The sequence below is a fragment of the Pan paniscus genome, chromosome 9 (assembly GCF_029289425.2).
Source record: "Pan paniscus chromosome 9, NHGRI_mPanPan1-v2.0_pri, whole genome shotgun sequence".
In the NCBI taxonomy this organism is placed as follows: domain Eukaryota; kingdom Metazoa; phylum Chordata; class Mammalia; order Primates; family Hominidae; genus Pan; species Pan paniscus.
The window spans coordinates 123,579,541-123,723,719 of record NC_073258.2 but is presented as its reverse complement, the minus strand read 5'-3'; the positions used below and the strand labels follow the sequence as shown (position 1 = coordinate 123,723,719).

At 42.0% G+C, this 144,179-nt stretch overlaps 2 protein-coding genes, 1 non-coding gene and 2 pseudogenes across 14 annotated transcripts; 1 reads left to right on the top strand and 4 right to left on the bottom strand.

Moving 5' to 3' along the window:
- Positions 1–2,455: 2,455 nt before the first annotated feature.
- LOC103786302 (SUMO-activating enzyme subunit 1-like) lies at positions 2,456–4,205 on the bottom strand (annotated as a pseudogene).
- Positions 4,206–40,042: 35,837 nt separating this feature from the next.
- Positions 40,043–47,732, top strand: BSX (brain specific homeobox). Its single transcript, XM_003819967.5, has 3 exons — positions 40,043–40,467; positions 42,420–42,616; positions 43,985–47,732. Exons 1-3 carry the CDS (start codon positions 40,206–40,208, stop codon positions 44,225–44,227), a joined length of 702 nt encoding a protein of 233 aa, XP_003820015.2. The 5' UTR covers positions 40,043–40,205; the 3' UTR covers positions 44,228–47,732.
- A 10,267-nt stretch (positions 47,733–57,999) lies between these two features.
- LOC129393422 (ATP synthase F(0) complex subunit B1, mitochondrial-like) lies at positions 58,000–61,537 on the bottom strand (annotated as a pseudogene).
- A 604-nt stretch (positions 61,538–62,141) lies between these two features.
- JHY (junctional cadherin complex regulator) lies at positions 62,142–139,200 on the bottom strand. 12 transcript variants are annotated; one of them, XM_034933912.3, is made up of 9 exons: positions 139,106–139,200; positions 135,876–136,308; positions 117,611–118,130; positions 97,042–97,155; positions 86,854–87,563; positions 75,141–75,435; positions 65,319–65,399; positions 64,404–64,532; positions 62,142–62,617 (listed from the first exon to the last, which is right to left on the bottom strand). In XM_034933912.3, the coding sequence occupies exons 2-9, from the start codon at positions 136,217–136,219 to the stop codon at positions 62,420–62,422; spliced, it is 2,391 nt and encodes a 796-aa protein (XP_034789803.1). In that variant the 5' UTR covers positions 136,220–136,308; positions 139,106–139,200; the 3' UTR covers positions 62,142–62,419. The 12 variants fall into 12 exon arrangements, with proteins under 12 accessions (XP_034789803.1, XP_034789806.1, XP_034789805.1 ...); XM_034933915.3 differs by having other exon boundaries at positions 75,141–75,411; XM_034933914.3 differs by having other exon boundaries at positions 139,077–139,167.
- LOC112441335 (U4 spliceosomal RNA) lies at positions 94,884–95,023 on the bottom strand. The gene has a single exon (XR_003029259.1). It is a non-coding gene; the product is annotated as a U4 spliceosomal RNA (small nuclear RNA).
- Positions 139,201–144,179: the final 4,979 nt, after the last annotated feature.

Genomic DNA, 144,179 nt, shown 5'->3' with positions numbered 1-144,179 from the left:
GATCTGCCCACCTCGGCCTCCCAAAGTGCTGGGATTACAGGTGTGAGCCACCATGCCCGGCCTCCCATCACTATCTTATGTTGCATGGCAAGAGGGATTTTGCAGATGTAATTAAGTTTACTAATCAGTTGATGTTACAATGGGAAGATTGAGTGGGCCCAATCTAATCCTATGAGCCGTTTAAAAGCTGAGAGTTTTCTTCAGCTGGGGGCAGAAGAGGAAGTCAGAGAGATTCAAAGCTCAAGAAGGACCTGATGCATTGCTGCTGATTTAACAATAGAGGGAGCCCCTGGGCCTGAGCGTGGTCTCTGGAAGCTAAGAGCAGCCCTCAGCTAACAGCCTGCCAGAAAATGGAGACCTCAATCCTATATAACTGCAAGGAACAATTCTGGCAACAACCTCAATGGGTTTGGAAGCAGAATGTTCCCTAGAGCCTCCCAGTGAGAACCAAGACCAGCTGACACCTTGATTTTGGCCTTGGAAGCAGAGAGACCAGTTGAGCCTGCCTGGACTTTTGTCCTATAGAACTGTGAGATAATAAATGGGTACTGTTTTAACCTACTAAGTTTGTGGTAATTTTCTATGCAACAATTTCAAAACAAATACAGACACTCAAGCAGCTCTGTGGAGGGATGCACAGGAAGAGGAACTGAGGCTCCCGCTGAAAGCCAGCACCAACTTGCTGGCTATGTGAGTGAGCCACCTTGAAAACATGGATCTCTGTCCCCAGTCAAGCCTTCACATGACTGCAGCCCTGCTGACATGTTGACCACCACTTCATGAGAAGGTCTGAGCCAGAAACACCCAACCAAGCTGCTTTGGAATTCCTGACTCACATACATCATTAGAGATAAAAATTGATTATCATCGTTGTGAGCCACTAAGTTTTGGAGTAAATTGTTATGAAGCAATAGATCACTAATAAGTGCTCAGTAAGTGTTTACAGACTGATTGGCCACCCTAGGGCATTATAGCCAAGCAGGGAAATTTCAGGCACCTCTGATGTCTGGCATCTCAGAATTCCAACCACACCTGCAGCCCTGTCCTCACTAAGGCAGATCCTTTACCTAACTACCTTTCCCTCCTGCCCTAAGTCCTTGCTGGAATTCCTGCCTAAGTTTCTCAGGGTCTAGACTTGCCTGAGTTGCTCTGAACAAGCTTCAGTTTCCTTAGCATAAAAATGAGAGAAGGCGGGTGCAGTGGCTCACGCTTGTAAATCCAACACTTTGGGAGGGTGAAGTGGGTGGATCACCTGAGGTCAGGAGTTTAAGACCAGCCTGGCCCAACATGGTGAAACCTCATCTCTGCTAAAAAAAAAAAAAAAAAAATTAGTCAAGTGTGGTGGCACATGCCTGTAGTCCCAGCTACTCCAGAGGCTGAGGCAGGAGAATCAATTGAACCCGGGAGGCAGAGGTTTCAATGAACCGAAATCACACCACTGCACTCCAGCCTGGGCAACAGAGCAAGACTCCATCTCAAAAAGAAAAAAAAAAAAAAAAAAAGAAAGAAAAGAAAAGAAAAAGAAAAAGAGAGAAAAATGTATTTCTTAAAATGAGAAAAAACATTTTTACTTCACAAGAGTGTTGTAAATTAAGCAATAGTGGTATGAACACAAAACACAATACAGGCATTAAAAAGATAGAGAAAAGCTCTGTATAGACAGGTGTGGAACACTGACCAAGACTGTTATCAATAACAGACAACAGATATATTTTTAAATGAAAAAAGCAAAAGGTTTCAAACTGTTAGGAAAACTATGTTTAGAATATCTCTGTTAGGAAAACTATATTTAGAATATCTCTGGTAATAAAGATTGCCTTTGTTTTTCTTGTTACCTAAGATTGACTTTCTTTTTTTCCTAAAGCAAGTAACTTTATTATCATTCCTTTAAAAAGAACCAAGGAAAATTCAGAACATATGTGAAACACAAACAGCTGTGGTTTAGGAGGTAAACAGAGGACCAACACAGCCCTGAAATGCAACAGCCTCTGAGTGGGCTGGGCCGCCTGGGTGACTGGGGTTGTGTTAAAAGGGCAGGCTCCTGCCTCCTAGCCCTGAAGCCCCAGGAACCTGCCTTGAAAGACAAGCTCTCCCACTAATACTCAACTTGCAGGGTCTCGCCCTAACATCCAAGACTTGGTAGCATCTCCTTTCTCCCAAAACCCAGCTGGAACTCAACTAATCCTAAACGAAAACTCAAGAACGGCACACCAGATGCCACCTGTTGTTCGTCAGGGTCTCAAACTCCAGAGGAAATGCATTTGCCTGTCATGGGTTTCCTCTCTAAGGGCACCTGTCTGAACTTGGAGCTGTGCTTCCACTGGTGCCTCATGGGGCCTGGGCCTACTCTCCACCTGAAGTCACGCTCCTCTCTGTAAGACATCAGGTGGGGAGTTAAGTCCAAGAAGGTGGCAAGAGGCTCCTAAGCAACAGAGCATGCTCGTTCCTGGCAGGCATCTCCCATAATACCCCAGAGGGCTGGCGAGGCCGTGACAGCATAAGGACAGAGAAGGGGCAGAGGGGTGCTTGGAAGTGCTTATCACTCAGGGGAGCTGGCAGGCCTGGGACAGCAGGCAGTCTGAACAGTGCTGGAACAAAGACAGCTGCCCTACGCCCCTTGTCGAGCAGCTGCGGGTGATGGGAAGCAGCATGACGGCACCACCTCCTTCGTCGCAGGAAATGTTTTGTATTGGGCCAATGACTTCAGTTTTCCTTGCCTAGAGATGCCTTCACAAAGGAGGGGGACAGGGAATACAGGCAGGCATGTTGCAATTGGCATCTCCGGGGCTGCCAAGTCTTGGGTTCACTTGGGGCCAAGCCACTCCACAATCCCATTCCCCTTCATGCCATTGAAGAAGAAGTTGTGAGGAGGGTCCTGCTGAGACAGGGCCTTCACAATTTCCTGTGCCAAAATCCCTCCAACCACCGCACACACTGGGGCCATCTCGGAGAAGAAGTATGTGATAAAGCGCGGGTCGGGAATAATAACCAGTGAGTCAAGCACATCGTTTCGTATCTGGAGCAACAACTCGGAATATTCCCCGTGTGTATCAGAACTGGGATCTCTTCCTTTATCTGTGCGGAACTTTAGGAGCACTTGAAGGAGAAAGTGGTCGGAGGTCGTGCGCTTCAGAGCAGCCTTTGCTTTCTCACTGCTCCAGTCCACCTCCAGCGCTTCTTCAACGGGGCAGAAGACCACCTTCTTCTTGACCATCGTTGTCTCAGAAGAATCAAGTTTTACTCTCTTGGTATCAGGCCCATCTTCTACTCCTTGGCTAACTTTAGCAACTTTAGTTTTCTCCTCTACAAACTCATGCTCTCCTAGATTGGCAAATGTGTATCCATGGTAGCTAGAAACATCTCCTGCAAAGAACCTGATGCTATTTTTGTGACAGATCTGGGCAACCTTAACTATGACATCCCTGGAGCAGCAAGTCAACACACAGCATCAAATTGAGTGAAAAGTGACTCTGGTTTCTTCTCTATATCCTCAGTGTCCAACTTCACATCCACCTTGGGGTTAAGATTCTGAGCTCGCTCCAAAGAGGCTTCAGCCGTATTTCGGCCAACAGACCCAATACGAATCAAGAACTGAGCTCCGGGTTCTTCTGGAGATATCTGTTCGTGATCCAGCATGGTCAGTTCTTTCACTCCTGCCAGGATGAGATTCTTGGCAATTTCAGCCCCGAGTCCTTTCATGCCGACAAGAAGCACGTGGGAGGCTCGCAGCCATTTCGGGGCCTCCAGTCCCCACAGGCAGATCTGCTGGTCATACTGCGCCTGCCTCCTCCTGGCTGATGCCGCCTCCAGCCTCCTCCTTCTCCACCATGGTGCCGGCTCTTCCTGCCTCAGCTCCAGTCCCGCTCATGCCAACTGCCCGCCAGACCCGCGCACCATCAACCCATTTTTTTTTTTTTTGAGATGGAGTCTTGCTCTGTCGCCCAGGCTGGAGTGCAGTGGTGAGATCTTGGCTCACTGCAACCTCTGCCTCTTGGGTTCAAGTGATCCTCTTGCCTCAGCCTCCCGAGTAGCTGGAACCACAGGTGCGAGCCACCTCACCTAATTTTTGTATTTTTAGTAGAGACGGGCTTTCGCCATGTTGGCCAGGCTGGTCTCGAACTCCTGACCTCAAGTGATCCACCTGCCTCGGCCTCCCACAGTGCTGGGGTTACAGGCGTGAACCACGGCGCCTGCCCCAAAATTGCCTTTTGAGAAGAGAATTGGATGGTTGGGGATGGGGAGGATGGAGAGCTCTTTTTACTGTAGAGCTTTTTGTACCTTTTGAATTGGGAACCATGTGCCATGTATTATCTGTTAAAAATAAAAATTCCTTCCTTGGATGGAGATGACAGGAGCTGACCGATCTTCAGCTCGCCTACTCCCTCCCTTAACACATTCACATGCAGCTAGAACTCGCTCCGTACCCGCCTTCCGTTCCCAAGTATATTGGAACCTACAACCAAACGCTCTCCTTACAACCACATGGCTGCAGCATTTGTACAAAGGCAACAGTGCATCTGCTGCACTCACAGACATCCCCCGCACGGACCCAACGAGCATGCAGTCTTGTGTGTATGCGTGTGCTTGTGTGTACATATATCCATGTGTGCCTTTGACCCAGCCCCTACCCTCTCCCTTTATCCGTATCTGCTTCCTGGGTGTGTATACCTGGGTGGAGGTCCCTAATTACAAGGTGAAATAGGTTAAAAGTATCCTACTCTGAAGCACTAAATGGGCCTAATTACAAGTGACTGTAAAACTCTAATTATAAGAGGACACATTAGTTGGAAAAAAAAGGAGAAGAAGGCAGAACTGAAAAGACAAGACCTGAGTGACACATGTAGCCCCCTTAGACAGTTGAGAAAAAGGGGCTTAATTGCCCTTTGATAAAACTGGGGCAGTGAGAAAACAGTGGGAGGGGTGGGGAGGGGCCAGTAATCAAAGGAGACTCCTGCAGACAAGACCTCTCCCCAGGGAGCTCTCCCCGCCAACCCCCCATTTCTCTCATAACTGTCACTTGCCTTCCACTGCTGGTGGGACAGAGGAGGAGGAAGTTGTTACTTGCATCCAGCTTACTCCTTTGTCTACTCTCTGAGCTTCCTCAGGAATCCCAGGTCCTTGGTCCCCTTCCACCTATCAAAATCCATTCTCTCAGGTCCCACAGGAATGGCCTTGTGAACAGGACACACATTCTGATCCTGACCTAGCTACTCACTAGCTCTGTGACTTTTGTGAAGCACATACCCTAAATAAACCTGTTTCATCAATTCCAAAGTGGGCTGGTAACATCTCTCTGTTACGGAGCTGTGAAGATGCACAGAATGGTATATGAGAAAGTGCTTTGTAAATGGGAAATTCCTGCACTGTTATTAGCCATTAGGGACTGGATTCACTGGACCAGATCGAATGTTCTTGGAAGACAGGAATCATGTCTTAGTCATTTCTGCTTTCAGGTTCCTGCCTCTAATAGGGTGGAATCAAAGAGTCATTTTCACTGTGGGGTAAATGGCAGACCATAACCACTAGGTTATCTTTCCCTTGGTGTGAATAAATGGACAAAACCTTTGGCAATGAGATGAAGCTGTGGCGGCCATACCATTAATTCTAATATTTATTGACGTTTACTGTGTAGCAGGCACTATCCTAAGCAGTTTATATGTATTCTCATATTTGATCCTCTCAATGTCCTTAAGAGGAGCATGTTATCTCCACCATCTCCATTTTAAAGATGGGAAATAGAATCTCAAGTTAAGAGACTTACCTCAAACTGCACTGCTAGTGAGTAGGGAAGCAGGACTTGAACCAAAACCTACACTCTAACTGTGTAGACTTTAGGCACCAGCCAGCAGGTGGTGAATGACATTTGGGTTTTGGAGCCTTTTTTGTGTGTGTGTGACAGAGTCTCACTCTGTCTCCCAGGCTGGAGTGCAGTGGTGAGATCTCGGCTCACTGCAACCTCTGCCTCCTGGGTTCAAGCGATTCTCCTGCCTCAGCCTCCCAAGTAGCTGGGATTACAGGTGCACGCCACCACTCCTGGCTAATTTTTGTATTTTTAGTAGAGAAGGGGTTTCACCATGTTGGTCAGGCTGGTCTCAAACTCCTGACCTCAGGTGATCTGCCCGCCTCGGCCTCCCAAAGTGCTGGGATTACAGGCATGAGCCACCGCACCCAGCCAAGACTTCTTAAGTAATCTACTCATCTATTTATAATTAAAGGCAATAAAACTGTTGATTAAAGGTCCTGATCATTATGCATTAGCCAACATTTATTCAATAAACAAGTATTTAGTACTTGCTGTCTGTATGGTGCTGTGCCCAGTAATTGAAATACATTGATAGTACATTGATAGATACTGTCTCTTCTTTCATGAAATTTTTTGAGTATTCCAGTTGAATCCAAAAACACTAGACATTTCTGTTCAGCACGCTCTTGGGTAGATAACCATACATCTATTATTAGGCCTTTTGCAATATCTGGAAAAACAATCATTCATTGAGAGAGAACTATGTGCCAGACATGCACTGAGCACTTTATAAATACTTGCTTATTTGTTTCATGTCTCTCTTCCACCGTCACTAGAAGGCCAGCTCCATGTTTTGTTCAACAACTCTAGGGCCGACAATACCTGCCAGATAATAGGTGCTCAACAAATGCTTGTTGGCCAAATAATTTATCTCTCAACAATTCTGCATGATAGATATGATTATTCTTTTTCTACTGATGAGGAAATTAAGACTCGAAGAGGCTGAATAACTTGCCCGAGTTCTTGCTACTCTGAGTGACAGGGCAGAAGTGTGAATGCTAGGTCTGTCTTCTTTCTTCTGTAAGTCTCTTCCACCAGAGTTGTTTAGAGCCAGGGACACTGGGTTGAACAACTCTGAGATAAGATGTGAAGGTGCAAAAGTGTGTTTGCGAGGAGGGAGTGGTCACCGTGCATGGATCACAGGGAGAGAGAGGAATGAGACTGCAAGTCATGTTAGTGTGGGAGGCCAGGAATGCTGAGCTGAGAACTTTGAATTTGAAAGGCACTGGTTAATGCAAAATTTTTACTATATTAGAATTGTGTTTTAGAAAGTTTTTTTTTTTTTTTTTTTTGAGGTGGAGTTTCACTCTTGTTGCATGGGCTAGAGTGCAACGGTGCGATCTCGGCTCACTGCAACCTCCGCCTCCCAGGTTCAAGCGATTCTCCTGCCTCAGCCTCCCGAGTAGCTGGGATTACAGGCATGCGCCACCATGCCTGGCTAATTTTGTATTTTTAGTAGACATGGGATTTCTCCATATTGGCCAGGCTGGTCTCAAACTCCCGCTGTCAGGTGATCCGCCCGCCTCAGCCTTCCAAAGTGCTGGGATTACAGGCGTGAGCCACTGTGCCCAGCCAGAAAGATTAGCAGCAGTGTATAGGGCGGCTTAGAGTTCAGAGAGATGGGACCAGTGTCATTAACTCATCATTTGAGAAGGAAGTAACCAGTCATTAAATAGAGGTGATAACAATAAGAATGGAAAGGAGGTCATGATGTCAGAAGAAACTCAAATGCCCCAAGTAGTGGAGCCAAATTAAAGTTCAGAGATAGATTTGCAGTGACAAGTAGTTGAGGCAGCATGTCTCTTATAGTGACCTCCCCTTTCCTAGAGTTACCTCCAGGTGGGTGGCAGCTTCTGTGGTAGGATTGCTTTAAACCAGTCATCTTCTTGGCAGAGCCTCTGGTAAGTCATTTTTTTAGCAAGTATTTTTGGTGCACTTAGTATTTTACAGGCTCACAGCATCAGCATCATCACTTTTTTTGCACTTAGTTCAATAAAATGCATTAAGCCCATACTGTGTTAGGGTTTGAGATGTACGAGCAGAGGTGTGGGACTCTGTCTGGCTTCCTACTTCAATCTATATGTGACCTCTGTTTTTGGATTCCATCAACCATAAAATGGGAATAATAACATACCTATCTTACAAGGTTGCTGTAAGGATTAAATGAGTTGATATAGGGAAAGCAAATAGAACGATGCCTGGCACATAGTAAGCGATCAGTAAGTGTTTGCTAAAGTTATATAAAGCCTATCTCCTCAAGGACACAGTTGGATAATAGGATGCATATAGGACATTGCAATAATAGATGCATACACAAGGGACAGAAAGAGTTCTAAAGGGGAGCAATTCTTACAGTTACCTTTTCTATTGTTCAGCCTTATCCTTTCCACTGAGAGTGGAGCTCTTTTCACAGTTTCCTAGGCTAATGTTTCATCCCCATTCTTCTCCCCAGACTACTCAGTGAGAGAATGAGGATTAAATCTACCCAAGCTCCACGACCCTTGGACTTACTGAGAGTGCGTAAGAGGCAGAGCTCCCACGCAATTTTGGAAGTGACCTTTATCCCCTTCCACCTCTGCAGACCTGCCAGGAATGAAATCTTTGCTTGGGACAAATGAGATTATGTTCTCTTTGGAGAGGACAATCTCCATCTCTCCCTGGACACAGATATTCATTTGCCTGCAATGAACCTGCAAGGCAGATGAGCCTCTGAGATACCCTCTTTCTTGTTCACTTAGGGGTGAAAAATTACCGGCAAGAAACCAATTAGCATCCTCTACAAGCAGGTCCCAAGCCTTCTGGAGCCAATTCTTTTACTCCATCTTCTGCACACAAGCATCATCTGCTTTGGGGTTTTATCCTAATTGAGTGAAACCTGTGCTGTTATCATTTGTTCATTGTAGCCCCAAGAGAGAAGAGTAAAGGAGGGAGGGAAGGAGGGGGCTCTGTCTTCCTTTGTCTCCAGCCCAGTGGAAGAGAGAGAGGGTGACTGGCCAAAGGGATCAGAGATCAATGATGGAGGAACTGCCTAGACCCTGAGTGACTGATTTACATGCAATGAAAAGCAATACAAATGAATGTTTCTTGAATATTTATCGTAATATGTACCAGGCACTATACTAAATGCTTTATATGGATTAACAGAATTATCACAACTCTACCTGTTATTTCCCATTTAAAAATGAGAAAAAATATTAAAAACATAAACTAAAAAATAAAAAAAGAGAAAAATAGAGGCACTAAGAGGGTAAGGACTTGCCCAAGGTGACATAACTAGATAAAAAGGGAAACCAAGGCTGGACGTGGTGGCTCACGCCTGTAATCCCAGCACTTTGGGAGGCTGAGGCGGGTGGATCATCTGAGGGCAGGAGTTCATGACCAGCATGACCAACATGGTGAAACCCTGTCTACACTAAATATAAAAAATTAGCTGGGCATGGTGTCACGCACCTCTAATCCCAGCTACTTGGGAAGCTGAGGCAGGAGAATAGCTTGAACCTGGGAGGCGGAGGTTGCAGTAAGCTGAGATTGTGCCATTGCACTCCAGCCTGGGCAACAAGAGCGAAACTCTGTCTCAAAAAAAAAAAAAGAAAGGGAAACCAAGATTTGGGCCTCAACCTGCCTGTCCCGTGCTCATAACCACTTATCTCCTCAGCCAGCCCACTGGCTGTATTTAAGGAGCTAAGTTATCAATTGCAACATTGGAGCAAAGACTCAAGTTCAGCTGGTGCTGCAGAGAAAAAACAAAAACTCCTGCTGAGAAACCAACACACCTTTTTCTTTGTGATCTTCCACTTATCTGGGGAAAGCCATGATGTGCACCAGGGAGGGAGTGTTCGCCTTCTACAGACTCTGACCTGGCTGCAGTAGGGGAGATGCAGAGGAAAGACAAGCAGCCTTCAGGGAGCCGTGGCCTAATGGGGAAATACTTGTAAATATCGAGATAAGCTAAGGCAAGTTGATGTCTGCCATCAGGGGCAAACTCTGAAATCCAAAGTCCGGACTCCCAAGTAAAGCACTAAAGGTCTCTCCCCCGGTGGCCTCTGCCAGCCTCTGCAGCCTTGGAATTCTCACCTTGGATGAAGACAAAGATGAAATTTTTCTCTCAAGTAACATCTTCTTCTCATTCTAACTCCACTGGCAACGCCCGACACCCTCCATCATTGGAGTAAAACTGCATGGGTTCAAATTCAAGTGTCAGATTTCATTTCTTAGAGCTTAGGGTTGCACATTCAAATGTCCTTGGGGGGCCAGGCAGGTAAAACACACAAACAACGGAGGTATAATCCAGCAGTGAGTGGTTTAGCCTGCCTTAACCTGTGGCGTATACATTTTCCCTAAAGGCTTTCAGAAGAAAAAGTATTTGATAATACTGTGCTGACCAGACAAGACCCCTCTGGCTCCGTCACTACAAGGCTCTTAACCTCAGGGGGGAGGAGCGATGGCAGTGGACCCAGAATTTCTTTCTTCCTGTGAATTCTTTTCTTTCTTTCTTTCTTTCTTTCTTTTTTTTTTTTTTTTTTTTTTTGAGACAGGGTCTCACTCTGTCACCCAGGCTGGAGTGCAGTGGCATGATATCTTGGCTCACTGCAGCCTCTGCCTCCTGGGCTCAAGTGATCCTCCCACTTCAGCCTTCTGAATAGCTGGGACTACGGGCACACACCACTACACCTAGATAATTTTTGTATTTTTAGTAGAGATGGGTCTTCACTATGTTGGCCAGGCTGATCTCGAACTCCTGGCTGCAAGTGATTCACCTGCCTCAGCCTCCCAAAGTGCTGGGATTACAGTTGTGAACCACCACACCTGGCCTCTTGTGCATTTCTTGATAGTAGGAAGTAGCAGAGAGTGGTCCCACCACACTGTAAGGACATGGATAGACTCCAGAGACAGATTATGTGATTTTGATCCCAGTTCTGCTATTTATTGGCTCTATAGCTTTAGACAGGTTATATGCCTTCCTCTGCCTCAGTTTCTTTATCTGCAAGATGGGGCTGATGATAGAACAAACTTCATTAAAGCCTTTGTAGGAATTAAATGAGTTATCTCTAAAGTGCTTAGAACCGTGCCTTGTGCATATTTGGTGACATGTAAAATGTTAGCAATTATTATTTCTTTTTTTTTTTTTTTTGAGACAGAGCCTCTCTCTGTTGCCCAGGCTGGAGTACAGTGGCATGATTTCTGCTCACTGTAAGCTCCACCTCCTGGGTTCATGCCATTCTCCTGCCTCAGCCTCCCGAGTAGCTGGGACTACAGACACCTGCCACCATACCCGGCTAATTTTTTTGTGTTTTTAGTGGAGACCATGTTAGCCAGGATGGTCTCGATCCCCTGACCTCGTGATCCGCCCGCCTCACCCTCCCAAAGTGCTGGGATTACAGGCGTGAGCCACCGCGCCCAGCCTAGCAATTATTATTTCTATAGTACATGTTTCACAGTTCTGGATGCTGTAGACATATAATAACAGTCTATAATTCTGTTTATAGTGTGGCAGCAAGGAGCTAATCAAGAGTTCTATTTGTGGCAATATCTCTAACTTCCTGGGTTTTCTGGAGTTTACCTTTATATATTTATTTCTCGTTTTGTAATTAATAATAACACATAAATAATTAGTAACAACATAATACTATTGTTTACTATGCAATATATTTTCTTTTTTATATTTTAATTAATTAATTAATTTTTTGTTTGGTAGAGATGAGGTCTCACTATATTGCTCAGCTGGTCTTGAACTCCTGAACTCAAGCAATCCTCCCACCTTGGCCTGCCAAAGTGCTGGAACTACAAGCATGAGCCACCATGCCCAGCTTACTATGTAATATATTAATAATACAAATAAAATGAATTTAAAGTAATAATAGTAGTACTAATAAACAACCTAGAGATAGCTTTCTGTGAGTCGGATAGTATAGGAAATGTTTTATATATCGGATAGTATACTAAATGTTTTATATATGTTACCTCAATCTTCACGCTAATCCCTAGTTTAGAAATGAGGATACTGAAGTTTAGAGAAGTTACTCGGTCAATTTTTTTTAAAGCATGTAGAAATGTGCTGCTTAAATTAAATATAATCCTGTCCAATAATGATCAATTTTATAGACAAGAAGTTCTGGAGATAAAGATTTTTCTTTTTCTTTTTCTTTTTTTTAAGGCAGGGTCTTGCTCTGTCGCTCAGTCTGGAATGCAGTGGCATGATCATGGCTCACTGCAGTCTCAACCTTCCTGGGCTCAGGTGATCTCTTCCCACCGCAGCCTCCTGAATAGCTGGGACTACAGGCACACACTACCATGCCTGGTTAATTAATTAATTAATTTTTTTTTTTTTTTTGAGACGGAGTCTCACTCTTTCACCCAGGCTGGAGTGCAGTGACATGATCTTGGCTCACTGCAACCTCCACCTCCCAGGTTCAAGTAATTCTCCTGTCTCGGCCTCCCGAGTAGCTGGGATTACAGGCACACACCACCATGCCCATCTAATTTTTGTATTTTTAGAAGAGATGGGGTTTCACCATGTTGGCCAGGCTGGTCTGAAACTCCTGACCTCAGGTGATCCACCTGCCTCAGCCTCCCACAGTGCTGGGATTACAGGTGCGAGCCACTGTGCCTGGCCAGTTAATTTTTGTATTCTTTGTAGATATGGGGGTCTCACTATGTTGCCCAGGCTGGTCTCGAATTCCTGGGCCCAAGCAATCCACCCCCCTCAGCCCCCCAAAGTGTTGGGATTACAGGTGTGAGCCACTGAGCCCTGCTCTGTTGCCCACACTGGAGTGCAGTGGCGCAGTCTCGTCTCACTACATCCTCCGCCTCCCAGGTTCTAACGATTCTCGTGCCTCAGCCTTCTGAGTAGCTGGGATTAAAGGCGCATGCCACCACGCCTGGCTAATTTTTCTCCTTTTAGTAGAGACGGGGTTTCACCATGTTGGCCAGGCTGGTCTCGAATTCCTGACAAATGATCCGCCTGCCTGGGTCTCCCAAAGTGTTGAGATTACAGGCATGAGCCACCACGCCCAGCTCAAGATTCTTCCTTAAAGGGAAACTCTACTAGTGTTTGTTTCAGGTGATAACTCCTTTGCTAGGGAAAGACTGTTTGGAGCAAAAGGAAGCACAGAAACTCATCGTTGAAAGTGTTCGTTTTGGGCCAGGCACAGTGGCTCAGTCCTATAATCCCAGCACTTTGGGATGCCCAGGTGTGCGAATCACTTGAGGTCAGAAGTTTGAGACCAGCCTGGCCAACATCGTGAAATCGTGTCTTTACTAAAAATACAAAAATTAGCCGGGCATGGTGGCGGGCGCCTGTAATCCCAGCTACTCGGGAGGCTGAGACAGGAGAATCACTTGAACCCGGGAGGCAGAGGTTGCAGTGAGCCAAGATCATGTCATTGCACTCCAGCCTGGTGACAGAGCGAGACTCAGTCTCAAAAAAAAAAAAAAAAAAAAAAGAAAATGTGCATTTTAAAAACATTTGGGCCTGGGCATGGTGGCTCATGCCTGTAATCCCAGCACTTTGGGAGGCCAAGGCGGGTGGATCACAAAGTCAAGAGATCGAGACCATCGTGGTCAACACGGTGAAACCCCGTCTCTACTAAAAATACAAAAAATTAGCTGGGTGTGGTGGCGGGTGCCTGTAATCCCAGCTACTTAGGAGGCTGAGACAGGAGAATCACTTGAACCCGGGAGGCAGAGGTTGCAGTGAGCCAAGATCATGTCATTGCACTCCAGCCTGGTGACAGAGCGAGACTCAGTCTCAAAAAAAAAAAAAAAAAGAAAATGTGCATTTTAAAAACATTTGGGCCTGGGCGTGGTGGCTCATGCCTGTAATCCCAGCACTTTGGGAGGCCGAGGTGGGCGGATCACAAAGTCAAGAGATCGAGACCATCGTGATCAACATGGTGAAACCCCGTCTCTACTAAAAATACAAAAAATTAGCTGGGTGTGGTGGCGGGCGCCTGTAGTCCCAGCTACTCTCGGGAGGTTGGGGCAGGAGAATTGCTTGAACCCGGGAGGCGGAGGTTGCAGCGAGCCGAGATCGCGACACTGCACTCCAGCCTGGCGACAGAGTGAGACTCTGTCTCAAAAAAAAAAAAAAAAAAAAATTTCGATCGTATTTAATATTTTATTACACTGCTTTCTTGTTGCTCCAGATCCTTTTTGAAACAAGGCAACGTATAACTAAATCAATAGTGAGGTCATATTAAAAAAAAATCCTCCAGGCCGGGCGCAGTGTCTCATACCTGTAATACCATCACTTTGGGAGGCCGAAGCGGGTGGATCACGAGGTCAAGAGATCGAGACCATCCTGGCCAACATGGTGAAACCCCGACTCTACTAAAAATACAAAAATGAGCTGGGCGTGGTGGTGGGAGCCTGTAGTTCCAGCTACTCTGGAGGCTGAGGCAGGAGAATTGCTTGAACCCAGGAGGCAGAGGTTGCAGTGAGCCAAGACTGCGCCACTGCACTCCAGCCTGGGCGACAGAGCAAGACTCCGTCTCAAACAAACAAACAAACACCCTTCACAACAGTACTGTGAGATAGGCATTATGATCCCCATTTACAAATGGAAACAGTGAGACCCCGAGGGGTTAGGTGACTTGCCCAAGCTGACACAGCCAAGTGCAGGGCCAGCCTTTCCCTCACTGTGCCACCTAGAGGAGTTGAATCAGTCAAGCCACTGAATTTCTGACATTATACTAACTGTAGGGAGGATATAGAGAGCATTCTAGGAATTCCCTGTGCTCAAAGTGGAGAGACAAGACACACATGGGGAAATGAGTTAAGGAGAGAAGAAATGTTTCAAAGTGGTAGAATTGGAAAGGCAGGGAAAACAGTTCTCAAGTGTCAATGGGAAAGTCACATTCTATGCAAATAAAAGGGCTTTGTGCATGAAGTACTCTATGAAACATGCTGACCAAACAGAGGAAGCCAGAAGCGAGAGGCTGCTGCCCTGCTCAGCCCCACAACACCATCCAGCAATGAGCTGAACTCTCATGCACAGAATCCTTCATTGCCACAAAACATCTCTTCTTTTTCTTTTTCTTTTTTTTTCCAGGGGGTGTGTGTGTGTGTGTGTTTCATTATGATTTTGATTGAGGACTGGGGAATTGATGCCCTGCAACTCTTCTCTTCAGCATTCTCATCACTTTAATTTGTTGAGCTGCCTAATTACCTAAATACTTCTGGCCAACAAGCAGAATGGGGATGTTGGGGCTGCTGTATCACCTTCCTCCTCTTTCCCCAGTAGTGCCGTCCCCATCTCAATTCAAAAGGCCTAGCAGCTTCCGTCGGAGTGTAGCAGCTCCATTTCCCTCCAATATTAATAATTATGACATTAGAAGGGTGATCTGCTGCAATTCAGCCTTTCTATTTGCAGGCTGGCGGCTGCATATCAATGGCATGATTAGGCAAATGAAATCAGATTGGCACTGTTATGAAATATTTACATGGCCAGAATGCATATGCTTCAATCTCATTGTTCCCATTATTAAGCCATTTTATAATCTCATAACATTTAGACTCACACTTTGCATTTCTAATTAACTTGAGGAGTGACTTCGCTGGGAATTAATTGCAACTTGTGCATTCTTATACACACAAACTCACCGAGAAACAAACTCTGGTTGGCAATCATGCAATTCACCCCCAAGATGGACTCCAGGTTGACTTCTGTTCTAAACCAGCCTCACTGTCAGTTGGGAAAAGTGGCTGGGGACTCGGTTTTCATTAAAATTTGGCTACAAATCACATGCAGGATCAGTCTGAGCGCAAGGGTTCCTTTGGAGAGACTCATTCCCACCTGAACAGGCTTTCACAAAGAACCAGTTCAATGCAGAGCAATGGTTTTTTTGTTGTTGTTGTTGCTTGTTTGTTTTGAGACAGAGTTGCTCTGTCGCCCAGGCTGGAGTGCAGTGGCATGATCTCGGCTCACTGCAAACTCCATCTCCCGGATTTAAGTGATTCTCCTGACTCAGCCTCCTGAGTTTCTGGGATTACAGCCATGCGCCGCCACACCCGGCTAATTTTTGTATTTTCAGCAAAGATGGGATTTCACCATGTTGGCCAGGCTGGCCTCAAACTCCTGACCTCAAGTGATCGGCCCACCTCAGCCTCCTAAAGTGCTGGGATTATAGGTGTGAGCTTCCACGTTTGGCCAGGACAATGGTTTTCAGATGTTTGGATTTCATGGATCAATAACATCTCTATAATAATAATAATGACGTAAAGATTTGGGATATCTAAATAGCTGTTATTTTAAGCTACTATATTGCCTTTATTTAAAATTACTTCTGTATAAACAGTGTGGTGTATCTCTCACACTTCAGGGTGGGTTAGTTAGCGTTTGAGTGTCTCTAATCAAAAGTCCATACCCTTGAAGTGGCTGCTATCAGGCACTTTAATAATCTTTATTTCCTATTAACACCAGAGTCTTGTTAATGTGCACAATTGGTGTTAGAAAGGATTTTTTACTGGTGAATTGAATGGTATTCAAGATATATGGATTGGTTGGAAATATTGACAAGGTACTCATGAATGAACAGGGAATTTGCTTCCCTGTGGCCTAGTGGCCTAACCCTTGCCTAGTGGCCTAACCCTTCGGAATAGTGCCCTAGGACTAGAATTTTGCCTGGTCATGTTTTAGGAAGCTTATACAGGATTTGATTGCCTGGCTCTAAATAAGAAAGGATCTGAAGCCACTGCAAGCGAACCTTGCTTGCAAGATACTTGCAAGTTAGTAGTTCTCAACTGGGGACAATTTTGCTTTCCCCACCAACCCTTCCTGGGGGGCATTTGCAATGGTCTGGAGACATTTTTGGTTGTCACAATTATAAGCATGCATGTGTGTGAGTATGTAGTGGGTAGAAGCCAGAGATACTGCTAAACATCCCACAATGCACAAGACAGCTCCCACAACAACAACAAAAATGGCCCATTCCAAAATGTCAAGAGTGCCAAGGTTTAGAAACCATGGGAAAGGACAGAGCTTCAACTTCGCTGAGCTCACAGAACTAATTGCTAATATTTGTGTGTGTGGCTGACTTTAGGCTGCACCTCTTTCTCTGTAAATGGACAACTGGACAATGAAGTTGTGGAGAAGTTCATTCCTTTTCTATCTCCACTCTTGGAGGTTGCTAATAGCTATCAAAAAGAATCCAAAGATTAAAAGAAAAGTTGAGAAAGAAAAAAGAACACAATATTTCTACATAATCAAGTTGTCTTGAGTAATTTCAAATAGTAGTGTAGGTTTCAGGGTTTTTTTGTGGAAACCTTAAATTTTATTAATTTCAGACTTTAAAAATAAACAACCAGGCCCCACGTGCTTTCACACATTGCTCTCTCGTTTGAAGCCACCATAATCCTTTGAGGCAGCATTATTCCCATCTTACAGAAGAAAACTAGGCTTTCATGACTTGCGAAAGGTTACATGGCTAATATGTGTTTTCCAGTATCTTAACTCTCAGCTCTCTGCTTCTAAGACTTCAGAGGGGAAACATTTCTGCCACGATTTTCTTTTCTTTTCTTTTCTTTTTTTTTTGAGACAGTCTTGCTGTGTCACCTGGGCTGAGTACAGTGGCTAGATCTCAGCTCACTGCCACCTCTGCCTCCTGGGTTCAAGTGATTCTCCTGCCTCAGCCTCCCCAGTAGCTGGAACTACAGGTGCACACCACCACGCCTGGCTAGTTTTTGTATTTTCAGTAGAAACAGGGTTTCATCATGTTGGCCAGGCTGGTCTCGAACTCCTGACCTCAAGTGATCTGTCTGCCTCAGCTTCCCAAAGTGCTGGGACTGCGTGTGGCCTGCTATGATTTAACTAAAGGGCTTTGAACGTGTTCCCACTCTATGTCTGATGGATCATAAGATGAAATGGTCCTTAATGGATCATCTGGTCTAGAAATTCTCAAACTTAGACATTAAAGATCAATAACCTTTTAAAAATAATTATATACTTTTATTTTTCCATAGAAAAAAAGTTTTCAAAACCTCCTACCATTTACTTTCAATATCATTTCATTAAAGAAAGGATATTTTAATCCAGGAAAATAGAAAGGAAATAATTTTTCCTTCATTCATTCAACAAATATTGATTGAGTGCCTCTTACATACAGGTATTCTTCTGGGTATTGGAAAACAGAGAACAAGAATATCATCAAAGTCCTTACCCTCTTGGAGCTTACATTCCAATGCTATCATCTCAGAAGAAAAGCCCTTTAAATGAAATAAATTAAACTCTGAGAGATTCTTTACAGTGTCCTTATTGTTCTCATTTAATTAATAAAAACCTTGTCATGTGTCAGCATTGGTCCATAGACCAGCATTTGGGAACTCTGATCTAGCTGATTTCCAGGGACAGAACAACGAAGTTATCACAGATGGAAGGAAATCAGAACAAAATTTGGATGCAATCTGGATTCTCCGAGGGACAAGAGTTGGTGGCCTAGGTGAGAAATGAACTGTACTATTTACTGTGCACCTCGGGGTAATCTCAGTCGGATTTCTGTGAGTTCCACTTCTGGCTCTTTGGTTCAACAGGTAAAGCGGCATTTTCTAAATCATCTTGCTTTGCCTGCTTTTTCTCCACCTCACTGGTAAGGCCGGAAATGTTCCCAAACACCCTTTGATCTGGCAATCATTGTAGCTCATTAGCAGGCCTGGGAGGCTAAGTTCATTCCACACAGAGGGAAACTGAGCTGCAGGAGGTCACCTGGGAAGGCAGCAATGGCTTGAGGACCAAAACCCAGCTCTTCTGCCTCTATCCATGGATCTGCTCATTGGACAACTCAGAGCAACGCCTGTTCAGAGTAGTAAAGCCCAGAAGTATATTCTCCATGGCCCCACAAGAGCAACCTTGCTTGGATTTCCCCCTAGATTATTTGAGTTCCAACTCTTCAAAATCACCCTTCCCATTTTGCCCAAAGTATGTGCCCCCGGGAGTTCAGGGCAACAAGTTTGCATGGCTAATATCTCTTCCTTCCTGAGCTGCCCAGCAGGCTTAGAAATGGAAATAAAATGTTCAAACACTGAGAGATTATACCAGAGAAAGAGCTCAAGAAAGAGGTAAGAGTGGTCGGGTATGGTGGCTCGTGCCTCTAATCCCAGCACTTTGGGAGGCCGAGGCAGGCGAATCACTTGAGGTCAGGAGTTTGAGACCAGCTGGCCAACATGGTAAAACCCTGACTCTACTAAAAATACAAAAATTAGCCAGGCGTGGTGGCGGGCACCTGTAATCCCAGCTACTCGGGAGGCTGAAGCAGGAGAATCACTTGATCCCGGGAGTCGGAGTTTGCGGCAAGCTGAGATCACGCCCCTGCACTCCAGCCTGGGCGACAGAGCGAGACTCCATCTCAAAAAAAAAAAAAAAAAAAAGGTAAGAGCAAGGTGGGAGCAGCCGGAGCTCTGGTAGGAGTTGAAGGTCAAGGCTAGAAGACTGTCCTGTTAGCTCTCCCGGCCACCAAGATCCTGAATGTGAAAATGAGAAGACAGGATCCTTGTCCTACTTTAACAGCCTTCTCTACTCTGTCTGAATATGGTGAATTAGTTTTGTTTTACAGAAAGGGAATTCTGGCTGGCTGGGACCCTTAAAAGACATCATGCCTCTCCCTTGGCCTCCGGGCAGGAGTGTGTTTGCATCACTGCCGGTGCCTCCACTTCCTTTGTCCAGAGCTGTACAGACTGGCTCTTCCATCTAAATGCCTGCTTTTAAGCATGACCTTCCCAACTCACCTCCTGTGGCTGGCTGTGGTACATTCGCAAATCTGACCTTGATAATGCATTCAATTTTCTTCATTCATGAGGGAATTCTACCTCAATCACTATTCTACTACAAAGAAGGAGGGCAACTAAGTGATAATAAAAACAGTGGCTAATGCCAACGTCTTTCTGTTTGGCACTTGAAGAGATGCACTCTCTGTTAGTCTGTTCTCGCATTGCTTAAAGAAATACCTGAGACTGGGTAATTTATGAAGAAATGAGGTTTAATGGCTTATGGTTCTGCAGGCTGTACAGGAGGCATAGCAGCTTCCGCTTCTGAGGAGGCCTCAGGAAGCTTCCAATCATGGCGGAAGGCAAAGGGCGAGCAGGTATTTCACATGGCAGGAGCAGGATCAAGGTTGTTGGGGGAGGAGGTGCCACACTTTTAAGTGACCAGATCTCAGGAGAACTCACTATTGCAATGACAGTCCCAAGGCGGATGGTGCTAAACCATCCATGAGAAATCTACCCCCATGTACCAATCACCTCCCACTGGGACCCACCTCTAACATTAGGGATTATAGTTTGACATGAGATTTGGGCAGGGACATGGATCCAAACCATATCATACTCTTTTTTTTTTTTTTTTTTTTTTTGAGACGGAGTCTGGCTCTGTTGCTCAGGTTGAAGTACAGTGGTATGATCTCAGCTCACTGTGACCTCTGCCTCCTGGGTTCAAGTGATTCTCCTGCCTCAGCCTCCTGAGTAGCTGGGATTACAGGTGTGAGCCACCACGCCTGCCTAATTTTTGTATTTTTAGTGGAGACAGGGTTTCACCATGTTGGCCAGGCTGGTCTCAAACTCCTGCCCTAGTGATCTGCCCACCTCGGCCTCCCAAAGTGCTGGGATTACAGGCATGAGCCATTGCATCTGGCTGTTTTGTTTTCTTAATATTGGAAGGGCTTTTCTGTGGCAGTGAGCTTTCTTCCATGAGTTCAGAGATCTGAATAGGAATCAGCAGTAGAAGTTTCATGGAAGTAAATTGAGGCGTCCAATGAGAAAGACATTAAACTGTCTTAGATGTTTTTGATGTGAGGCCAACTTTGGGTAGACGCTGGGCCAGATATCTTTTAAGGCCGCTTTATGCTATAATATTATATTGTGTGTGTGTGTGTGTGTGTGTGCGCGCGCGCATGCATGTGTTATATACAATATAGGCTCTCCTGTACCCAGGAAGGTTTTTGTTTTTTAATGGGGAGAATGTGGCCAAGATCATCCTCTGCAAGTGCAGTACTTGAGGGAATGTGAATGTGGTCCACATGGAGATGCACACGTAAAGATACATGAGCACATAGCGGCAGTATTGCCTGATTTTTATTAAGCACTTACCACATGCCAGATGCTGCCCTAAGCACTTTCCACACATTGTCTCATTTAAAACTCCCAGCCATCCTGTGAGGAGGTAGGGGCCATTTATTAATGTCCTCATTGTACAGATAAGACAGAGGCTCTAAGAGGTCACAGAGAATATGCCCAAGGGCACACAGCTCAGTAGAGTTGGAAGGTATATCCTGGAGTGTCTGATGATCAGCTTCATTAAGGAGAATGCATGATCTGTATTCAAACACAGACACACATTCTAAGACTGTACAGGTGTTAGAGACCAGTGTCAAAGGGCAGAGCCACATAAATACCTGCAGCCACCCAATTCAACCACTCCTCATCCCATGATGGGACTGGAGAAGGGGGAGTTCAGCTTCTCCTCTAAGTGAAGGCCTCTTCTTGTCTCCTTTAAGATCCACTTGCCTCCTTCATGACCAGGAGCTTAGGGGCCCATGGTGATACAGGATCATGACATCCACCTGGGCTTCTCTTACCATGGTCCATCACGGGATGACGTCAGGTTATCCTCAGGTTTTTTTTTTTTTTTTTTTGAGATGGAGTTTCACTCTTGTTGCCCACGCTGGAGTGCAATGGCATGCTCTTGGCTCACTGCAGCCTCTGCCTCCCAGATTCAAGAGATTCTCCTGCCTCAGCTTCCCGAGTAGCTGGAAGTACAGGGGTCTGCCACCACGTCTGGCTAATTTTTTGTATTTTTAGTAGAGACAGTGTTTCACCATGTTGGCCAGGCTGATCTCGAACTCCTGACCTCAGGTGATCCAGCCCCCTCGGCCTTCCAGAGTGCTGGGATTACAGGGGCGAGCCGCCACGCCGGCCTATCCTTGGGTGTTTTAGTTGAAGCGAATCAAATTTTCTGTGACTTAAGACTTACAATAACTCTTCCCACTATTTGTGCATTTTGTGTATGTACACATACGTGCATGCGAGTCTTCGGTTTTGTTTTCCTAATGAATGACGTTGGCGTTGGAGTCGCTGGGCTCCTTTCAGCAGGCAGGAGCCTCCAGGTGAACAAGGATGGCTAAATGAGAGGACATGCTTTTCATAATTTGTCTTCAAACAATCGCTTAATGCATGCAGGAAATTTCTGCGAAATGGGTGAATAGCACGGGTCCATTTTGATCAGCCCCTCGACGAAGTAAAGCCCACTGGCTTTTAAGACCCAGGCAGCGAACAAAAAGTGGTCTTTATCCTCACACACCAAATCTGTGCGTCAGTAAAGTGCAGGCCCTGACAGGAATTTCAATTATTTAATCAAAAAGAAAATGAAAGAGGCTTTAAGTGTTGTGATTCGAAGACAGCCTTTTCATAGACCAATCTAGGGTGCGCTCACATTGAATTTGAAGCAAAATGGGAAGGAAATTAAGGCAGCTTCGGTTTAAGTCATGTGATTGCAAATAGTAAATTAGTTTCTCGATGTTTTCATTTAAGTGTTTAAGTGGAAGGTTTTATTCCTAATGTAGTGTAGTGACACAGAAGAGAACCCTTGGCGACTCCAGCTTCCCCACCCTTACATCAGTGATGCATTTGCCCTGGGGAGGGAGAGGGAGGAAGAGAGGCTGAGATGGAAAGAGAACGGGAAGCAAAGCCTCAGTCACGTTAAGGTGCTTTTGTTTCAAATTGCTACCAAAGTACGCTTTCACAGCAAACTCATTAATCCAGCAGATGAGTAACGTCTGTTGAAAATGTACTAAGCGAAAGGCATTTAATTTGGAAGGGAAATCAGGAGCTGCATTAGTCAGAGCTTATAAATGGCAACATCATCCATTTGGCTGTTGTTTTGTTTGATGTAGACTCACTGAATTTGTTCTTAAGGGATAAGGGTTAGGTAAAATGGTCAACATTGCGCTTGAGACTCTGCCTTTCAAAGGCTTCTGGGTAGTTTTGCTGGGGCTGGAACTACAGCCTGCTGTTGTGGTGGGAGCAGGGTCAAAGGAATCTCTTGGGAAAGTGCTAATTGGGTTGGACTGAGACGGCCTCTGACTGGTGCAACAAGTAGCTGGAGGTCATTTCTTTGCAAATGAGCATCCCTTTGTGTTTTTAATTAGCTTTGATTTATTTGGCTGGGAGCTTACGGCGGTGCACAGCAGGAGGTCAGGCTCAGGGTTCACCCATCGACGAATAGCGAGTGGACTTAATATCAAATTAAGCAATGAGGCCTGGTATCTCTGAGAGTTAGATTTGCCAGGTTCCCTTCTGCAGCCCACAGTGGGAGGGGAGTATTATATATTTTGAGACGGAGTCTCACTCTATCGCCCAGGCTGGAGTGCAGTCTCGTGATCTCGGCTCATTACAACCTCTGCCTCCCGGGTTCAGGTGATCCTCCTGCCTCACCCTCCCGAGTAGCTGGGACTACAGGCACGTGCCACCATGCCTGGCTAATTTTTTGTATTTTTAATAGAGATGGGGTTTCACCATGTGGCCAGGCTGGTCTCAGACTCCCGACCTCAGGTGATCTGCCCACCTCGGTCTCCCGAAGTGCTGGGATTACAGGCATGAGCCACCCTGCCTGGCTGGGGAGTGTGTTTGTAAACTGGCAACTGTCTTGATCCTTCTATAGTTACCAGTGCTTGGCTCTGTCAACGCACATTGCAGTTCTATTAGTCTGAGTGTCACCTTTGCCATGAACTATTCTTTGCCCACCTCAGGCCAAGAGATCTTTTTTTCTCTAGACTTCTAGAAACTTTTTGGTCTGTGTTACTTTCTGGGCACAGAGTGCTGATCATACACTCACTTTTGCCATTGTTCAACTTTCTTTCTAGCTTGAGTAGTATTTTCACTCCTTTCTTTTTCTTTTAATTTGCATTGTTGGGAACTTCCAACAAATAGAAAAACAAAGAAAACAGTATAAGGAATGCCCACGTATCTATCACCAAAATTTAACAGTTATTATTAACCTTTTGTCATATTTATTTTTACCCCCCTGAGGTTTACTTACAGTAAATTCTGATTTCAAGAACTTTCACTTTAATTACTTAAGAATGCACATTTATTTATTTATTTATTTATTTATTTATGAGACAGGGTCTCACCCTGTCTCCAAGGCTGGAGTGCAGTGAGTGCGATCTTGGCTCACTACAGTCTCAACCTCCTGGGCTGAAGCAATCCTCCCACCTTAGCCTCCTGAGTAGCCGGCACTACAGGCGTCTGCTACCACACCTGGCTAATTTGTTTAATGTTTTGTAGAGACGAGGTCTCACTATCTTACCCAGGCTGTTCTTGAACTCCTGAGCTCAAGCGATTCTCCCACCTTGGACCCCCAAAGTGCTAGGATTACAGGCATGAGTCATTGCACCCTGCCACACCTCTGTTTTTGGACATTTCCCCTATATAACCACAATGTCATTATCACGTCTAACAAAATTAACAATGGTTCCTTAACACCATTTAATACCCAGTCCATATTCAAATTTATCCATTTTTCAAAAGTATCTTTTATGGTTGGTCTGTTCAAAGCAGTATCCGATCAAGGACCACAAATAGTGTTTAATCTTGTCTAAGTCTTTAGTCATCATTTAATTTTTAAAAATTTTCCTAGGCCAGGTGCGGTGGCTCATGCCTGTAATCTCAGCACTTTGGGAGACTGAGGCAGGTGGATCATCTGAGGCCAGGAGTTCAAGACCAGCCTGACCAACATGGTGAAACCCCGTCTCCACTAAAAATACAAAATCAGGTGATGTGGTAGCACATGCCTGTAATCCCAGCTACTTGGGGGTGCTGAGACAGGAGAATCACTTGAACCCAGGAGGCAGAGGTTGCAGTGAGCTGAGATCACGCCACTGCACTCCGGCCAGGGTGACAGAGTGAGACTCAGTCTCTAAAAAAAATAAATAAAATTTCCTATTAACATTGCCTCGTTGAGGGAAATGGGGAATTGCCTCCACAGACTGTTGGACCTTTTGGATTTGTCTGACAGTTTCCATGCAGCGTAGTTTAGCTTGCTCTTCTATCTTTTTTCTTTTCTGTAACTTGAAGTTAGGTCTAAACCTGATTGGATTCAGATTAAACATTTTGGTACCAATACTTTACAAGTACTTCAGTTAGCAGGACAACAGGGGGCATGCATAATGTTTAGTTGTCTCACCATTCGCGACACCAATATCCATTACTGGGTTAAAGTGGGGACAGCCTGGTCGCCCTCTATAAAAGTGATACTTTCTTTTTTTATAAACAGCAAGTAATCTGTGGGGTGATAATTTGACACTGAGAGAAAATTCAGTTTCCCCCATTTCACAGCCAAAATCTAATTAGGGCCAGGGATCCTGCATTAGAGAGCTTTCTATTTTCTGCAGCACCTAATAGCGCAAGATATACGGTAACATTCGGTAAATACTGGTTGAAGGGTGAATGAATGAATGCAAAATGTTTTGAGTGACTAAATTTAAAAATTTAATATAATAAGAAACTCTGCAAACTCTTTCTTTCTTTTCTTTTCTTTCTTTCTTTCTTTCTTTCTTTCTTTCTTTCTTTCTTTCTTTCTTTCTTTTTTTTGAGACAGACTCTCACTCTGTCACCTAGGCTGGAGTGTAGTGACGCGATCTTGGCTCACTGCAACCTCTGCCTCCTGGGTTCGAGTGATTCTCCTGCCTCAGCTTCCCAAGTAGCTGGGATTACAGGAACCTGCCACCATGCCCAGCTAATTTTTGTATTTCAGTAGAGATGGGGTTTCACCATGTTGGCCAGGCTGGTCTCAAACTCCTGACCTCAAGAGATCCACCTGCCTCGGCCTCCCAAAGTGTTAGGATTACAGGCGTGAGCCACCACACCCGGCCTGCAAACCTACTTTTGATTGATAAATTTGTGAAAGTTCCAGCACCTTTGGAAATCAAGAAATGCTAACATTTCAATGGATGTGAGAAGATTCAGGTTTCCTAACTTCAGCTTTGTTCCTAATTTCCTGTGTGACTTTGGACAAATCCCTTGCCTTTTCTGGAACCTACTTGTACCATAAGGAATACAAAAAGGAAAAATCTCCAAGATGCTACCAGCTTTGGCATTCTAGGATTCCAAAAAACACCCCAAATAACTGTATAAACCAGATAGTTGGAGCCTGCAGATCCTAAGACCACTTGAACCTGGGTTTTTCCTGTGCACTATAGCCTTTTGGTGTTTAATAAGCTTAAAGGTTGTCATAGCAACCACCCTCCCCACAGCTTGTTATCTGATAACCAGCCATTCCAACTCCATCGCTGCCTAGGATTTCTGCCCCATTTGATATTGAATTGGAAAGGTGACCAGAGATTGATTAGCCTTCATGTCATTTTATAAATGATGGAAAACACTTGCTTCTTTCCCAAGCAAAGTAAAATCTTTTAGGCTGGATCATTTGAGTGGCTATTTCACGTTTGCATTTATTTATTTATTCTCTCATTCACTCGGTTAGTCGGTATTTATTGAGACTTTACCATGTGCCAGACATTGCACTAGATGCTTGGGATATACTTGGTCGTCTTTACGTAGAGTTTGCAGTCTAAACAGGAAGACAATTAAAGAGGTAGTTATAGTACAGTGAAAAAAAACATGATGATATCAGAAGTGTATGGTAACGCAGAGGAATGGCACCTAGCTGATCTGGTGGCATCAAGGAAGCCTTCTAGGAAGGAGTGATTTTTTTTTCTTTTTAGAGGTGATGTTTTAGCCGAAAACTGTGTAGAAGCAAGCCAGTGTTAGAGTGAGAGGTAGCTAGAACAGTAAATATTCCTGGAAGAGGGGGAAGCATATACTACGTAAGACTCAAAGATGAGAGATAATATGATATGTGAAAGAGTTTAGAGCACTGGAAAACTACTAAAGGCTTTTAAAAATTATTGTAGTAAAATGTACATAACATACTACCAAAGGATCTTAAGCATGGACTGATACAATCAGATTTGCATTTTTCAATGATCCCTCTGGCTAGTGAAGGAAGAATTGAAGGGAGTGGCAAAAGAGGAACAGAGAGACTGATGGCACTTAAGATCATGCCATTATCATGAGGTTTAAAACCCTTGGCCAGGCGCGGTGGCTCACGCCTGTAATCCCAGCACTTTGGGAGGCCGAGGTGGGTAGATCATGAGGTCAGGAGTTCGAGACCAGCCTGGCCAAGATGGTGAAACCCAGTCTCTACTAAAAAATACAAAAATTAGTCAGGCGCGGTGGCAGGCACCTGTAATCCCAGCTACTTGGCGGGGCTGAGGCAGGAGAATTGCTTGAATCTGGGAGGTGGAGGTTGCAGTGAGCCAAGATCACACCACTGCACTCTAGCCTGGGCAACAGAGCCAGACTCCGTCTCAAAAAAAAAAAAAAAAAAGCCTTAAAAGCAGAGGCCATATTGTGTTTATACCTTCTCAGCTAATAGTGCTATGGCTGACATCCATAGAAAGTGACTAATAAATACTTGTTGAATTAATGAAAGAATGGTTTGTTTGTTGAATGGACTTACATCTGGAAACACCAATAATTTACTTTCTGGATTTTCCAGTGACTTTCCTCTAATTCCTAATGCATAGATACTCAGATAAAATTTCCTAAAACTACCATTCATGGCTACAACTCTGCTCAAAAAAACCCTTCATTGGCCTCTACCCCCACTTTATTGTCCTCAATATTAGGAACAATCTTCTAACTATTTTTCAAAATACTCATTAATAAGATCCTGAGCACACTTCCAAATACTTCTCAAAGTATCCCGTCTACTTAATCTAATCTCAGTATCCTACAAATATGCCATGTTCTGTCCCACCTCTGAGCACTTGTGCATGCTATTCTTAGCTGGAACAGTTTCATCAACTTGCATTTCACCTGCCCAGATTCTACCAATCCTTGATGGTCCAGCTGTAGTCTCATATCCTGCATGAAGCCATTACTCGCTCATTATGTTTGATAGATAACTTGAATAAAAATGTATTAAAACTAAAGCAATAGGAGTAGTTTACGTAAATTATTAGTCAAAATGTGGGTCTGTAGAAAAAGCCCAGTCTCTGGACCTGTGCAAGCCTGGATTTCAATATCTTTTCTGCCACTTGCCAGCTGTGTAGCCTTGTAAGTCTCCTCTCTGAGCTTTAGTTTCCTGAAATGCAAAACGGAACTAACTACATTTACTTTGCAGTGTGGATTAAGGAGAACATAATTAAAGGACCTAATACAATGCCCATTGTGAGTAAGTGCTGAAAACTATTCTTCTTTTTTTTTTTTTTTTGAGGTGGAGTTTCACTCTTGTAGCCCAGCCTCCAGTGCAATGGCGTGATCTTGGCTCACTGCAACCTCCACCTCCTTGGTTCAAGCGATTCTCCTGCCTTAGCCTCCCAAGTACCTGAGATTACAAGCGTGCGCCACCACGCCCAGCTAATTTTTGTATTTTTAGTAGAGACAGGGTTTCACCACATCGGCCAGGCTGGTCTTGAACTCCTGACTTCAAGTGATCCACCCACCTCAGCCTCCCAAAGTGCGGGGATTACAGGCATGAATCACCTTGCCCAGCCGAAGCTATTTTTCTTAGTAATAACATTTTCATCTTGCTGGATAGTTTTCACAGCTGTTTTGCATATTTTCATCACAAAATAGTCCCCACAATAGGCCTCTGAGGTAGATGACATCTCCATTTTGCAGATAATAACTAAGGCTCACAAGCATTAAGAAACCTAGAAAAACAAGAGTGTTGTTCTTAGATCATCTGCATGAGAATTATCTGGGACTCACTAATATACCACAGATAGGAGTATACATTGATATTACCCCTGTAGAGAACAGTTTGGCAATGCCTATCAAAATTACAAATTTGATTCAGCAATTAATCTTCTAAGAATTCCTACAGATATAGTTGCCCATTTCCAAAATGAATTATGTATATGATGATTTATTACAGCATTGTTTGCAATAGCAAAAGATTAGAAACATTCTAAGTATCTTATTATCATCAAATGGGGACTAGTTAATAGATCATGATCCATCCATTTTTTAAAAGTTGTTAAGAAAAAAAGCAATGTGCAAAAGACTACTCAGTATATTATCCTTTATGTAAAAAGACGTAGAAAGAATGTGCATATGTGTGAGGAATATATACTTACACACATACAGCTGTCCTCATTATCTGCTTAAATATAATATCTCCAGAAAGATACCAAGAAAATGATAACAATGGTTGCCTCCAAAAGGTGAATTGGGTGGCTGGAAGAGAGGGAAAGGGGAAGATACATCACTTCATAACTTTTTTTTTTTTTTTTTTTGTGAGACAGAGTCTTGCTCTGTCGCCCAGGCTGGAGTGCAGTGGCGCAATCTTGGCTCGCTGCAACCTCTGCCTCCCGGGTTCAAGTGATTCTCCTGCCTCAGCCTCCAGAGTAGCTGGAACTACAGGCTCCTGCCACAACGCCCGGCTCATTTTTGTATTTTTAGTAGAGATGGGGTTTCACCATGTTGGCCGGGCTGGTCTCAAACTCCTGACCTCCTGATCTGCCTGCCTCAGCCTCCCAAAGTGCTGGGATTATAAGCATGAGCCACCGCGCCTGGCCCACTTCATAACTTTTTATAACTTTTGACTTTTGAATTATTTGAATATATTACCCATAGAGGCAATAATGCATGCTCTAGTTGGGAAAACAGAACATGGTTATAAAAAGAGAAAACCTATCAATGCCAAAGCCCAGTGAGTTGTACATTTGCTAATACTATGATGGTTAAGTACTGTGGCCAGGAGTGGTTTTCCAAGGACGAAGGGAATACAGTGGATCTAGATTTGAATGGAAGTTATCTGTGTAGAAGGAGAGGTGATAGGGAAGATATTTCTAGGAAGAAGACATATGAAAGCAACCTGTAAAAAATAGAGCTTTGAAAGGCTAAGACTCCAGAATACAAAATGGAGGTCATATTTTAGTTCAGTTTTGAAGAGCTTTTCCCAAACTTGCCAGCCCATTGTTTCTTTTTTACTCCATAAAACCACATGGTATTAAAAAACAATAGCAACATAGGATATTGCCACACCATCCCAAGGAGCTGCTCACTTTCCAGCCAACAGAGAAAGATCTGGCAACCCACACTAAATTATTCTTTTACCTGGGACTGTCAAATACTACTGCAGTCAATCATAGATGTATTTGTGTGTCAATTTTGAGAGAGTTCGATATTGTGTACTGGAAAATATTAAAACAGTAGATAAAATTAGACCCTTGGCCTAAATGTGGAAGTAAAATACACACACTTGTGAGAAAAAACTTCCAAATGCATACTCACTTTTTTACAAAAGGTATATGTTTAATAAATGTTTTCAGATATGAGTGCATAAACCATAGAGCTCTTGGATTCACCATTTCCCACTATTATTTCATATCTGAATTACAAAGATAACCGAGTCTGTATCAGTTTAATGATGAATTATTTTACTGATTGAGTTAAGTGCACAGAGAAGCCCTGGTTTGTTTATTTGTTTGTTTTGCATTTCTGGCTGCATGTATTTAGGGTTGTGTGTGTATGTGTTCAGAGGTGATGGAAGGCTTGTACTTTTTTTTTTTTTGAGACGGAGTCTCGCTCTGTCGCCCAGGCTGGAGTGCAGTGGCGAGCTCTCGGCTCACTGCAAGCTCCGCCTCCCGGGTTCAGGCCATTCTCCTGCCTCAGCCTCCCGAGTAGCTGGGACTACAGGCGCAGGCTTGTACTTTTCTTATGTTTCCCTGTTCCCTGTACTTTTCCACCTTATCTCTCCAAACCACTTTACACAGAGCTTAGTACGTGGTAGACACTCAGTGGTCTTTGCCTGATTCGTTTCCTGTCTCCCACATACCTAGAAGAAAACAGACGACGTTGATCTTCAAGTATTTTTTTTTTCCTTGAGACAGAGTCTCGCTCTGTCTCCAGGCTGGAGTGCAGTGGTATGATGTCGGCTCACTGCAACCTCCACCTCCCGGGTTCGAGCGATTCTCCTGCCTCAGCCTCCTGCGTAGCTGGGACTACAGGCATGCACCACCACACCCAGCTAATTTTTGTATTTTTAGTAGAGACGGGGTTTCACCATGTTGCCCAGGATGGTCTCCACCTCCTGACCTTGTGATCTGCCCGCCTCGGCCTCCCAAAGTGCTGGGATTACAGGCTTGAGCCACCGCACCCAGCCGATCTTCAAGTATTTTCTAACCTAATGTTTTCATCCTCTGGCTGGGGGAAGGTGGAAACACAAAAATTGAAGTCATCCAATGGGAAGATTCTTTTTTTTTTTTTTTTTTTGAGACGGAGTTTCACTCTTGTCGCCCAGGCTGGAGTGCAATGATGCAGTGTTGGCTCACTGCAGCCTCAGCCTCCCAGGTTCAAGCGATTCTCCTGCTTCAGTCTCCCGAGAAGCTGGGATTACAGGCGCCCACCACCATGCCTGGATAATTTTTTTGTATTTTTAGTAGAGATGGGGTTTTGCCATGTTGGCCAGGTTGGTCTTGAACTCCTGCCCTCGGCCTCCCAAAGTGCTGGGATTACAGGCGTGAGCCACCGCGCTTGGCCTAGGAAGATGTTTAAAGTCATCTTTAAGATATCTTCTAGACCTAAATAGAGATTCCTCACTCCTACCCAGGAAACACTCCTTATTGCTCATCATCACCTCCTTCTCAGTACTTTTTTTTCTTTCCGTGACTCTTTCTAGAATTATATAAGCCCATTTTTACATAGCAACATTATGTTAGATTCATTAATTAGTCATGTCCATGGTAGCTCTAGAGTTTCAGTATTGATCATTTGGGTTTGGTTTTTTTTTTTTTTTTTGAGACAGACTCTCAGTCTGCTGCCCAGGCTGGAGTGCAGTGGCGTGATCTCAGCTCACTGCAAGCTCCGCCTCCCAGGTTCACACCATTCTCCTGCCTCAGCCTCCCGAGTAGCTGGGACTACAGGTGCCCACCACCACGCCCGGCTAATTTTTTTGTAGAGACGGTGTTTCACTGTGCTAGCCAGGATGGTCTCGATCTCCTGACCTCGTGATCCACCTGTCTCGGCCTCCCAAAGTGCTGGGATTACAGGTGTGAACCACTGCACCCAGCCGGGTTTCTTTTTATTGGCTAGTTAGGCCACCATCACCACCACCACCACTACATGGCCAAAACCATCACCACTACATGGTCAAAACCATCACCACTACTATCATCACCACAACCACCACCACCATCACCACCACCACCACCATCATCACTACCACCACCACCATCACCACCACCACCACCATCACCATCACCACCAGCACCACCATCACCACCACCACCATCACCACCACCACCACCACCACCATCACCACCACCATCACCACCACCACCACCACCACTACCACCACTACTACCATCATCACCACCACTATCATCACCAGCAGCAGCAGCAGCAGCAACAACAGCAGCGGTGCTACTTATTGAGCGTTGGCTGTGTGCCAGGTGCTGAGCAAAATGCTTTACATACTTTACCTTAATTACTCCTCAAAACTATCCTGTGAGATAAGAAATGTTATTATATTCATTTTACAAATGAGGACAGCAGGGCTTAGAAAGGTTCAGATTTTCAAGGTCATATAGCTAATATATAATGGTGATGGAGCCAGATCTCTAACTTAGGTCTGACTCCAGACTTTGTTCTATCACCACTGGTAATATATACTGCCTTCATCGCGCTGATGTAAAGATGGTAAGGATGGATAGATAGACAGACAGACAGATACACAGATAGATAGATAGATAGATAGATAGATAGATAGATAGATAGACAGACAGATAGATAGATAGACAGACAAGTGTGTGTATCCGTGTGAGTAGAAAGGATTTCTTGAGGTTTTGACTTTGGAATGCATATTTATGTACACATGCACACACACACACGTATATACATACACATATCTATTCCAAATATGTGCACACACAAACACATTCCAAAGTGAAAACCTCAAAACAACTTTTCTAGCATTTAGGTTCTAGTTAGTGCAAGTCATGATATGAATTTATAAAACCATCCAATGAGAAGAAGAATTGGAGAGACTGGCCTCTTAAATCAAAGGCTATAGTTTCAAGTTGCATTCAAGATGAGAAATAAGCAAACTCTATTCTTGCTTTATTTGTTTATTTTTTAAAGATGATGTGGTGGAGTGAACAAAGTATGAACTCTGAGGTCAGATGAACCTGAGTTCAAATCCTGGCATAGAAACTGTGTAATCTGAGGCTCACGACTCTACCCAAGTGACTCCCCTGCTTCCTTTATCTGTAAAAATAGAAAAGTGATGATACTCAAATAAAAAGGCAAAGCAAAATATTTGATATATAATATAAATGCAAGAAATCCACTTCGTTTAAAAAGCCTCATCACAATAGTGAAAAGCATTCTTTAAAGACGTTTCTTTAGGTAATTAATAGATATTATCCATAATTTCTAGATGGGGGTTAGGTGTTAACTTTTTGAAACCACATGTAATTTGTATGAAAGTAAACCATTTGCGAGGCTGGGCATGGTGGCTCACTCCTGTAATCCCAGCACTTTGGGAGGCTGACTTGGGCGGATCACCTGAGGTCAGGAGTTCAAGACCAGCCTGGCCAACATGGAGAAACCCTGTCTGTACTAAAAATATAAAAATTAGTCGGGTGTGGTGGTGCATGCCTGTAGTCCCAGCTACTCAGGAGGCTGAGGCACGAGAATCATTTGAACCTGGGAGGCGGAGGTTGCAGTGAGCTGACATCGTGCCACTACATTCTAGCCCAGGCGACAGAGAGAAAGACTCGGTCTCAAAAAAACAAAACAAAACAAAAAAACAGTTGCATAATCTGTACTGAGAAATAAAAGTTTGATGTTCCTTATAGGCAAATGTCAAACAGAACTATGTGCAATTTGCCTATAAGGAACTATAAATCTCAGTAACTTATGGAGAAAAGCTAAAGTTATAATTTTAAGATTTAGTGAATTTGATTTAGACATTTTTTGTGTTGAAGCAAAATCATTCTTTTTCCCTTTCTGCTTCAATGTTTGAAAATTTAATATTATTTATTTACAAATAAATATTATATTTACATGATTTGTACTCAAAAGGTACAAAAGGCTAAACAGGGAAAAAAAAAAAAACTCCTTCTCATCAAGTGCCCAGCACTTCAGTCTCTAGAGGCAACTAATGTTGTGAGTTTCTTATGTATCTTTCCAGAGGTATGCATAGACAATCAAATGTGTATCATTTTCTCCCTTGTCAGACATATTACCTTTCTGTACTTTGCTTTTTTTGCTTAACAATACATCTTAAAGCTCCTTTTTTGAGTGTGTATAATTGAGCTGTGTTGTGCAGAGTATATATGTTGCATAAATTTCAATGTACATTTGTAATTTTGATAGACATTATCAAATTGTTCTCCATAGAGACTGTATAAATTTACATTCTTTGCATCAATAGATGAGAGTTATTCTTCCCCCCACAGATTTACCAACAGAGTGGGTAATTAGACTTTCCAGTCTTTTAATTCTATAAATGAAAGATGTCTCAGTGAAGTTAAATTTGCGTTAGCCTTATATTTGCTCCTTTTCAAATTTTTAAGAGTCCCTTATAGTTTCTTTTTTGTGAACTATTTCTTTTTATCCTTTGCCCATTTTAAAATCATGCTCTTCATTTTTTATCTTGTTGATTTGTAGAAACTTTTCATATATAACAAATTATCCCTGTGTTTGTGATGAACTGCAAATATTTTCTCCCAGTTTGTTGTTTCTCTTATTTATTTTGCTTAAGATAATTTTTGCCATACAGAATTAAAAAAATTAACACAGTTAATTTTATCTATGTTTTCTCTTATGACTTCTAAACTTTCATTTTATACACAGAATGGTCTTTCCTATTTTAATTTGTTTAAAAGTATTTTTTCAATATTTTTTCCTTGTTTCCTTTTAAGATTATTTATCATTGTAAGACAAATCCCTTTAGAGTGACAACATTTGTACCTTCCATTTTTTGGTTCATAACTTGATTGCATTATCAATGGGAGTTAGAAGATAAAAATCAATTGGCTTCATGAAAAATATCTTCAAACAAAACAGCACTTTAACAAACATATACCTAATATTTAGCTCTACACACAAAGTCCTTTTGAGAAATGTTTACAGGCTCATCTCCATACCACATGTACAATTTGATAGGGTCTTATAATCTCTAACACCAGATACTCCCAACATACAATGGTAATAACTCTCATGTCCTTTTGTTTTCAAAAGTATGCATATTAATTTGGTATAACTGAAGTTTTTTGTGTCAAACTTTGTTTTAAATCTGATCATAGAATTTGAATGGTTTAGAATGGAAGAAAAGAATATTCAAAAGGCATGTTTATTAGCTTATTGGGTTTTTTTCCCTAATAATATATTTGGCTACTCTTTTGGGCTACAGTGGAGAAACTGGTGGGATACTAACAAAAGACTGATGAAAGAGCATTCTTATTCCACCATATATCTTTTGGAGGATTAAAAAAGTGGCATACATTTTCTCATGCTTCAAAGGTCTTCTTTTCTCTTTATCACTTCATGAAACATGCTTTGAATTGAGATATCAAAGGCAGAATAGAGAACTTCGAGAGAAATGAAATGAGTTTTTGACCCTATAGACTGACCAACCTGAAGGAGCAAATTGGATGGATTTAGTCCTCCTTATATTAGGAACACTGTGATCTGAATACCACATCCTTAAGCATGTTGTTCTCATGTGGGTTCACACCCTAATTTCCACTGCAAACATATTATTTTTGAAGACGCATTTGTCAGAAGCAGCCAGCAACTCCCTTTCTTTTTGTAGACATGTCATCCACTTTGGTAGTGCTTAAAATAAAGTACTCAGATAGAAGGTAAGTTGCAACAGACAACAAGCAATATAATACAAAATGTTATGAGTAAAGTGTGTTACTCAGATACTTCTAAAATACATTTCTTCCTTTATTTTGAAGGCCACGGTATAGGCAACTTGGCTAATGGAACCAGTCTCTTCCTTTGATCATCAATAGAGTTATCTTTTCGGGAAACTAAGTCCCAGCTCAGATGACCATTTTAGCTGAGGCTGACATGAAAGGGAGAGGGACTGTTTAATTATTAGCTCTCTGAAAGGCATGTTTTTTTCTTTCTTTAATAATTCTTCAGCTGAAACCACAAACAGAGTACTTTTGGGGAGGTGGCTTCATTTGATCTTTATTTCTTTACTCTGGGCACTGTGTAGGATCTGGGCTTTATGTGTCAGCTTTGCAGAGAGACAGCCTGCTGGCCCTGGGTGACAGATTCTAGTCAAGTAAGAATCAAAAGTAAGTATGATTTAGGTGCATTTACTTAATCTCCTAAGACTTGGGAAGGTGTGTGGCAAGGAGCCTGGCATATAGTAGGTGCTCAATGAATACTTAGAATAATTGAATGTAATGAATGGATGAAGGACAAGTCTGGAGAACGTGCTAGGCTGCTTTCTGCAACTGATTTCCATTTTCTGTGTGTGTCTATGGATATTTGAAAGGGTAATAGCGACTATGGCAATTGACTAAAAGTGCTGTGCAACACAGTAGCCACTAGCCCTATGTGGCTATTGAGCACCTGAAATATGACTAATCTGAGATTTGTGGAAAGTGTAAAATACACACTGGATTTAGAAGATTTAGTATGAAAAAGGAATGCAAAAATCTCATTAATAATATTTATATTGATTACATGTTAAATAATATTTTTGATATGTTGGGGTTCAGTGAAATACATTAATATTTCGCCTGTTTTCTCCTTCTTTTTAAATGTGACTTTCTGCTTTTTAAAAAATGTAACTAATAGAAAATTTAAAATTACCTGTGTGGCTTGCATTATATTTTTACTGGAAGCACTGGTGTAGACTTTAGCGCTAAACCCGGCGTTGTAACATCTCTGCTTTTAAAGAGAAAATAGTTTCCCTGTCCCGGTTCCCTGCCACGGACAACCTTTACAAGCTATCTAAAAATGTCTAAAAATGTACTCCTTCCCTGGGCAGCCCTGGGGCCCGCGGCTGGTGGGTGGGGTGGGGGTTAGGGCTCGAGCAGGCAGGAAGGTGATGCCGCTGCCTTTGGTATGCGTTGCCTGCCACAGGAAGATACCAGATTCAATACCAAGATCGAATTTCAGAGGGGCCTCCCTAACCCCACCACGGAAGTAAGGCGGGCCAGCCACCGCCTCGAGCCGAAGTTTCTGCAGCCCTGGCAATCCCCCGCGGGTTTCTGCTCAGGAGCCCCACACCGCAGAGAAACTTCCCGGCTTCCCCAGCCTCGCTATCTCCCCTAGGCTTTGGGACACAGCTTTAAGGGACTGAGGGGCCCGGACGGGATCTGAAACCTTTGGAGGACCAGCCACGTCCGCACAGCCCGCCCATGCGCGCTGGCACCAGGACCCGCAGGCTGCCAGCGGCGAGTCCCCGCCGTGGTTCCTCAGGGCACCCCCGGAGAAGGGGGCGGCCCTGAGGAATCTCCTGCACTCCGGACGCCCTATTTTCCCCGCCCTTAGCGCCCCAGGGCCCTGCTCGGGTCCTGGCCGCGCGTGGTGTTCTTTTCAGCCGCGGAGCTTTGTGTCCCAGTGTCGCTGAAAGGAAAGAGAAAGAAAACGCCTTCGGTCCTGGAGGTCCTGCCCCTTCCTGAAGCGATGCCATTTCCTCCCTCCATCTCTCTTTTCTTAGATTCCTCCTGGGGCCCCGGCAGAGGCGGGGCGGCTGCGCCCCGAGTCCCTCTCCGGCGGCAGCGCGGGCTTCGGGTAGGCGGCGCGGGAGCGGGGCTGGAAAAGAGGGCGCCGGGAGCCGCCCCGCCCCTCATCGCTCCTGGCTTCTCCGCCTGAGAGCAGGGCCTGGGGAGATTGCCTTAGCTTTGGGGGAACGCAGGACGCTGAGTCCAGGGCTTACGAAACAAGGGAAAGATAAGGACGGAGGAGGCGGTCTACATGGCCCCCCACTCCCTTCCCGATCCCGCAAACACTCTGAGAGGTGCGTAAGTTCTGACGGGGTGGTTGCAGTGCCTTGGCTCAAAGGTAACTGTCACTCGAAGATGTTTTTACTGCCCCTGCTCTCAAAGGGACATTCAATAATCACTTCTGCTTCTGCGACAGAAGTTGGTCCCCTCCCCAGAATGAAGCCGAAATCCCGCCCCCAAGGCTGGGTGCAAATCTGCGCTCTGTGTGAGGCTGGAGTGTAGGGCGCCCTCAGGCACAGGCCACACTCTGGTTGTACCCCCGTCCAGCCCTCGATAGCCACTCGGCCTACAGGGTGGAGAGACAGAACAGCTTGATTTCTACTCTGCTGATGCTGTAAGCTCACAATGGAAGCGGGGGTGGACGTGGACGTCTGTAAAGTGTGGACCGTCACCCCTGGCCCCTCCTCACCAGTCTCCTCCGTCTGGTGACTGAGGACGATGGGCCAGGGCTTAGCGCTAGGAAAGGACTTCTGGAAAGTCTATTGTCTTGCTCTCCATGGCCACCTGCTTTCAGGTCTTCAGTTCTTTTCTTTTCTTTTCTTTTCTTTCTTTCTTTCTTTCTTTCTTTCTTTCTTTCTTTCTTTCTTTCCTTTCTTTCTTTTTCTTTTATACACATATTTTATTTCCTTCCTTCCTTCCTCTCTCTCTCCCTTCGTTCCTTCTTCCCTTCCCTTCTCCTTTCTTTCTTTCTTTCTTTTTCTTTTTCTTTCTTTCTTTCTGAGATGGGGCCTCACTATATTGCCCAGGGTGGTTTTGAACTTCTGGGCTCAAGCAATCCTCCCGCCTCGGCCTCCCAAAGTGCTAGGATTACAGACGCGAACCACCACGCTGGGCCTCTTCAGTTCTTACTACTATTAGAATTTTTTTAAAATCACGTTTTGGACTTCAGATCAAAGCATTCTGATTTCATTCAGATGCCTACTTGCCAAGATCTTATTTTAAAGTCTCCCACATCCCTTCCTCCTTCCTCTCAAGCTCTTCATCTACTTACCATTTACCAGTTCATCCTTATGGAATAGAATGCTCCCACTTCCTGGTGCACTGTAGTTTGGGGCCTAATTGATTCTGGTAATTAATTTGTTCTACCTGCTAGATCAGATGGAAATCCTACCCATGCGCCCCAGGATTAGCACTTGGCTTTCTAACACCTCCTCTAATTATCTAATAGCATGGGTTGTGAGGACTCAGTCTCTATTAAAACACTTTTACTATTAGCAGTAGTGATTGGAATTGTGATGACGACTAGATTTCAACAAATTAGAGCTTAAAAATGGGGAGATGGGAGAGAAGTGGCTTCTTTTAATTTCCCTGAGTTTAACATCAATAATTAGAGCAATTTTCAGAGATGTGAGCTGAAATTACCCCTGCTGTGTTGTAGATGATCACCCTAATTTTAGCAAATTCACTCCAGGGAAATAAATGTGACAGATTAGAAAAAGACAAACAGAAAAAACAAAAGATTGGGAGGGACGGAAATGAAAGGAAACAGGCTGGGAAAAGGAGTGGGAAACAAAAACCTAGTACAATTAATTTGGGGGGCTAGGGTTGAAAAAGTAACAGCAGAAATAGCAAACCGTGTGAGTGAAATGAGGAGAAAGTAAAGATTTGAGGGGACATGGAGGATGGCACTAAGAGGTGACTCTGGACATATTTACACAGACCAAATAACTTGACTAATGTAGACATAACCCTCCTCCTGCCCACTGCCTATAACTGAGGTAAAGACTGTTGTGATGACCATCATCATTTTCTTTCTTTACCTTAATAATCCAGTCTTCCCTCAGCCATAAACTTAAGTAGAATCTAGCAATCTGAAGTATCAGATGCCCTTTCTCCTCACTTCCTCCCTTCTTTTTTTGCCACCAAAATTATGGAAACTCTTAAAACCCAGGCCTAAATGCCTGAATAAGTGCTTTATCCATATTGCTTTGGGGCCCTTTTAGTGCCTTCTCCTCTGTAAAGAGGAGTTTGCCGGACAACAGAGACTTTTTCCTTTTAGCTTTCTTTTAAAAACGACTGGGAACAAAGCAGCCCCTGCAGTGACGGGGCAGAAATTGAGGTCGAGAAACCTGGTAGGAACAAGAACCCTGCGGGCTCTGTTGTTCCCAGGCTCGGCCGGTGGTGTTCAGCACCGCGGACAGCTCCCCGCCCCGCCCCGAGCCTCCCGCACCCTCCCCTCTGCCTCTGGCAGCCTCGTCATTGGCTCTCCCGGCCCCCCTCTCCAAGCTGCCAATTCTCCAACACAGAGACCCAACCTACCCAGGAGCTTGTCTTCTTGCCTCTCCAGCGCCCGGGGTAGCCCAGGCCCGGGAGAGAGCAGCGGAGATTCGAGCCTCGGAGGGTGGTTGCCGGCTTTCGAGCAGGCTTGGAGACTCTGCCTGCGTCCTCCACTTCGTCCCGGCCCTTGTCCTGTGGCAGGTGCTCCGCTCAAGATGAATCTCAACTTCACCTCTCCTCTACACCCGGCGTCTTCTCAGAGGCCCACATCCTTCTTCATCGAGGACATCCTGCTGCACAAGCCCAAGCCGCTGAGAGAGGTGGCCCCAGACCATTTCGCCAGCTCTCTGGCCTCTCGGGTGCCTCTGCTAGACTATGGCTACCCCCTCATGCCCACACCCACCCTCTTGGCTCCTCACGCCCATCACCCTCTGCATAAGGGAGACCACCACCATCCTTATTTCCTCACCACCTCGGGTAAGTAACAGGAACCTCAAGGTATGGGCAGTGAGAGAGCAGGGCTTCTAGCACAGACCCTAAGCCTGTGATGGAGTCAAGGAAAGGCCAGACTGGCTCGGCCTGGCTTGGTGGCCTCTTTCCCTAAGTGACAGTGGAAGGCTGAGGATATTGCTGAGGCCATGCAGAGCTGCCTAGAGGCATGCCAACCCACGGGGATAATTCGTGATCCCTCCGCACTCTTCATAGCGGAGGATAGGTGCCTGGTCAAGAGGCAGCGTAGAGGGTTTGACGATACTCTTGGTAGGCAGTGCTCAGTGTCCCTGCTCGTGATCTTCCTGGCCACTTTGGTCCACCTCTCAATCCTGTTTCTCCGCCTCTGCCCACTCAGAGGGAGACCCTTGACCATCCCACCCCATGGACACAACTTTTTCTGCACAGAAACTCAAAACACTCTGTCCAGGCCAGATCTCTTTTTTCCAGGCACTGAGCATTTGCAGATACCGCTGCGGGCATAGAAGTGAATGAAGGTTTGGGCTAGCCTGAATAAGACAGAAAGGGTGAGAAAAAAGGGGGGTAGGGGGAGATGCAGGTCTTTAACCCTCCGCATCCTCAACAGCTAACATTTAACTCACAATCTTAGTCTGGGCTACCCTCCTCTGCCCCAGCTGCCAGCATTGCTGGAGCCGGGTGCTAAAGTATTTTGATTTCTCTGGTCTGACAAAAAGCAAGGGCTAGCAAAGTCTGTTTGGGACAGGAGAATGTGGGGAAATACTCAGATTTTTTTCTGTCTCCCTCTGAAAGGCCACATCCATGGTTTTTTCTCTGGCGTTTTCAATCTAGCCAGAATAGAATAATTCGTTGAGTCCAGACTCATAGCTCAGAGGCGGCAACAACCATGGTCGGTGGAGGGGCTGGGGGCAAGACAGGAGGCAGTTTGTGCGCGCTGGAATCCAGAACAAAGCTAAAAGTGTTTGTAAATCCAGGTCCGCATCTCTGCACTGGCTTCACCACCCGCCGGTGACAATCTATTCTCAGCTGCGCCGGTGGTCCTCCCATACAGCAGTGGCCAAAGCCCTAAGTACCCGCACTGGTTGTTGTTATGTTTGTTTATTTTCTCTGGGATTGGCCGATGTTGCTTGTGGCAGCTTCTCTCTGCTTGGTGCGTCTCAGACAGAGTCAAGCCCGCGAGGGTCAGGAAAGACAAGTCTCCCCGGACCCGGCCATGGAAAAGCCCCTCAAACCCTTCTGCTTCTCTGGGCTTGGAGTGAGAGGGAAAGAATGAGAAAAAGAATGAGGACTATATTAGATAGCTGGGTCCCTAGCGCGACCCCGAAACGGACGAGGAGACGTGAGAGGCGAGAAATGCTCCTCTGTTTCGGCTCCGGGGCTTCTCCGGATAAGGCAGTTTTGCTCTCCCTTTGGCTGCAGGGGGATAGGGGTGGCTTGGGAAACAGAAAGGTATTTTTCAGTAAGGTTTGGAGGCAAGATTATATCCATGCATCTACCAGCCCCAGAACAGCAACGAGTGTCATCAGGGGTCTAGGAGGATACGGTGGGGGCTGGGGACAGGACTGCTCCTGGGCCATTTGACGTTTGCAAAAAACTTGGCCAGGCGCAACTGAAGACTCCGCGCTGGCCGACCCTACGGAAGTCTCTCCAAGAAGACATTTTTAAACAGCCTCCGGATCTATTTCCGATTTTCTTTTCTGTTTTATTTACTGTTTGTTGTTTGTATTTCTAGATGACTTTCCAGATAAAGATCTCCAAGCGCTATTCTTGCGGCTTTTTTTTTTTTTCTTCCTCTGCCCTGGATTCCTGAGAGAAAGGCTTGAGGGGCTTTGGGGCGAGCAGACTGACGGAGGCAAGGGGCGGAGGAAGGCACTGGGGGCTAGGGGAGGGGAGGGGAGCGGAGCGGAGATTGCTCTCCGGCGACCCACGCTCTGCCCACTTGGTTGCTCTTCTCTCTGCAGGGATGCCAGTCCCAGCGCTGTTCCCGCACCCGCAGCACGCGGAGCTGCCGGGGAAGCACTGCCGCCGCCGCAAAGCCCGCACGGTTTTCTCTGACTCGCAGCTCTCGGGCTTGGAGAAGAGGTTCGAGATCCAGCGCTACCTGTCCACGCCAGAACGAGTGGAGCTGGCCACGGCCCTCAGCCTGTCCGAGACGCAGGTGGGCGGGAGGAGAGGGAGGCCCTGATCTCTGCTTCGTTCCTCCCTGCCTTCAAGTCTTAATACCTTCGGGACCTTGTGGAGTTCGAGTAGAAATAGACCCCGCTGACGCTTATTCTAGGCCTTTCCCAAGAGCTTTCGTAAAATTACCTATACCTGGCCGGGCGCGGTGGCTCACGCCTGTAATCCCAGCACTTTGGAAGGCCGAGGCGGGCGGATCACGAGATCAGGAGTTCCAGACAAGCCTGACCAATATGGTGAAACCCCGTCTCTACTAAATACACAAAAACTAGTCAGGCGTGGTGGTGCGCGCCTGTAATCCCAGCTACTGGGGAGGCTGAGGCAGAAGAGTCGCTTGAACCCGGGAGGCGGAGGTTGCAGTGAGCCGAGATCGCGCCGCTGCACTCCAGCGTGGGCGACAGAGCGAGACTCCGTCTCAAAAAAAAAAAAAAAAAGAAAAAAAGAAAAAGAAAAAAAGAAAAAAAAAAGTACCGATACCCCAACCTCATGTCATACTTACCCAAGCAAAATTTCTCGAGCGGGGCTCTGGACAGGAAGGAAACACTCCTCAGGTAATTCTGACGACCACCTCCAGGTTAAGAACTCTTATTCGTATGCCTTCCTCACTCCTCTCCGACCAGGCTGGGAACCCAGGTCAGAGGTAAATGGTAAGAGTTCAGGCGAGTTCTTGTCCTGAGAGAAGCCCACACAAGGAGATTTTTTCCCCCTTTCTCACTTCAATCTCTCTCACAGCGGCCAGTGTTCACATGCACCTCCGCTCCAACCCCAACACACACACTATGGTTTAAGTCCTCTCCCTGTTCCCCTGTCCTGAGTGGAAGAACGGTTTTTATCTTCCTCTAGGCGCTATTCACCTGCAACCTCAAAACCCCATCCTCTCTTCCCCATCTTTCATAGTCTCTACCCGGAACGCCTCTTGCTATGAAATCATTAGCTCTGCCAGGCCCGGGTCTGATTTTCTGTCCGATGAGAACCCGGAGTTTCAATTCTCATCTTCCTGTCCAGGAGTCTTGCGGATCAGGTGGTTAGATGTCTCAATCAGAGGAACATCAGCTGAGCGTAAAAGAGACTTGCCCACGCAGCACCTACTATTAGTAGTTCTAATTCATAACAATATGCATAACTGCTAACCACCCATGTTAATCCTCATCATTATTTTGGGACAGTTACTCCTGAAAGCCTCAGATGTTCGATTCTCATTCGGCTTAAGGCGATAACTTATGAGCAGTTGAGGCTATCACCGCTCTTGGATACTTCATCAACGGACTGCAGCCCATTTTCCTAAACCCCAGCGATGGCTCAGATTTGGAGGAATGACATGATTTTATTTTTATCTCCCCGAAATCAGGTGAAAACGTGGTTCCAGAACCGGCGGATGAAGCATAAAAAGCAACTGCGGAAAAGCCAAGACGAACCCAAAGCACCAGAGGGGCCAGAAAGCCCCGAGGGCAGCCCCCGCGGTTCAGAGGCCGCCACTGCCGCCGAGGCTCGGCTGAGCCTGCCTGCCGGTCCCTTCGTGCTGACCGAGCCAGAGGACGAGGTGGACATTGGAGACGAGGGGGAGCTGGGCTCAGGGCCGCACGTGCTCTGAGCCGCCAGGCTGGGGAGGGTAGTAGGCAGGGGAGGAGACTGCGGGGCCGAGCGCGGTTCCCTCCCGGACCGGAAGACTCAGACTCCAGTCTCGTGGCGGGCCTTGGAGATCCGCTCCTGGAAGACAAACAAAACCCACCTGTCCTCCAGGCCGGTGCGGAGCCAGCACGGCCCGCGGCCCGGCCTCCTGCCTCCCCTCTAGCCCTCCCGGTCCCAGCCACGGGAGACTGTGCGCCCGGGCGCCCATTTTCCTGCGTCCGTTGTCCTTGGGGTCAGGGACCAGCCCAAGTACCGCGTCCCAGACTGGAAATTCAGCTCTCGGCTCTCTGTTTTCTCCGATCATAGACCCCTTTCTCCCTCGCCTCCCAGCAACTTGCCCCTAGCTCTGTTCTTTCCTCTCCACGCCAAGTCCTTGCCCGTTCTTGGGCAGTCCGTTTGGCTGCAAAGGGACCAGGTCTCTGGGGCCTCCGCTCCGCCGAGATCCAGATAGAACCACAATCTGATCTTTAAAACGTCCAGTGTCAGGACAGACTCGTGCACTGCTCGTCACTAACCTCCCACTCACCCCCATCCCCCATCCCCAGAGTCCCATCTCTGACTCAAATACTAAGGCGACTCCCTCCTTCTCTGGGCGGCGCTTCCATCCTCTCCCGTCCCGGTTCTCCTCTAGAGCTCGCAGTTCTGCATCCTGGCACCCTTCCTGAGTTTGTAGCCCCCAGGCGCAGACGCCCCTTACGCCCTGCCTCCCGCGTACTGCGCGGCGCCAGCGCGCGGCGGGAAACTTGGGCACAGAAAACCCCTAGAGCAATTTCTGCTTCCCGAACTTGTTGCGCTCCTGTCCCGCAACGCTTCCACGTTCCACGGGCTACTGATATTTTAAAAGTGAGTGTTCCTCGGGTTGTGTGTGGAAATATTCATTCTCAGTGCATTTTAGGAAATCAAGATGAAGGCCAAAGGGTTAAGGCTAAAGGCGTTCCGGGCGTGCACCTGTTTGGGGAATAGATGGGGCGGGGGTCTGATTGACTTTGCGCTTTACCCCTCTCCTTTTCCCCTGGGAGGTCTCTTATTCTTTTACCGGGTTTGTAGGCTCGCAGGGCAAAACTGGGAATGATCACGCGTTTCCAGGAATGGTTTGCCACCGCGTTCTCCTACGCGTACGCCCCCTCCCCTCGGCCCTAGGCAGTTTCCTAGTCCCTGTAGAAATGAACTTGCGAATAACCTTTCATTAACTGATCCCCTCCCTCTCACTCCAAATTTTCTGTTTCGAATCGTTTGATTAATGGTCTTGAGTTCCACCTAAGTGGAAAAGTGGCTCTGGTATTTTGTGGCTCTGAAATGCTGAAGAGACAGATGTATTGATATTTGGAGTTTGAAATTATACTACCGAATTGTGTGATGACCCTACACACTCAGTACACATATAAATATAGCAGCTGTGCCAGAGGCACTCTCACCTTCTGATTCTTTCGCTTCTGGTTGTGTCTCTAGGTAAGTGAGTCCAGGAAGGCTGGAAAAGAATTAGTAGGACTGAGTGGAATCCTGACCCTCGGGTTCTAAAGATTAATAATAATTATAAAAACCACAGTGGGTGTGAGCGTGGGTTAATCTTTTTGTTTTCTTATTTCTCCAATATGGGGATGAATCCTAAAGATCATTTTAGGTCTAAGTTCTATCCTTATGTGAATGTAGCAGGAGGCCTTTTCGTTTTTCTGCAATAGGCTTGTTGGAGAAACATTATCCCAGGTAAAGATAAGTGTCAGAGTGACGGCTTATCCAAGTGCATCATTTAGGAGGCAAAATTATTGGTTTTAAAACGTAAGCATTGTATAGCCTTTTGGATTTTCCAAAGTGCCCTGTAATCAATCAATGATCTTGTGAGTCTCAGATGACATATGGGTATTTTTTCCCTTTCATAGATGAGGAAATTGAGGCTTAGCAAGATCGAAGTATTTACTAATGAAATCAGGACTAGCTAACAGCCAAGGAAGGATTAAAAAATGTCTCCTCTGTCTCCTTGTTCACTTCTTTTCTCATGCAGTTTATTTATTTATTTTTCTTGGTAACAATGCATTGATTGGCATTTTGTCTCTATCACTTTATAAGAACACCTCTCTCATTTCTTTAGATTACACAACCTAAAGATTGTGGCTATTCAAAGCAAATCTATGCTCAGATTTCTCTCCTCCCTCCCTTGTTCAGATGATGGCAGTACTGTTTTAAGGCAGAATTTTTTGGCAAATGCTTTACAATATGGCAAAAGACTTGGTGGAAAAAAAAGTGATTTGTGACTGAGAATGTTCTTGGTAACTTGGAAGGGAAAGTGTGTGTATCCCTTGTGTATAGAGAAACTATTACACAAGATTATGGAGCCAAGGGAAAAATCGAATTCTTCTAATCCCATGAAGAACAAATACTAAACAGGAGTTTGAAAGAATCTTTAAAGTGAGTAGAAAAACTGTATTTGGGCAAAAGTGTGTGTGTGTGTGTGTGTGTGTGTGTGTGTGTAAATTAGAAGGTGAATCCAAACTCAAAAGCACCAGGCATTTCTGTCTTCTGCTTTCACAATAACTTGTCAAGGGCCTGTTCTGAGTCTAACAGGAGTGGATTGGGTATATTTCATTACCTTTTTATCTTCAAAAAGCAGGTAAATAGGGAAGCTGTTAGTATATGCACGGCGCTGCCTGATTGGAGGCAGGATGAGTCCTGGAGCCCAGGGACTATTTGGGTCTATAATTCATGAGCATTAAACTTGGGAAGATACTCATTCCTCCTTACCCTGGTCCTCCCCTGTGGTGGTTTCTTGGTGGATTAGGTAGCAAGGGAAGAGGTGAGAACTGTGGCACCAGCCACGCCAACTATGGCACAGTTTTCTCATCAAAAATTTCCCTGAAATTGATGGCAAACAATCGAATAGCAAAGTTCTAGTTTTATTTATTTTTATATAGTGAGTGAGTGATAGTGGTAAAGGATAGGCACAATTTAGTCTCGATTTAATGTAACATGACAGCGCTTTTTGGTTTTGGCTTTCAATACTGATCAAAGCTTCCACAGGCTGAAAAAGTATTTTGTCTGAATAACCCAGGCTTTTGCTTCAACTCAGTTTCACTTGTGGTGAAGATCTGACAAAACTATGTTTATTATGATATATCTTTAAAAAGACATTCAGAGGTCTAATTTTGAAGAAGCAAAAATATCACAAAATAGCCAAGGTAGGGAAGTCATTTTAGATCTAATCCCACGTGTCATAAATAATTTGTTCTGCACTTGTTCGAATACTGTGTTTCTGATGGACTTCATTTCATAGATTCTCAGAGAGGGATTCCTGATAATATTTCTGCTCACATGATGTGAGAATGTAAGAAATGGACAATATACCATACAGCCCGGTTTTAGCTGATGTTAGCACTAAGAAATGCTGAGCTGGAGTCCATGACACCAATTCAAAAGATAGAGGGCTGGCTTTCATCAATGTATTTGATAATTAGAGAGAGATGTGAAGGCACAGAGCAAGCAGAATGCTTTCTGGTGCTAAGAGAATTGTGCAATAAACATATTTAGTTGAAGCAGTGACTCCCTGGTCTTCCTGAATTGGGCTCAATATATGTGAAAAATAACAAGTTAATTGACGTATTTTATACATTTATATTTTTGGCATCACATTTTAAAGAGAATATAGACAAGCTAAAACTCATCCACTATGCAGGAACCTGGATAGTAAAGGGTGTGGAAAACAACAAATAAAGAAGTGTGAGCTTTAGCTTGGAGGAGCAAAGCTTTGGGGGAGAAGTGGGGAAGGAGGTTCAGCTATGGTAGTTGAATATGAATGGTTATGGGGCTATTAAGCATGAAGAGGTATATCTATTCTGCCATGCTAACCGATGATAGAACCAGAATCAATGGGTGATTCCAGGGAAGCAGATTCTGGAGCAACATTTGAAGACAGGCACTGTGTCGTACATCAACAGAACAGGATAAGTCCACAAAACATTGAGTACGTTTTCACTAGAAATCCCAGAGGCTGGAAGACAAAACATAAGGGCTTGTCTATTACAGATTTCTCCAGTAGTTGGAGATTGGGCTAGATATCCTGTACGGTTCTTTCTAACTGTTAAGATCCTAATCTATCTTTTTTATTGTAGGAAAGGGACTGCAAGTCCCAAGTTATTAAAGTTTTTATCTCACAAAGATTTCAGTTTCTATACTTTAACTTAAACACATATATCCACAGCAATTAGAAGTTTTAAGGGAAATAACAAAGAGAGGAAAAGGCTATTTCTTTATTTATTAAAGAAGTTCCAACACCTCATTCTAGAAAGTCAGCGAGAACAAAGTGATGTTCCACTAAGTCAAGGACAAAGATACAGTCAGGAAGAAATTGTCAGTGTTAGAAGAGATATTTGACAAAATCTAAGCCCTTCATTTTATAAATTGGAGAAATTAAGGCCCGGATATAGTGGTGAGTACTTTGCTAACGTCACATAGACAGTGGTGGAATTAAGACTAGAAGCCAACGTTAATTATCTTACCTTACAAATAACTCATGTTGTGATAAAAGTGATTGTGGAGCTACTGTCATTGTAGCATGTGGAGGAGAAGATTTTTCATAGCAATTTTGGGTATAAGTTTTTAACATTGCAGGTAGAAATTATCTAGTAAAATCTTAGATCAACTTTTGGAAAAACTTCTGATTAAGAGCCATCTGAAAGTTGAATGGGCTTTCCTGAAGGTACTAAATTCCTTAGCCCTGTTTTCATTGAAGCCTATTTAGAAAGTAGTCCTATATACAATAGGATGAGCTAGATGATCTCTTAGCTATCTTAAATTTCTACATTTCTCTACTATAAAAATTTTGACCTGATCTCTTTTAATTACAGATGAGGCAACTGACAGTCAGAGATATTGACTTGTCTGAAATTACACAGCCTGTTATCAGGCAAGTTATGAAATTAATACATCTAACAGTCAGAGATAATTCCAATAATATTTAGGAGTGAGATGAAAATTCAGAATGGTTCTTGTGTTTTCTCTCCTATTGTATTTTCTGGTTGTAACCCCCCTCCCAATGACACATTTCTTTTCCATTTCATTTATGCCTGTTCTCTGAGAATTCCCAGTGTGTACACTGATAAACTTTCCTCCATGATTTCATTAATAAGAATTCCATGAGCCTTCTCTTATTACTCTGTTTTTTTGTTTGTTTGTTTGTTTGTTTTTTGAGACGGAGTCTTGCTCTGTTGCCCAGGCTGGTGTGCAGTGGCACGATCTTGGCTCACTGCAAGCTCTGCCTCCTGGGTTCACACCATTCTCCTGCCTCAGCCTCCAGAGTAGCTGGGATTATAGGCTCCCACCACCACGCCCGGCTAATTTATTTTTATTTTTATTTTTAGTAGAGACGGGGTTTCACCATGTTAGCCAGGATGGTCCCAATCTCCTGACCTCATGATCCGCCCACCTTGGCCTCCCAAAGTGCTGGGATTACAGGCTTGAGCCACCACGCCCGGCCATTACTCTCTTCATAGTATTGGGTAACCACATTAGGTTTAGCATGATGAATGGCTTGACTTAGAGGCTTACATTCTTTTTTTTTTTTTTTTTCTGACAGAGTCTTACTCTGTCACCCAGAATGGAGTGCAGTGGCACAATCTTGACTCACTGCAACCTCTGCCTCCTGGGTTCTGGCGATTCTCCTGCCTCAGCCTCCCAAGTAGCTGGGATTACAGGTGTGTGCCACCATGCCCAGCCTATTTTATTCTTTTAGAGACAGTCTTACTCTGTCAGCCAGGCTCACTGCAACCTCTGCTTCCCAGGTTCAAGTGATTCTCATGCCTCAGCCTCCAGAGTAGCTGGATTACAGGCACATAACACTATGCCTGGCTAATTTGTGTGTGTGTGTGTGTATATATATATATATTTAGTAGAGACTAGGTTTCACCATGTTGGCCAGGTTGGTCTCAAACTCCTGACCTCAGGTGATCCACCCACCTCAGCCTCCCAAAGTGTTGGGATTAGAGGTGTGAGCCACCACGCCCGGCCCTAATTTTTGTATTTTTGATAGAGACAGGGTTTCAACATGTTGGCCAGGCTGGCCTCTAACTCTTGGCTTCATGTGATCTGCCTGTCTCTGCCTCCCACTGTGCTGGGATTATAGGTGTAAGCCACTGTGCCAGGCCGATGCTTAAATTCTAATTTTACTTTTAGCAATGATAACATTATTTCTGTAACTTGGCATCTGAAAAATGAGGTTAGTGCCCTATGAATCAGTTTAGAATGGTGACGGGATGAGATAAGAGCTATGAAAGTACCTGCTGTGAGGTCTTGGATGAAGAGCTAGAGGAAGATAATGAATTACAATATAGATCTGAACATATCAGTGATAAATGTGATATGTTCCAAACGTCCATAGTACTACAACTGTTACATGGTTAACTAAAAGGTATTAGTCTTGGGCCTAACCACATCATTACAAAGGAGTTATGTCTCTTTCAAAGAAATTTTATTTTCTAAAATAACTTCATCTTATTTTCTCTTTGTCTGTCATTGTTCTACCTCTTGGGCTAAGAGAAGATGTGTAAGCCCTGAATGAAATAGGATTCAGAGTCTTCATTGAGGATATTTCCATCAGAAGGGTCCTTTCCACCCCATTACTTGTCCAACACTCATCCAGCCCCGGAGTTTCTGTTATCTTATTTGGTGACAGACGTAATGCTATGTGGGGAGAGAAGTTAGAATTCAAATTCATGGGAACCCTCTTAAGTGATAAAGACTTGCCTACGATTCCAGTATGGAATCTACCAGGGAAAAGGCACGATTTCTTCTGAAGTTTTTACAGAACTTTTTAGCTTAAAAAAAGACATGATGGGCTGGGCACGGTGGCTCATGCCTGTAATCCCAGCACTTTGGGAAGCCGAGATGGGCGGATCACGAGGTCAGGATATCGAGACCATCCTGGCTAACACGGTGAAACCCCATCTCTACCAAAAATACAAAAAAATTAGCCAGGACTGGTGGCGGGCGCCTGTGGTCCCAGCTACTCGGGAAGCTGAGGCAGGAGAATGGCGTGAACCCAGAAGGCAGAGCTTGCAGTGAGCCGAGATGGCGCCACTGCACTCCAGCCTGGGAGACAGAGCGAGACTCCACCTCAAAAAAAAAAAAAAAAAAAAAAAAAAGACATGATGAGCCAGGCGTGGTGGCACACGCCAGTAACCCTAGCACTTTGGGAGGCTGAGGTGGGTGGATCACTTGAGGTCAGGAGTTCGAGACCAGTCTGGCCAACATGGTGAAACCCCGTCTCTACTAAAAATACAAAAATTAGCTGGGAGTGGTGGCGCATGCCTGTAATTCCAACTACTTGGGAGGCTGAGGAGGGAGACTCGCTTGAACCCGGGAGGTGGAGGTTGCAGTGAGCCAAGATCTCACCACTGCATTCCAGCCTGGGCAACAGAGCAAGACTCTGTCTCAAAAAAAAAAAAGACAAAAAAAAAAACCCATGATGAATATCTCTTTATGACAAGAATAAGTTGTTTAACAATATTGACTAATATAAACTTTGGGAATTAGCTGAACATTTCTTTCTTTCTTTCTTTTTTTCCGAGATGGAGTCTTGCTCTGTTGCCCAGGCTGGAGTGCAGTGGCGCCATCTTGGCTCACTGTAACCTCCACCTCCTGGGTTCAAGCGATTCTTCTGCCTCAGCCTCCCAAGTAGCTGGCACTACAGGTGCATGCCAGCATGCCCAGTTAATTTTTGTATTTTTAGCAGACAGGGGGATTCACAGTGTTAGCCAGGATGGTCTCGATCTCCTGATCTCGTGATCTCCTGCCTTGGCCTCCCAAAGTGCTGGGATTGCAGGCGTGAGCCACCACGCCTGCCCGTAGCTGAACATTTCTAACATCTATTGTCACCCTAGTCTCCATGGCTATAGATGATGGAGTGGCTAAGTGTAGTTGCCAAATTCTAGCTGGAAATTAAAGAATGGCTAAGTAGTTTTTATTTTTCCACAGTGCTTGACTTGAGATTGGAAATAGGCTGTGGAAAACAATGGGTATAGGATAGAAGGGTGCTCCTCATCCTGAGTTTCAGATGAGAATAATTTACATGCTATGAGCAAAAAACAAACACTGTATGCATGCTCTGCTCTTTTTCCATCTGTTTTTTTTTCTCCTTCCCTGCCTAAGTTCTTTAATTTTAAAGATTAGGGTTTTATCACCATGAACATTGTTTAAAGAGTCAAATAGTTCTATGAGGGTTTTTTTTTTTTTTTTTTTTTTTTGAGACGGAGTCTCGCTCAGTCGCCCGGGCTAGAGTGCAGTGGCGCAATCTCGGCTCACTGCAAGCTCCGCCTCCCAGGTTCGCGCCATTCTCCTGCCTCAGCCTCCCGACTAGCTGGGACTACAAGCGCCCACCACCATGCCTGGCTAATTTTTTTGAATTTTTAGTAGAGACAGGGTTTCACCATGTTTGCCAGGCTGGTCTCGAACTCCTGACCTCAAGTAATCTGCCCGCCTTGGCCTCCCAACGTGCTGGGATTACAACAGTGAACCACCATGCTCGGCCTAGAGCATTGTGATGATGTGTACATGCAATTCTCAGCTAAGCCAGGTAATCAATGACTTTTCTGCGAGACTTTTTGTTTTCCTTGGAATTAACACTTATTTTATTATTCTTAATTTTAATGTACTTATGACTAGTTTATTCCCAAACTCTTTGCCATTTGTCTGTATCACACTCTCAAGATATTCACAAATTCTTAACATTTCATTTTCCTCAACACACCTCTCCCAGAGCCTTCTGATCTGCTCCATTCTGGATTCTATGTAAATGGCTCTCCCTTCCCAGCATCTTGGGGATTCCTTTAATTTCATTGTATTTTACTTGTTTCTCATATCTTTTTAATTTCTTGGTTTACTCTCTCATTATGGTGGAGCACAGTTTACTACAGTTTCTTGACAATTGGTACATGAGAGGTAAATGTTTGGAGATCTTCCTTATCTAAAAGTATCTTTATCCTAATTTCATGCTTTATTAGTAATTTGGCTGAGTATAGCATTCTAAGTTGGAAATCATTTTTGAATACTTTTGAGTGCATCACTTCACTGACTTTTGGCTTCCAATTACTATTGTGAAGTCTAAAACGACTTCGATTGTTGATTTTTTATGTGTGTCTTGTTTTATTTATTCATTTATTTTCCTTTTTGGAAGCTTGTAGGATACTTTCTTTGTAGCCAGTATACTGACATTTTACAATTATATGCCTTGCTTTAGGTTTATTTTCATCCATTGTTCCAGGTATTCAATAAACTCTTTTAAGTCTGAAAATGTATTTTTTTTTTTGAGTTATGGGGAGTACTCTTGAATTCTTTAATGATTTCTATAGATCTCCTGTTATTTGGATTTTTACCCCCTGGATTTATTCTCTAAATTTCTAATCTCTTATCTCCTATTTTCTATCCCTTTGCCTTTTTTCTCTGATTTTTGGAAAAATTCCTCAATGTTGTCTTCTAACCTTATTTTTGTGTTTTTAATTTTTTGACTCTAATTCTAATTCCCAAGATCTCTTTTAATTTGCTTGTTCCTTTTTAAAATGGTCCTGTGTCATATCCTCAGATGTTTGGAAATTCTTGGTTGTCTGCTCATATTTAAGTGAGAGGCCAGAAAGCTGATAGGAAACTGAGTACATGGATGGGACTCGTTGATTGTGAGGTTTAACTGTAGGATAACAAGCTTGGGGTCTTTAGTTGGAGAACCTCTGAAGTCAGGATTTTTAGGTCTTTTTTTACGCTGGTCAGATTCCCCAGAGAAGAACTTTCCTTCCAAATTCCTGCTTGTAGGATAAAGTCCCAACGTTCTGGGAGGCAAATGGAAGACCAGAGGTTTCTGTGTTTACAGTACACATGTTCACTATTGACTCTTTTTTCAGCACTTACTGTGCATCCTCAATAGAGTCAATTGTCCCTGACTCCAAAGACACTAGGGCAGTGTCTTTTACTGTGGCAGTGGAAGGGCTGTGCTTGGCTGCGTGGGAATTGAGGAAAGGATTTACAGGTGTAAGTGCTCTGAAACTGACTTTCATGCAGTTACCCTTCATTAGCTCCCCCTGCCCCACATCTCCATTCATTCCTACTTTGAGAGGTAACTGACACCATTAATTCCTGAGCATTTTGGGTATTCTAGAATGTAAGTCAGATTGATTCTTGGCTTTCCTATTGCTAGCTTAGAATTTAGTATTTTGGAGAAATCTCATATTATATGAAAATATAAAAAGAATTTAGTGTTTTTTGAGTCTGCTAATTCTTTTAAACAACTCATATGCTTTCCAGTTTTCAAAATGTTGTTACTATTGTCCCTCCTCCTGTTCTCCCTGTTCTTATATACTTATGTCACTTAAAAACCTTTACTATTATTTTAGTAGGACTTGTCAAGGGAATGAAATAGATGTGTGTGTGTGTGTGTGTGTGTGTGTGTGTGTGTGTGTGTGTTCAGTATACCATATTTATCCAGAAGTCCTATAATTTGAATTTTCTGTTTTACTTTGGCATTTACAGTGAGTGATGGAGGTGTTGATCTTTTACCTTGACATTTCTTTTATGTAACTGACTTGTTGAGCTACAGGAGAATTGCATTATCACTGGAACAGATAAAAAGGCTGATTTCCTTGCCAAAACACAGAATAGCCTATCTACTTCATATTAAGTGATGCAGTACCAACAGCTTGGGATCTGCCTGGTTGAGAGCATTGGAAGTTAGAGTTAGTTCTTAAGAATCTTTGCCTGTGGAAGTTTCTGAATAGCTCTACCAGACAGTCTTATAAATTTCAAGGTGAGGGAATTTATATTATTTCATTTTCCTTTGTCTCAGATTAGTTTAAAACCTAGGTCCCTAGCTGCCTGAGGAGAGGGGAAAAACAGGAAGGATGAGCAGAGAGAGAAAGACAAAGATACAGATACACAAATAGACATATACAGACAGACGCATATACAAGTCTCTAAAGAGAATGATGCACACAGGACAGGAAGAATTGGGAGATGATCAATTAAGACATTAAGTGTTTTGTGACACATGGATGCATCTGCATTTTGCCCTGGGAACAAGGGCCATCAGCTCATTTTCAGAGGGCTGCTGGCTTCTGCAGCTCAGTCCTCAGATCAAAGCAAAACTGTCTGCTCGCATTTTCCAATCAGAATAGGGATGCTAATTTATACTCCTTAATGTGTGATGGTAAGAGACTCCTTCAATTAACTGAATTCTATAGCCAGCAAAATAAAAGGTATACAAAGAGGCGCAGGCTGGAAGAGCTGAAATTCTCATTAAATCAAAAGGTCCAGTATTCATTACCTCATGCATCTGAGGCTAAACACTAAATATTGGGATCATCAAAGGAGGTTTAATGGGTTAAATTGAGAATATAATCTAATTAAAATATTAGGCATGGCTAAATAGTTCTTTGATATTCATCTAAAGGTTTCATTAAAAATAGATGCTTGAGGTTTTTAGCATAGGAGATTATCAATTTTAAGCAGAAACAACAGATTTGGGAACCTCATCAGCACTACTTCAAAGTGTCACCATTGTGTGGAAGCAGGGGAAATGGGAAAAGACATCACTGCCAGGTGACAGGGTGGAGATAGGATATGAGGCAGGGCCAACCAGGTTTCATGATAATGATTTTGATAGTTGTCTGGATGGTAAAAAAATAAAATGTAAGATTGATTTGGGAGATGATTTTGCCACAGAGGAAAGAGTAAAACATAGAGATCTGAACTGGTTTTATTCCGTTTGTTCTTGACTTCCTTCCTCTGTTTAGACAGCTTCCCAAAGGACGGCTGATCATATTTTCTGGGTTTTAAATTTTGGGCAGTTATTTCCCCTACTGTGAAATTTGAACCATAGGGATATCTAGCACTAAAACCTCTCTTGCAAAAGCTTGAGACCCTAGTGACAGAGGGTGCCCTGAGTAGCCCGTTTAGCAGCCCCAGTATCAGTGCTGGTCTCTACAAGCTGCCAGTTCAGCAAAGGGTATTTATGAAATCTTATCAGAGATTTCCAAGGCTTCACTAAATACATTTGCCTGGAATGCTCACATCATTGTAAACCTCTCAACCTGTTAGAGCTATTTAATAGCGGAAGACCATTTATTCAGCTTATTGAAAATTAATTACTTACATTACCCAGGTTTGCAAGGGGAAAATGAAAAGGCAATGGAGAGGCAGCAAGGGAGATAAATCCTGTTCACCAAATTCTTTTTCCCTTTCTTCATATTTTCCAGAGCCCATATATTGAGAGGTGGAGAGAGCTGAAAATATTATTCATTTTGTATCTTATTGTATCTTGCAATGTGTTGTCTAATATTTTGGAAAAGTGTCAACTTTCCAATTATTTTACTGAGCCAAAAGTAAATAACCAAACATGAAAAGTGGGAGTGTTTCACACTAGGAAGTAATTTAGAGAGTCTGATGAACGAATGAATGAATGAAGTCTTCCATCCGAAGCCTTTTGCTTTCCATTGGCCAGGTGTTTGCTTAGGAAATTGGGATATTTTACGTTTCCTCTGTCTCTTTGTGAGAAAGATGTGTGGTTTTGCTTAATGAAGCTAGAGGGTGTGTAGAAACAAACACTGCACTTAGTCTGGAGGCAATAGGGTGGGGGGACAGTGCTGAGCATCAGATTTTCAGCTTCTGGGACCCTCCTTCAATATATTTCAAAAAGTGGAATAAACGTCTAAACGTAACTTTTTATTAGAACATATGTCCTTGCTTTTATTTTGCCTTTATAGTATGGAAAAATATTATTTTGACAATATCTTATGATCACTGATGTAGGGAGAACAAGCACAACGGATAAACAAAATCCACAGTCATTCAAAAATTTCACTTCATGCTACAGTTTTAAATCCTTTCCTGACTGGGAAAACAACTAAAGAGGCAAATGGAGTATTTCTGTATCTTCATGTCTCCCTGTTTTTACCCATTGGGAATAGCAATTGTGGAAACACAGCGTTAGGGAGGAGAATTCCTATAGTCGTCCTATGAATACTTGACTGTTAGAATGAAATGTATATTATTAAAGCCTGATTCTTACTCTAGTAGGAAAAGGTAATCTTACAAAAGGCATATTTAGGAAAGCAACCCTGATTTTTACTTAGGAACTTCACATTTTCAGATGCTACTTCTAATATAATGGTAACAGATACATTTTGAAGCACATCTTGGGACAGAATTACCGAAACTTGTCTTGATATCTGCAGACTATAACCCACATCCAATTCATTTTCTGCTATTTTTCAATAAGTAATTAAAGAAGAATCCCCCGAGTTATCTAGTCTGCTATTGTGGGCCATTTGCTATCAACTCAAAGTTCTCAATTAGCTCCAGTGTTGTTATAATTACCGGACGTGTTTTCAAACAACTCCCAGTTAATAACTGTTAGGATGAAGAGTCATTTTCTCACTATAGACTAGACTGTGCACGTTCTTGCTTGCTGTGATGTTTTGACAATGATTCATTAACCAATAATAAGGCCCCAATTGGAACCATTAAGCATCAGTGCCTTTGCTAGGCTTACCTTTTATTTTGTTCCTCAATATTGTCTTTTCCTGACTTGGTTTCTGGATAACTCCCAAGAGACTCCTTACTATACAAAACAATATCAGGAAGACAGCTGTCATTAAATTCAGCTACTTGTAAAAAAAAAAAAAAAAAAGCTCCCTTTAAAAGGATGCTCTTGTTGGAAACTCAAGATGGAAAAACACAATTAAAAGGAGGCTTTAATAAGAGAGAATACATGGTTTAAATGTCTTTTATTTGCACCAGTTTATAGACATTAGGCAGATTAGGTACTATGTCTTTCAATGGCATGTATATAACATCTAGTCAAATAGAGGTGCTTCATCATTACATCACTTAAGTTTGAAGTTTTTTGTTTTCTAATTGGCAGATTATTTTTTGCTTTTGAATATTTGAAACAGAAATGCTATAAATTGATCACTGATCCAACTTGGGCCTATAAAAGATCACTATTGTTGTCATTAGTACAATTTACTTTAAAACAGGAGCAAAAAACGTGTTTGTCACTCCCTGTTTTTGCAAAATCTCTCCCCTTAGTTTTATGGTAGTTTAGTGACATTCTGCTCTATTTCACTATTGTGAGATGACGTGGAGCCAAATGAAGGGCCACTTTGATCCATTCTTTGATTTCAACCCCAAACTTTCTGCAAATATGTTTTATTTCCAAGCCAAAGTTATTATAGATGCCACATGGCACTATATAAAGAATTTTAATGTTCTAGAGTCTTATGTACTGGATAGTAAAGAGTTGCCTTGGGGGTAAGAATCCTGTGAAATGTTGTTTGACGTGAACTGAATCACTTAAGCTGCTTCAGCCAAATTTGGGTTCTTGACAGTAGGTGTGAAAGTGAAGGATTTAACAACGCTTAAGCTAACAGAAAAACAGTATGGGAGGTTTTTGAAATGTTCTGGAAAAAAAAAAGAAAATAAATAGTGTCTCTTTTATTGGTCAGTTTCTAAGTTTGAGTTGCTTTATATGTGTATTCTACTTTTATCAATGTTGTAAGGAAGTTGGCAGATTGTACATGCTAAAAAACTATTAGGTACATAGTAATGCATATTTCTAAAAATTGAACTTGGTGGAAATTCAGGTCCAAAATAGAAATTCATAGCAACTATATGTTGCTCATCCACACAGAGAAACAAGGACAACCTCTTTCCATAGACAAATAAAAAGTACTATTCCTGGTGTTCAAAGATGGGAGATTCAGACCTGGCTACCCTCCCATTACTCTCAGTAGGACTGATGGACTTCTGAGTCATGTAGCCTTTCTCTTCACCTCCATTTCATCTTCTGAAAAACTGGCAGTTGAATGTGACAAACTTTCCAAGCTCTAAATTATTTTAAGATAATACAAATGGAATATTTAAAAATTTTACCCTAGCCCTTTAAATATGAATGTCTCTATATGCATTCTTTTTCTCTTCCAAATTAAGTTCGAATTTAAGGCCATTTCGGAAACAATTAATGAAGGTTATTCATTCTACCTCATATTTCTAGAAATGTCTTCATGCACCCAGAAGGGCCTCTTCTCTTATAAATACATTTTAGGAGTAGTTTTGGCCTGTGATTTTCCTGTCTATTGCCTCATATATTACATTTTCCAAATCCCACTGAAACATGATTCACCAGTTTTCTGTTTATCTTCAGATACTTGTTATCTTTGCAGACTCTCAATTCTAACTGCTTTCAGTTTTAAGAGAAGGTTTCATACAGGCATCTTTTATGCTACATTTTGGTATATGTAAAATGTATACAACATAGGAGTACATTTCCAAAGCTAGTCCTTACACCACATGTATAGATAAACAGATTTTCCCCAAATTGATGTTCAAATTATCCACTTCTGGATATGCCTATCTAAAAATGTAATGTCCATCTAATATAAGGAAGGAAGTAGAAAATTAAACTCTCCAGTAATGATTTTAAGACTGGGAATTCTTGCAATATTAAAAAAGATTTAAAAACTAAAAAATATTTATTAACATTTGTATTCAGTAGTAAACTATGGAATGCTTTTGTCTTATCTATTTTTGTGTGTGTGAAAACACACATTTGACAATATTTTAAGATATTTGTGATGGCAAAATGGCCAGCAAATTTATGTACTTGGAGTAAGGAGCTTTGATAAAGTGCGTCTCTCAGAGTTGCCTGCATTAGGTGTTTCTGGACTTGTTGGAGGGTTTCCAACTGATGTCCTGATGCTCTGTTAGAACAACATTAGGATTTGTTCTATCTGAGCAGGCACAGCCAGATGTACCTTCATTTTTTTTCAACTTTATTCTTTATTTATTTGTGTTTCATTCAATTGTCACTTTATTGCAAGATGGTAGAATTAATTACAAATTTAAACTATAACCTGGTAATCTTTAGTCAGGCACCAAGATTTAACAAAGGCAAACTGCTTATTCAAAAGTGATCATAGGGCCAGGTGTAGTAGCTAACGCCTGTAATCCCAGCACTTTGGAAGGCCAAGGTGGGCGATCACCTGAGATCAGGAGTTCAAGACCAGCCTGGTCAACATGGCGAAACCCTGCCTCTACTAAAAGTATAAAAATTAGCCGGGTGTGGTAGTGCACGCCTGCAATCTCGGCTACTCGGGAGGCTGAGACAGGAGAATTGCTTGAAGGGAGGCTGAGACAGGAGAATCGCTTGAATCCAGGAGGCGGAGTTTGCAGTGAACCGAGATTGTGCCACTGCACTCCAGCCTGGGTGACAGAGCGAGAGTCTGTCTAAAAACAACAACAACAGCAAAAAAAACAACAATAAAAAAATGATCATGGAACAACTCAAATGCTGAGTAAGAAGGATGGGAAACATCTGACTGGCCAATAGATTGAGTTCTCTCAGTATAGGGAACAAATGTTTCATTTTTAGGAGATATAAACTATCTACTTCAGTAGAGGGCAATACAGAAAGATTTTGCCACATAGCCTAGTTTCCATTTAGTCAGTCAACTGTTTCTGGCTCTCTCAATTGGGATAGATACATTTACATAACTGGCTGTGCATGAGTCTTCTTTGTCAACAGCTTTAGGTCCCAAATGCACTTGGCAATTGTCTCCTTTTCCTGTTGTGCAGAGATGCTCTGCACCCAATTTATCATGTGCTCTTGTTCCTTTCAACGCATCATGTTCTGCACAGATATATGATAGTCCAGGCGATTCTTTACTTCCTTATACACTCTATGCAGTCATTCCCAGTAAGTAACCTCCACAGCCATAGCAATGTTATTCCTCTGCACATCAAAAAGGTAATGGCGCTTCTGAACCAGTGAGCGCTGCGACTTCTCCAAATCAATTGCATCCTGGATTTGTTTGATGGAAGCCTGCTCCACCTCTTCTAGTTGGGCAATGATTTGCTCATTGAGTTGATAAGCAGATTCTCCAATAGAGGCACCATATTTTTAAATTACATAGACAAGTAACCCTACTATTGATATAGTAGAAAAGGTCTCTGGGGTAATCATGTATATTTCTTTGGATAAAGCATACAAGATAAGCCCAGTTTGGAGCACATAGGGTCCTGTTACACTGGTTTCAGGATAAAGAAATTGGAAGAATTCCTCAGGGATCAGCCCAAAACGAACTTTTCCTCTATAGGAAAAGGAAGGAAGAGGTGGTAGAGGGGCAAGGAGTGGCTGCCCTGTGTGAAAGGTCCTTGTTGCCTGCAATACCCCTGGACCTAAGAAAACTGCATTCTACAGAGAGGGGGCCACTGTGGCAGTGGCAGAAAGTGCCACCCGGGACAGCATGGTCAGCGAAGACCCAGGCAGCCAGCTGTCTTAACATCCCTGTGACCCCGACCAGAGAATCTGTCAGGGCAGGAACCTTTTGTTGTTGTTGTTCAGACAGAGTCTTGCTCTGTTGCCCAGGCTGGAGTGCAATGGTACAATCTCGGCTCACTGTAACCTCTGCCTCCCAGGTTCAAGTGATTCTCGTGCCTCAGCCTCCTGAGTACCTGGAACTATAGACATGCGCCACCACGCCTAGCTAATTTTTGTATTTTTAGTAGAGATGGGGTTTCACCATGTTGCCCAGGCTGGTCTGAAACTCCTGGCCTCAAGCTATTCAACTGCCTCAGCTTCCCAAAGTGCTGGGATTACAGGCATGAGCCACAGTGCCCGGCCTCAACTTTATATATATAAGCCCTTTGCCAAACTTGGAGATTTTAGTGACATTTTGAGATGTTATCACAAAATTTATGGATGACTGAGTTCATTTTAGGAGAAACTGAAGTGTTTATACTTGTTTTTCTTACTAGGAAGGTAAGAGAGAAACACAGCTACATTTATTTCTGGGTAACTTTAAGGTTTCCATTATGCTAAGGAATGGGGTAGAGATGAAGAAATCAAAAGATCAATATAAAACCAAAAGCTTTATTCTCTAGTTATTATTCAGCTCCAATTCTAACTGATTTGAAAATAAATAATTTAAAAAATTTTCTTCCTAGAAAGTAAAATATGGCACCATAATCCAATTGGGCCTCATATTTTAAATCGTGCAGAAAGCAAACATGGACGGCAGATAGATGATAATAATAGGCCATCACTCTCAACGCAGAGAAGGTGGTTGGCATTTCTTTTCTCCGCGTCCATACCTGGACCATTTTTGGTCTCCTTCCTATCAAATGTTGTCTATACGATGTGAAGGACTTTGAAAGCAGCCACAGCCTGTTTTTCCCTTTCGTGTCTGTTCTGCAGTATTTCCAGCAGTGAGATTTCAGGTAAACTTTCTTCTTTCCCAGCATAGGTTGGATTTTTTTGTTCCTTTGATGCTTGATGAGTCAGATTTGATGATTTGGGTTTGGGGATGGTCTTAGCGTATTCCAAAGCCTAAACACATAAAGATGAAATTTTATTTGAAATGGGAAGTGAGCCTGGATTCCTTAAATTAAACCTAGGAAATGTTTATTTATAATATAAATGGAGACTATCACTATAACTTACTAAGATATTGGTGGAAATGGAGATCAAATAATGCAATATAACACACAGTTTAAACAAAATACATTAGCCACAAAACAATATATTGTGGAAAAAAAGGAGTTGAAGAATAATACATACAGTTGTGTCCTTTGGATGCTTTTGTCATAAAACTGAGTTTCCTTCAAGTGTTCCTTCTTATGTGTTTGGTCTACTTAGTTTCTGGAAGTCTTAGTAAAACCAAACTTCTATTAAGGAGATATTAATAGACCTTTCTATCCAAAGAAGACTTGTTACAGCTTGAGACCAAAGACATCACTGTAGTTTACATACACTTGAGCTCCCATCATTATACCAGCTATTCTTGTTCCTAGGATCTAGAAAGTATTTGAGGTTGAATTTTTTTTCTTTCTATAGCAATCTAGATGCTGAAAAAGGCAGTCTTTTTCTCAGTGATGTCAGTTCTGAAAGGCATTACAATAAAAATGAGATCACTAAATATGATTCCTAAACCTGCCTTTATAACAGTTTTGCATTTTAGTAAGAGGTTGTTGATAGCTGAAATACAAATGGATTGTATGCTTTCAGTCCTGCAAGGGGAAAAAAAACCTCTAAAATGTAGAAAAGAAAAGTCTAGACTTCTCAGTGCATGTAGGTGAATGCTACAGATATTTCTAATTATAGGTTTGTTGCCTTGAAACTCTTCATGAAAAAAAAATGGATTGGAGAAAAAAGAAAAAGTAGCACCATAGAAACTCAATCAAGTGGATTGAAGTCTTCAAGGTCTGAGGAAGAAAGGCAATAAATAGAAAACATGATGGTCTGTGAAAGAGAACATGAAGTACAAATTCCTGCAGGCACCAAAGGATCTCTTGTTCCTCATGCAAAGGGTCCCGTGTCCTTACAGGGACTGGATAGATCAATTGAGGCAGAGACTTGTACTGCAAAGCTCTGTGTACATATTTCATTCACATCACAACTGATGGTTGATGCCATCTGAGAGGGAGAACATTCTGTATTCCATGAAATCATTTTTCTTCAATAGAGGAACCTATATATTACAATCCCTACGGAAAGTGTAGGGGAATAAAGTTGAGAGAAACAGTGTTTATATGTCTTTTCTTTGACATATAAGCAGCAAGAAGACAACAACTGCCTTAAAGCTTATTTAATGATACAAAATAAAATTGATGATGAAGCTTGCTCATTTAAGAAATCACATTATTATTTAATTTTTGTGTGTGACAAATTTAAAATACTATTCCTGGAAGAAAAGACATGGAGACAATAACTTCAGGAAAAACAAAGGTTAACTTTACAGCAGTGTGTGTGTGTGTGTATGTGTGTGTGTGTGTGACTGTGTGTGTGTGTGTGACTGTGTGTGTGTCACTATTGCATTGCTATCTGTGAATGATGGGTAGCTACAGGAATGGAGTAGCTAAAACATCTCCTGTGTTCCAAAAAACATGGGAAGGTTTTTTTTTTTTTAAGTTACAAGAAAACGGGCTGGGTGTGGTGCCTCTCCCAGCACTTTGGGAGGCTTAGTTTGGAGGATAGCTTGAGCCCAGGAGCTTACGACCATCCTGGGCAAGACGGCAACACTCTGTGGCTAATTGAAAAAAAAAAAAAAAGCGGTAATAAAAGTTTCCTTTTAATTCTGATTGAAAAAATAAATGCCTTGTTGAGAATTTCTTACCTTCTGCCGAGGGATAGCAGATTTCTTTTGAGTTTTTTCTGTTTGTGGTTTTGATAGAATGGATAGTGTCTTCATGTTGTACTCCTTGACTTGTTTTGCATATTCCTTTTGCTGTATTAATTTTTGCGTCTGTTCAGAGAAACAAAGTTATGATGAATCCAGGTGCTGCTAGTTCTCTCTGCTCTCTATCTAAAGCGATGCCCTGGTTTCAGTATACTGGGCGTATCTTATCAGCTGTACAGGAGCAATGGGATCACCTTGAGTAAGGTGGCAGCAGTGAAATGGTTAAGTTAATTGTTTCTCCTTGAAATAGTCTCTCTGTGAGGAGGCACATCACTGCAATAGCATGCCCGGTATTCCCTTAACAGGGGCTAAATCACATTCAGAACCTTCTTTGTTGCATTTACCCAATTTATTTTCATTTTTGCTTCCAACTTTGAACTATACTCTCTTTTTATGCCTTGAGTGCAACTGCAGTTAAAACACATTAAATGAAGATCTCCTTTCACTAGAGGAAAGAGAATAAAGTGGATGCACTTTTCAGGGGTTGGGAAACTCTTCCCCTAAGTGTCTTCTCTGTGGCCACTCTTCACAATTATCAAGATAACTCTAGTGGGAAAGACCAACAACCACATAACATACACATTTCTTTTCAGGTGCACAGGCCCCACTTCTCCGTGCAGGCCTTCAAAACTAACTGAAAGACAGACACATATAACAACACGGGCTAAATATTTTTATTTTAAGGCAAAAGGCAGGTGTCTGGGTCTCTATACCAAGATTATTTCAGAAGGTCTCTATTCAGAGTGAGACATTTGAATTAGGGTTTAATTCTGGGGGGCGTCTTCATAAAGTTTCCTAACAGACAGATGGGCTGAGTCAGGTCTGGAAACACTGTATGTGCATCTCACTCACTTTGTCTCTGATGGACTCAAAGTCAGGTCCGAGGCCTCCAAGCTTCACGTCTCTTTTCTGATAACCTTTCAGCTTGGCATTCTAAAAATACAACCACAGAAACAGTTTCTTTTAAGGACTTGTGTGTCCCCCGACTCCTAACACCCTGTAAGGTGTCATAGCCACATAAAGTAAGAAAGAAAATAATGAAAGCCTGTGTGCACTGTCAAAGAATGGCTGCCTTTCCTGACAATGCTTCCATTTTCATGGTAGTTATTGGTAATAGTCTCTTTGGTAATTCGTAGCTGGTTAGCTAACATGTTTTCACTTTTCCACTTCTGCAATAAAGAAACTTAAAATTCTGAAATTACAAATAAAAGTTTTCAAGCTAGTGATGTCCTGTTTTCTTATGAATGTTTTTTATTTTTTTATTTTTTGGAGATACCTGGTTTTGCTGTGTTGTCCAGGCTAGACTTGAACTCCTGGGCTTGAACTCCTGAGCTTAAGTGATCCTCCCACCTCAGCCTCTTGAGTCGCTGGGATTACAGATGTTAGCCACTTCACCTGGCCCTTGCTATTAACGTTTTTAACACAACATATATGTTATTACTTTGCCACTGTTCCTATTACCATTTTGTCCAGTCTTAGACAGTTTGCTGGGCCAAATGACTTCCCTGGAAGAAGGTATCTAAATGCATCAGATAAACACAGTGCTTCAAAAAGAGAATACCCTGTCCAATGATGTCACAGCATTACCCGTTAGAGACAATCCAGAAGAGAAGTGAAGAAGGTAGCAACCTTTCAAGTTTTGCTATTGATTATTGGGGGAAAAAGATAATTTTAAGGGAAAAACAATGATAATCTATTTATAATATTCAAAAGAAAAGTAAGTGTTTGAGAGTCTTGGCAAGACTCACTAAGAAACTCATATTGTTCAGTCAGTGTGATTTCAGATATTTTGAAGGGCACATAGAATTGAATATGACAACTCTTATTAGTATTGCCCATTTAAAAGGACAGAAAGCAAGAAAGTGAGACAACTGACTGATTAGATTATGGCACCTGAGCACAATAATAGGCAGGAAAAAACCCTAATATTCTACTGCCTATCTGTCTCCTGATAGATTAAGATATTCCCCAAACCACTGCTTTCAAAATTAAAACTGAAGCTTAGGCTGGGCGCGGTGACTCATGCCTGTAATGCCAGCACTTTGGGGGGCTGAAGTGAGCAGATCACCTGAGGTTAGGAGTTCGAGACCAGCTTGGCCAATATGGTGAAAACCCATCCCTACTAAAAATACAAAAATTAGGTGGGCGTGGTGGCAGGCACCTGTAATCCCAGCTACTCGGGGGGCTGAGGCAGGAGAATCGCTTGAACCCGGGAAGCAGAGGTTGCAGTGAGCTGAGATTGCAACACTGCATTCCAGCCTGGGTGACAGAGAGAGATTCTATTTAAAAAAACAAAAACAACAACAACAACAACAAAAAACCCTGAAGTTTAGACTCGCTACTTCCCCTTACAGGGAACTCACATCCTTTTTAAATTTCAGTTTGTTAATTAATTTGGTTTCCTTTTTGGGAAGGATAGGAAAGACGATATAAAACAGGTGGTCAGATGACAGTAATTTCTTAAGGCACATGTAAGTTACTACTTAAAATGGAGAAAAATCAGCCACATTGAAGAAGCAGCTGTTGTGTACCTAACTGTGGATGTTAGTCCCTGTCTATATGTTAATGACAAAGCACAGGATTTTTATCAATTTTGAAATCTCCTGTTAATTATTCCATTTTAAAAATTTTATCTATTTATTTAGTTTGAGGCCAGGTTATGAGACTGTCTAATTTTTGTACTTTTGGTAGAGACGGGGTTTCACCATGTTGCCCAAGTTGGTTTCAAACTCCTGGCCTCAAGTGGTCCACCCACCTCGGCCTCCCAAAGTGCTGGGATTACAGGTCTGAGTCACCGCGACCAGCTGTGCTCCTGTTAAGTACTAAGTCCTAAGATATACATCTAACTTGCCCTTTTCTAAGACAGAATTTAGCAGAGGTAGTCCAGAGACTTAAAATAGGACATTTTCTCATATTAGGTATAATTATTGCATATAACTCTCCAATCTTAAAAATGAACTTGTGTAAACACACTGTATCAACAACTACAAGAACATGTCCTACTCACTGTGGTCTACTGAGTACCCAGAGTCATCCCAATTCACTTCTCCACTGCCACTTCCCACTGTAGATGTTCAAAAGACAAACATTCTCCTCAGCACTGAACTCTTGCCCATGAAGTCTAAGCAAAAGTTTGCTGGGGTACAGTGTATATTTTGGAAAGCTTTAAGGCTGTGGTAGCCCCTTCCCTTCCCTTTCTTGGTAAGGATGTGATTCCTGGAGCTGGAGCTGCAGCAGCAATTTTGCAGCCAGGAAAAAGGAGAATCACAAGAATACTGGTTCTGATGTTCTGAGCTGTGGAACCACCAGTGCTAGCAATCACTTGTGGACTAATTGTATGTAAGAAGAATGAACTCATATTTCAGAAATCACTGTAAATGGTAATTGTGTTACTTGCCCACTGAAGGCAATATTCCTAACATCTCAGCACTTTTATGTTGCATTAATAATTTAAAAGGGCCAAAATGATGTGCTACATAGGCAACAATTCTACACTACAAGGATTCAAAGTTCTGTAAAATAGAATTTGCCCCATTAGAATGTTAAACATTTATGGTCAATACTCTAATTCTAATTCTAAAAAGTAAAACAAGATTCTTAAGGAAGGCTTTGAACTAAAATCATTAAAAAATTAGTAACATTAAAGTATGCAGAAGACACACTGTTCATTGAAGGGTATTTCAAAATCATACATCTCCTTTAAGAAAACAGAAGTCACTACTCAGCAAAACCACGACAGCTGCTTCCTCTCCATTATATCTGTCTGTTCATACTTTCATACAATTGTCCATTCACTATGAATTCTTATTTTTCATTTCATTTCTTTTTTTTTTTTTTTTGAGATGGAGTGTCACTGTCATCCAGGCTGGAGTACAATGGTGTGATCTCGGCTCACTGCAACCTTCACCTCCCAGTTTCAAGTGATTCTCCTGCCTCAGCCTCCCAAGAAGCTGGGATTACAGGTGCCTGCCACCATGTCTGGCTAATTTTTGTATTTTTAGTGAGGCAGGGTTTCACCATGTTGGCCAGGCTGGTCTCGAACTCCTGACCTCAGGTGATCTGCCTGCCTGGGCCTCCCAAAGTGCTGGGATTACAGGGGTGAGCCACTGTGCCCAGCCCAAATTCTTATTTTTTCTAAGCATTTTAGTACTATAGTACATTTTTTCTGTCAGTATATATATATTTTTAAATGTGAGTTTTATGCATAACATTCTATCGTCTAGTTTTGTTGGACTGTTTAGCTATTCCTCTAAATGTTGAACATTTAAGATGTCCTAGGGTGAGCATTGTTTTTCTGGGCTACTTTGATTATTTCTTTGAGATACGTTAATAGCAGTAGAATTATTGAAATAAAATGAATGTGTTTAAGGCCATCAATTAACACTTCCACTAACAATGGAGCCACAAGATTGCTCTTTTTGTCCAAACCTTGATTATACTGGGTATTTTCACATTTTAAAACCTTTACCAATTTTCAATAGGTGAATGAACTCAGACAACTTATATTTCACAATTGCAAATTTGTTCTTTCTCTCACGTATGCCATCTGTATGGTTGTTTTGCAGTCACTGAATTACCATCTATTTGCCAAAGTAAACCAATGATTAAAAGGAAGGAAAAAACCCTGCTCATGTCCAAGTCATAAATCCAATTTGTCCAAAGATGATGAGAAAGAAATGATCAGTGCTCACAAATCACATCCTAAGTCTGAAGCAGCTTAACTTCTAATCATTCCACTGACTTACAAAAGACACATTGTGAAGCATGAATAATTGCCCAGTACTCTCCAGCCACAGTTCTTACTATCAACTCCAATAAACATGTTGGCTATCACAGAAAACCAGAGCCAGGGTCTAGTATTACACCTCGATATGAAGGGACAGAGTGTGGCCTAAAGGGTGATCTCCAAGTGCTGCTGATCCCTTTACAGGATGGATGAAGTGCTTATAGCAACGGGACCTTTCTCAAGGGATGGTGATGGCTCCTAACGGAGTTTGTTCTGGGTGACTGGCAATGAAAAATCTTGGATTTACTTAAGGTTGGCGCAAGTAATCTTGATTTGTTCTCAGAGGTGCAATTTTGTTTGATCTCTCTCCATCAAAAGTCTTTATAGCAGCTTATTGAGATATAATTCACATACCACAAAATTTACCCACTTGAAGTTGTACAATACAATGGTTTTCAGTATATTCACCAAGTTGTGTAAACATCACCACATTCCAATTTTAGAACATTTTCATCACCCTGAAAAGAAATCCTGTCCCCATTAGCAGTTACTCCCTTTGCCCCCTCCGCCTCCAGCCCTAGGCAACCACTAATCTACTTTCTGGCTCTTCAAAAGTCTTTTATAGTAAAAGTAATCCCCAGAATTTACTTTGATTTACCTCTCCATGGCTGTTACAAGACTAAAAAGTCATAGTAACACAATACTAAAAAAAAAAAAAAAAAAAAAAAAAGTAAATCAACAATGATAGTCTTGTTAAGTCTCCAAACACAAGGGGAACAAATTGGAAAATACAGGCATGCTCTCAACCAATCCCTGATGAGATTTGCTGCTAGTCTTTGTATAAGATGCACATGAGCTGGCATCTACCGACTCTGGCACCATCTGAGGATTGTTAAGGCCAGACCAGCCCCTCTGCACTGGTGTTCACACTTGATCGCTTTAGCGGACGATGGCATAGGACTCTCCTGATGCAAGGTTTGTACCAGGAATTAACCACAGTTCTTCTCAAGACAGCAGAGTTTTTAATTGTAAACTTGGGACACAGTGTGCCCCGACTGGAAGTGACACTGACTGTTCAGTGAGGACCTGTTTCAACTCTGAAAGGTGGTACCCTGCTGTGGGGGCCACTGCAGAGCTATTCTCCAGAAAATTCCTCAGATGTGTAAGTGTGAGAAAGTTACTGAAAAACACGACAAAAAACAATGCCTCAAACACTGTGGAACAGCAAGTGAAGGAAATTTGCTCTGCAGTTGCTAAACTTAATCCAAATAAACCCCTTCTTAGAAGCAGTCAAGCAGCAATGCCCAGATTGTCTGTGACAACAAACACATGAGTTAATTACTTCAGCTCAGCACGGTTAGCTGTCAGCAAACTCCTGAAGCAGTCATTTTGTGGTGGGTTGCAACAGATATTTTTATACCGTTTGCCATCTCTTGATCCCTGACTGCCTGATGTCTAGATTTCATGGCATGGACAATGCCCGGCATTCGGAACTCAGTTACAACAGAGCTGTCAGGAGAAGAGGAAGGGTGCTTGGGCCTATTATCTTTACAAATCCTCCAAGTTTTAATGTGATTCAGGGCGATTCTCTTGGAAACCAAAAGATTTGACGTGACCAGCAAATGGCCATGACCTGGATAATGATCCCCTCTGTCTGGTGCCTTGACTACCTGCTGTCCTATACAAATAGCTCATTTCTAAGTCATTTTAGCTTCTGGAATAGCTTAAAGGACAAAGAGCACTTCTGTGAATTTGTCAGATGTAAGCTGAAAGTGCTGGATTGAGAAAATGGATATACAGATTGTAACATTCCTGATAGAAAGCAGGAAGGGGGATGTCCCCAGTTGGAAAGATGGCTGGGAAGGCAGCAATTGCAAATTTTCCTTCCCCTGACCTCCCATGCGCTTAGATTTCTGGTGACACACACTGTCGTCGGAGTACTTTCCTCTACTTTTCTCAGTAAAACATAAATTCAATTAACTAAAAGAAGGGGAAAGGAAAAGGAAACTAACATTTAGTTGATGTCTTCTTTGCTAGGGACTAAGCTGTAGTTTTAATACATTATTTCACTTAACATCACACTAAGTCTACAAAAAGAAAGAATAATTCTGATTGTGCAGATGAAGAAATGAGGGCTCAGGTGAATTAATAACTTGTCCAAGTCATAAGAGATATTGGGAATAGAGATGAGAACCTAGGAATGAATGGGTCCATGGCTTCCTCTAAATCTTGCTGAGTGAGAATTGAGCTCAAAAGCTTGCATTTTCAGCAACAACCCATCATTGGCAAGAACCCCAACCTGGAAGATCCTCGTGTGAGCTAGTGTGTTTGAGCTAAATTTAGTCCCTGGTAATCTATATGTACTGCAGTGAACAGGCTGTCCTCACCTCGAAAATGTGTTCTGAATACATGTCCTTATAGAAATAATACGGATGATGTCCAGCTTCCCAGTCAAGTCTTCAAAACCTACTTTATTCACAAAACTCTTGAAAACAGTGCTAATAGTACCTTACAGCCTAACTACCATGTAATGATGTTTCTGTGGAAAAAGAAGTTACCTGTGATTAAAAAAACACGTTTGTAGCTGGGCGCAGTGGCTCACACCTGTAATTCCGGCAATTTGGGAGGCCAAGGCAGGTGGATCATCTGAGGTCAGGAGTTCGAGACCAGCCTGGCCAACATGGTGAAACCCCATCTCTACTAAAAATACAAAAATCAGCCGGGTGTAGTGGTGTGCGCCTGTAATCCCAGATACTCCTGCTGAGGCAGGAGAATCACTTGAACTCGGGAGATGGAGGTTGCAGTGAGCCGAGATTGCTTCACTGCACACCAGCCTGGGCGATGAAGCGAGATTCTGTCTCAAAAAAAAAAAAAAAGAAAAGAAAGAAAAGAAAAAAGGAGCACCTTTCTCCTTACTTACAGTGGAACCGGGGATTCTCCCAGCTCCAAGTCACTAGTTGCAGATTCCACAGCGTGGACACGGATAGGGTCCCGTCCCCAGCAGAGGGGAGGACACGAGAGCGTGAAGTTGGAATGAGGAGTTCAAAGAGCCCCAGGTGGGGGTATGTGAAGGAGCTGGGGTAAGAACTCTAGGGTTGTGAGCTGAAGACCCGGGGTACACAGAGGGGCTCAAGATGGGAGCTGCAGGATTGGGGTGGGGTCATATCTCAGCCCCAAGACATCCTCTTTTTCTTCTCATTAGTATCTCTTGCTGCCTGATCCAGGCCAGTTTCACTTTCTCTTTGAGGCCACCCCTTATCTTTTTCTCTAAAGGCCCCACTTGAGGATCCATGGACTTCATAATCCCATCACTTTCTGGGATGTCTTGCATCTGCCCTGCACACCATAGCCAGAGCTGCCTTTCTAAAATACAAATCCAACCAATTTAAAATTCCTCCATGATCCCCCCGTCCTACGCAATAAAGTACTTCTTTGAATGGAAAATGAGATCTTCTAAGACCTGGCCCCTATCCACCACTCCGCTCCCATCTTTCAACACTCCTTGCCTCCCAGGTTTAGTCACGAGGACCTGAAATGCTCTCATCCCCAGCATGCACCATGTTACAGCTTCAGAACCTTTGTTCGTACTGGTACTCCTGCCTGAATTGCTCTTGCAGTCTTCTTTTTTTTTTTTGAGATGGAGTCTCACTCTGTCCCCCAGGCTGGAGTGCAGTGGCGCAATCTCGGCTCACTGCAACCTCCATCTCCCAGGTTCAGGCAATTCTCCTGCCTCAGCCTCCCGAGTAGCTGGGATTACAGGCACCTGCCACCACATCCGGTTAATTTTTGTATTTTTAGTACAGACGGGGTTTCACCATATTGGCCAGCATGGTCTCAAAATCCTGGCCTTGTGACCTGCCCACCTCAGCCTTCCAAAGTGCTGGGATTACAGGCATAAGCCACCGCGCCCGGCCTGCTCTTGCAGTCTTCTTTGCCAACTCTTCATCACCCTCTAAGACGCAGTTCTGAATTATCTTCTGAAGCTTTGCCTGACCCCAGGTCAGGATATCAGTTTTCCTTTATGTTCCTCTGTGCTCCCCATGCATGCCTACATTATTATTATTACTTTTATTATTAATTAATATCATTATTTTTTTTTTGCTTGCAACATTATACTGCAACATAATAAGCATTTACACGTCTGCCTTCCCAAGCTCCATGCAGCTGGAAGCTTCCTCTGAGGAGGGGTCATGGCTCATCTTTACATCCCAGCATCTTCCAAGTTCCTAGTAGAAATCATTATTATTATTATTATTATTATTAAGACAGAGTTTCACTCTTATTTCCCAGGCTGGAGTGAAATGGCGCAATCTCGACTCACTGCAACCTCCGTCTCCCAGGTTCAAGTGATTCTCCTGCCTCAGCCTCCCCAGTAGCTGAGATTACAGGCACCTGCCACCACGCCCGGCTAATTTTTGTATTTTAGTAGAGACGGAGTTTCACCATGTTGTCCAAGCTGGTCTCAAACTCCTGACCTCAGGTGATCCACACACCTCGGCCTCCCAAAGTGCTGGGATTACAGGCGTTAGCCACCGCGCCCGGCCTAGAAATTATTTAATAACAAACTGAATTCAACTTAGGAATGGTTTGCTTAATTCCTCTCAAGTTGTCTTAGCGCGGAGGCCCTTCTGTACTGAGGCACTCATTTCTCCAGACGCTGGGAGTGTTGTCTGCTGATGGCTCACAGCTGAGTTCCTCCCTAAACACTGCCTCAGCCACGTGGAGCTGCTGTGCACAAAGTCACCACCCTTCCCCAGGGGCAGTCACTATCCAATGGCAGGTTGGTGTGGGAGAACAAAAGCCTGGGTCCCTTGCCTTTGAAGGGCCACCCCAACTTTAGAACCCTCAGAACCTGGGCCAAGGCTACTGCTGTGTCTGCATCACAGCCCACCTCTGCCCAGCCCCGCTTCCCTCACTCCCTTAAAGGTACCCCAGGTTGCTCTGCTAGAGACCTCCTGCATGCAAATCTCCATTTCAGTCTAGAGACCTCCTGCATGCAAATCTCCATTTCAGTCTAGAGACCTCCTGCATGCAAATCTCCATTTCAGTCTGTTCCCTGAAAACCCAACTCACCACAGGCTTATTGCTTTCAACCAGGCCTTTCCCTGTTGCCTGTAAAATAGAATGCATTTCCAGCTTTTTTCTTATGATTTGACACTGGAAGCAAGTGACCTTTCCTGAGGGCTTTTTATTGCCAGTGACAGAAGAGAAATACACAGGACATAAAAAGTCCCCTTCCTAGGCGCCTTCATTTCTTACTGAAAACATTCTACTTTGGGTCCCCAATTTTACTTGTTAAATCATGTAGGCCCTATGAGAAAAGACTGAAGTGCGCAAAGGTGCTAGTAATGGTGATTTGAGACAAAGAACTCAGTAAAGGTCAGCTAATGTTTGAGAGGAACGTTCAATCACTGGCCAGCCCAGGTATTTTACTGCAGAAGTTGGGGTGAGATTAGGGCCAATATGAGTCCTCATAGAGGCAGATGGTGGGAAAATGCAATGGCAACAGGCGCTTTCACTCACTCAGCCCTGCTTTCTCTACTTTTTAAGATATGAGAATGACCTGGGAAGAAATGATTTAATAACCATGAAGACTCAGGTTAGCATGGGGCTTGGGGTGGAGTATGGAAGCTTTCCTGAGGAAGGGATGTTTCAGCTGGGGATGAAAGGAGGAGTTTTGCCACTCTTCAAATGGAGACCTCTCGCCAAGATGACTTGAACAGGAGGGAGAAATGGGCATCCCTGGCAGCAACAACTTCTATTAAGAAGGGGAGGGAAACCCCAGGGAGTAGCAGGGGCAGGAGTAAGAAACTCCTTAGGACTCTGGGCGACCCAGTGTGGCAGCAACTCAGTAATGACCATCCCTATTTCAGGGCTATAATTACATCAAGGTCCATCTGTATTCTCAAAATGGAAGGGTTACTTGGTAAGAATGGTGCTTTTATTACCTTACTGCTGCTTCTTTTCTTATGCTTTTTTCCCTTTTCCAGTTGAAACAGATAGCCTTCAGAATTGCTACGGCTAATTTTCACTTGGTTTCTTTGGCTTCTCTCTGAACTGAGTTGGGATTCACTTTCTACCCTTGACAGTATAGGTGGAAGCGTGACGCTGGATAAGGCCCCTTCACTGGGCTGCACGTCGGTCAGCTGCACCAAGGCTTGCTGATGCTGCTCCATTATCTGGGTGAGCCGTGCATCTGGAGAAGCTCTAACCGTCTGGCTGTCAGAAGAAGAATGGAATTTCCTTAATGAAAAAAAAAAGGCACAAATCTATTAATAAAATCCAAATACATAAGACATCTAGCATAAAAGTCTTTATGAACCATTAATTTGATGTATTTATCACTCTCAAATCAAATTAATGACCTTTAGCTTAATCTTTTCATGAATACATTAATTTCTTATTTATCTTAAACTCCTCCTCTTTTTCCTTTAGGACAGTCTACATTTTATTTAGAACTTTTGTTTAGTGCATTCAGAATAGAAAAAACACCATTTTGAAAAATCAAAGACCTTCCCACTGCAAAATACCTAGAAATGTTGCATTACATTAAACATCCTTTAAACACATAGTTGAATTGGTAAGATAAACAGAAATCTCTAAAGACCAAAATGAACAAAAGGAATAAAAACCAAAGCAGATTTTAGATTAGCTGAAGTTATAGCTTTCTTTACAAGAGTTTTGGGTCTACAGGCTTGAGTTTTAATAGTTAACGCTGGTATAGGATATGCAAAATCTTGGTCCTGTGTGAGGCAGGGAATCAGAACTAAGATCGTTGTAAGAAGACTATAACTTGAGGTGCTACACCCTCAGTTAAAAGCTACATTAATTCAAAACCCATTCACCGGCCATGAGAAACAAGAAGCAAGTCTGTCTGTCTTGGTCTCTGGGCTCTGAATAGAAAAACAACCCCCACTCTCTCCAAAAAACCCAACAACAACAACAAGCTCTTGTGAATATCTATAGGACAATATTTGGATTTCAAATTTACCTTACCCACATAATCACGGAAATCCAACATGAAGAAACTAATGTAACAATGATCTTGGATGAGGGATACTTCTGTAGTATCTGGCAGAAGCAAATACAAAACTTCTCTAGAGAAATACACTCCCACCCAAGCCTGCCTAGGTTTCCACGGAAAAGGTGGCTAAATGTAAGTTCACAATCCAAAGTCCTTGCCCGTAAGAGGAAATAATCTACCAAATATGAGAGTCAGCAGACACACATGCACACACATAAAAATAGCAATAGTAGACTTCCAAGAACTTCAGATGATAGAGATATTAGATAACATTCATAAGGTAGTTTAAGATGAGTAAAGACTTGAGAAAAGAAGCTAAGAACCCGAGAAACATATTTAAAAATCCTGTATTTTGGAAAAAGAACAGAGAGATTTTAATGAGAACCAAATAGAAATTCTAGACATGGAAAATACCATTATTGAAATTTAAAACTCAGTGGATACATTAAAGAGCATATATTGGACACAGGTAAAGAGAGATTTATTACGCTGGAAAACTTATTTGAAGAAATTATTCAGAAAGAAGCACTGAGAAATAAAAGGTGTAAAATAAAAACAGTTAAAAAGGCACGAAGTCTAGAATAGACAATCTAACACACAGCTATTTGGGGTTCCTATAGGAGAAAATAGAGTAAATTTGAGAGACATAATATTCAAAGGGAACATGTGTGATAATTTTTCATTATTTATGAAAGAGATGAATCTTAAGATTTAGGAATTATAGAAGAGTCTCAGGCAGAATTAAAAATTTCATACCTAAGCATATCACAATGAAACTTCAGAACACCAAAACCAGAGGAAACACTTATAAACCAATAAGAGAAAATAAAAACAAAACAAAATAAATGTTAATTATATTGACAAAAGACTTTTCAAAGCAATGCAGAAACCAGGAGACAGAAAAGTAATGTTTTCAAAGAGTTGAATTCTTCACAATATTAAACTATAATTCAAAATAGTAAAATAAAGAAGTTTTCATGTAAGTTTACCATACTTGTTAAAAGAACTTCTAAAGGATTTACTTCAGAATAAAGGGTAACATGGAAGAAAGGATGTGAGGCAAAGACATTAATAAACAACTGGCTAAATATAATACAGTATTAACTCATAATACAGTATTAACTCTAGACAACAATAATAAAAGCAGTGACTAATTTTGAATATATAAGGTGATAGAAAAGTTGTTGAACAAAGTAATATGTATGACAGGAAAGGTGACTGGATTAAAACAATCTAATAATTTTGAACATGTTCTAGAGGAGAATGGGAATATTAATTTAATGCTAGACTAGTTAAGTACATGAGTTACAATAAAAGAATATAAAGAGAATATATATTTGCAAATCAGTAGAAGGAAAAATAAAGAAAATTCTCTCAGGTTAATAGAGGATATAAAAGATATAGAGAAGTATAGAGAAAGTAGGGTGATTCGGAAGGACAAATTAAGATGGTAGAAATAAATTCAAAGGTATCAGTGCCACAATAAATGTAAGTAGCTTTTTTGGTTGGTTTGTTTTTTGAGGCATCGTCTCAGTTTATCACCCAGGCTGGAATGCAGTGGCAAGATTTTGGCTCACTGCAACCTCTGACTTACGGGCTCAAGTGATCCTCCCACCTCAGCCTCCTGATTAGTTGTGACCACAGGTGCACCCCACCATGCCTGGCTAATTTTTGTAGAGACAGGGTTTTGCCATGTTATCCAGGCTGGTCTCAAACTCTTGGACTCAAGCAATCCTCCCTTCTCAGCCTCCCAAAGTGCTGTTATTACAGGTGTGAGCCACTGCACCTGGCCTATAGTTTTAAGTCACTAGTTAAAAGTGAGTTTAAGAATGAATAAAGAAACAAAATCCAACATACTACTTAAAAGAGACTCACTTAAATCATAAGAAGACTGAAAAGTTTGAAGATGATGGAAAAAATATACCAGACTCAATGCTAAATTTAAAAAGCTGGTGTAGCTGTATTAGTATCAGAAAGCATAAACTTTAAGAAAGAAGCATTATTAGGAATAAAAATATTGATTACATCAGGATTAAAAGAAGAATTCATCAGGAAGATATATCAATTATAAATCTGCATGTCCCTAATAACATAAGTTCAAAATACATAAAGCAAAAATTAATGGAATTGTGAGGCAAAACTGACAATTCTTAAAGAGGGAGATGCCACCTCACCAGTTTCAGTAACTGATATATCAAACAGAGAAACCTAACTAGGCTATAGAAGACTTAAAAGACCTATTCAACAAGCCTACTCGTACATAGAATGTAAGTATATAGAATGATGTAATCAACAACTGCAGAAAACAAATGAGGAACATTTGGTTACATTGACCAAAACGTTAGGCCAAAAACAAGTATCAAAAAATATCAAAAACTTGGTATCATGTGAATGATGTTTTCTGACAATAATTGTTTTGTTAGATATATAACAATAAATATATCTAAAATAACTTTATATATGTTTTGAAATTTATAAACATACTTCCAAATAACTGATCATCCAAGAGGCAATCATAATGGAATTAGAAAATACTTAGAACTAGCTGAGCGAGGTGGCTTGTGCCTGTAATCCCAGCAGCTCAAGGGGCTGAGGCAGGAAGATGGCTTGAGCCGAGGAGTTTAAGACCAGCCTGAGCAACATAATGAGACCCTGTCTCCAAATAAATTTTAAAAATTAGTTGGGTGTGGTGGAGCCTGTCTGTAGTCCCAGCTAGTGGGGAGCCTGAGGTGGGAGCATCACTTGAGCTCAGGAGTTGGAGACTGCAGTGAGCTAGGATCACTCCGTTGCACTCCAGCCTGGGCAACATGGTGAGACCCTGCCTCTAAAAAGAGAAGAAAATACTTAGAACTAAACAATAATAAAAATGCTACATTTTAAAACATGTGGGAAGCAATTAAAACATACTTAGAGGAACATTTATAATTTTAAATTATATTGGAAAAGGAGAAAGCCTTAGAAATAATGAGCTAAGCATTTAAAACAGAAGTTAAGGGCTGGGCACGTTGGCTCATGCCTGTAATCTGAGCACTTTGGGAGGCCAAGGCAGGTGGATCACTTGAGGTCAGGAGTTCAAGACCAGCCTGGCCAACATGGTGAAACTCCGTCTCTACTAAAAATATAAAAATTAGCTGGGCATGGTGGCGTATGCCTGTAATCCCAGCTACTTGGGAGGCTGAGGCACAATAATCGCTTGAACCCGAGAGATGGAGGTTGCAGTGAGCCAACATCATGCCAATGCACTCCAGCCTGGGCAACAGAGTGAGACTCTGTCTCAATAAATAAATAGCAGAAGTTAAGAAGTCAAAAACACTGAAGTAAATTCAAGCAATATCAAAGAAAAGAAGTAAATATATGAGAACAAAGATGGATAAAAGAGAAAGCAAAACCAAAACATAGAGGAACAGTTGTTTTTGAAATGACAGATGAAATAGACAACCCTTTTGCAAGGCTGATCAAGAAAAAGAGAGAGAAAGCACAAATAAACTATTGTGGTTTCTTCTGAGTTAGGACAGAATAAATTTCTGCTTTGAAAAAGGAATTTCTGGCCAGGTGCGGTGGCTCACGCCTGTAATCCCAGCACTGGGAGGCCGAGGTGGGTGGATCACCAGAGGTCAGGAGTTCGAGACCAGCCTAACCAACATGGCGAAACGCTGTCTCTACTAAAAATATAAAAATTAGCTGGGCGTGGTGGCACGTGCCTGTAATCCTAGCTACTTGGGAAGCTGAGACAGGAGAATCACTTGAACCTGGGAGGCAGAGGTTGCAATGAGCCGAAATTGTGCCACCACACTCCAGCCTGGGTGACAGAGCAAGACTCTGTCTAAAAATAAATAAATAAATAAATAAATAAACTAAAACAAACAACAAAAAGGGAATTTCTATTTCTTGTCATGGTCCTTACCAAACAGGAGGCACACACAGTGACCTGCAGTCACACACCCTACAAGCAGTTGGTTACCATGTAATGTTTTACATATTCAAAAAATAAAATAAAATTTAAAATCAATGAGAAGAAAAGAAAATCCTAACACTGAATACAAAGCAAAACAAATGAATTTAACTGTATGTTAAACTGATTACCTCTACCAAGAGAAAAGAATTAATTTATGAAGTAATTTTGAGTCAATGTAGTTTGGTTGTACATCCTTAGAAGGATATAGAGAGAGGAAAAAGAATGGCAAAGAAATCATGAGCTTTACTTAGGCTGACTGTTTGGTAGTGGTACTGGCATTGTAATTATAAAACTATTTGTACATATACTGTAGGGAAGGGTAAATGTGTAAACATATTGATGTTTTGGTAAACTAAGGTTTTCACTGTTGGAAAAAGGAGATACAAATATGGAAAAGGAGAAGCATGAGGAAGAACCCAGAGCTGTTGGATTTGAGGTATCTGTGTGACCCCACTAGTATACAGAAATATGTATTGGCATAGGCATAATTATAGAAAGAGGTTCAGGTACAGGTATTTTCTAGCTCTAACTGCTGAGATCTTGAGTCTAGAAGCAATAATATTTCAGTAGCAATGAGAACACATAGCTCTCAAATCTTGGTTTCTAAATTCCATTCCCTACTAAAAAGAATTAGGGCTTTTTGGAGAAACTGATGCTTCCGCATGAGTTCAGGGGAAGTCCAAAGGTAAACCTAGAACATATTACTATGCCAGAAAACAAAGAAGTGCTCGAAGACAAAAGATGTTACATCAAAAGGACCCAGGAACTGGAGTGAAGGGGCTCCCACTGCTCAAATCCAAGACAGTGAGAACATATACAGTATAATGATGGTAATAGACTTTAACATGTTTATAGAAAAAGATTTATGAGTCCATAATGATACTAGAGAGAGAGGGAGAGAGAGAGAGAGAGATAAAGAAGGAAGGAAGGAAGGAAGGAAGGAGAAAAAGGAAGAGGAAAAGGTCTTATTTCAACAGCCATGTAATAAATGTATAGGTATTGATAGAATTACAAAATCACCATTTTGCAACCCCAGTGTAATGAATGATTTAGGTAAGCACTGTCAGTGGATGCTAAAAACACTGTACAAAAAGCTGTTGAAAACTAGGATATTTACACTGTCTCGAATATTAACAATTACTTATAAAGGGAAAATGTTCCTTTACAATGGGGAGATCTGGTAGTCGCTACCTTAATCAAAAGGTTTAACTTAGCATCACCAATGATATGATAGCCTGATAGTATGTATCCCCTGGTATAATGTAATAAAAAGTACACCAAATCACCTAAGTAGTATTCTTGCCTGAAATGGTCAACCAAAATATAACTATCCAAAAACAATAAATTTTTTCTAAAAAGGCATTGTTATAGAAAACAATGAAAAGTGAGCATTGGATAATTTGTTCTAGATTTTTTTTTTTTTTTTGAGACAGAACCTCACTGTTGCCCAGGCTGGAGTGCAGTGGCAGGATCTCAGCTCACTGCAACCTCTGCCTCCCAGGCTGAAGAGATTCTCCTGCCTCAGCCTCCCGAGTAGCTGGGACTACAGGCGCCTGCCACCACACCCGGCAAATTTTTGTATTTTTAGTAGAGTGGGAGTTTCACCATGTTGGCCAGGCTGGTCTCGAACTCCTGACCTCAAGTGATCCACTGCCTTGGCCTCCCAAAGTGCTGGGATTACAGGTGTGAGCCACCATGCCCAGTCTGTTCTAGATTTTTTTTTTTTAATTAAAGGGACAAAAAGTAAATGAAATGTATGAACACTGAATACTGGATCAGGAATTTTAAAAAAAAGCTGTAAAAGGCTTTTTGGAGACAAGTAATACAATTTAAAAATGTACTCATACTACATGATATTGTGTACAATAACGTTAATATTCTTAGCTGTGATAATGGTGTGATTGTTGTATAAGACAATGTCCTTATTCTTAGGGACTGAATGTTGAAATATTTAGAGATAAAATATTGTGATTCTGAACTTGCTTTCAAATGATTCAGTAAATAGACAGAAAATGTTGCAAAATTTTAGCACTGATGAATCTAGATGAAGGACTACAGGTGTTTATTGTAGATATTTTCCCCCAAGTTTTTACTAGGTGTGAACAATTTCAAAATGAAAAGGTGGTAGAAAAAACATGGCAGAATAAGCATGCAATTTAACTCTCAAATGCAAATCAAAATTATATATAAAGAGATTTTTAAAAGACATCAACTCACGAAGATAAAGAGAACAAAATGGGGGGAAAAGAGCAAATATTTCGGAAGCAGAGAACAGATGGTTGAATGGTAACTATCTTAGCAGACTCAAAAAAGTGGAATCTAAGTTAGCAGCAGGGAAAGCAGAGAAGCCACAGTTTACACCATAGAATCCTGTAAGGCTCATGAGCTGCAAGTGGGAGTGGCGGTGGTGAAAGTCTATGTGAGAGTTACTTAAAAAAGATTTGGTTGAAAGTCTGTTTAAGAAGCAGTCAGGGTTGGGTGCGGTGGCTCACGCCTGTAATCTCAGCACTTTGGGAGGCCGAGGTGGGTGGATCATGAGGTCAAGAGATCGAGACCATCCTGGCCAACATGGTGAAACCCTGTCTCTACCAAAAATCCAAAAACTAGCCAGGCGTGGGATGGGCGCCTGTAGTCCCAGCTGCTCAGGAGGCTGAGGCAGGAGAATCGCTTGAACCCAGTAGGCAGAGGTTGCAGTGAGCTGAGATCGTGCCACTGCACTCCAGCCTGGCAACAGAGTGAGACTCCATCTCCAGAAAAAAAAAAAAAAAAAAAAAGAAGCAGGCGGATCTCCAGATCATCTTCTCCATTTTGTGCACCTAGGCAACTGTCCCTTCCCTCTCTCTGCAGCTCACTGGAGATTTTCATTCTGAAGAAGCCAACAAGTCTTCTGCCTGTGAAGCACTAAGCACAGATAATAAATCTGACCACCAAGAGAAAAGACCTAAAACATACAGGAAGGGCTTCCTATCACATGGCCCCCAAAGATCATTCTATAGGCACTCAAAGTCAACAAGCACTGTCACTCAGAGCTTCCAATAAGCTTTCTAGTCTCTCATACTTGATCATGAGAAGACGATCAAGAATTGCCAGACATCTGACACAAGCCCTAAGGTGGAAGGCAGCAAAATAGGAGAAGAGAAACAAACATCACTGACAAAGACCCAGAGGAAAGAGAAGCAAAGCAGGGAATTAAAAACACTTAAAAATTCAGTCACAAGGGCCCTTACACCCTATTTTGCCTTGTTGAAAATCTAAGAAGATGTTGAGAAAAAAGGATGTTGTATCCACGAACAAAAACATGAGGCTATAAAACGAGGAACATTCAGAAACCAATAACAGAAACAACAACAAAAAAATCCTGTCGGAAATTAAGAAACATGATAGCAGTAGAAAGGCTGGAAGCTAGGACTGAGAAACCCTCCCAGACAGTAGAACAAAATTACAAAGAAATGGAGAAAGAAAGAGAAAACAAAATCATAATAACAGTCCTGGAAAAACACATCTGAATCACAGGAGTTTCTAGAAAGAGCAAACAGAAAATGGTTGAAAGGAACTACCCATAAAGATGACTCAAGAAATTTTCCCAGAACTGAAGGTCACATGTTTTCAGGTTTAAAGGCCCCAGCTCAATCTATGAAAATAGACCTATACGAAGGCACAATATTATGAAATTTCACTTCAGTAGAGAAAAAGAAAAGATCCTAAAGCTTCCAGAAAAATAAAAACAAAAAACAAAAAAAAAAAACAGATTATATACAAAGGATCAGGAATAAGGTGGCTTCAGATTTCTCAACAGCAACACTGGATGCAAGAAGGCAATTCTGAGGGACAATGATTTTCCATCTAGAATTCTACAATCCTCTGCCAAGCTACCAATCAGGGGCGAGGGCAGAAGAAAGATAATTTCAGCAAGATCTCAAAACATTTACCTCTCAAGCAATGGGGGATGTTCTCTATCAAAATTAGAGAGGAAACTAAGAAAGAGAACGGGGATGGAAAAAACAGGAAGGGTGACGAAGGAGAAGAGTCAAGAGGGTCTCCATGAGGGCATGGAGATTCTTAAGGATAATATGAGCACAACAACAGCGGAACGCAGTCAGAAAACAGGTGTGGCACAGGACACTGGCATGCTGAGAACTGCCCACCACCCTGTCCCCTGTCCTTGTACCACATTTTCAATCTGAAAGAAACGCCGGAAGGGGTGCTCAAACAAAATAAGGAAAATGTGAGATACTGAAAAAGAGAATCCTATCAGAAGAAAGGCAAAGGGAATCCTCAGCCGGGACAGCTGCGAAGCAAGTCTAGAAAGAGAAAGAAAGTAAAGGTGTCTACAAAGTCTGGCTCCAAGAAAGACAGAAGAATTGAGAAATTGCCCGATGGGGTTGTCCTTATGGAAACTTATACTAAGAGGCTACTCATAAGCGTAGGATCAATTAGCTATATGTACAGAGAAAATTAAGCAAAAGAAGCCCAGGAGGTTGAGGCTGCCAAAAAAATTAAAAAAAAAAAAAAAAAGAAATGAAAAGAGGGACATGATTATAGATATAATAAAGGTGGAATAATATTAAAGTTATTTAAATACTACAAAAAGCTTTATGACAGTACATTTTAAGACAGCATAAAAGGAAAATTTTTCCTAGAAAAATATAATGTATTAAACTGACTAAAATGAAAATGAAAAGACTGCAAAGTCTTATAATGATTATAGTAAATGCATCAGGAGTTTAAAATCTGCTCACAAACAACAACAAAAAGCCAAACAAAACCCACCAATGGCCCAATAGTTTTAGAGGAAACTTCTATCAAACCTTCAAGTAACAGGTAAGGCCAATTGTATATAAAGTGTCCCAGAGGATTCAAAATGAGGAAATAGTCCTCAACTCATTTTATAAGGCTGGTATTTTCTTGAAAATCCACCCAGTCAAGGCCAGTGGCAGATAGGAAAATTATAAGCCAATTTCACTTCATGTATATGAAAATGTTAAATCTTAAAACAAAGTGTTAACACATCAAATCAAGCAACTTATTAAAAATGCAGTATGACAAATTGGGTTAACCCTAGGAATAAAAGGGTTATCAGAAAAATCAGTGCATCATCAGAAAAATCTGTTAACATATTTCATCACACTAAAGGATTAATGGAGAAATGTTTCAATTAATGCAGAAAAAGTATTTGATAAAATCAAATACTCGTTTATGATAGAAGTTATTTGCAAAGAGGAATAGGAGGAAATTTCCTATCTATCATCTATCTATCTACCAAAAACTAAATATTATTTTTAATGGTAAAAGTGTTAGAAACCATCTTTCTAAAATCAGGAAAAAAAAAAGACAAAGATGCCTGCTATTTATCATTATCTCTTCTAGGAAGCTAACTTTAAATCTGATTAAATCTACATTCCATATCACCAAGTGTGGCACTTAAATGTTCTTTGATCAACTCACGAGGGAGTAATTGTCTCCCTACTTTGAAAGTCAAGTTCCTTGAAGGTGCCTCACACACCATACTTCTTTTGTACCTTGTAGAGCATTTAGCACTGTAGCATTATATTTAGTATGTTAGGTATGTAGAAAGGACGTTTGATCGAAGAACACCAAGAAATGGTGCCTGAAGTAATTTTTAAAATAACTTTCATTTTCCTGTTTATAGAAGTTATACGTCTACATTGTAGGGAACTTGAACTGTTCTGAAAATTTAAAGAATAAATTTTTAAAATCCCAATCCCTCTTGCTAGAGATAACCACTATTGACATTTTGGTGAATTTATCTTCTGTGCATATTTTAACACGGTAGAACTCATACTCCTTAGATGTACTTTTTCTTCTACCCGTGTCATTCCACCCAAGGTGTAATTTTGTACCTTACTATTTTCTTCCTATAGAAGCATTTCCTCATAATCATAATTTTTAGTGGTTCCATGATACTAAATATCATAATTTACCTAAACATTCCCTATTGTTGGATTTTTAGGTCACCTCTATAAATGATGATTTTTTTGTATGTGCATATTTTTCTGTATTTTAAATTATTTTCTCAGGATAGGCCATGATAATGTTGGAGATCATTTGTTTCCTCCAAACATTACTTGCAACCCCCAAAACACACTGATGTTTTTTGACTGGGTCCCTCTGTCCTCCTCTCCCTTCAACTTCTAGTTTAACTACAGTGGAAAAATAGCGGAGACAGGGAAGAGGAAAAGAAATCCATCAAAAGTAGACTCTTGGCTGGGTGCGGTGGCTCACACCTGTAATCTCAGCACTTTGGGAGGCCAAGGCGGGTGGATCACTTGAGGTCAGGAGTTCGAGACCAGCCTGGCCAACATGCTGAAACTCTGCCTCTACTAAAAATACAGAAATTAGCCCGGTCTGGTGGTGAACGCCTGTAATCCCTGCTACTTGGGAGGCTGAGGCAGGAGAATTGCTTGAACTCGGGAGGCAGAGGTTGCAATGAGCCAAGATCTCACCACTGCACTCCAGCCTGGGCAACAGAGTGAGAATCTGTCTAAAAAAAAAAAAAGTGGACTCTTTGAGGCAGGAATCAGAGCTAAGGAAGTTGTTAGGTGAACTCTTCTTCTCACCTAGCCACCTTATGGATTCCCCTTCCCCTTCTTCCTCTCCCGTCTTTCTGCAGCAGTCTCTCCTTTCTCCTCTAGAAAACCACTTGAGAAAAGGGAATTCTTACCATAACATTTCTAAGTTCCTGTATTTTGTCTCTGTATAAGGCTGTTTGAGTTGTTTCTTATTTTCGGTTGATCCATGAGTATTTATGTGATAAACAAACTGAGAGCCTTTCTGGCTCAGGAGCACGTGTCTCTTAGAAAGTTCATTAAGGTTGTTCAAATCCATGTCACAAAGGGTGTGTAGCTGCTGATATGAAAATCTTTTCTCTTCTTGGTCTTTGTGTCCTCTTTCTTTATTAACATTCAGCCCAGAGTCACATCCAGTAGAGTTTTTAGATAAGACCTTGTCAAAAGCCTGTTTTGGTGGAGCAAATGTATTGGAGGTTTCTTTGAGATTGTGGCTTCTAAGTGCCCTTGAGGCTTGTACATCATTGTTAGAGGCATGCATAATCACAATCGATTCAGGCTTTGTTGAAGTATCAAGAGGCTTATTTTGGTTTTGTTGCTGCCTGGGAGGGTTATTCTGGTTCCCCTGACTGGCAGTTACCTCTTCCGTTGTGGAAGACTTCAGGCCATTCTGGTGTCCCTGACTGGCAGTCACCTCTTCTGTTGTGGAAGACTTCAGGCCATTCTGGTGTTTACGCTGCTTTCGAATCTTGAGCTTGGCTGGTCTTCTGGAAGGCTGATGGTCATTCACCATGTCAGAAGGTTGCCCTCGTGGTACATTGCTTGATTTTGTACTTTCATATTGAGACCAGTGTTCCTGGTAATTCTAAAGAGATATTTTTGGTTAATGTAAAATTAGAAGACTGACACTCTTCACAAATTTTATTTTATTATTTATTTATTTGAGACGGAGTCTCACTGTCTCCCAGGCTGGAGTGCAGTGGCGCGATCTCGGCTCACTGCAAGCTCCGCCTCCCAGGTTCACACCATTCTCCTGCCTCAGTCCACAAATTTTAAATTAGTGTTTTCCAAATTGGGGGTTGAGACTTCTAGGAAGATGATCATAGAACTGAAAGCAGATAAAGAAAAAGTAGAGGATTTTTTTCCTAATTTCAGGGAATTGGAGAGTTAATAACTGAGTGATTCCTACTGGAAATTTAGGATTATAAGCCTAGAAAGAAATAGAAAGCTTAGAATGGGCTTTATATTAAGGACAAGTCTTTGGCTTCAAAGTTTAAGTTTTAAAAGTTAAGTCTTTGACTTAAAAGTGTTGCCAACTTGGGGGATGAGGTGGGGAAGCTTTACTTCGAGAGATACGGAGAAAGTACAAATGCAAATCTACATTACAATACACAAGCTTATTTTAAGTAACATGAATATTTTTAAAAATCTTAACCAGAAAACACTAATAATTTGCTTTACAAACCAAGTACAAATCTAATATTAAATACAATTCAGATGATCAGATCTTTTTACTCATGCTGGTCAGAAGCTAGAAATGACCTCTTCACCAGATGAAACAAATTAGATTTTATTCAGAGGATTATAAAAGAGCCTGTGCTGTGATAGGACATCTGTGAAGCCACAAGGGCTGTTTTGCTTCTGTTCCTTAATATAGCCTGCGCTTAGGCAATCAAACATCTGGGGGAAATATTTCAATTTCAGAACAGTCTTTATGCTTTTCAAAGTCTCCTAACAACAAAATGTACTCCTGGTATAATAGATACACTATGTAACTATATTGTGCTATTGCCATTTAGAAATATCTTCCAAGGAATAAAGCACTCATTACTTTGTGGAAAACTAGCTGAGTTAAGAGGCCTTTGCAAAGAATGATTAAATGCTTATTGAAAACAGTAGGATGACCATATGCATCAGTGTGTTATATAACTGCAACATATTTCTTCCTTTCTGAACATATATACTAAAAAATCTCTTTAGCTTATATCTATAAAACATTAACTGAAAAATGCAACAGTTGGATGAATGATTATTTTAGCTTGCTAGAAAGAATGATCAAATTCTGTGATGAGTTCAGCTTTGATTTCTCTTTTCTGATACATTCTGATACAACCACTAAGACCCATCCTATTCCTGTATAATATTAAGCAGTGTTCTATTTCTAGTGAAATCATGTTATAATGATAATGTTGAGATTGTTAAATTTAAAACAGTAATACACAATGTTACTTATCATATCATATTTTTAAGAAATAACGACTTCTAATTTGAAATTTAGAAGCTGTTCTTTTGAGAATTTGAGCTTTCTGGAGGATTGGCCAGGCTCTGATTAGCTCCTACTTACTTTAAATTTTTACCTGTGGTGCTCCCAAAAAAGGGAAAACTTCTTTTCTGTATTCCAGGTAAATTCTAGGTATTCCTTCCATGCAGTAAATTGAGCTGCATGGGGAAATGCGGGCAGGAAGGCTCTGCAAATACATAGCTCCAAGAAAATCCTTTCTTGTAATGGATCCAGAAAATAATTGCTATATTACAATATTATAGGTGTGGTCGTGGAATATAGCAGCTCTTTTTATGGCTGGCAGCACTATTCGTGAAGGTCAAAAATGCCCCCCTTGACTGTGACCTAAAAGTATTAATTGATGCTGATAATGTCATACTTTTCAATATTTGTTCAGCCTTTAACTCGCTAGAGACGTAACCAGGATGCTGCCATCTAAATGTACTTTTCCTAGTTTTCTCTCTTAATTTTCACCAAAAAAGAAAATACTTACTTCTCAGAAATTTCTTGGGTACTAGATGTGAAATCCTGGGTTACCACTTGATCTTAATCATGTTATTACCTTTGCTGCTGACAATCCTGTTCACAGGACGCTCTGACAACAAGGCCAAGGACTCATCATTTTATGAAACTTCAATTGTCTCAAGTGTTAAATCTGCTATTCACATACATATAAGTGCCCAGAGATGGCATTTCAGTCCCCAGAAAGGAAGCCATTTATGGGCTTGATACGATTTTTCTCACCTTCCAAGCAGCCTACTTGAGATCTGTGGTTTACTGAAGATTTATTACCCTACAATTGGGGCATCAGGTGTCACTCTTTAGGTGGCAAGACCTGAGTTCCCTGAAGTTAATATACAAAGCCATTCTCAGACGATTTAATCTCCATCAGCACTGAAATCCTCTATTCCATTCTGCTCTCACTGGGGTTCTTTTGTTACCAACACCCGCAGTCGCTGCATACTCCATGCACTTAGAATAACTGCTTAATGGCAGTAGGTTTTTGCGTCACACATGGAGTGTTAGCATGGGGGAATCCTGATGCCTAATGCTGGGATGATAATTTCTTGGTGGGACTCATCCTTAGTTATTAATTAATGCTCATTCATACTGTGCCACCCAAGAGAAGTTTGTCCCCGACCCTGTGAAAGCCAGCACCTTGTTGTTTCTCTTTTACGGCTTTCCTTTTCTCATGTCATCAGCAGACGGGACAATGCCTGCTCTGATCTCAACCAGAAAGTTCATCTGTTTCAACACAAAAGCCACTCCTGCTCTTAGTTAACCTGACTCAACCGCGGAGTCCTGAGAGTTGTGCCTGGGCTCTGAGATCGGCTCTAAAGTGAAGACATGTCTGTTGTGTTCCGCTTTTCTGCTGTGTTTATGAACAATAAAACATGAGTACTTTAAGCCCGAGATACAAATTCCATCTGATAATATTAAGAGAATCTCAAGCAAAAATATTAATTGGCTCTGATTTTCTCTGTGGGTAAGGAAGAACTCTGTGTTCAGATGAATAGAAGAAGCACAGATCTATTGATAGTGTTGGAGGCAAAACCAAATTAACAGCTTTTTGGAAAGGTTAATCAGGATTTGATTACAAGGGCTTTCATATTAATAAGTAAAAGGTCCTATATATCTTTAATACTATCATTACCTTTTCTTTGCCTGGAAAGCTAAGAGTTATTTTAGAGGGGTAAGAAAGAAAACATCCTATTTATCCTTTTGAAACATTACTTAATTGGGGAACTTTTAATTTTTTTCTACTGACATGTTTCTTGCCTGGTGCCATGGTTTGAATGTTTGTGTCTTCCCTAAACTCGTACGTTAAATCCTAACCCCCAAGGTAATGCTATTTAAAAGTGAGGTCTTTTCGGGTGACTAGGTCAGCAGGACGGAGCCCTCCTTTGTGGGATTGATGTCCCTATAAAATAGGCTCAAGGAAGCTCATTCCCCCCCTCCATTGTGTGAGGACACAGTGAGAAAGCATCACCAATGAACCAGGAAGCAGATCCTCACCAGACATAGAAACTGCCAGTGTCCTGACCTTGGACTTCCAGCTTCCAAAGCTGTGAAAAAAATAAACCTCTGTTGTTTCTAAGCCACCTGATCTATGGTATTTTGTTATAGCAGCACAAACAGACTAAGATACCTGGGAAAGATCTTCTGCCAGTGGGAATGTGCCCCTCACACTGCCCAGCAAGAATCCTGAGCCTTAAACATACTGCATTCAGTCTGGGCACACAACCTAAGCAGGATGTGGAAAACCTGTGAAGATTCACAGGCAAGTGCGAAGCGATTCAGGACGCTAAGGCCTATGTGGCAAGGTTAAATGAAGAGAGATGACTTGGCTTCAAGTGAAGGATCTAGGCATGGATAAGACTCTTACATAGAATATGATGATGACTTGGCTTCAAGTGAAGGATCTAGGCATGGATAAGACTCTTACATAGAATACGATGATGACTTGGCTTCAAGTGAAGGATCTAGGCATGGATAAGACTCTTACATAGAATATGATGATGACCATCATTCTCAGTATTTTTAAAGTAAAAATACATAGGCTGAAATGGTCTCAGGCATATCTTCTCTCTTTTCTCGCCCTTTCTCTGGTTTCTCGTTCTTTCTAGCATGTAAATGTATTTAAGTCTCTCCTATGAAAAGAAGGAAAAAAACGTTCACTTGAATACATCCTCTGGTTAAATCCTATCTCTTTCTTGGCTGGGCACAGTGGCTCATGCCTGTAATCCGAGCACTTTGGGAGGTAGAGGCGGGTGGATCACTTGAGGTCAGGAGTTGAGACCAGCTTGACAAACATGGTGAAACCCTGTCTCTACTAAAAATACAAAAATTAGCTGGGCGTGCTGGCCTGCACCTGTAATCCCAGCTACTCGGGATGCTGAGGCAGGAGAATCGCTTGCACCTGGGAGGCAGAGGTTGCAGTGAGCCAAAATCACGATACTGTACTCCATCCTGGGTGATAGAGCAAGACCCTTTCTCAAAAAACAAAAGCAAAGAAAAATCTATCTCTTTCTCAGTTCACAGCCGGGCGTCCTGATGGTGTAGACTGCACTGGTCTCTGCTCCCCATCTCTCATGCTGACCTCTGTCCCCTGCCATAGAGCGTTCCTTCTCCCCATCCCGCTGAAATTGCTCTGTTCAGGCCACCAATAAACTTTTAGTCACCAAATGCTGTGGGCACTTTTTTCTTGACCTTTTTATTTTCAAGTTATTTCAAACTTACAGAAAAATTGCTAGTACGGACAACTCTAAAGGATTCTTATCCAGATTGAACAGTTTTAAACATTTGGTCACATTTCATCATTTTCTCTGTCACTCCACACATAAACAAATATACATCTATCTACATATATGTAATTATTATTGTTTGTATTTTTGGCATTTAGTCTTTTCAAGCCATGGAGCCTTCCATATATATGAGTTGCATTGTAATGTCCCTTGCACGGCACCTCACTGCTGGGTACCTGCTTAGATTGCGAACAATCTCTTCTCCAGTCTGAGTCCTGGGATGCGTGAGGCAGACAGCAGCCCTTACCAACTATGTCAACTTTTCCCTCCCTAGACCACACAAATAGCAGCCAGAGCTGTCATGGTTCCTCGTTCCTCCTCCCACTTTCACACCTTTGCCCGCATTTGTCCTTCTAGGGGCAGCCGAGATACTGACTCCTATGGGGTTTATTTCTCTGTCTTCTTAGGGCAGAATTAGTTGCTCTTTTAGTTCCACTGCATTTTGTACCCAGGTCCATATTACTGCATTATAATGATTACATAATGATTCCCACTAAAGTGTTGAACTCCTAGAGGGGAGGTACTGCTTAAAAAAAAAAACAAAAAAATAACCTTGGCCAGGCGTGGTGGCTCACACCTGTAATCCCAGCACTTTGGGAGGCCAAGGCGGGCAGATCACCTGAGGTCAGGAGTTTGAGGCCAGCCTGACCAACATGAAGAAACCCCATCTCTACTGAAAATACAAAATTAGCCAGGCGTGGTGGCACATGCCTGTAATCCCAGCTACTTGGGAGGCTTGAACCTGGTAGGCAGAGGTTGTGGTGAGCCAAGATTGTGCCATTGCACTCCAGCCTGGGTAACGAGAGTGAAACTCCGCCTTAAAAAGAAAAAACGGGCCAGGCGTGTTGGCTCACACCTGTAATCTCGGCACTTTGGGAGGCCGAGGCGGGCGGATCACGAGGTCAGGAGATCAAGACCATCCTGGCTAACACGGTGAAACCCCGTCTCTACTAAAAATACAAAAAATTAGCCGGGCGTGGTGGCGGGTGCCTGTAGTCCCAGTTACTCAGGAGGCTGAGGCAGGAGAATGGCTTGAACCCGGGAGGCGGAGCTTGCAGTGAGCCGAGATTGTGCCACTGCACTCCAGCCTGGGCAACAGAGTGAGACTCGGTCTCAAAAACAACAACAACAACAACAAAAAACCAACAACTACAAAAAACAACCTTTCTTCAAGTTTTGTTTATTGTTTTAAAGAATTTTTGTTGTTGTTTGTTTGCTTGTTTTTTTTTTTTCCCCCATATCTTTTGGGCCAGGCACCTAATCCGCAGTGCCTGGAATGCAGTAGATACTCAATAAATATTTGTTGTGTGAAATATTTTGATTTTGCACAAAGATATTTCACATTAGTGAAGGTTATTATTGTTAGGGTAGGTTTATGAAACTTTGAAAGTCATTTTTCAAGAAAAACTTTTCAAATGAGGTCCATTTTCTCCTGGAGATACACTAAATAATCTTTTTATCTGCATTTTGTATTTTTTAGAGACAGGGTCTTGCTCTATTGCCCAGGCTGGAGTACTGTGGCACCTGTAACATCGAATTCCTGGCCTCTAGCAATCCTCCCTCCTTGGCCTCCGAAAAAGCAAGAGGATTATAGGCATGAGCCACTGTGCCTGGCCCATGATCTTTAAATGTTTCTTTAATTAGTCAGTAAATATTTACTGAGCATCAGTCTTGGGCAAAGCATTGTGGTAGGGGATGTAGAGAAAAATACAATCGGTACCTTAAAAGATCTTGTAGTGTAGTGGGTACAAAAGAAACACAGGCACAGTGGCTCACGCCTGTAATCCTAGCACTTTGGGAGGCCCAGGCGGGCAGATCACCTGAGGTCAGGAGTTCGAGACCAGCCTGGCCAACATGGTGAAACCCCGTCTCTACTAAAAATACAAAAATTAGCTGGGCGTGGTGGTGGGTGCCTGTAATCCCAGCTACTCAGGAGGCTGAGACAGGCGAATCGCTTGAACCCAGGAGGCGGAGGTTACAGTGAGCCAAGATCCTACCATTGCACTCCAGCCTAGGCAACAAGAACAAAACTCCGTCTCAAAAAAAAAAAAGAAAAGAAAAAGAAACACAGGCAGCAGTTAATGAGACACAGCCCAATATGGCAGGCCCTGAGCCAGTGGCCCAGACTACAGACACAGCAGGAGCTGAGGGCAGAGGAGCAGGGTGGGAGAGGCTGGGAATCTCCATGCAGAGGTGGCCCTTGAGGAGGCACTAAAAAGAAGGCATTGGACTTGGGTAGTTGAAGAGGAAAAAGAAAGGCAGCCTAAAGTGTCTGTGTCCCAGAGTGCTGGGCTGGTGTGTAGCACGCAGTGGGCAGTCCACAAATCCTTTCCACCTAAAGAATGGGAAACATCCCTTAGGCCATTTGTGGTTATTGTCATTTTAGGTCAATAACACTTTTTAGATGTTTTGCTCCACAATTTCTTCATTCAGGAATGGGTTATAAGCGCATTAATTACAGTACACGCAGGGAATAAAAAGCATTCTTTTGGTTTTCTTCTGATTTTCTTCCATACAAAAGTTTTACTGCTTCTGTCAAAGGTCATGCCATAAATCAAGCACTGTGATTTTACCTTGATTATTATCATTTTTTCTTCAGTCTCCATAGAGACTATCCAAAATTGCCAATGCCGACTATATTTCAAGTCATCATGGTGGGTATTAGGAAAAGTTTTCAGTTAGCAATAATTGCACCCTGTATAAACCTCACTGGTTATGATGTTGCCACTGGGCAAAGCTTTTTACCTCGATCATTTTATCATTAGCTGAGAATCCTATGGTTTTCCTTAGTGACAATTATGAAAGCTACAGGTTGCGATAATCTTACATGCTTCAAATGTATTTTTCTATAATAATTTAAATAACTAGAAATACATGGTCATAGAATTCTAGCATTTTGTAGCTGAGATGGACCTTGAAGGTCATTTAGACTAATCCTTCATTTAATAAAGAAGAAATTTAAGGTTTTGAAAAAGCTGAGATTTGCCCAGTCATGCATCAAGTAAATGGCAGGCTGAGGCCCAGAAATTCATCTCTCGTGACCCAGTCCATTACCCATAATGCATGGCAAATCTTAAGGTATTTCCTTTGTCCCTGGTTCCTGTTGACCAAGCTCCCCTGGCTCTCTATCACATCTGGTAGTGGATCCTGTCCTCCACATCCCACAGCCATGAGACATTTCAGTCCCCATCTTCTCAACTTCTAGGTATGGCCTCACTGGCATCAACTTTCAGGAAGCTCTGGGTGAATGACTTTTTATTTCTTTTTTTGCAACTCTTAAGAGAGGCCTGGAGGCCACTGGAGAGGAAAAGAGATGATTCGGGCTGTCCCTTCTTTCTAACCTCTCTGAAGCTCAGGTAAAACTTATTATTATTTTTACTATGTTTATCACTGTATATAGTTTTAACTGATGTCAACAGGCTCTATAGGTTCAGTAATTTTCAAAGGACTCATCTCTTCTTAGGCAGCGATAAAGCCTGGTCCAAGGGTGGCTCCACACACACGGGTCAAGAAAAACCTGAGCTTCTAGTGCTTTTTCTATTTTTTTTTTCTTTTTCTTTTTCTTTCTTTTTTTTTTTTTTGAGATGGAGTCTTGCTCTGTCACCTAGGCTGCAGTGCAGTGGCACAATCTTGGCTCACCGCAACTTCCACCTCCCAGGTTCAAGGAAATCTCCTGCCTCAGCTTCCCTAGTAGCTGGGACTACAGGTGAGCACCATCATGCCTGGCAAATCTTTTTTTTTTTTCTTTTTTGATACGGAGTCTTGCTCTGTCACCCAGGCTGGAACGCAGTGGCATGATCTTGGCTCACTGCAACCTTCGCCTTCCAGGTTCAAGTGATTCTCCTGCCTCAGCCTCCTGAATAGCTGGAACTATAGGCGCCTGCCACCACACCCAGCTAATTTTTGTAATTTTTAGTAGAGATGGGGTTTCACCATATTGGCCGGGCTGGTCTCGAACTCCTGACCTTGTGATTCACCCACCTCGGCCTCCCAAAATGCTGGGATGACAGGCATGAGCCAACGGGCCTGATCTAATCTTTGTATTTTTAGTAGAGACAGGGTTTCACTATGTTGGCCAAGCTGGTCTCAAACTCCTGACCTCAGGTGATCCACCCATCTTGGTCTCCCAAATTGCTGGGATTACAGGTGTGAGCCATTGTGTCTGACCTTTTTCTGTTTCTTCTAGAAAAACAGTGTGGAGAATTTCAGAAAAATCTTCCCTGAAATCACATTTATGATTTCAAAGTAGTAAACCCAAGGCCAGAAAGGATGTCATCACGCTAAATGACCAGTTGGTAAGCTTTTATATTCTGAAAATGAGGGTTGGGTGAGGCTCTGGGAATTCTCATCCAGTTTTCAGGAATAGTGTCCCCATTGTCTAGGAATAATAAGTAACTGCCAACTCCAAAAGGAATCAGATTTGGGAGCAGCACAGAGTTGGACAATTCTCTGGAACTGTGATTTTTCCTGCATGTCTTTCCATGCCTTCCTTCTGTGTGGGGTTCTAACTCAGTATGTTGGAAGTGTGATATGATTATTTTCTTCCAGCAAACAGAACCCCTGGAAAAACAGGTAGGGTTGGCTGGCTGAGCAGGCAATGGCTCCTCTGAGCAGAAGTCAGTCTTACCCATAGGAAAGTGGGTAATTATTCTCAGGCATGAAAATAAACCCTTAAGTGATAAGAACTCAGTCACGATCATTACTTATATTCAGCAGTATCGCTTGAAACACACTTAAAATGCAATCTAGCAGGTAACCTTTAGCTGTTGTGCTCTTTGATGCCATTTGTCTTCAGGATCGATGGCAGCATTTTCCATTTCCTTGGCATTCTGAATAGACGTCTTGTCTGTTACTCTGACGGGGTAGGAGATCTAGGTAGGTAAAACACATACAGCATGTTAACTGGATTCATTTTAGTCTTAGAGCCGTGGGACTCAAGTCTGTGCACTCTAGAAAACGGTCCTGCTGGGCTAGGTTTTATTTTCAGTTAATTTCAAGGATTCATCTCATCAGTCCTCAGGGACCTGATTGTTCTTAAGGAGAATGGGAATAAACAATGTTTTCTCTTGCAGACACGAAGAGAAAACTGGTGCGTTAAGGTCAAACTATTACTTACTTTACATGCTCAGTACATACTCAGGGGACCCAATTTTAGAACAGTTATCTGAACTGGATGCAGCAAGTAACGTTTGATCACACCAATAGAAACACTATGAAATAACACTATACGCCAAGATGATGACGACAACAGAAATAACAATGTTTTCTACACATGGAATGCTCGCGGTGTGCCAGCATCTGTCCTAGGCCCTTAGTTCTGAGGTAATCCTCACAACCACCTTATTAGGTATGCATATGTTATTACCCCCTTTTTGCAAATGAGAAAACAAAGGTACAGAGAGGTTAAGTAATTTGCCCAGGATCAACAGCTAGTAAGTAGTAGAGCTGGGTGGTCTATCTCTGGAGCCTGCACATGCAACAATGTTGCTAACTCACTTATTAGAAATATCCTAGACCTGCACAATTAGTAGTTTTGGTACTCAGAGAATTTGAATAATGTAAAGTCAGTGGTTCTCAACTTTAGTTAGATCTTAGAAAAACCGAGGAAATTAAAAAAAATACTAATGCCCTGATCCCACCTCAAAACCATTAAATCATAAGCTCTGGGGGTGGCCCCAGATATCAATATATTTTAAAAGTTCCCTATATACTATTTAAAAAAATTTTTTAAGTCCAGGCGCGGTGGCTCACACCTATAATCCTGGCACTTTGGGAAGCCAAGGTGGGTGGATCACGAGGGCAGGAGTTCAAGACTAGCCTGGCCAAGATGGCGAAACCCCGTCTCTACTAAAAATACAAAAAAAAAAAAATTAGCCAGGCGTGGTGGCTGGGGCCTGTAATCCCAGCTACTTGGGAGGCTGAGGCAGAGAACTGCTTAAACCTGGGAGGCGGAGGTTGCTGTGAACTGAGATCATGCCACTGCACTCCAGCCTGGGCGACAGAGTGAGCCTCCGTCTCAAAATAAATAAATAAATAAATAAATAAATAAATATAAAAAGATAAATAAATAAATAAAAAGCTCCCCAGGTGGGTCTAATCTGCAGCCAGGTTTGGGAACCATGAATGAAGGCAGCGATGCAGGATTTAGGTTCCTAAGTTATTTAAGGGCCCTTCATTGCCTCCATTAGTTACCTGTTTTAAATCAAGAAATTAGTGTCTGTGTCATGTGGAATTCCAGCCATCAGGATGTACTGCAGGAAGCAAACTTAAAGTTATGCAATCTTAATGCTGGAAAAGATTCTGGAGATAATCCAGTTCTCCAGTACATCCACACCATCCCTGGTAGATGTTTACTCGCTGTCTGCCTAAATTCATGCCCCATTTCCTGGCAAGACTTACCTGTTTGTCAGTATTAGTATATGTTTAAAGATCTTCTACGGGTTGAGGAGGAGAAAAGAAACCTGTTTCATGCATGATAAACATATTGCTCCCTAACTGAGCAATCTGAATGCCAGAAAGCTTTTCTTTATATGAGCAGATATATGTCTCTGTATTTTCTATCCCTCTGCCCTCTGGAATAACACAGAACAGACTAACTCCTTCTTCGGACAACAGCTCTGCGCGGGTAGAAGCTGACCCTGGTCTCCTGTGAGCCTGCTCTTATTTACAGGACTGACTGTCTCATTCCCCTGTGCTGCAGTACTCAGGTCAGCCTCCTCTGCCCACTCTCTGCTCCACTGCCTAGAAATGCTGTCAAGTCTGTCCCTTCTGAACTGATGTAATTAGTTGTAAAATTTAGATTTAGGACTTTACATGCGTTTTGTTACATTTCCTCTGGTGGGCTGTGTAGTGGAGAAGCAGCAAGGTGTATGACTAGAAAGAACTTGGGTTTTGGGATCTGTCCTGTTTGTGTTCAGATCTCCCCTCTGCTGGTTTTTTTTTTTTTTTTTTTGAGACGGAGTCTTGCTCTGTTGCCCAGGCTGGAGTGCAGTGGCACAATCTCGGCTCACTGCAAGCTCCGCCTCCCGGGTTCACGCCATTCTCCTGCCTCAGCCTCCTGAGTAGCTGGGACTACAGGCACCCGCCACCACGCCCGGCTAATTTTTTGTATTTTTAGTAGAGACAGGGTTTCACCGTGTTAGCCAGGGTGGTCTCTATCTCCTGACCTCGTGATCCGCCCACCTCGGCCTCCAAAGTGCTGGGATTACAGGCGTGAGCCACCGTACCCAGCCTCCCCTCTGCTGTTTACCTTGACTTCAGACTTGTATTCAATAAGAAAGAGGTAAGATATTTGTTAAATATTAAGTGATAAGTAAATGTTTGACAATGAAGATACCCTCATTCCTGACCACTCAATGTGGCTTCCCTGGACAAAACACAACATTTTCTTTCTTTTATTTCAGGTGTAACCTTACTTCTACCTGAGCTATCTCTATTAACTTTACTAAAGTAACTATCACAATTACTGTACTTATATATAGAGAGATAGGGCAGATAGATGGTGTGAATGTTTGAATACTTAAAGGTTGATCTGAAAGTGGGAAAAAATAAAAACTTTTTAACATTTTTGTGCTTTAATTTTCATTCCTAAAACATGAAACAAAAATGGACTGTTTGATCATGAAATTCTTCTGATTACAAATAGAAGTAATCACCAGGTTTTGAATGATTAACCTACATGGCAAATGGAAAACTTCACATCATGAAACAATTCAACTTGTGCTAAAATGAAAAGCTTAGAACTATAAATGAGCTATTTCTCTTCTTTCTCTCTCTCTCTTTTTTTTTTTTTCCAGATCTTGCTCTGTGGTCCAGGCTGGAGCGCAGTGGCATGATCTGGGCTTACAACCTCCGCCTCCTGGGCTCGAGCGATTCTCAGCCTTCCAAGTTGCTGGGACTACAGGCATGTGCCACCACACCCAGCTAATTTTTGTATTTTTAGTGGAGACAGGGTTTCACCATGTTGCCCAGGTTGGTCTCAGACTAATGGACTCAAGTGATCGGCCTGCCTCCCAAAGTGCTGGGATTACAGCCATGAGCCACCAAGGCCAGCTATTTATCATATTTCTATCTCAGTCCCTCTCACAGTGCTAGTTCAAGATGAAACACTAGATCCTTATAAAAGTATTAGATTTCACAGCTTTTATCAACATTATAGCAAAGGTTTCAATCCCATATAACCATGATGTTCAACAGAAACATGACTCATTTAAAAGAAAAATCAACTCTATCTTGGAGGAGAAATGAAGGTCAAGAGTAAAAAAACTAACTAAGCTGACTTAGCAGGCAAGGAAATCATCCTTTTCAAACCTCAAAGTGGGGATGACTGAGAGAAACTGTCGCCTGGAGCCTGGGAAAAAAGGAAGTTGAACTCTTTCATAGATCTGCCATGAGGATGCTGATTCCCTGACTTTTGTAAGTGTCTAAGAAATAAAGGGGACTTAGTTTAGTTAATTCAGGTATTACTGTTGATACTGTTTGATTGACAATGACGGAATCTCTTACATAGCACTGGCGAAAAGTTTACAAATTAAAAATACAGTGTCCCACGCTTCCTAGTCCAGAAAATGTAGGATATACAATATTTCCCTCCACAGGCTGTTTTGGTAGAACACAGTGGCTGAATCACCCCAGTGAGATCCCTGGGCAAGTAAAGCATACTTCTACATTATCTCTTTCAAAGTGGAATGGGACACAACCTCTGCCAGCTATTTTTTTTTTTTGTGAACCATTCTATTAATACCAATCAAATCGAGAAAATGATCAAATGAAATTGCATTTTGAGCATCATAAGCTGTGTAATGTCTATTCTGTTAAATTGGGGCCTATAATTGCTTCTCTACTGAAAAGATACAACAAAGACAGCAATCATGGCTTGTCATTATCCCAGACTAGAAAACCGGCCTTTGCAGGGAGGACTTCAAAGGCTTGTGGTTCTCGAATTGCATTTGGCTGCTATTGTTGAAGCGCAGGCAATCTTGATGAGGTGTTTACACTGAGGTAAGGCGCAGAGCAGAGCGGCTGAGTGCCTGGGTCTAGAGCCATTAAAAAATTGTACATTATGTTCCTTGCTTTGAAGTGAGGGTTTGTAGGTAGGAAAGCAACTCAGATTGAGTACAGCTGAGCTAGATTGGGCTGCTACTTCTTGCTCAAAGAAACTCATCAGGTTCTTAGAGAATCAGACAGCACTACAAAAAAAGTTGATGCTTTACCAAGAGCTGTATGTGAGTCAGTGAATCCACGTAAAGACACACTGAAACATGTTTAAATAAGGATGTTACCGTTAAGTTCTGCAATCACTGGAGGTTTTGCCTTTTTTCCTTTATATTCTGTTTTTAATACTGACCTTATGTTTAGATGTTGTGGGGAGCCCCACATTAATTTATTGGGTTCTTTGTTATTCTCATTCTTTGATAGTATTGACAGCTAGCACATATCCAAATTAAATAGAGTTGATTTTTTAAGTAGTATTAGCTTACCATCATTCCAACACCTATTATTCAATTCCTTGCTTCCAGGCATAATACTGGATTCAGTGAGCATTTCTCCATTAACTTGGCTAAGGAGTGAGCTGAAGTATTTATTTCTTTACCCTATTTCTAATATACCTTGCTGTGTGTCGATTCACACCTGCTCACGCCAGCACTGCTGCCGCCTGTGTTTATACACAGCCAGCAAAAGAGGCGGAGACACAATGATAGAAATTGTCTGCCAGTCTGCCATTGTGAGGCTGCAACCCTGATATTTAGCACAGCTGTTTCAATTATCCAAAGGTTTGTATTATTCAGCTGTTTAGAGGCAAAAGACATGAAATATTTTGTCTCTGCTGTTGGCCATAGTCTCCGTTCCTATAGATTACCTCATAATGTATTTAGCATGCACATAGATGTTCAGTGAGAATTGGGTGACACTGAAACTTTTTTTTTTATTTTTCATATTTTTAGTATAGACAGGGTTTCGCCATGTTAGCCAAGCTGGTCTTGAACTCCTGACCTCAGGTGATCCGCCCACCTCAGCCTCCCAAAGTGCTGGGATTACAGGCGTGAGCCACCGTGCCTGGCCACGAAACTTTTGAATATATTTTTTTCTACATTCATTTTCAGCTTAAGATACTTGAACTTTAAAAAGCCCCAAGCTAATGGTCAGTCACCTACTTAAAAACCCTTCAATACTTTTCCATTACCCTCCGTCTTCAAAGATTTATAAGGCCCTGTGGCCTCGGGTTCCTGTCTACTTCTTCAGCTGTGGCCCCTTGCTCCCTTCCTGCTGTACCTTTCAGTTTCGCTGATGCGCCAGGGGCACCATTGTCTCTAGGTCTTTGCATAGGCCATTCTTTGCCTGGAAATTCACTTGTTTAGGGAATTTCTTTGCCCCTTCACTTATTCTTTTTTTTTTTTTTTTTGAGACAGAGTCTCTCTCTGTTGCCCAGGCTGGAGTGCAGTGGCATAATCTTGGCTCACTGCAACCTCCGCCTCCCAGGTTCAAGTGATTCTCCTGCCTCAGTATCCCGAGTAGCTGGGATTACAGGCGTGCACCACCATGCCTGGCTAATTTTTGTAATTTTAGTAGAGACGGGGTTTCACCCTGTTAGCCAGGCTGGTCCCGAACTCCTGACCTCAAGTGATCCGCCACCTGAGCCTTCCAAAGTGCTGGGATTACAGGCGTGACCCACTGTGCCTGGCCCACTTCACTTATTCTGACCCATCCCATCCACTGTTCAGCCTTGGCTGAAATATAACTTTTTCCAGAAAGCCTTCCCGGCCACCCCAGAGGCAGCTACAATAGCTGCATCTGAGCGCATGGCCTTAGTACTCTGTACTTTGCTTTTGTAACAAGTATCACCCTGGTAACTGCTTTTTTTTCCCCCCTTCTGGACTGTAAATTCCAGGAAGGCAGGAAAAAGGACGGACCATGTGCAGGGCTGTCTTGCTGTATAGCTCTACGGGTACTACTCACCTGTGCTATGCTCTGAATGTGCCTGGCATCTAGATGGTCAATAAATACGACGGCATGAAAATATCAATCTGGGTTGCTCACTGAACTTGCATTTATATCAGAATACATATAATCGACTTGTTTATCTGGTTCGATGTGTGGTTTATTTTAAAGCCAGGTAGCCGGCTGTTGACAAAATAAGGTGGAAACTAGAACTTCATCTTCCATTCCACTCTCCGTTGTTCCCATCTTCAGTCCCTGAAATTTGCATTTGCTACTCCCTCTTCCAGAAATCCTCTTTCTCCAAATATTCGCATGGCGTGCCCTCTCACCTCCTCCATATCTTCTCAGGGAGACTCTGCCTCATGGCCCATTTAAAGTTGTGATTTCCCAACACCTCAGCAATCCTTAGCAGTTCTGCCAGCCTTATTTGTCTCCTTACCTCCTTAAAATATAAAACTTATCATGCACCAATGCACTAATTTATCTATTTTGTCTGTTGCCCATCTCCTTCCTCAGGAGGCCTGGGATTTTTGTCTGGTTTTTTTCAGGGATGTATCCCAAGCACCTATGACAATGTCTGACATATAATCATCTCTCAATAAATGTATGCTAGGCTGGACACAGTGGCTCACACCTGTAATCCCAGCAGTTTGGGAGGCTGAGGCAGGCAGATCACTTGAAACCAGGAGTTCGAGACCAGCCTGGCCAATATGGCAAAACACTGTCTCTACTAAAAATACAAAAATTAGCTGGGTGTGGTGGCTCACGCCTGTAATCCCAGCTACTTGGGAGACTGAGGCATGACAGTCGTTTGGACCCGGGAGGCAGAGGTTGCAGTGAGCTGAGATGGCGCCACTGCATTCCAACCTGGGTGACAGAGTGAGACTGTGTCTCCAAAATAAATAAATAAGTAAAATAAAATAAATAAATATATGCTAAATGAATAATGGCCATTTTTAAGAATGTGAAAGAGATTTTTAGGAATATCTCATATAACTTATAGAAAGACTGATTATCCAGCAATCTAAACTCTCCATAACTAAGAATATGTAAGTGTGACCTCTGAATGGACACATTAGAGATAAAAAGAAAAAAATCACAAAGCTCACACATTGCACTGAAATTGCTCCACTACTAAAATTCTTCAATGAATTCATATGACTTAGAGGAAAGGCCTAACATTTTAACACAGGGGTTTTAAAATTTGAGCATGTATCAAAATCACTTGGAAGGCCTGTTAAAACACAGATTGCTGGACCTCACCCCAGAGTTTCTGACTCAGGAGGTCTGGCATGGGGCCCAAGAATTTCCACTTGTGTTAAGTTCCCAGGTGATGCTGATGCTCCTGGTCCGAGGAACACAATATGAGAGCTTCTGCTTTAAAATGACATACAAGGGCCTGCATGAAAGACGTCTGCCAATTTCTCTAACCTAAATATCCATATTCTCATGCTCACAATCTAGCCACATACAACTACAGCACTATCCACCTTCTCCTTAACTAACTCACTGGATGAAGTGACATTTTCTGGTCTTGAAGATATCCTGAGGCCATAGCTAAATGCTTACGGCTGCTAGGCTCTCTCTAGTACACCTTGGTACTTCTACTTCCACTTGTTGAGTTGTATGTTTACCAAGAGTCTTTTCCATTTGTTCCCAAACCTGTTTATTCCTATTGTACCTGTTGTTAAAATTAGGAAATGTATTTAAAGATTAGATAATCTGAAGAAATCTGAGCATGAATAGAGAGTTGTTATATTCATGAAAACTTAGTTAAATGATTTAGAATGACCCAATAAAGCAAATGGCAAAATAACATGTTGGGGGCGGGGGGAACTATAAAAGATTAGGGGAAGCATTCACAAAAACCTAGCGATTATGGCCAGGTGCAGTAGCTCATGCCTGTATCTCAGCACTTTGGGAGGCTGACGTGGGAGCATCACTTGAGGCCAGGAGTTTGAAAGCAGCCGGGCGAAACCCTATCTCTACTAAAAATACAAAATTTAGCTGGGCGTCGTGGCAGGCGCCTGTAATCCCAGCTACTCGGTGGCTGAGCCATGAGAATTACTTGAACCTGGGAGGTGGAGGCTGCAGTGAGCCAAGATCATGCCACGGCGCTCTAGCCTGGTTGACAGAGGGAGACTACATCTCAAAAACAAACAACAACAACAAAAAACAAACAAACAACAAAAAACAAAAAAACAAAACACACCTAGAAATTATGTTCTTAAATTGTTTCTTAAGGTTTTTTAAGTTTGTACTTTGCTATCAAGAAATCAAAACTGCAAATCATAGATGCTCTCAAACTGATGCAAGAAAAACAATGAAACTCCAACCAATAGAATCTGCACTGCTAGAAAAGACCTTGGCCCCTTGGTAAAAAAACTGGTGAATTAGTGTATATTTATATACGTTAAGGGAAAGTCAAGTAATTACGGTATATAGTTATCATTTTTCATATCTGCTTTAACCAATTTAAAAACAAAATTGTATTAATATATAATGTTTGTACATATTTATGGGGTATATGTGATATTTTGTTATATGTACAGAATGTGTATTGAACAAGATATGTGGGGTATCCATCACCTCGAGTATTTATCATTTCTTTGTGTTGGGAACATCTCAAATGCTCTCTGCTAGCTATTTTGAAATATACAACACATTTTTACTAACTACAGTCACCTAACTTTGCTATGGAATATTAGAATTTATTCATTCTATCTAACTGTATGTTTTTACCAACTGACCAACCTCTCTTCATCTTCCCTACCCCCGAGACCCTTCTCAGCCTCTGGTAACTATCATTCTGCCTTTTACCTCCATGAAATATTTGATTTAATTGACCAACTACCAGTTCTTGACCAGCAGTATAGAAGTTCTTTCTGTACTCACAGCTTTCTACTTAAATAGTGTTCTTTCACGACTTCATGCCATTGCCCCTGCCCCCTTTGCCTGAAGTGCCCTTACTACCCACTTCCACCTGTTAACTTCTTCTTTTTAGGGCTGGGTGCTGTGGCTCACACCTGTAATCCCATCACTTCGGGAGGCTGAGGCGGGTGGATCACTTGAAGTCAGGAGTTCAAGACCAGCCTGGCCAACATGGTGAAACCCCTGCCTCTACTAAAAATACAAAACTTAGCCAGGCATGGCAGCGGGTACCTCTAATCTCAGCTACTTGGGAGGCTGACGCGGGAGAATCGCTTGAACCCAGGAGGCAGAGGTTGCAGTGAACTGAGATGGCACCACTGCACTCCAGCCTGGGTGACAGGGCGAGACTCTGTCTCAAAAAACACAAACAAAAATAAAAACAAAAAAATACCCTTTTTCATTTTAAAGAATGAGTTCCATGATTGCCTCTTGTGTGAAGCCCCCTCTGACTTCCCTGGACAGTCAGGCACCTTTCTTCTGAGTTCTTGGGGACCTTATCTGATACTAGCACAGCAGTTTTCACTTGGTATTGACTGTTTACATGTCTGCTTCCCATTCTGCCATAAGCTCCTTAAGAGCAGATACAGACAGCAGCAGAAAATGACCGCGGGCTCATAGCAGTCTGGGTCATTTAACAAAGAGGCAAAGAAGCGATCACATTGCCATAGCTTTTTACTTCACTACAGAACGGTGCAATATGACCTGTGTAAGGCAGCATAGAATTATCAGGTATGCCAGGTACATTCTGAAAACTATCCTTAAAAATGATAGAAATTTATGTTAAATTTCTGGTTTTCAAAGGGGCATGCTTTGGTTATGTGGAAAAATTTTTTTTCTTATGGATCCCTCTTCAATAATGTCAAATTAATGAAGTGTCACTCTATAGATCATACAAATTGGTAGTTTAAGCAGCTAAGTGTTGAACAGTGCACACAAGAAAGAGGCCTTAAAAATGGCTCATATTGAAAAAAATCATAAAGTTCAACTGAAATTATGCTGTCATAAGTAAGTGCTCTTGTAGTAATAGCAGAGGGCAAGATAAGAAAATGTATCAATCGATGAACATCTATAGAGTTCCTACTCTGTAGAAGAATAATTCTTACAAGTATAATAGGATAGGTGGGACTCAAAAGCACCACCAGGCCGGGCGTGGTGGCTCACACCTGTAATCCAAGCACTTTGGGAGGCTGAGGCGGGCAGATCACGAGGTCAGGAGTTCGAGACCAGCCTGACCAACATGGTGAAACCTCATCTCTACTAAAAATAGAAAAATTAGCCGGGCGTGGTGGTAGACGCCTATAATCCCAGCTACTCAGGAGGCTGAGGCAGGAGAATCGCTTGAACCAGGGAAGCGGAAGTTGCAGTGAGCGGAGATCGCGTCACTGCACTCCAGCCTGGGCTACAGAGCGAGACTCTGTCTCAAAAAAACAAACAAACAAAAAAAACAAAAAAACAAAACAAAACAAAAACACCACCCATCTGAAGAATCCTATAAGATAATTCTATGTTTCTAACCAAATATAATTACAAAAAAATGACCATAACTTAAATAAAGGTAAAGCTTAATCTTATAGACAACCAAAAGTTTCACTAAATTTAAAACTATGAAAAAGAGCAATATATCCTTTAGGTGGTAACTTTCCACATTAGGAGATGTAAATTTAAACCAAACATTCAATAATAAATATAACTTATATTTATATAAGGCTGTAAGATTATAAAAAGCTTTCACATTGCATATCTCATTTGATCATCTCAATAATTCTGAGTCTGTGGTATAAGGCAAACATTTGTAATTTTACTTTAATGAGGAAGAAGAAGACTCAGTAAGAGTTTGTGATTTGCCAAAATAATAAATGGCTCCAAATGGGACTCAAATCAGGTCTTTTGACTTCAAATTCCAGTGTTTAACAGCACAAGTTCTTGTTAATCCCCCCTCCGCTTTTTTTTTTTCATTTTGAAAACAATGAAATTTTGAACCAAAGAAAAAGTATTTAAAAATTACATTTCTTCATCAAATATTTAGCTAGTGCTTGCTGTATGCCAGGATCTGGGAATTCAAAGATGAACAAGTTCATGATCTTAAGGAGTAGACAGTCATCTTTACATGATGAAGACAGTGCAGTGTGGGGTTACGGGTTCTGCAGGAGATGTTCAGGAATGAGGGAGGTACTGGAAGGAGGATCTTCAGAAAGCCTTTACAAAGGCAGAGACATATGAGCTGAATCTCAAAAGGAGGATAAGGTTTTCCTAAGCAAACAAGCCAGGGCAAGAGTAGCCCATCAGCATGAACAAGGAAGGGGCTAGAGGAAATGCCGGGTCTGGGCTCTGTGAGTTCCTGGAGTATGGCCAGGCGTTTGACACAAGTAGGGATTGATGAAGGATGAGGCTACAGGAGCAGGAAGGAGCCAGGTCAGGAAGGGCCTTTCGTACCACTCAGAGTTTGAGTTTTATTTTGAAGGTAACATGGCGTCACATTAAGCAATGTTGAAAGAATTACCCTATGAAATTGTACTTCAAAACTAAAGTACCAAATACATGATCCAGAGTTATTAATAAATTCCTTATTTTAAAGTGTAAATATTTGAAACAGTATCTGAGACCACATGCAATTGTTAAATACTGTCAACTAGTTGCATACAAGATTGTAGCGTTCTGTAATCCCTAGGACAGTGTTTGATTGACTGGGGATCCTCAAGAGAGCATGGCGAGTGTGGGGTGTGCCTGGATAGGCTCCCTTTGTAGGCAGTCTTTTGAGAGTCTCCCCATCGAACGGCCTCCTAGGGCATGTGAACGTTATTGTTTTGCCTACACTTTGTTCTTAACTCTGTCTGAAGTTATATCTCTTTCATTTTGAGGCAATGCGGCCTTAAAAAAAGAGAGAGCTGGTTAGAAGGGCCTCTTCCCTGGGTGGAATCTTCTTCCTGGTGTAAGGAGTGCCTAGTGGTAACGATAGCTTCTCTTCACTGAGTGTCTGCCCCGAGTCCGTAGCTTTGTATAAATTCTTCAAATAGCCCTCCGAAGCAGAAATATATATATATGATATATATTTATATTCCTTGTTTGCTTCCTCCATATATAGATGAGGAAGGTGAGGTGAGGTTTATTTTTATTTATTCTTAATCTTAATTCTTTTCTCTTTTTTTGGGACAGAGTCTTACTCTGTTATCCAGGATGGAGTGCAGTGGTGAGATCCACTCACTGTAGCCTCGGCCTCCCGGCTCAAGTGATCCTTCTGTCTCAGCCTCTGGAGTAGCTGGGACTACAGGCGTGCCCCATCATGGCCAGCTAACTTTTGCATTTTTTGGTGGAGACGAGGTTGAGCTAATACGGGCTATGCTGAAGAGCCAGGATTTAATCCATGATTGACTCTCAAATCAGTATTTTGTTTTGGTTTTAGTTTTTCTCCAATATTTCGTTGTTCCCTAGCAAAAATGCTGCTACCAGGGATGGGGCCAACCAAAGCTCTTCCTCTAGATCTTGCATACTTTTCTCTTTCTTATCCATTCGCACCTCCACTTGAATGATACGTCCTCAGAGAGACCTTCCCCAAGCACCTGGCTAGACATCCCAGTTTAACCTTTTTTTTTTTTTTTTTTTGAGATGGAGTCTCACTCTGTCACCTAGGCTGGAGTGCAGTGGCGAGATCTCGGCTCACTGCAACCTCCGCCTCCCAGGTTCAAGCGATTCTCCTGCCTCAGCCTCTTGAGTAGGTGGGATTACAGGTGCGCACCACGAGGCCCAGCTAAGTTTTGTATTTTTAGTAGAGGCAGGGGTTTCACCATGTTGTCCAGGCTGGTCTCCAACTCCTGACTTCAGGTGATCCGCCCACCCCAGCCTCCCAAAGTGCTGGGATTACAGGCATGAGCCACCATGCCCAACCCCCAGTTTACTTATTAAAGTCATCACTTTATTAAATAAAGGACTTTATTCTCTCTCATTACTTTGTTTCTTTTCTTTCTTTCTTTCTTTCTTTCTTTTTTTTGAGACAGAGTTTCGCTCTTCTTGCCCCGGCTGGAGTGCAATGGCACAATCTCAGTTCACCATAACCTCCACCTTCCGGGTTCAAGCGTATCTCCTGCCTCAGCCTCCTGAGTAGCTGGGATGACAGTCATGCACCACCACGCTCAGCTAATTTTGTATTTTTAGTAGAGATGGGGTTTCTCCATGTTGGTCAGGCTGGTCTCGAACTTCTGACCTCAGGTGATCTGCCTGCCTCGGCCTCCCAAAGCCTGGGGTTATAGGAGTGAGCCACCACGCTCAGTCTCATCACTTTCTTAAATACAGTTTATTCAGTCTCTTTTGAGGTATTATCAGTATCTGAAATTATTTTGTTACATGGTTCTTATCTTTGCCGTATGACTGGAATGTAAACTCCTTCAAGATAGGTGCTCTGCCTGTCTCGTTTTCTGTTAATATCCCAGCATTGAGAAGAGTACCTAATATTTAATACACATTTGGTGCTCAATAAATATCTGTTGGCTGACTGACCTGCTGTCTCAGCAACAGCCACAAAGATGTGTTAATTGAAGGTAGGACTGTGAATTGTTTGTGACTTTATATTGTCTTGACTATAGGCCATTCAATAACCATATCACATTTGTAAACTATCTGTAATTTCTTTCCAAGAAATTACAAGGAAAAAGTCGAATAACATGTATAGAGCATTTCTAACTCTTTTCTGAACCCATACTAAATTTCACCTTCATCAGTCTTTAAAGTAACATTAGAATCAAGATAGAAAGGTAGTTCATTTTTCAAAACACAGTTTCCTTTAACGGTGATTACAAATGGACTCAAAGTGGAATGAGTTTCAGACAAATACTTTAGGCTAGTGAACAAATCATGAATAAAAGTAAGAACTGATTATTCACCAGCAAAGTTACTGCCTGACCGTGATACTTAGGTGCCCTCTAGTGTGTGTTGGTTTTTACATCGGTTCCTCGCTTCACACATCATGTGATTAAGATTTTGTCATGTATTCAAAGGTGATTTTTCCAATGTATGTTAATGTACAATCAGCAGATCTATGCAAAATGGCAAAAAGACTGCAGAACAATTGACTTTAAAAATCAATAGTTCTACCCCTAGCCATTAATTACAAGCATAAAATGCAATTTAGGGGGGTGAGCAATCAGGGGTGTGAAGTTATAAGGGTTACTACAAAATTTATACTATAAATGTCTCCTCCTATTTTTGTTGCTATTTTTCCATTTTAATTTTTAAAAGATAATACATAAGTATGGTTCAAAGTTAAGAGATTTGAAAAGGTACACAGTAAAAAGTTGTGCTCCCGCCCATTCCCCCTCCACCTCTTGCAATTAACTACTTTTGTAGCCGTCCACGATTTCTTATACGTGCCATGAAAATACAATATATATTTTTATTCCTTTCCACTGTTTTTTGTTTTTTGTTTTTTGTTTTTTTGGAGACAAGAATCTCACTCTGTCGCCCAGGCTGGAGTGCAGTGGTGCGATCTTGGCTCACGGAAACCCTGCCTCCCGAGCTCAGACAATTCTCATGGGCTTCCCGAGTAGCTGGGATTAGAGGCACCCGTCACAATGCCCGGCTAATTTTTGTATTTTTTAGTAGAGACAGGGTTTCACATGTTGGTCAGGCGGGTCTCAAACTTGTGACCTCAAGTGATCCACCTGCCTCAGCCTCCCAAAGTCCTGGGATTACAGGCATGAGCCACCACACCTGGCCCCTCTCCACTTTTAACATACTGCACCTTGAATTTCTTTCTTAATAAGAAATCCTGGTAAGTTATCCCTCATAGTTCATGGAGAGTGTCCTTATTTTTTTTTTTAACAGCTGCAGTGTACTCTACCGTATGGATGTACCATAACTTATTTACTCCCCAAATGACAGATATTTGGGTGGCTTCCAATCTTTTGCTATTACAAATAAGGCTGAAATGAACAATTTTGTACAGATGTGATTTCAAAACTGCACACAAATATCTAGGATAAATTACTAGGTGCAAAATGTGTTGGGTCAAATAAAAATAATGTCAAACACTTTTATACTTATATGTATACCTATATACTTGCTATGGGCCAGTCACTGATCTTAGCACTCTCTATACATTTATTTATTTATTTAATTTATTTTTTTGAGATGGAGTCTTGCTCTGTCACCCAGGCTGGAGTGCAGTGGCACAATCTTGGCTCACTGCAACCTCTGCTTCCTGGGTTCAAACGATTCTCCTGCCTTGGCCTCCCAAGTAGCTGGGATTACAGGCACACACCACCATGCTCGGCTAATTTTTATATTTTTAATATAGATGGGTTTCACAATGTTGGCCAGACTGGTCACAAACTCCTGACCTCAAATGATCTGCCCGCTTTGGCCTCCCAAAATGCTGAGTTTACGTGGCCTAACTCATTTATTTAATCTTCTTAATAAGCCTATGAGGAAAGTCCTATTACTGTCCTCATTTTAAAGATGAGGAGACTGAGGCACAGAGAGGTTTAGTAACTTGCAGAGCGTCAGAGAGCTAGCAGGTGGCAGTGCCAACCAACCTGGCTCCAGAGTCCATACTCTTAGCCATTATGTTTTACTTTCTCAAGGAGTATATTTGTGTTTTAAGTAGACATTAACAAATTGTCCTCCGTACTGGTTATACTAATTTATGCTCTCACCAGCTTGACCGTATTTTTTGCCCACAGGGTCATTAAACTTAAAGAATTTTGATAGTTTAATTATAGTTGAAAAATAGAATCCCGTTATAGTATTAATTTGCATTTCTCTAATAGGCTGAGATTGAGTAACCTCTTTTATGTGTAATAGCCATATATATTAACTTTTCTTTGTTAACTTTTATTAACAAGGAAAAATACACAAAAAGTATAAATGAACAATCTGTGAATAAGCAAGGATAATAAAGAAAGCTCTGGAAATTAAGAGTAATGAGAGGAACAATCTGTGAATTGTTCATTTATACTTTTTGTGTATTTTTCCTTGGAATTTGGTCTTTTTCTTACTGATTTCTAGGATTTCCTGAAATCTCTACTGAAAAATACAAAAATTAGCCAGGCATGGTGGCGGGTGCCTGTAATCCCAGCTGCTCTGGAGGCTGAGGCAGGAGAATCGCTTGAACCTGGGAGGCGGAGGCTGCAATGAGCTGAGATAGTGCCACTGCACTTCAGCCTGGGCGACAGAGTGAGACCCTGTCTCAAACAAAAACCAAAACAAAACAAACCAAGAGCCTCCACACTTGGTACCCAAGCTTCCCGCCTCCTACCCACAAATCAACTGAATAATCCTATCAGCCATGGAAAACATCAATGCTCTGTAGATAATGACTTACTCAACTCTGACTTTTAGATTTTGATAAAACCTTTGTGTTCTCTGTTCTAGCCCCTTGCTCATCAAAGTGAGGTCCATGGACCACCAGCCTTGCATCTCCTGGGAACTTGTCAGAAATGCACACTCTGCATCTCACCCCAGACCTACTGGATCACAATCTGTATTTTCACAAGCATCTAAAGTGGTTCATAAGCACTTTAAATTGTGAGAAGGAAAAGATCAGTGGTTCTCAAAGTGTAGGCCTGATAGCAGCAGCAGTAACACCTTGGGCCATGCAGAAAATTCAGATCCCTGGGTCCCACCCTACACCTGCTGAATCAGAAATCTGGGGGGATGAGGTCCATCAAGCTTTTTAAATAAGCCCTCCAGATGATTCTGGTGCACTCTAATGCTTAGGAACCACTGCTCTAGATCGGTGATTCTCAATCTTGGCTAAATATTAGAATCACCTGGGGAGTGTGGCGGACTCCCCATATTTAGAGTGCAACCCAGATGAGCTGAACTGGAATTTCAGTGGTTCATCCAGGGAATCAATACTTTTTAAATTCTCCAGTTGATTCCAATGTGAAACCAAGGCTGAGAACCACTGCTCTAGTCTGGAACAATGCTTCTCAAACCTGGCTTCACATTAGAAATACTCAAGGAGTTTTATAAAAAAAAACAAAAAAGAAAAACTGTTGCTCAGGTTCTCAGAGATTTAAATTGGTCTGAGTGAAGCAAAAAAAAAAAATCACCTTTTTTTTTTTTTTTTGAGATGGAGTTTCACTCTTGTTGCCCAGGCTGGAGTGCAATGGTGCAATCTTGGCTCACCGCCCTGGGTTCAAGTGATTCTCCTGCCTCAGCCTCCTGAGTAGCTGGGATTACAGGCATGCTCCACCATGCCAGGCTAATTTCGTATTTTTAGTAGAGACGGGTTTTCTCCATGATGGTCAGGCTGGTCTCGAACTCCCAACTTCAGGTGATCTGCCCGCCTTGGCCTCCCAAAGTGCTAGGATTACAGGCGTGAGCCACCGCACCTGGTCAAAAAAATCACTTTTAAAAATTCTCAGGTGATTCTGATATCTAGCCAGGTTAGCAAACTACTGCTCTAGAAATGCCATTCCCCCCATATAAACTTCAAGTTATAATAAAGAGTAGACAGTTTGGAGGTGATGGAAGAGATACATTTTAAATTTCCCTTATGTTTACTCAGCCTTTTCAGTGTATCAGGCTACTGGCTATGAAGATTAAAAATGAGCACAAACCCTAGCTCCTACCCATAGGGAACATATAATCTGTATCGGGAGGAGAGACACACACACGTCTACATATGAATAACGGTTCAAAAAAAAAAAACACATCAGTTTATGCTACTGACTAGAATTCACTAAGTTACACATATCATTATGTCACTGTTAGGTCAAACTCATCTCTATTCTTTTTAAAGTAATAGGAAGCCAGGTCAGTGATGCACACCTATAGTCCCAGTCACTCAGACTCAGGTGTCTAAGGCAAGAGGATCACTTGAGCCCAGGAGTTCAAGGCTGCAGTGTGCGATGATCGAATCCTGCATAGCAACTACACTCCAGCAACATAGCAAGATCCCGTCTCAAAAAAATAATAGGAGTCATCTCTTAAAAAAATAATAGGAGCAAGAAGAAGTACATATATATTGGAAAATGGTAAAGGAACAATTTTAAATACAATTAGCCTTTAGATATTTGAACTTGGAGAAAGTGGTGGGAAAAGTCAATGGCCCCTTCAGAGAGTAATATAAGAGCTTAAAGAAAGTTTCCTCCATGGCACAAAGAAAAGAAAATTCAGCTGTGGAATCACTGACAATAAATACACCCTAAAATTGTTTAGTAAATTAACTTATAACTACTAACAAAAATAGCGATTAATAAATCAACAATTAAAGAGTTCATAATAAATATTTTTCCCTTTTATTACTGGAAATAAAACTATTTCTTTTGACCTCAGACTAAAAAGAGAGTTTCTGAATGAAGAAAGCCCCCAAATGTTCTCCTTCCGGATCAGCTTCTTTTGAGAACACTTTTTAATAATGAAAAATATTGTCCTAGTTTGAGATAAATTACTGGCTATAAACATTTTTCAGGCTGGGCATGGTGGCTCATGCCTGTAATCCCAACACTTTGGGAGCCAAGGTAGAAGGATCATTTGAGCCCAGGAGTTTGAGGTCAGCCTGGGCAACATGATGAGACCCCCATCTCTATAAAGACATTTAAAAACAAATTTAGCTAGATGTGGTGGTGCATGCCTGTGTTCCCAGCTACTCGCCGAGGCTGAGGCAGGAGGATTGCTTGAGCTCAGGAGGTCGAGGTTATAGTGAGCTATGATCGTGCGATTGCATTCCAGCTTGGGTGAAAGGCCAGACCCTGTCTCAAAAGAAATTTTTTTTCAAAGATACTGGACTGTTGAATTTATTTACATTTTTAAATGAGCAATCAAGCAAAATTCAAAATTTCACGTAAGTTTTATGGAACAAGAGTATACTAACATCTAAAATTGGGTAAAAATACTAAAAACTGCTTGAATTCACCTAGTTTTTTTAACTACTTCAGCTAGATATACTACACCTATTTCATTTAATTATTAGTTACAGTGGCAAAGATGTGACATAATTCTTTTTTTGAATTTTATTTATTTTTATTTTTAAATTAAAATATTTTTAGGCCCAAATCTCACCAGACATCATTTATTTTTATTTTATTTATTTATTTTGAGACAGAGTCTCACTCTATAACCCAGGCTGGAGTGTAGTGGTGCCATCTCGGCTCACTGCAACCTCTGCCTCCCGTGTTCAAGCGATTCTTGTGCCTCAGCCTCCCGAGTAGCTGGGATTACAGGTGTGCATCACCACACCCGGCTAATTTTTGTATTTTTGGTATAGATGGGTTTCACCATGTTGGCCAGGCTGGTCTTGAACTCGTGGTCTCAAGTGATCCTCCCACCTCGACCTCCCAAAGTGCTGGGATTACAGGCATGAGCCAACGTGCCACCAGACGTAATTCTTTAAGACAAAAAAGGGAGTCTCTGAAGAAAAGCCACAAATGTTCATCCACCTCATCTATTTTGTTCCATTAGAAAATGCTTAGAGGTTAGAACAGGTTAGAATATGTTAAAAAAAAATACCAATTGGGATTTGGAATAGGTCTAAGGGCAACCACATTTAACATAATAACCTCTCCTTTGTATTTGAAAATGACCTCACATTAGCAGGTGATAAATCTCAAGCTCTTTCCAGTAAGAGTGGTGGACTCTACCATTCTAACCCCACTCTTGTCCTGTATCCCTGGACATGCCCATAGGAGGTGGGCAGAGAAGGTCTTTATGTGCACCTGTGAAATGGAACTAAGTTTACTGGCTCCAAAAGGTTTTGAATCCATCATGTGGGAGAGAATTTACTCTCAAAATGACCTGATGAGGAAGAGAAGGCATTTATTACTGTCCCAATTTTACAAATAAAGAGACTAATGTTTAATCATATCATATCATTTACACAGGACAATAACAAATGATGTGATTTTCAATGGGGTTTATAGAAACAGCTGAAGATTGAAAAAAAAATAACCCACCTTATGTTGTACCCTACCGCCTCCCCGACCGCCCAATATGTATACAGAATCTGAGTTGAGAATCGCTCCTGTATGTGAGCTGGGGCATGTTCCATGTCACCCACAACGTGCTGGGGCATACAGGGTTGAAAACCTCTGCTATGGTGGTAACAAAGGTAATCAACACAGGGAATCAAATGCTTAAGTTCTATATTTTATCGTTTGGAAAACACAGTTTTAAAAAGTTCCAGATTTCTTTGAATGGAGAATTTCGGATATAATAACTGACATAACAATGGACTTATAATTACTTATAGCAATTATAGCAATTTTGGATATAATAATTGACTTATAGCAATAATCGACTTGTAGCAATTACACTGTAAACCATTGGTGGCTTTTATTTTGGTCATAAGAATTTATGGAATAAACATAAACATACAGGATAGCCTATGGAAGCGTTTGTTTCACCCAGCTAGGTGGCTGCTATGACATCGTCATCCTAAAGGAAGTGATATCTAGACACTGCAAACAAACGCAAATTCTGGTTTAATGTTTCAGAAGACATTTAAAAATAGCCACTACGTACCTGTTCTGGATGAGATTCCCCTCTTTTTTTATTGTGAAGTTGAAGATAAGAGTCCGTTTTCGGGGTGGGTAATCCCAAAGTGAGCTTGTTTTTTTCCACAAAATGTTGTTTGGATTTCCTTCGCCGAGGGCCACGTGGTCCCGGCAGGAAAACCTCGTTATGTGAACTTGAGCTCTTCACGTACGGAGAAAGGCCGCTGGACTTCTCCTCCAGGTCACTGTCGCTCAGCTCTGAAAACGGCTTGCTGCGACGGGCACCATGCTCATAGTTTGGGCTTAAAAATTCACTACCAAGTAAAGAAGCTGCACTCTGTGGACTCTCTTTCTGCTCGCCTTTTCCCCCGGAGAGTTCCACTGACGTCTCCTGGGAAGGGTAGAGGGGAGCCAAAGGCAGATTTTCTAAAGAGCTGTCCGTGGACTCCGGCAACGCTTCCACAGACAGCAGCTGCCCTTCCTCCTTCTTACTCTTCCAGTTCGGGTCATAGCGGAGGTCTGAATATTTGTCTTCTATTGGTTGTTGCCTGCCCAAAGCAGAAGAGAAATGCCAAGTCCTTAGTTGAAATAAATTCACTTATTATAGTCAGTTGAACATTTTATTTGAAATCAATCTCAGTCTTTCTCCTATAGTTTTCCTTTTATTATCTGTATGTTAAACACAAATCCCAGCAGGGTGCAGTAGCTCATACCTGTAATCCCAACACTTTGGGAAGCCGAGGCAGGAGGATCGCTTGAAGCAAGGAGTTCAAAACCAGCCTGGGCAACACAGCGAGACTCCATCTTTACAACAAATTTTTTTAAAAAATTAGCTGGGTATGGTGTCGTACCTGTAGTCCCAGCTACTCAGGAGGCTGAGGTGGGAGGATTGCTTGAGCTAAGGAGTTAGAGGCTACAGTGAGCTATAATCACGACACTGCACTCCAGCCTGGGAGACAGCGTGAGACCCTGTCTCTTAAAATAAATAAATTAATTAATAAACATAAAGACAGATCGCAGGGCCAAATTAGACCCACACACTACACATAAGGGCGAAAGGCCTTAATTATCCAAGTTCATTGAAATATGGAATAAAAATGGGGGATAATTAATTTCTAAGTGTCAGAAGACAACTGAAAAACAAATATCTATAATGTTAAACAAATAATCACTGTGGTTCAATGAATGCGATTACTTACGTACACCAACAATGACTCAGTATTTCACCTGGTGAAGATAAAACTATGTTTCACACTTTGGCTGGTAATACATTTCATACACTGACTAACAATGTTCTGGTCAAGGACAAGCCGCATATACGACTGAGGTCCTACGATATTGTAATGGAGCTGAAAAATTCCTGTCACCTAGTGACGCTGTAGCCCTTGGAATATCATAGTACAATGTGTTGCTCATATGTTTGTGGTGCTGCTGGTATAAACGAACCTACTGCACTGCCAGTCCTATAAAAGTATAGCACATACAATTATATACAGCACATAATCCTTGATAATGATAATCAACAACTATGTTACTGACTTTTGTATTTACTGTATGATATGGTTTGGATCTGTGTCCCCACCCAAATCTCATGTCGAACTGTAATCCCCGATGTTGGAGGTAGGGCCTGGTGGGAGGTGACTGGATCATGGGGACAGAGTTCTCATGAATGGCTTAGCAAGCACCATCCACCCTTGGTTCTGAGTAGTGAGTGACTTATGGTGAGATCTGGTTGTTCAAGAGTGCATAGCAGCTCCCCACCCTCTCTCTTGGTCCTGCTCTGCTGTAAGAGGCCTGCTCCCCCTTTGCCTTTGCCATGATTGTAAGTTTCCCGAGGTTTCCTTAGAAACCAAGCAGATGCCAGAATCATACTTCCTGTAGAGCCTGTGGAACTGTGAGCCAGTTACACTTCTTTTTTTAAATAAATTACCCAGTCTCACTCAGGTATTTCTTTGCAGCAATGCAAGAACAGGCTAATACACTATACTATACTTTTTTTTTTTTTTGAGACAAGTCTTGCTCTATCACTCAGGCTGGAGTGCAGTGGTGTGATCTTGGCTCACTGCAACCTCTGCCTCCCAGGTTCAAGTGATTCTCGTGCCTCAGCCTCCTGAGTACCTGGGATTACAAATGTGTTTTAACATGTCGGGCTAATTTTTTTTTTTTTAATTTTTAGTAGAGACAGGGTTTTGCCATGTTGGCCAGGCTGATCTTGACCTCCTGGCCTCCTGTGATCCACTCGCCTCAGCCTACCAAAGTTTCGGGATTACAGGTGCAAGCCACCGTCCCCAGCCACTACACTATATTTTTTTATCATTATTTTAGAGTGCACTCCTACTTATTTTTTAAAAAGTTAACTGTGAAACAGCCTCAGGCAGGTCCTTCAGGAGGGATTCCAGAAGAAGGCCTTGTTATCCTAGGAGATGACAGCTCCGTATGTGTTACTGCCCCTGAAGACCTTCCAGTGAGACACGGTATGGACATGGAAGACAGTGATATTGATGATTCGAACCCTGTGTGGGCCTAGACTAATGTGTGTGTTTGTGTCTCAGTTTTTAACAAAAAAGTTTAAAAAATAAAAAAAAATTTTTTTTTTTTGAGACAGAGTCTCGCTCTTTCGCCCAGGCTGGAGTGCAGTGGCGCTATCTTGGTTAACTGCAAGCTCTGCCTCCCGGGTTCACGCCATTCTCCTGCCTCAGCCTCCCGAGTAGCTGGGACTACAGGCACCTGCCACCGCGCCTGGCTAATTTTTTGTATGTTTAGTAGAGACAGGGTTTCACCGTGTTAGCCAGGATGGTCTCGATCTCCTGACCTCGTGATCTGCCTGCTTCAGCCTCCAAAAGTGCTGGGATTACAGGCGTGAGCCACCGCGCCCAGCCAAAAAAAATTTTTTAATAGAAAAAAGCTTACTTACAGAATAAGGATATAAAGAATTTTTATACAGCTGTACAATGTATTTGTGTTTTAAGCTGTGTTATTACAAAAGAGTTAAAAAGTAAAAAAAAAATTAAAAGTATATAAAGTAAAAAAGTTACAGTAGCTAAGGTCAATTTATTAATGAAGAAATATTTTTAAAAATAAATTTAGAGGAGTCTAAGTGTACAGTGTTTCTGAAGTCCACAGTAGCTTACAGTAATGTCCTAGGCCTTGAAATTTGCTCCTGCTCACGCACTGCCTCACCCAGAGAAACGTACAGTCCTACAACCTCCATTCATGGTGAGTGCCTATATAGGTGTACCATTTAAAAAACTTTTATGCTGTATTTTTACTGTACCTTTTCTATGTTTAGATGCACAAATACTTACCAAGGTATTATAATTCCCTACAGTGTTTAGTATAGTAACACATTGCACAAATTGTGTGTAGTAGGCTGTACTATCTAGGTTTGTGTAAGTGCACTCTATGATGTTCCCACAATGATGAAATCACCTAACCAAAAATCTCTCAGACCATACCCCTGTCATCAGGCAATGCATGACTGTATAGACATCTGCTGTTTAGAAAGAGAACTGTGAATTGTTGCCTAGACAACATTTGCTTCAGACTGCTCCTTTTTGGGGGAAAGCACGGTTTTATCTTGACTGCATACCTACGTAGATTCATTCTTCTTTTCAGTGATTTTGCTTTTCACTTCATTTTGTCTTTGTAGCGTGTATCTAATGTACTACAGAAAGATCCCCGAGGCTTCAAATTGGACCAGATCACGGCTCACTGAAAGGTTCATAGCCTCTTGGCTGTCAGCTATGCACACGAAGCTCAGTCGATAGGTCAGAATGTACTTGACACTGCAGGAGGGGCCTATTTGAATAAAAGGTTAAGCATACGGTCCTGCCTGAGAAAAACGAACTAGCCTATAATCAGTTCATGTGACCCAAAATAAAGTCTCCCTTTTCCCCATGACAATCTCAATTTGTAAAGCACCCCCAGTCTTAACCAAAAAAAAAAAAAAAAAAAAAAAAAGCTGGTAGTATGGCATATTTAATGGCCTCTTTGATCTTCAAAAGCTAAATGGGAGAGATTTTCCTTCCTTGAGTACAGTAGATGCAACCCTCTAATCAAAAAGAAAATGTAAATCACCCGGGCTTTTTATGCTATTTGATATTCCCGTTTACAGAGGACATAATTGTATGCTGGGTAAACAAACTAATGGTCCCCCTAATGTCAATTTACTTTCCTTAATGTGGACCCAGGTTTCTTTGATTTGATGTAAAGCAACAACTGGAGCAAAAAGCCAAAACTGTCACGCCTTGCTGAATTGTCATTTTGAATTTTTTAGTTCACATATTATGATGAGGAACTTCTTGAAATAAGTGGCACCTCCTTTTCCAACAAGAGAAGAGAGATGCTCCTCTTCTTCAGCAAAATGGGAATGGTCCACATTTGTTAGAAAATGGGATGCCTAAAACCTCGCTGCACTGCAGGGTCACCTGCCTCTGGGGCTTTGACGGGGAGGTTTCTCCCAAGTGATGCACTGTCCTAGGAACTCACAGTGTTTCCTGTCCCTGCCTTTCACTTGACCCTGAAGCATCATGGGGCAGGGATATGGGACATGGGTCGTCCAGCAGTGTCCGGCAGGGCACAGACCTGGGCTCAGGTTCTCCATCTGTCACTACCTGTTCTGCATTGGTTGGCAAATCAGTCATCTCTGATTCAGTTTTTCTCATCTATAAATCGGGATAAATTCTATTTGTTTTATTTCTCAGGACTGAATGAGGATCAACATGAGAGAATGTGTCTTAAAGTGCTCTATGTTTGTGCTTACTTAATTTTTCACTGTGGTAATCTTGTCTCCTCACTAGACAAATTCCCAGGCAGCGGGGACTGCAGGTGATCTTTCGTTTCCTAACTTCTGCCCTAGTACGCTGCACTGTGCTATGGATAGAAGAGTCAATAAATACTTCTTGAATAAATAACTCCTTTTCTAAAAATATTCTAGTCAACACAAATACAGCATAAATATTTATTTTTAAAAATCAATAGTAATAAATTCGAATCTAAACATGTAAAGGCTTCTTGCATTAGACCAAATTAGGGAATGATTTTTAGGGCTTATCTTGTGCTGAATTCAACATAAGTTTCAACTGTGGTTGTTCAGGTGGGGAAGAAAGCTCAATTATTATCTTCAAGTAAATACAGATTTTTTTTTGTAAAGAAAGGTGCTATTTTCCCATATTTATGCTGTGATGAAAGAAAAAAAACTGAATTTAACTTTCTTAATTCATTTGCTCATTCATTGATTCAGCAGGTATTTATTTATCGAGCCCTTACGAAGCTACAGGAATAGTGGTAGATGGTGAAGCAGCGGACGCACAGCCTAGTAGGGGATACAGACCAGGAAACAGTAATTGACACTTTGGAGTGATCTGTGCTCTGATGAGGAGCACCGGGCCATAGGGACACAGAGGGACATCCAGTCCTATCTTGGGAGGTCAGGGAAAGCCTTCTGGAGGAAGTGCTGGCGTGGCTCAGAGCTAAGGCTGAGAAGGGCAGGAAGTCTATGCCAGGCTGAGGGAACAGCATGTAAAAAGGAGTGGAGGCAGAGACCATGTGGTGCTTTCACAGAACAAATTCTGTGTGGGCAAAATGGAGGGTGAGAGGAGGGCAGGTCGAGGAGCACAGCTCAAGGGCAAGCAAAGGTCAGATCTCGAGGGACGTTGCAAACACTTGAAGCAGCTCGGGCTTAACAAAATTAACCAGAGAGTTAATTAGCAAGCAAAGATTTTAGTAAGATGTAAATACATTTGGACAGCCAAAGTGAGGAGTTTCTGGAAGGGATTATCTACAGAGGCTATGAAGTCCTTTTTGGAAAACTTAGAACAGGTAATCCTCTACTTTGTACTGTTTAGAGCAGGGCAGGCCACCTTTCACAGGTGACAACACTGGGGATCACTGTTCTGCTACTCACTCAGGAGTGGGATGTGGAAAGGGAGCACGTGTTACTGTTTGATGATCTAGGGAATGTTTGTCGTGAGTCTTCAGTTTTTTTTCCTTGGAACAATGTTAAGGGAAGTACTATTATTACCACCATTTAACAGACGAGGAAACTGAGGCTTAGAGGGCTTATGTACATCTCCCAAGGTCACAGAGCCTGGCAGTCTGCTCTGGATCGGGCTCCTGCACCTCATGTTGCATTGTACCCTGCAGCTATTCCCATAGGTGACAGTGAAGAAAGTAGGTTGCAGTGTCTGCCTTATGTGAATCAGCGAATGGATCAGTCGGTCAACAGATAAGCATGGAACACCTCCCTACATACAGGCAGAATCTTAGGCACAGAAGATACAGCAGCAAGGAAAACAGAAGCAGGCTGCTGGATCTTACCCTTCAATGAGGAGGACAGGCTTTATGCACCAACAGTAATACAGTAATCAACTAATGAATTCGATGTGTAAAGAAATACAGGATGTTATGGGTATTTAAAACAGGAGGATGTGACTTATCACAAAAATAAGTTAGCCTCTTATTTCCACATTCAATTGCTAGATGATATCGCAAAGTCCATTCCAACTCCACTGTTCTATGATCCTATGATAGATTCATGAAAGAATGAATAACTGAGTAATGCCCACTATTTTTAAAAATTAGGTAGTCTTCAGTTTAAGGAAATAGATTTTCTGGTTTCCATCTCTGCAGTTATGCCAAGAAAACTGGTGCACTCATACTGGTCGTGGTATTTAACCAGCATCAGCTGATAAGGGCATAGTTTCTACAGTCATGACTACAGACCTCCTTCTGTCACATGTAATATTGCGGTGCTTTGTTTCTCTGTATGATAATATGGATTATTTTGGTTCTGAGAAATGGTACAGCAGAGCATCTAAGAACAAGGGTCCTAGACTACCTGCATTCATTTCCTGGTGCCACCAGATTATGTGAATGTGGGCAAGTTATTTAACTTCTGTGCTTCAGTTTCCTCATCAATAAAATGGGGATAATAATAGTACTGGCCAGGTGTGGTAGCTCATGCTTGTAGTCCCAGAATTTTGAGAGGTCCAGGCAAGGGGATCACTTGAGGCCAAGAGTTTGAGAGCAGCCTGAGCAACACAGAGAAACCCCCCATCTCTACAAAAAACAAAGCAAAACCAATCAGCCAGGTACTGTGGCATGCGCCTGTAGTCCCAGCTACTCAGGAGGCTGGGGCAGGAGGATGGCTTAGCCCAGGAGGTCAAACCTTCAGTGAGCCATGACTGTGCCACTGCACTCCAGCTTGGGCAACACAGCGACACCCTATCTCAATAAAAATAAAAAAGTTAAAAAAATAATAATAGTACCTACCTCATCGTGTTATTGAGAGGACTATGCAAACTAATACATCTAAATTTGGCCAGGTGCGGTGGCTCACGCCTGTAATCCCAGCACTTTGGGAGGCCGAGGCGGGTGGATCATGAGGTCAGGAGTTTGAGATCAGCACGGCCAACATGGTGAAACCCCGTCTCTACTAAAAATACAAAAATTAGCCGGGCATGGTGGCACGTGCCTGTAATCCCAGCTACTCAGGAGGCTGAGGCAGGAGAATTGCTTGAGCCCGGGAGGCAGAGGGTGCAGTGTGCCGAGATCATGCCATTGCACTCCAGCCTGGGCAATAGAGTGAGACTCTGTCTCAAAAAACAAACAAACAAACAAACAAACAAACCATCTAAATGCATAGAACTGTGTCCCTGGCACACAGTAAGGGTTCCATGAGGACTACCTGTGGAAGCACGTGTCAGAGAGCTCCAGCACTAGCCTTGCTTGCTGTACGTCACATTCAGTCCCCGTGACATAACACCGTTGTTGTGTATTGTGCTTCTGGTGATGGATCTCAAGGGATTCTTCTCTCCCCAGGGCTTATCTTATTTCCAGGGCACAAAGTTGTCTTGTGATACACTAAGTGGTTCCCTAATGGCCTGAAAGAATTAACACCCATCTTTAAAAATCCAGCTTTTAATCACGACTTAGGCACGGTGGAGAATGGCCAAACCACAATTTAGGGAATGGGATTAAGAAACGTAAGTACTTTCACATGATGAAACATTTTAACAATTGCTGAAAGATGATGAATAAGGTAAAACTCCAAGAATTAAATTATTTTAGACCTTCTGAAAAAGCTGTAATTTCTAGCCTCGCAAATTTCCTTTTTTTTTTTTTTTTTTTTGAGACAGAGTCTTCCTCTGTCGCCCAGGCTGGAGTGCAGTGGTGCGATCTCAGCTCACTGCAACCTCAGCCACCTGGGTTCAAGCCAAATTTCCATTCTTAAATGGCTGTAGAAGCAATATCACCCACTACAGAAAAGATTGATGTTTTAAGTGGAACCTAGAAAATACAAAGGGTTTAGAAACACGCCAGACTAAATGAGTTGCTCTGGCTGAGAAAAATGTTTTTGAATCAGAGAAACTCTCAGAATGTGTATATATAAGGGTAGAGCCTGAAGATGTGGCTCTTACAAGAGTTTTAATTACGTTGCACCATTTACACCTGAAAAGACTATCTTAAAACATCCCCTTTCTCCCCTTTCTGGATGGAAAACATATGTGGAGACAAATAGGAGGTTATGTTTTGCAAAATCATGAGCCTAGAAAGCTGTAATACTTCACAGGAACAAATCTAATGGTCAAAATAGAACATGATACTGAAGAACCCCATTGTACTGAGCTTGTGTGCTTGGAAGCTCCATTGTGTTTTGTGGTCCAGGTCAACACTGGGACAAAATGAGTGTGAAGTGCCCTTTCATTAGTCATCATCTGCACACAAAACACGCACCTCTTTTCCTCCCCATCTGATAGAAAGGTTACACAGAAAATGAGTACACAACTCTTTTGTTACTGTTCAGACAGCAGATGCAGGGTCTGCTCTTCAGATGCCTAGGTTAGAAACGGAGGCAGAGAGGAAGGGAGTGGGGGACGGTTTCACATGCATATGCCATGATATTTGCTGGCTTTAATGGACCATATTTGAGTACTTACTGTGATAACTTCAAACCAAATAAAATAAAGTCTCCATTTAATGAAGAGCCTCATATTCAATATTGTATTCAATCAAAAAATTACTAAAATTAGAGCATGTTTCTAGTACAATTAACATCCTTTGCACTCACAATAAAATATTCAATAACTGGCCATTTTGCCTGTTGAGGAGGTGAATAAAAGCATTGCTATTAAGCATTTAGCTGTTATTTATTTGTCACTTCATTTTAAGTAGGCAGTTAAATTGAAACTGCACATGTTATTATTGATTTAGGTTTAATTTAATCCTTTTAAACAGAATAATTATTCCCAATTTATATGCCATTAAATCTTTTATGCATATGAACAGCAAATTCAATTTTTGTTTAAGTGTAAAGTTTTTAATGCTTCTTTAAGGAACTATAAAACTGATCATTGTTTCCAAGGATTTCTGAATTCTATGCTCACCTTAATCTTCTTATCAATAGCTTTTAAGTAAATAAAATGAAATAAATCCGAAAGATTAAAAATTCACTTCTGTAAATATGAAATAAAATGGTTCCACAAATATGCTGAAATGCTTTGTGAAGGTTATTTGCAATCCAGAAAATTTTATTTAATGCAGGCATTTATTCTGCTAAAAATTTAAGCATTTTAATAGAAAAAAGGATGCTTTAATGAAATGAAGGTCAAAGACTGTCTATAGGAACACACTAAAGAGGCCGGATTGTTATTTAGTGAATTTTATTTATAAAAATACATAATTTGGATAATTCCAACCAAAGTCCTTTTTTTTTTCTTTGATAACAGATTTGTGACTGCAGAATACCAGATATTTCTCCTGGGTTCTTAATAGTACCAGTCTTGATTCAAGAACAATCTGTGAGTTAAATGAAAATTATCTAAAGAAGACATGTTTGTAATTGCAATGTAAAATTCTAGTACCTCACTTCTATTAAGATTATGTCATGTGAAACCAAGGCTGCATCTTCACAAGGGAAATGCTGTATGACACAGTATTTAGAAACATAATTCCTCTCATTCAGCAACAGCTTACAGTGCTAATGCCAGGCATTTTCCAAGGAAGGCTCGAGTGTTTTTTTCATTCTCCAAAATAATAGCTAAGAGACAGAGACCTAGATTTATAAAATGTGCACAGGTGCTTACACTTTCTTTAGGTAGAGTTTCTTCTTCTTCTTTTACGTGGCTTTTTGTTTTTGTTTTTGTTTTTGTTTGCTTTTTTTTTTGTTTTGTTTTTTGAGATGGAGTCTTGCTCTGTCCCCAGGCTGGAGTGCAACGGCGTGATCTTGGCTCACTGCAACTTCCGCCTCCTAGGTTCAAGCGATTCCCGTGCCTAAGCCTCCTGAATAGCTGGGATTATGGGCCCGGCTAATTTTTTTATTTTTAGTAGAGACGGGGTTTCACTATGTTGGCCAGGCTGGTCTCGAACTCCTGACCTCAAATGATCCTCCCACCTCAGCCTCCCAAAGTGCTGGGATTATAAACGTAAGCCACCACGCCTGGCCAAGTTTCTTATATTTTAAGTGCCAGATTTAGCAGCATTAAAATTGCAAGGCAGCTGTGATATCATAAGAAGGCAATGGAGTGGTCTTGACACCTGGGTTCTAGTCCAAGCACTAACCAGCCATGTGAGCTTGGGCAAGTCTTTCCACCACTCTAGGTCTTGGGTTCCTCCTCTGTACAATAAATAAAGGGAATGGGCTGACCTTTGACAGCCCTAACAGCTCTAATAATCCATTACTTTATTAGTTGGATTGGGCCTATCAGGCAAAACCTAGCAATATATGGAAGTGTTAGGAAAATCATTTATTTTTAATTCCATATATTAAAAAAATATATTAAAGTTTTCTATATTTTCAAACTTGTCAGGGAGTAGAAATAAATGAAGAGGCAAAGGTCATGAATTAAAGCATCCCTTTAGTCATTTCATTACGATCTTCTTGATCCTCTTGATAAACTCACAGCGTTGTAGGTCATTTAAATTTAAATAAATCACACTTTATGAGGTTTTGAACTCGCTATGTATGTACTTATTTTAACGCAATAATGCATCCCAGTTTTGAAATAACCTAGAAAGGAACTAGTGGTTGTCTCCGGGGGCAACAAGCCTCAGGAGTCACTATGGCTTTAGCATTTCTGGCGGGGACTCAGCCTTTAATAGCTACAATTCATGCCCATGCACACCCTTTACTTCCCTCTATGACTGCTCATCTGTTACGATGGCACCATGCCTGCTCTGAGGAGTGTGTCGGGGTTTAACTAAAGCATAGTTTGTGAGTAAATGAATGAACAGAAAACAGAAATGACTAATACCTGCAACAAAAAGTCACTCCTCTAATATAACTATTCTCATATGATCAGAAATAAATAAATAAATACTAGTAGCTACTCCCAGAATACTGCATGGAAACCTCTAGAACATGGCAGGTAGTGTAATGTATTGGAAGAGGTTGGCAAAACAATGGCCTTAAATTGAAAATCTAATAAAAGGCAACAGAAAACAACATGGATGAATGTTGCTAGAAATCAATGGGAATGAAAGTTGACTCCTGAAAGCTCCTAGAATGTTCTCAATAGTCCTAGCATATTAGACCTAACTTCAGATGCTTCTTTAATCTCCTAACCAGCACGAAAAAAATATCTGCACCACCTATGGAGAGACAGTAGTCTAGTCTCAGCCTAAATATTCCCGATGCATTCTACAAAACAGCCTGGGAAATTTGGGGGAAATGAAAATCCTGAGTTTTGGTCTTCCCTAAGTCTTTCTCTACCTGTGGTCTCTTTTGGTTATCCAATGTCACTCTTCAAGCCCTAGAAGTCATCATTCAATACTTCACCTGACTCGTATTATTAATCAGAAACAACACACATGAAAGCATCTGAGAGAAACAATTATATACAACAATAAAAATGCAGATTATTGGCCAGGCGCGGTGGCTCATGCCTGTAATCCCAGCACTTTGGGAGGCCGAGGTGGGCAGATCATGAGGTCAGAAGATCAAGACCATCCTGACTAACACGGTGAAACCCTGTCTCTACTAAAAATACAAAAAATTAGCCAGGCATGGTGGCATGCGCCTGTAGTCCCAGTTACTCAGGAGGCTGAGGCAGGAGAATCGCTTGAACCCAGGAGGCGGAGGTTGCAGTGAGCCAAGATCGCCTCACTGCCCTCTAGCCTGGGTGACAATGCGAGACTCCATCTCAAAAAAAAAAAAAAAATGCAGATTATTATGAGTCCCTTTTTTTTTAACTTGCAGACAATTCTGGATACTCAATTTAACTAGTAATTCCTCATGTGCCTATCTCCCTCCTATTAATTTATAATACAAGGTGGTTTCTTAGACAGAATATGGGCCCTTTTGTGGAGGCTATGGTCAGAAGTGATCAGAGAGGAAAGCACTACAGACCTCACTGCATGAAAACATTTGTTTCCCAGGACAAGTGCTGAAGAATAATGGCTACTATGACCTCCCAGCCCAAAGGAAAATATAATTCATGTCTATCTACTCTGAGGTCACAGTATCCTCTAAAAATGTTTATTACTTTCCTGAAGTTTATCATTTTACATGCATATTTACTGTGGCCTCAGTTTAATCTATATTGAAATTGTCATAGTTTTAATTTTTACTAGATAGTGAAATAGAATCCTCTATCAGCTCAATCCTTGATTACCTATCTAAATACTTGTAATTAGTGGCTCAGGCTTTGGCGTTTGGAGAGAGGTCAATTTAATTTCTGGCTCTACTGTCTAGTAATTACGTATACCTATACAGCTCTCAGATCTGCAGTTCCTTATCTGCAAAATGGGGATAATAATGCCTATCCAAGAGGCTCCTGTAAGGATAAATGAGATTGTATATATAAAGCAAAGAGTTTTACAAATGGTAGCTAATTATATAAATATTCCTGTTAACAAGACCTTATTAAACACATATAAAGTACTGTATGGCTGCTCTCTGATTTTTTTTTTTTAATATACAAGGTTTCAGAAGTCCCCAGGACTGAAGAGGTTGTTTCTAATGCTCTAGGAATTACACAGATCTCTTTCTTCGTGAGTGCTGAGTGTCATAAGGCCAGTTCTGGAGTGGGGTTTAAGGATTATCACGTGAAGATCCCCTCTCCACTCTTCATTTATTCACTACAGTCAATGCTGCTCCAAATTCCATTAAGTAAAAGGTTTTCTCTCATCCATATACATTGAACTGTGGCTTGACTTTGGTCAGATACAAGGGAATAATTGCTTTGAGGAGGTTCTAGTAACATCAAAACACAAGTGTAGGACTCAAGTGATTTGTCAGGCAGCTTTTAAAATTATTGATTATAAAAGCAAGAAGAAAGAAATTTTCCTTCGTTTTAAGGCAAGCTTTGACAGTTTTTTTTTGAACTACAATTCCCAGAATGCCATCTACTTTACAGAAATAAAAGCCTACTTGAATTTCATATTGAGAGTCTGAGATCAATTTCCTTGTCTATTTCAGGGCTCATAAACTACTCAGATCCCAGCAAGAGTGTGCCTAGGAGAGGCTTCGAAGACTAACATGAGGCAGGGAAGGGACCAGTAATGAAATGCTTACCTGAATGATATTTTTGAGGCATTATTTGCCCAAATGCTTCAGTTCTGTTTTCCTTTTTATTGGAGAACTGGTTATCCTAATTTCAGTGTATGAAGCACTATATAGCCAAACAATGACTAGGGCTATAACCTATTCTAACCCTAGGATTTACAGTTCATCGTTAAAAAATGTCCAAGGCAAATCAATCTGAGGAAAACAGCCTTATCTGAGGATCTCTGAATGAGAAAACCAAGGATCTAACCATAATTTTGATTTTTATAAGCATTATTCTTTATTTTGAAACATATTAGATTGTATTTAAACTGTCCTTTGGCAAGAACAAGGGTTAAAGTCAGGTCCCTGAGCACTGGACATAAGGAGAAAAAAACCCAACAACTGGGAAATGAGGTCACTTAATGGATCCTTACCTTGGTTTCTTCATCTTAAAAATACAGACAAAAATACCTATCCATTGCAAAAGATGTTTCCTTTCCAGTGGCCCCATCTCTATAACTAAAACTACTCCCATTTATTACCTAGGAGACTATAAATCTCTTAGAACCAGGATAAAAACAGGGTTTGGGGCCATGGAGTCAGACTGCCTGAGTTTTCTGCTCCACCACTCACTAGACGCAATGAATGGGTATAATATAAACTTTCAAAGCTTCATTTGCATCCTTCAAAATGGGATCATGATAGTATCTACCACGGTTGCAATAAAGATTAAATGAGATAATACATGTAAAGTGTTTAGCACAGAAATGGGCTCATGATAAGCATTCTATAAATGCTAGCTGTTGTTACAGGAACCCTAATCTTTGGCTTCTCTTGTTCCTTCAATCCTCATATCTAATCTGTCACCAAACCCTGTCAATTCTTTCATTTATATATATATATAATTTCAGTTAAAGTTTCCTTGGAAAAAAAAAAAAACAAGAAACTGGGGCCGGGAGTGGTGGTTCACGCCTGTAATCCTAGCACTTTGGGAGGCCGAGGTACACAGATTTCCTGAGCTCAGGAGTTCAAGGACAGCCTGGGCAATGTGGTAAGACCCCATCTCTACTAAAAGTAGAAAAAGTTAGCCGAGCGTTGTGGCGCACGCTACTCGGGAGGCTGAAGCGCGAGAATCATTTGAACCCGGGAGGCGCAGGTTGCAGTGAGCCAAGATCGTGCCACTTCACTCTAGCCTGGGCAACAGAGCAAGACTCTGTCTCCAAAACAAACAAACAAACTGGGAACATCCCAATGTCCACCCTTGGGTGACTGAATAAATATATAATGGCACCTCCAGATACTAGACTACTATGTACCATGTACACATGTACTATGAACATATAAGTATAATCATCGCTCAGTTACCTGTGAGGGAGTGTTTCCAGGACTCCCTGCTGATACCAAAATCCAGGGATGGGAAAGTCCCTTTTATAAATTGGGGTAATATTTGTATATAGCCCTGCATGTCCTCCTATATATTTTAAATTATCTGTAGATTATTTATAATACCTAATACAATGTAAATACTATGTAAATAGTTGTTATATTGTTCTGGAATAAAGCCAAGAAAAAAAGTCTCTGTGCATGTTTAGTACAGATTCAACCATCCATTTATTCTCCAAATATTTTTGATCTCTGTTTGGTTGGATCCACAGATGCGAAAGCCGTGGATACGGAAAGCCAACTCTATCGAAAGATACCCAAGATACACATGGGTATTTTGTTAAATGAAAATAACCAGTTGCCAAAGAGGATGTCTAAATCGATCTCATTTGGTTAAAACCATGTAAAAAGATTCTCGAGCTCACAAGTTATCAGAGAAAAGTAATTTAAATCTATAATAGGACAGGATTTTATAACCCATCAAAGTGGCAAAAGTTAAAAAGACAGTAATTCTGAGGACTGGTAACTTGCAGGCACTTGTGAGTAAAGTTGAAGATGTCCAGTTGCCCATGAACCACAGTTCCACTCCTGGAGATTTATACCCTAAGGAAAGCCTTGCATGCATACCCAAGGAGGCATACGAGGACATGCACAGAGCATTGTCTGAAATAACGAAAACTGGAAAAAAACTAAATATTCATCAATATTCAACCAAGACCTTGTCTTAGTTCAAAAGCATAATTGTAAAATCCCAAAAACATAATGTTGACTGAACAAAATGGGCATCATGCATCCATATATAGATATATATTTGTTCACTAATTATAGATTACCTATGAAATAAATGAATGGAAGACTGGTGAGAAGGATGCACACTCATGTAAGAGTATGTATTGATTACCTCTAAGGGGGAAGAAAGGGGAATGAGTTTGAGAAGGGGGTACATGGAAACTTTATCTGTAATACACTATGAATTTTAAAAATAGGTCTGAAACAAATATGGCAGTAAGGGTTATACTGTATTTTTCTCTGTAATTTTCTATAGGTTAGAATTTTTGCATGATTAAAAAAAAAAACAGCATCAGTAACAAAACAAGGACATCCTCCAAGCACTATAACCTTAGACGAGTTTCTTCATCTCTGTTAGCCTCATTTTCCTTATCTGTAAAATAGGAAAAGCAGCAACTTCCCTACAGGATTGTGATGGAGAATTGAGTGAAACTAAGATAGGCTTTTAAAAAGTGATGTCATTGTTATTGTCATATCCATCCAGCAGTCTCTTTGCCCATTGTGTGTTTAGTCTCTAATTCAAAATGCACTAGCTTGCATAATAATCTTCCTTAAACGCTGCTGCATCTCACTGCTCTCCCCAAGAACCTGTATTCTCTCTGCCTGGCTTTCCCAGCCTAGTCCTATCAAGGGTGTCGGTCTCTCTGAAGCTGTCCTGCACGCCTCTTCCGCCTCTAGCACCTTGGTGACAACTCTTATCACTTTTACTGTGACATATCACTAAGACACTTATGAGATTGATTCAACTAGATAGCCCCAGTGAAAAAAAGGGAGGGGAAGACGAAAGGAAGGAAGAAGAAAGATAAGAAAGAAAGAAAAGACTCAGGACCGGACTCTACTTCTCGCTCCCACACGAGCCCTTGCAGTGACTGTATCCCAAGAACAAATCATTTGAGTTCTGTAAGACTCAATATCCTCATCTGTGGTAGGATGGTTACACTTCAAGACCTGAAAATGTATCTTCCAATACCATAAGCACATTTTTAAGGCCCCCTTATAATCAGACCCCTACTCAGTCTATTTTTGCTACACTCAAAACAAATCCTCTGCAATCCAGCTGGGCTCCCTAATGTGCCACAAACATGTCACTCCCATTCTGTTCTGTTATCCAGATCTTAGCTTGTTTTCAAGACCCTGTCCAAGCTCTAGGCCTTCCAATAAACTTTCCTTAATATATTTCAGCCTGAATTAAAAAAAAAAAATTGGCCGGGCATAGTGGCTCACGCCTGTAATCCCAACACTTTGGGAGTCCAAGGTGGGCGGATCACAAGATCAAGAGATCGAGACCATCCTGGCCAACATGGTGAAACCCCGTCTCTACTAAAAATGCAAAAATTAGCTGGGCGTGGTGGCACATGCCTGTAGTCCCAGCTACTCGGGAGGCTGAGGCAGGAGAATCACTTGAACCTGGGAGGTGGAGGTTGCAGTGAGCTGAGATTGCGCCACTGCACTCCAGCTTGATGACAGAGCGAGACTCCTCCCCCGTCCCACACACACACAAAAATCTAACACAATATAATATATAAGGAGCCAGTCACTATTCTAAACAATTTATATGTATTTATTTTAGCCTCATAATAACTGGTTAACTATTATTATTATCCCATTTTTACTGATGAAGAAACTGAGGCACAGAAACATGATTGGACTTGGCCAAGGTTATACAGCTAGTAAGTGGCAGAGCCACTATCTGAACCCAAATGGTCTGCTTCAGACACCATGCACTTCACCACCACACTAAAACCTCCTCCTAATCAATAGCTTTTACCTTCTTCTGTACTCTGTCATATCCTCAGTGCCTCAATTGTAACAGAGTGATATCACACATTATTTCATATTCCCTTACTTTTTTTTGGTAGCTCATAGCACAAGGTTAAATCCCTTAAATTCTGGTTATTAGATTAAATCTTTATATGATCATACAAGCCCTGAGAGGTAGACCTCTACTAGCTTTGAATGGGCCAAGTAAGATTCTACCCCCAATTATTTGTACTTTATTGACATTCATAGCAATCCTGTGAGATAGGCATGTCAGGTTATTTGACAGACGAGAAAAAGTGAGCCAAAAAAAGAATTAAGTGGGTCAGGCATGGTGGCTCATGCCTGTAATCATAGCACTTTGGGAGGCTGAAGTGGAAGGATTGCTTGAGGCTAGGAGTTCAAGACCAACCTGGCCAACATAGTGAGCTCCCATCTCTATTGTAAATATTTAATACTACATAAAATTTTTAAAAAAATAAAAAAAAGAGTTAAGTGATTTATTCCAGATTATACACTAAACAGCAACGCCTGGACCAAATCAAGTCCACCTGACTCCACATCCTTTTCCATACCCGGCTTTCTGGAATTTCTCCCAGGTGAGGTCCTAGTGCGGAGACACTTGGAATATGGACAGGAAATAAATGGTATGAGAAACGCGAATTGCCCTTATTAATACCCATTGCACTTTTTAATTTAAAAAAATCTGAATATGGAAAAAACATGGTGCCCAGCTATCCTTGGCTGCTTGGAGACCTGTCTCACACACGGCGCTCATTAGGGCAGCTTGCCCTTACTCTAATTTGGAATGACGACAGTAATTATCTAATGATACATTTTAGAGCCCATTATTATCTTACACAAGCCAATTCCTTACCTGTTATTGGCGCCCTGGTCCCAGGTATGGTGGTTTTGCTCGCGAGCCATCTGAGCTGCTTTTCCACTTGCTTCCTCTTCCGTCTCGTGCAGGCTTCCCCATCGAGGGCTTTCCTCCTCGTCTAAGCTGTCGGGCTCCATACCGTTGCCCCGGATTCGATCATCAAACTCAGAATGGCACATAATCTCTTGCGTGAGGCTTTCTGAATCAGATTCCAAGGAGTCTTTTGAAATCCGATGTAAGTCTTCTTTCTTCGAAGGTGGGTGTGTGGACTGGACATTTAAGTTGGTATGAAGGACAGGAGATTGAATAGAGAGCTTGGGAATTAGTTTACTTTTACTCATGTTGAAAAATGCAAAAAATTAACAGGGGATACTCGTGTTGATAGGAGCAGCTGGCTGATATTTAAAGTTGTGGTTCACAAAAGCGTTACCTGAAAAAAATTATATTTATGTTACTCTGCGACTACTAAAATCTCAATACTGTCAACGTTAATCAAATATTTAAATGAGTAAGAGAACCTTGTTATATTATCTGCAGGCTTTTGTATGCACCCTTTTGTGTGTATAAGAAAGGTCTATTAGAAAAACAATTGTTTTTCTCTCTACAGAAACACATCTGATGTAGCGCTCATAAGCAGCCTGAGTAATCGAATGCAGTTTTATTGATGAAATAAATGGCTGCTTGGAAGTGGATTCCTATTTCTAGCTTCCAAGGGCTTGTTACAGACAAGCCTGGACTAAGACAAATGGTTAATTATGGACAGTACTTTGATAGCCTTATTTCAAATGCCCAAATAACTATGGGCAATATAAATATGGTCCGTAGTTATTCATGGATAGAGTAAAACAGGTTCAGGGGCTATGTTTTGGAAAGTAAAGTAAGAAGAAAGAAGAGTGTAGTTTTCCATAGTTGGAACTGTAAATGGGGAAGCTGTTTTGTTCCTAGACCTATATGGGCTGGCAACATCATTTGGAAAAGACTTTCTGATAGCCAGGTTGTGACTAGATAGGAACATATAATTTAGGTGGACATAAATGGAGATCAACCTCATCCAGTATTTTTTAAAACCCATAATAACGATTAAAACTGTTCAACAATCACGCCTGTAATACCAGCACTTTGGGAGGCCAAGGTGGGCAGATCGCTTAAGTCCAGGAGTTCAAGACCACCCCGGGCAACATGGCAAAACCCCATCTCTACAAAAAAAAAAAAAAAATACAAAAAATTAGTGGGCATGGTGGGATGGGCCTGTAGTCCCAGCTACTCGGGAAACTGCGGTGGGAGGAGGGTCACTCGAGCCGGGCAGGCAGAGGCTGCAGTGAGCTGAGACGGTGCCACTGCACTCCAGCCTGGGTAACAGAACGTGACCCTATCAGAAAAAATAAATAAAACTGTTCAACAAAAGATTTAGTGGCCTTGTGAATTCTGCCACTGAGCGATCCAAAGCAGAGCCTGGAGGTCTACATTACCGAATGGGATGCTATCCTGGGGAAAGTTGAGTGGGTGGGAGATTGGCCTGAATTACAGCTAGGAGTTAGCTGGAGTCCCTTCCAACTCACTTATGAGTGTGATTCAAGTGAACCTTCACTGTCTGTAAGGGTCATTATAAAGAGCCATGGAAAGGGTGCTTTGAGTTCATGTAGGACCGAACGGACATGATGTTTTTGGATTGTGCTTCCTTTCATCTCTACCTAGCATTTCTATTTTGGTCTATTTTCTATCTCACTGCCTTTATACCCATTTTTTTTTTTTTTTCTGTGAGTCAGGTAACAGAAACCTTTACCATTAGAAATTGCTGTAAAATTTGTCTTAATGGCTTGTTCTTGTTCTTTTGGCAAATCCTAACTTTAATTAAATGACACAACCTTATTACTATTCCTAGGATTGCTTATAATGTTGACCTTGTTGCTAATGTTTGCAAGGAGCATCATCAAATCCTTGGAGGAAAGCACCTTAACAAACAACAGGCAAAAGGGAACGTTCATATGTAAATACACACGAAGTGAGTTTTCTATTGAACTCGAAGTCTGCCCTGTTGGTAGACTAACATATTATTCTCTAATATTACAGACTGGTTTGTTGTATTATTTTGTCTCTTATTTTTAAAATACATATTGCATTCTGCCTTATTATTTTAATTGTTGCTTTTTTAGGATGTGCCAAGAAAGCAGCAAATCTATCAAATACTAACACATTTTAACTAAAAGAGATTGTTTAACACCGGTTTTACTGGAGGAGCTAAGGTCACTGAATTTGAGATCCTGAAGAGCAAGCTTAAGCGTTATAGTGCAACTTAGAATTACTCTTAAAATAATTCAGTCCCTTGAACTTCTCTTCTTAAATGAAATTGGCTAAGCTTTCTTGGAATGAATAAAAAATAAAACAGTAACCACAGAAGATAATTTTGCTGATGTTAGCAGATTCCTGAAGTTTGCTAAAGTATGCAAAGAGCAAAGCCAAACGCCACAAAAGCTGGGTTTTCTGTGGAGGCCTGATCTTACCAAAACATGGGGTGGAAGAAGGAACAGCTAACAGCTTGAATAAGTTAGAAAGTGGGCGTTTAAATTTCATGAATGTGGCTCCCTCCTCCCGTCCAGTGAAAAAAAAAAAAAGGTTGTGCCGCTGAAATTTCTGACCAAGAGAGGTGACTAGTCTCCTGAATAAACCAGACAGCGATAGATCCGATGGCACCTAGGGACTAAGAAGCGGCCAGCTCCCCAGGGATCCCTGCAGTGGGTCTAGTCCACTAGCATGGGACAAACGAACTTTCTCCTGGAGGGGAAAAGGAACCCTGCTTGGGCTCACCAAGATGAATCGTAAAGAAAAAGGAACGAACCCTGGTTTGAAACAGGCCGGAAGCTGCCCAGTGGAGGCGTTCGGTTTGTTTTCTACCTTTGCTTGTTCCTGAGGAACAAGGCCTGTCACAAGGGGCGTTTGGAGGTCCAGGAAGTGACAAGTCGGCGGGCCTGGTGCCCGGGACCGGTCCTAATTGACCAGGAACAGGGCTGCTCTGGGTGCCCGGGCGCCGAAGCCTCGCATGGCGGCCCCCCAGCCCCTTGTCGCGGCCTCGCCCCCTTGTCGCTCCCCACTCCGTCCCGAAGGCTCCCGCGCCGGCTCCTCCCCAGCTTGCTCGGGTGGTTTCCTGCCGTCCCCATCCCCAGTCAGCCCTTCCCGTTTCCCTCCCCGGGCGCCGCCCACCCCGGATCCGGGAGGCCACCGCCCGTCACCTGCCCGGCGCTCCTCCGCGGCCGCGACCCGGACGGGCCCCGCATCCTCCCGCGCCGCCGCCGCCGCCGCCGCCCGGGCGCCCGCCCGCCCCGGCGCTGCCCTGGAGACCGCAAACAACACAGACGCCGGCGCCACATGGGCGGGGCAGGACCCGACCTAGGATCCCGCGTCCCGAACCGCACCTCCGGCCCTGGCACGGAGGCTGCAAACGGCCGTAATAACGACATCGGGGCAGAGCCGGAGGAGCCCGAGCGCCCCGGGAGAGGCTGCCTCGCCGCCCGGACTTCCCAGCGCCGGAGGGCAGAGGCCACCCGGGGGAGGAGATCTTTGCCACAAATAAAACTACTAAAATACGCGAGGAACTGCTACAAATCAAGAAGAAAAGGAACCCAATTAAATAATGGGTAAATGGAAAGGTATTTCACAAACACACGAGAAATCTAAATGGCCAATAAATATCTGTTTATTGAAATGGTGCTTTAATTCATTCATAATCAGAAGATGGCCAATTAAAACCACAGCGGATAATACCACACTCACCATAAGTTGAGTCGAAAAGTCCAAAGTTGAAACGTCTGGCAGCGTCAGGTGCTAGGGAGGATGTAGTGCAAAGAACCCTCACCTTCTGCGGGCGGACGTGAGAACCGATGCAACCAACCATTTTGGAAAATGGTTTATCATTAGCCAGGATATGTATGCCTTGGGATCCAGCAATTTCACTTTTAGGTATTTACCCTAAGAAGTGCGTGCTCCTGTGCATGCAAACTGGAAATAACTGAACTATCCATCAAAAGAATGGTTAACTACATTATGCTATTGCCTATACTGGCATACTACACAGCACTGTAAATGAATGAAATACAACTATGTGTAACAATATGGAGGCATACTAAAAACACAGTTTTGAACAACAACAAAAACCCAGAAAAAATACATACTGTATGATTTTTGTATATAAAAAACAGGCTAAATTACACCTACAATGATTGTGGCTCCATACTTAGTGGAGGAAACTATGAAAAAAAGCAAAAAAGCAATTTTATGGGAAACACTACCCACTTAGTGATTCCCATCAAGTTAGGATTGTGGTCGGTTCTGGCAGGTAGGGAGAAGAATGTTTTTGAGACTGTATTTCCTGACCTTAATGATGGTTATATAGATGTTCATCTTGTAAAAATTCATTAAGCTGTACATTTATGTATGGGTAGAATATTTCACTATCAAAAAAGGTTTCAAAAAAGAATAAAGAAAGGAAGCATTAGGAATTATCTTCACATTAAAACAACAAGTAGATTTGAATAACTACCTTCAGAGATTGGTTTGAGGCCAGGTGCAATGGCTCACCCTGTAATCCCAGCATTTTGGGAAACCGAGCTGGAGGATTGCTTGAGCCCAAGAGTTCAAGACCAGCCTAGGGAACATGGCAAAACCCTGTCTCTATGAAAATTATTAACAATTAGTTGAGCGTAGTGGCGCGTGCCTATAGTCCGAGCTACTTGGAAGGCTGAGGTGGGAGGATCACCTGAGCCCAGGAGGTTGAGGCTGAAGTCAGCCAATATTGTGCCACTGCACTCCAGCCTGGGTGAGAGTGAGACCTTGTCAAAAAAAAAAAACAAAAAAAACAAAAAAAAACAGACTTCTTCAGCCAGGCACAGTGGCTCATGCCTGTAATCCCAGCACTTTCGGAGGCCTAGGCGAGTGGATCACCTGAGGTCAGGAGTTCAAGACCAGCCTGGCCAACATGGCAAAACCCCGTCTCTACTAAAAATAAAAAAATCAGCTAGGCGTGGTGGTGCACGCCTGTAGTCCCAGCTACATGGGAGGCTGAGGCAGGAGAACTGCTTGAACCGGGGAGGCAGAGGTTGCAGTGAGCTGAGATGTGCCACTGCACTCCAGCCTGGGTGACAGAGCGAGACTTCATCTCAAAAATAAAAAATAAAAATAAAAAAAGAATGCTTCAATACCAGTTGCCTCATTAATGATAGGAAACATAGGAAATTGGAAAATGTCTTTACTACCCAGCTTTAGCACTTTTTATTCTGTTTTTTATTTGAGTTAGTTTTTTGTTTTTTTTTGTTTTTTTTTTTTTACTTTTTTGGCAGCAGGGACCTTGTCTTATGAGTACACAGTAGGACCTCAATGTCTGTAGAAGAAATAAAAGCAAGGTAGCTGAAACCATTAGTGTTATTCTGCCCAGTATATTATACAAGGTATTATTATAGCAACTGCAAACATGCAAGGAAATTTCAAGCAAAAGGATTTAGTCCTAATAGTGGCTTCCAGAATATGTTATAGAATCAATGCTGAGTCATTCACACTTGTCTACTTTTGATGCTGTGGTTCTTTAGACTCTTCAAGTGTCTTCTGCACTATCCAGAAGAGATTTTAACTGGCTTTTCTGAAAATTAGTGGTCCCTACGTGATTCAGGAGTCTGTCAATCCAGCAGCTACTTGCAGAGATTAGTCACACATAGAGTATGGGACACTCTGGGCTTGTTCTTCCTCCTTCTCCCCTTGTAATGGCTGTCCTGAGTATCTGGAGTGACTAAAGGGTGGAATAATCAACACGAGTGGTAGTCAGGGTCAGTAAGGAGACAGAAACCATGCCAGTTAGTATAATGGAAATAATTTAATATGAAGATTTATTAACTGAAAAGTTGAAAAGGGAACACAAGTGTCATAGGGGTAGTAAGTACAGGAAGCAGCTTCCACCTCTATGGCTGGGGAATCACAGGAAAGAATTATTCACACTTAGAAGTATTAACACTGAAATTATTAACACTCAGAGCTGGGACCCAGGCCTCTCAGGAGGGTGAAATCCCAAGCTAGTGGGTGCTGGTGTCTTTGAAAAGGAATCATGAAGCTGGTTCTGAGAGTGCTGGGAAAACTAGAATCAGCTACTGCTGCTGAAACCAACTGAGCTGCTGGAGTGAAGAGACGTTGTCAAGGTGACCTCGAGAGGAAAAGGAAGGAGCAGTCCCTTTTCCAGTCTCCAGGCTTGGGGTCTCCCTCTACTGTCCCCTCCTGGCAGAGTAATACAAGGAGCCCGCTGGCAAAGAAAAATGAGGTTTGTAGGGGTTGCCCCAGCATCACGACCAGAGTATATGAGAGTGAAGCTGAGAGACAATGGTTTAATAAGCAGCACACTAATGCTCTGCTTTTCAGAATTCTTAAGGATTACAGAGTGCATGCAAACAAAATAAAACCATAAAGTGCATTGTTTTCATCCGCTGTTATGGTAATAACATTGATAATTTACATATGAATAGCACTTCACAGGGTCTGCAAAGTGCTTTTGCATATATTATCTTTTAGAATTCAGCTGTCAACCTGACCCTGAACTAACCAAAATACACAGAATAGGAAAAACAAGTCAAAAAGCGCTTAAATACATGGGTTAGTAATACTGAACTGAGTTTACTCCTTTTCCACCCCATGCCACCCATTCATGCAACTCCCTTCTTTCTGTTTCCCTCTCCTACACATCACTCATGCTCTGTTCATGAGGTCCTTCCTCTGCTCCATTTCCTTTTTGGTCTTACCCCTCCTGAGTCCACCAGACCTATGTCTAGCTCAGCAGCATCTCCTCTAGCAAGAATTTTGTGGCAGTTCCCCACATTGTCTGATGCTTCTTGGACCAGGGTGCTTCTCAACCTGGAGCAGTTTTATCCTTCACGGACAATTGACAATATCTGGAGGCATTTTTTTATTGTTATGACTTAAGGGAGTACTACTGGTGTCTAATGGACAGAGGCCAGGGATGCTGCTAAACATCCTAAAATGCACAGGACAGTCCCCCCATCCCCCTGCCAAAATTATGTGGTCCAAAATGTCAATAATGCCGAGGCTGACAAACTCTGTGCTAGGCTAATGGCCCTTGGTCTGTGGTCTCAAGGCACCCAACTGCATGCCTCTAGCTTTATACATATGCTTGTACAACACTGCATTGAAATTACATGTTTATATTTATGTCATCTCCTTACTAAACTATAAGCTCCCAGAGAACCAGAGAACAAGGACAAACGTAGTGAATGGCACCTAATAAATGCTCAGTAAATGTTGAAAAAAAGCCACAATATCCTTAGACTTTAGCACATGATTGGGGAGTAGATAAGTAGTCAGTCCCTTTAATAGAACTGGTGAGAGTGGCCAGTCAAACCTTGTAACAAGGATATACTCATATTTGGCATATAACTAGGATGATCAGATAATTTATTAAAATCCAGGATAGCCAGGTGTGGTGGTACATGCCCTATAGGTCCAGCTACTCAGGAGGCTGAGACAGGAGGATCATTTGAGCCTGAGATTTCAAGGCTGCAGTGAGCTATGATTGCATCACTGCATTGCAGTGTGGGCAACAGAGTGAGATCCCACCACTAAAAAAAAGAAAAAGAAAAAAAAAAGCCAACTAGGATACATTCAAGAATTTTTTTAAAGGATGCTATTTATTAATTACACTGGGACAATAGGTATACACTGAAATTGTCCTGGGTAGCCAGGCAGTGTAGTCATTCTACATATAACTGTAATAAGTTTAATTGTCTGGTTTCTTCACACGTAGGGTAAATCAGAAGCAGCAAACGGGTCAAGGAGGGCACTCTCAGGGCAGAAAGAAGGGGCAGTACCAGCAAGAGAAGTGACCAAAATATCACAAAAGCAAAAGATGTGCAAACAAACAAAGCAACCTGGGTTCATTTGGTGTAAGGAACCAACAGCCTTATTCCTGAATATCCTGTGTGAGAATCACACTATTATGGCAAGTGCCAAGATTAATTTTCTTTCTTTTTTTTTTTTTTTTTTTTTGAGACGGAGTCTCGCTCAGTCGCCCAGGCTGGAGTGCAGTGGCGCGATCTCGGCTCACTGCAAGCTCCGCCTCCCGGGTTCACGCCATTCTCCTGCCTCAGCCTCCCGAGTAGCTGGGACTACAGGCGCCCGCTACCACGCCCGGCTAATTTTTTGTATTTTTAGTAGAGACGGGGTTTCACCATGTTAGCCAGGATGGTCTCGATCTCCTGACCTCGTGATCCGCCCGCCTCGGCCTCCCAAAGTGCTGGGATTACAGGCGTGAGCCAC

Bases quoted from the DNA above. Each gene is read 5' to 3' on its own strand.
- BSX (XM_003819967.5), top strand. From the start codon at position 40,206: ATGAATCTCAACTTCACCTCTCCTCTACACCCGGCGTCTTCTCAGAGG. The intron at 40,468-42,419 runs GTAAGTAACAGG...TTCTCTCTGCAG, and splicing joins TTATTTCCTCACCACCTCGG to GGATGCCAGTCCCAGCGCTG. The intron at 42,617-43,984 runs GTGGGCGGGAGG...CCCCGAAATCAG, and splicing joins TCAGCCTGTCCGAGACGCAG to GTGAAAACGTGGTTCCAGAA.
- JHY (XM_034933912.3), bottom strand. From the start codon at position 136,219: ATGAGTAAAAGTAAACTAATTCCCAAGCTCTCTATTCAATCTCCTGTC. The intron at 97,156-117,610 runs GTACGTAGTGGC...TTACCTACCTAG, and splicing joins GGGAATCTCATCCAGAACAG to ATCTCCTACCCCGTCAGAGT. The intron at 62,618-64,403 runs GTAAGAAATTCT...TTATGTGTTTAG, and splicing joins CTGCTATCCCTCGGCAGAAG to GCTTTGGAATACGCTAAGAC.